Source organism: Siniperca chuatsi, linkage group LG12 (genome assembly GCF_020085105.1).
Source record: "Siniperca chuatsi isolate FFG_IHB_CAS linkage group LG12, ASM2008510v1, whole genome shotgun sequence".
NCBI classification, from domain to species: Eukaryota; Metazoa; Chordata; class Actinopteri; order Centrarchiformes; family Sinipercidae; genus Siniperca; species Siniperca chuatsi.
The window spans coordinates 13827438-13970178 of record NC_058053.1 but is presented as its reverse complement, the minus strand read 5'-3'; the positions used below and the strand labels follow the sequence as shown (position 1 = coordinate 13970178).

Here is a 142741-nt window from a genome sequence, read left to right as displayed (position 1 = left end):
ATTAGATTCTACCAATGACTGTGGTCCACACACACAGATAAGTTTTTGATGGGGTAAATGATGAAATCATTTTAATTAAATGGCTAAGGATACTGTGCAATGTGTATGTTGCTAATGAGTTGCTAGTACGTGCAAAATAATTGTGATTATTGTTGATTAATGATGATTGTTTTGTCAATCTTGATCATGCAGTTAGAAAGCAGCACATGAGTTGTAACAGATTTTCAACATCTTTTTGACTGCTGCCTTGTCATGGCATGATTGTGTAATTTTAAAAATCATTTCTTCAGTTAAACACTAGTAAATGTTGTGAACACCTCATGAGAGGTTAACAGAAGCACAATTTCCAGTTGTATAGATGCTGTTAAATACAACAAATAAAGAGGTCACATATATTGAGATTGATACAAAAAAAAAAACACAAAGAAACAATCAGCAAGTATCAAAGTAATGTGTGTTTGAAATTGTGGCTGTGCATATTCATTTGCATCCCCTCCCCCCATTGGATGACTGGAGGCTGCTCCTTCCTTTGAATGGGTGGCCTTGTCAGTCCCCTTCCAGTTCCCAGCAGCCATGGCCTCCCCAATACCTCCTCTTGGAATATACTTCCAAGACACAATAAAACGAAGCATATTAAATTAACAAAATATGTGTTGTTGTTTATGGCTACTTTAATAACAGGATCTACTGAAGGCACCAGTGTTCCAATTACCACATTTATATTACCTTCAGCACACAGGTACATATACAGCATTTAAAGACTGATAACCAATACTTTTGCGTCTACATTGCTGCACACACACAGATGTTTTGGTGTTGTTTATTGAGAAAATATTTTTGGCAATAACAGATCACATGTGCACTGAAATATCTATGTCAAAACAATTCAAAAGAAATATCTAAGTATCTCTGTAAAAAAATACATTTAGTATCTTACTTACCCTCTTACCCCATAATTAAACAGAAAAACACTTGAATGGAATTCAGAACACATTTAAGCCATTAATCATATGGATCGTTTGAGCAGCTTAGAATATGACCCTGCTGTAACACTAACTGACCATGTTGAAAGCAGACTTTCAGAGAAATTCACAATTTCCATCTGTACTATAGGACAGCCTCAGAAACGTAAAGCCTCAAAGCAGATATATCGTCCTCAGAATCTCTGAGCAAGGGCTGAGTGGGGAGCAGTGGGACAGCCTTGGGACTGGGGGCCTTCTTCATGCTGGCTTGCCAGAGAGCCGCCCAAAGCATGGACAATTAGAGGGGTCCCTGGTGCCTCTTTGCTCTCTCTGCGCCTGGTGGGCTGCTCTGTAAGGCACCGGGGGGCTTGAGGAACTGACTGGGCTGGCTTGGCTGGCTGGGCCAGAGGCAGAGAGCTGGGGGAGGCCTGATCTCAATAATCCCTTTGCCCCAAGAGGCTGTCACACCACTCACACTGCTGGAAGCTAGAATGGAAATGGACCGAGGGCTTTCTGAAGCTTTTACCTGCTAGAAGAGCTCATCATTGAGAGACAGAGACGTACTGGGAACTAACTGTGGTTCAAACACAGAGACAAATTCTTTTTATAAAATTGAAACAATGCCGTTGATTTGACATGCAGCACTTTAAAACACCAGTTTCTTTATATTAGGGTACTCACATTCAATTTCATATATAAATCTGTAAATAGACTTTCTGCTGAATTAGTTTTAAACACATCTTCATTACTGCCACACAAATAAAAAGGCATCATCAGTAGTATTTTACACCCCATACACCTTCACCTCTCATGAGATCTGAGACTCCTTAACTTAAAAGATGGAGTGGAAAAGAGCAATAACCCTGTCATAATTCTTCTCCGCAGCCATTCTCTGCTTTCATTAATGTACAATTTCTTCTTGAAATTCCCTAGACCATGGCATAATCTATTGGCCTGGTGGAGTATATATGATGTAGAATCACCTTGTTGTACAACTTAAAGTGAGCTGTCCCATATGAATATGGCCATAGTCAAAACCATTGGCCTAATTAGACCGACATGCCTCCGAATGTGAGGGGAAACTTAGTGCAAATGGATAAAGGTCTTTCAGCACTCTGCCACTGGCTGTCTCAGTCCCTTAATGTATTACCACCTGCACCCGCAATCAGCACAGGAACATTTAAATGACTGCGATTCAGAGGAGACCAAGCTCCAAACTGGTAGGAAACACATGAGAGGTGATTTAAGATATTGGCTGTAATGAAACTGACCGTTGGCAGGTCTGCTCTGAATGTGATGGGGGAAATTAGGGGCGGGAACAGGTCACAGACGTACATATACCTGGGGCACGGCAGCAAATGAAATGCAGAGTAGAAGTCTGCAGTCCAACATGCTGTTTACTTTGTGTCAGGTAAACATCAACCAGAGTGAGCTTTGGGTGTCTGTAAAGATGATATAATCAATGTTTTGTGTTTGTTTTCCAGCAGCTAGAGTATATTGTGGTGTTCCCTTCTTATCACCTCTGACTGCTCTCTTCCCCAACATCAGCCCTCCCCTTTATAGACTCCAACACAAACACAGAAACAAACAGTCTCCCTTGAGGTTGGAAATAACACCTTTTCTTCTTTTTTAGCTGAAGGAACATATTTCTCTGTATATTTCTAAACAATGAATTACGCAAAACAAACACAAAATAAAATCATCCAAAGATTCCAGCAACATTAGTTTATCCTCAGCCTCATTTATGATGTGTAAAGGTAGCAATCTCAGACAACAAGTGATGGAAAAAGGACAACCTATGGAGGTAGAACATGAGGAGATGGAAGACAGGCAACATCTGGGTTCTGCTTCTCAGACTGATGGCTACTAACTGATCCTTGTGATTGTGATTGACAGGCACTGACCACCACTCTACTGGCCCTGGCTTCTCCACACTGCTGAGCACAGCAGGTAGTGTGAAGGCTCGCTGAGATTCCCAATAAAATGGACATTACAGGGAAAAACAACAGCCGACCTCGCAGAGGTGAATGTTGGGCACGTAGCACTCCTCCATCACACAATGTACCAGGGTTCACTGACTCTGCACTGTTTCTGGATTGCAGAATATATAGCCACACTCAGGCAAACATCTTATTGAAAAAGCTTAAAATGACCAGTGGTTCGCTCAAGATATGCTCTTTGGTCGAACAAGAGCTCACCCAAACAGAAGACTGAGAATCAGATACTGTAAAGGTAGTGTTCTACAATGATGCTAAAGATAGTACACATATTCAAATCTATGTGGAATTAGGTTAAATAACGCAGAAAAGTCTACTTGCTTCAATTTTTTTGACAGGTGCAGCTGTTAAAAGCATGCTTTAAGTAAGTGTTTAGTGTTTGTCCTTGAAAACTGTTGAGAACTATTCATGTGATTTCCAAAAATGAAAGTATATGTATAATGTAGGTTACATAAGTGTCGTCTTTATCCGATAAATATTCCCACGAGCAATGAAAATAAAGGCTCAAATCCATTTACATCCCTAATTTTCACATCCATTAAAGAGATGAATGCTTTGATACCATTGCAGTGTTTATCTGCGGTCTCTGGGGATTCATTAAAGTGAACACTCCATTCAAAATATAATCTATTGCTTAATTAAACTTCCCAAATATGAAATTTGAACCCACATATCTGGAGAGAAGTTAGTGCTTTGTTGTTCCCTCATTTGCACAATATTTTAATGAACAAGTTGCTAAGATATAGTGCAATTTGCATGTAAATAAAGCTTTTCCTCAAGCACTTAACAGCTTTGATTTGGATAATATGTGTTTTTTTTTGTGCTGGACGAACCTCCCAAGAATAAGATTCAAGCCCAATGACTGCTTAGTAAATTTCACAGCTTCTAGCTCTGAAGCACATCATTACAACGTGTGAAATTTTAATCAGAGATGTTGTGAAGAAACAGCGATCAGCCAACGAACATAATTAATGTCCTCTGTCATAGAGATTATGATGGCAAATTTGAATGTGCAAGTGTTTTAAAGAGCAAGGGGAAATGCATTAACTAAATTACATAGCATGACGTGAATGAGCCATCATGCTTTTATGTCAGTTTATGTATGCACAGATATCCTTTATTATATAAGATGCCATTACTTCCTTTTTAATTGAACAGTGTTTTGTTTGGCACAGGCCTACTGAACTGTGCATCAGCCATGCATAAATTTTATGCATGGCTTCCTCATATGTTTCACAATCAAAGCAGATTTGCAAAGAGCAAGATGCAACACATGACTTAGTATATATTGAATATACAGTAAACCAAAACTTGATACAACAAACAAAATACTCAGATTAATTTTAAATAAAACTCTAAATGCATCCTGAGTGTTTACTGTGGAATTATAATGACAACTGATCTACAAATGTGTTAATAAAATATTTGATTGCTAAATCAAGCCACCACTTTATTGTAAGAGTTTCTGCTTCCAGGACAGTTTGTTTTATAATGCTCACTTGCTCATTAAAATGCAAATTGTGCATATGCTTTCATTTTCCAGTACAATAATCCAGACTCAGACTGTTTATCCAATCATCAACTTCACTATAAAGACAAGCTGGGGTTTACGGGGTGCTGCTGCTAAGACCAGGCATGTGCACAGACACATGCACCCATTTGCCCTTGCACACACACATGCACAGAATCACAGTCAGTATTACCATGCCCCAAACTCACATACATAGATTAATATAGTTTGAAGATCAGGCCAAAAGTACTCAAAGTACTTCAGAACTATACTTGACTGCAGCACAATTCAGGGCTCATCGTCGAGGACCAAGTTTAATACAAATCTAGGAATATTTCTGTATACCAGGAACTCTGTAATATTTAAACAAAAATCCTTTAAAATAGAAGTTATTCATCTGAAGTGCTGGCTCACATCCATTGCATCACTGGAATTCAAGGGAACAAGCAAAAGCTGGTCCAATACTTAATCACATGCAGAGAGATAATGCTGCTAAGTTATCCCAGTGGTCACATTGTGTCACTAATGTGTGTATGAGACAGAAAGAGAGAGAGAGAGAGAGAGAGAGAGAGAGAGAGAGAGAGAGAGAGAGAGATGCTGCAAGGAAAGACTGTACACCTGGCACTGTGCCAACTGTTGCCAGGGCCTTACTCTCGTTTCTGTCACCAGTGTTTGTTTCACAAGCCTCCTAGTCAATTGGAATGCAGCCCCTGAAATAGAACTTGGCACCAGGCTCAACTCCTCTATTGTGCCTGCTCAGAGAATACCGCCCGTCACTCATGTCACTTTCCAATATCCCCCTTTAACAGGGTAAGCAGGGAGGACATTAAACAAATTTTACATTATTGGCCTGCCAGCTTGTAAGCGGAGGATTCCTACTGTACAATAATTTACTCTGGAGTTGTTTGCAGCGAGTGTTCTGTCAGGTGTGTGTCCTTTTGTGTTCGGTTGACAAGCAATGTTAATGAAATCAGAGCTGATGGTGGGGAGAATAAAGTGGACCAGTTAGGTTGGTTAGTGAACTCTCTTGGTGAGGAGAACTGGAGGAACTGCATTCATTCTAATTTACTTAAGACAGCACTGAGTGGGATCAGCACCTAAGTACACTGTCATCAGTCCATTTGATACACTGTCAGGCGCTGGGATGTAAATTGCTGATTTCTCCCACAATGGATAAACACTGGATAAACAACCCCCAGCAGGAAACCTGAAGACTGATGGGCCCTTGCCTCCATGACATGCCACTGAATCAGCCTCTGCATGTTGCCATGTGTTCCCCAACTAATCAAGGGCAGCCTGCTTCTCGCCGTCTCCGACTTGGTCTGCCAACAGATTCATCACTGGCTGGGTTAAACAGGAATAAAAAAAACATTAGTGTCATGTTAGACTGATAGAGAGAAGTGCCTGGATTGGCGCTCCACAATGGTAAAAGTCTGTCTGCGTATTGATTTGTGCTACATAAATCTTGTTTTCTGCCTGCACTAGTGAATCAGTCGTGACCCCTAGGGTTAACAAACATTGTCGAGGCTTTCAGCTGGCGTGTGAGCCAACAACGCCCATGCATTGCAATAGCCATGCCCCATCTTGTCATTTCTCAGCCTGCCTGGCTTTACTAATTGCTGGCAATCAACAGACAATATGATGGAACTGAAAGAGGTGGTGGGTTTCTTGTGGTTTTTGGCTCTAACAAGGAGGTTTGAGGCTCCTGCAGCCAAAAACTATCAACAATGGATGTGAATTGGTCAGCAGGAGTCTGTGAGTTACAACCTGGATTAATTGGCATAAGGGGATCCAGCATTGCTAGCGCCAGATCACATTAAGCTGATGAGATTTGACTCAGTAAACTTTCACAAAGGCAAATCCCTCGTTACAGTGGCTGAATGACACTATAGCATATAAACTTCTTATCTGTAAATCCACCGCTGAAAAGACATTCAAAAACAGTATTATATCAGCTGCTGAACAATATACATTTACTGGGGAAACTTGGACATTAACAGTTATGTCTTTTACAAACCGCCACTATTAGCCTTTCTTGAGACCAGCGGAAAGCAAGGTACACAATATTTAGGTTGAGCAATATAACAACTACAATGTTTTGCAGGTCCCCCATGGCTACTTTTTGTTTTAATAAGTCATGAAGACATCAGGTGTTAAATTGGTTAATCTTTCAGAAGTATATGAAATCCATTTGTTTGAGGGCTTGGAAGATTACCATTGAGAAAGTAATTACATTATTACAGGTGCTATCATCATCATTTATCTTTCTGACATTTAAAGACTTACTAAACACCAAACTGTTCCTCAGAGACAGGAGCTTGATCCTATGTGATGTTCAAATACTTTTAATTACAGGATCTTTAAATTCTAAGTGTCCATCTGCAAACTCCATGCATAACTAAATAAATGTGGGTATTGTCTTGACAAAAGAGTTCATATGCAAATCTGAAATGGTTTGTTTCCTTTTTATTTGAGCAATCTGCATGAACAAGTGATCAATTCCATGATATTGGACACACACGAGTCCTGTTGCAAGTGCTTTAGAAACATAAATGTTCATGAATACAACTAGCTAGCATTAATCAGTATGCCTGCTGAGAGGGAGGTCTGTGTGTGTCGCCGGGTAGGGAGGGAGTGGAGTACGTTAAAGAGAGAGAGGATAACAGAATTAAACAGCTAGACATAGAAAAGGCGGGTGGCGTGTCTCTGGAGGCCTCCACACCAGTGCTCACCCTGCTGCCAGGCACGCTACACACACCAGAGACCTTATTTACCCAGCAGCCCCGAAGAGGCCTGGGCCCCAGATCTTATTTACTCAGAGCCTAGGCAACCATCAGGTGCTGAGGGGATCTGGCCAGCAGCAAAAGCAAATACCCCAGATCAAAACCAACCATGGATGAAGAAAGGGGTGCTCAGCCAAAGTCCTGGTCAAGTGCTAATGTTTACTCTTTGGTTTGAAGGGCTTTGGATGGCCTCCATTTGAAGAACTCCAAATTGACACCCCCACCATACACCCATATAAAAAAAGACAAAAATCTGATGGCTACCACTGTCTCATATCCATATGTCTAGAGTACCTGCGGTAATGTGGACTTCTCTCGTTCTTTTAAACCAGCACTGCCACCGGTCTTCAGGATCAGACATGGTGTCGGGGGAAAGAGAGATGAAGACGGAAAAAAAGCCCAGCTAATGACTAGCTCTTATGCATCAGTGCACTTACTAATGAGCTTCCAGGGAGAGGCTGGCAGAGCCAGAGCGAAGGCTGAGCCGGGATGTGAGAGGCCTGGGCCATCACTTCCCCGCTGTGATCCCTGCCTTCCCACTCACAAGGAGCCCCGGCTCCCAGCCACTAATGAGTGTTAGAGGGAGAGTCCAAGCTCGCGTCCACCTGCCAGCCTTCAGAGCCCAGCCTGCTGCAAGACAGTAGGGGTCAGACGCATTCCTGAGCTCTTAATAATTTACATCATATTGATTTCCTCACTGTTAGACACTCTCACCTGCATGGGCCCTCACTCCCACTTTCTCTCTCTGCCTCTCTCTCCCTGAAATAAGCCCATTCCACCAGAGGAGCTAGAATGATACAAAAGCATGTAACTTTGCCCTGGCTCCAAACCAGCTAAATACAACATTCAATTTAATAGACTGTGGACAATGTCTATGTCAGTGGGGACAGTGGGCACTCTGTGTTTGTCAACCACTGGAAATGAATTGAAAATGGAAGACTCATATTGTACAAATCGTTACTGAATAGGTCTGCTGCACATAAAACATTTTGCACAAAGAAAGTTGAAATATGTCTTTAACTTTCTTTGACATGCTAAAAAAAAGGCACCAATTATCCCTCATTCACATGCTGTACCTTACCATATTTCAATTTAAAAAGGGAAGAACTTCTGCACAAAGAAGTTATCAAACCTAAAAAGAAGAGTCAAATCAAAAGGTACAAAAATGCAAAAATGAAAATAAATTATGCAGTTTGCATTCTGCTTAACCTCTAATCAAACTCAGAGAAGAGGACATTAGTATTCTCCCTTTGTCAATATGATGATCTGTATACTCAATCCTTTAAATATTCATCAGCTTAGAACATAGAGTTCTTCTTACTCTGATTCATAATTCAAATGATATGAATGTTACATAGGTATGGCACTATTTCCCCCCTCACAAGCACAACTTTCTATCATCAGTGCCACACTTAAGAATGACTTTTAACACCGTCCACCTTCCTTCATTGGAGAGGCAACTTCAAAGTATACTTACTCTGCTCTCTAAAACAGATTTCTCACTAAGAATGAACCCAACTAGGAAGGATTTACACGACATTGTCACAATTATTCACCAGTTTTTTAGCTATGCATGAAGCGTATTTAAAATGCTTGGAGTTGTAGTTAATAATTAGCTGTTATTCTATTTATCTATCTATCTATCTATCTATCTATCTATCTATCTATCTATCTATCTATCTATCTATCTATCTATCTATCTATCTATCTATCTATCTATCTCTTCTGTCTCCATCCGCACGTCTTTTGTCAGGTTATGTCTCTGGCTGTCTCTGTAGTTCTCAACCTGCCTCTGGCAAGCCTAGACAGGTTTATAACCTTCCTCTGTTAATTCCCAGTGTGATAATCCAACACACACTGTGCCACAGGTTTGGTCCTTCCAGTCAGGTCACTCTGAGAGCATCAGTCTGAAGTTATAACAACCTCAAGCTTGAAATGAGTGTCAAGTTACAGTAGAATGCTTGCTTGCTTGCATGTGTCATGATCCATAGCCTCTTTCATGCATTAGTATTAAAACCTGGTGCAAATGTCATGGAAGTGTTGTCCATGGTGGAGTTTGCTGGTCATAATAAAAATGCAATTAAGTGATCTTACATTGGAAATTGATTCTTACAGTCAACAAAACAAATAAAACTGGTTGACCAGTTGTAGTTCCTGACTTCTTAGTTATAGCTTGGTCAACACTGCCCTCTTCTGTTTCACATGTGATTGTAATATTTCTATGTAGCAGAGTTTGTTTTGGTAAATCATTGCATCTCTTCCCACAGAGTTTTTTGCAGAAATGTGCTAACTAGTGACTGTAGTCGGAGATAACAAACAAAATAACAAAGTTCAAGGACAACATTACTTAAGGAAGCAGAGATCCCACAGAGGAGGGAGCATCAATGCTGGAACAAATGTATTCAAAACAGCCTAGACTCCAACTTACATGACTCATCACAGCCCTGTGAGTCAAACAACTGCACACTCCCCTTTATGTGCGCTGTCCTTTGGTCTTATATGCACATGCCAGTACATACATACACCTACAGTATGCACAGATACAAACACACAAAGGTGCTGAGCCCATTCATTGTAATAAACATGCAAAACAAGTTGTAGCATTTGTATGTATTATCCATGTTATCAGAATCAGAATCAGAAATACTTACTATTGATCCCCGAAGGGAAACTCTTTGTTACAGCAGCTCGCCTTTACGTCAATTGTAAAGGCGAACTTTTAACTTATTTGTCTCCTTTACTTTCTATAAAGCGCTTTCTGTGATTCTTTTTCCTAATAGCACATGAAAGTGCACATAACGAACTTCACTTCAGATGGCATGGGAGGCTTTTATGTACATAGAAGTTTATGCATTTAATGCATGTGCCACGACTTCCCAACATTATCTATAAGAAAACATAACCGATAACAAAAGACCATGAATATGTTCAAAAGAGAATTTATTCAATCTTTTTTTTATGAACAACATCAAATCTCTTAATACCATAGATTTTCGATGACAGAGAAATTGCCAAAAAAACAAACACTAAATATCTGTTTTTATGTCAGTGGACATGAACTGCCCATAAAACATGACCCTAATTGTTTATGAGGCTTTAAATTGCTTGTCAGTTGCATAAATTTGGAGATTATATGTATGACCAGTGTTCCCAGTGTTTCATTTGGAAGGAAATTAGATACAACATTTACAACACACATACATCTGCATACACACATAACCCACCACATGGTGGCTTTTTTTGCCCCATAAATAAAAATGTTATATAAAAAAGAAAGAAAGTCCAATGGTTAAAAATGAACTTCAACAAATAGCACCACCATAAACCATATGAAACCATAACATTTTATCTCTTAATCTGCTTTTGCTACACAGTGGTTCTGTGAAAAGTCAAGTTTCAAGTCAGATCAAATTAATTTATATATATCATAAAAATCATTAATATTTCCAAACCACATCAGACCAAAATGTTTCCAAGATGAAGTGGTTGAACCTTTTACCTGTCTCTGTCAAACCACCAGCTTTTGTTCTCAAATTGCAAGCATTACAGTTCAGAGCAGGGCAATCTTAATAAAATTGTGTGAGGTCTTTGCTGCAGTGTCACCATTGTCTGTTTGTCTTGGAATTGACGTACCTCATGCCACAGACCTGTAGATGAGAGATCAAATACAATACAAATAGTACATTTATGATGAACATTACAGTATAGTGTCAAGACTGACAGTGGTTTAAAGTAACTAAGTACATTAACTCAAGTACTGTACTTAAGTACAGTTTTGAGGTACTTCTACTTTACTTGAGTATTTCCATTTTATGCTACTTTCTACTTCTACTCCTCTACATTTTAGAGGGACATACACTCCTTACTCCTTTTACTCCACTACATTTATTTGATAGCTTTAGTTGCTAATTACTTTGCAGATTTAAATTATTAATACAAAATATAAATCGACCAATAAATAATATGTTATTGTAGGTTAAGCTACCCTGCAGTACATAGACTACTTAAAATGAACCCCACCTTCGCCAGCTGCAACATTAGTTGAAGTACAAATTAATGCACACTACTTATATTCCAATAACAATATACATTATTCTGAAATAGGCCATTATGCATAATGAGTAGGCCTACTTTTACCTTTGGTAGCTACTTTAAATATATTTTGATGATAATACTTTTTGCAGGACTACAGAGTAGGCAACTTTTACTCAAGTAAAATATCTGAATATTTCTTCCACCACTTTAGAAAACACTAAATGTTAAATGTGTGTGCAATTCTATGACTCTGCTGTTTGTCTGTCCTAGTATCAAAAAGGTCCGCAGAGGGCGTTCAGAGCTTAGTCATGTCAGTGCGTATCAGTCTCGCGCCATCACGGCGCGCCGCGTTCACAGTTAAGAGTGATAACAGAGCTGATGCGTGTATCGTGAACACCTGACGGTGACATGAACAGTGTTGCTGAGTTTTGTCATAAATATGTGTTGCACAGGTAAAGAGTCCTGTAAAGGGGCTGTTATGGTGACAAAGTACAGTAACTCTTATGACAACAAATGTGTTTTGTTCGCAAATAATACTGTGAATTTGAGTTTAGTGCAAGGCTGGGATATGTGTAGACGTGCTGGAGGCATTAGCGGTCGCGGGCTGATATAGCTAAATGCTATCGATTAGCATTGGTAATAGCACAGGCTATTAAAAATGCTAACGAGGATCATTAGACCCGTTGAAATGTTGAGTTAATGAAGGCCAACCCCAGCAGTTCATAAGGTGTTATTTTATAGTTTTTACTGTGACCTATACACTGTTTAATGCAATTAGACTACGTAAGGTAAGAATATAGTAGACAGGCAGCAAGCTAGCAGAGTGAGACTAGTCAGTGATGCTGGAAAGCTTGGTTTATTACCCAGTCAGCCGAAATAATCTGGTTCTCAACCTGTAAAGCAATTATTGACAGAACTGTTTGTAGTATACAGGTGTGAATATATGTTATTTGGGTGCAGTGTAAATGTTTTCTGTAATACTTTACTCAGTGTTTTAAGTTTAGTATTATGAGAAGTTTATAGCAGAACTGTTTGTTGAGGTGATAACAGCCCTGTTCACAGTCAAGAGCAATAGCAGAGCTGATGCACGTTGAGTGAACGCCAGACTAAGATATGAACAGTGTTGCTGGCTGTTTATATAAATACAGTGGTGTGAAAAAGTGTTTGCCCCCTTCCTGATTTCTTGTTTTTTTGCATGTTTGTCACACTTAAATGTTTCAGATCATCAAACAAATTTAAATATTAGTCAAAGATAACACAAGTAAACACAAAATGCAGTTTTTAAATGAAGGTTGTTATTATTAAGGGAAAACAAAATCCAAACCTACGTGGCCCTGTGTGAAATAGTGATTACCCCCTAAAACTAATAACTGGTTGGGCCACCCTTAGCAGCAACAACTGCAATCAAGCGTTTGTGATAATTTGCAATGAGTCTTTTACAGCGCTGTGGAGGAATTCTGGTCCACTCGTTGTAATTCAGCCACATTGGAGGGTTTTCGAGCATGAACTGCCTTTTTAAGGTCATGCCACAGCATCTCAATAGGATTCAGGTTAAGACTTTGACTAGGCCACTCCAAAGTCTTCATTTTGTTCTTCTTCAGCCATTCAGAGGTGGACTTGCTGGTGTGTTTTGGATCATTGTCCTGCTGCAGAACCCAAGTTCGCTTCAGCTTGAGGTCACGAACAGATGGCCGGACATTCTACCTCAGGAGTTTTTGGTAGACAGCAGAATTCATGGTTCCATTTATCACAGCAAGTCTTCCAGGTCCTGAAGCAGCAAAACTTCTTCTCATCTTATCAGATGCCACAACTTCAAAACACGGACATGATGACACTGCACAGTCTCTCAGTTATTTCAGTTAGGCTACTTACTGTTTGAAGCCGCCTGTTTGCTGTTCACTGCTACCGTCAATATGCTGTCCTAGCAAAAAATGAAACACATTTTGTACTTTTAAATGTATTATGTACTGACAGTCATGCTGTTGAAATCAGTGACCATTCATAAATACACAGAGTAGAAACTGATCTTGGGTATAATGGATACAAATTATCTACTGACACGTCAGCTGTTACAATATTTTGAAATCAATCTTTGATCTCTGAATGGACTCTAACATTAGAGGCCCAGTTCAATTCATCACAGCAGATACAGAAACAGATAACAAAAATTAAGTGCATGCAGTATTTTCTTACAGGATGAGATGCAGTGCTCCTCCAGCTGTTGACTGACTGACATTATTTAGGGCTGGGTGTTTTTCTTATGTAATTGTTTACTAGAACAGGAAGACACAAGGACAATGTGTAATCTGCCAGGTTTTACATGGAGATTACATGCTTGTGTCATGTGTCGTGGGTGGTTTAAGCAGGGCTAGGACACAGATCAGGATAGGAGATGTCATATGTAAAACTTTACATGTAACTTTTGGTAGCAACCACATGATGTCAGCACAGAGCCATTTATTTCTGCATAGTGATAGTAAAGATCAGAAGGAAGTACAGTATAGCACAAGGGAATATTCATTGAAAATGCTTAGGCAGTCTGTATTGCTGTATAAAAACAATCCGTTCTCCTTTGAGGGGAAAAAAAAGCAAATCAGCAAGATTCAAACGCTCATGCCCCCTTTTTCAGTCATGACAGTTATATCTGGCTGCATATATCTATAATGGAAATGCATGCATGTAGCAGTCTGTCTTAATGACAGTATGGACTAGTTCCTAAACTTTATAGATATTATTTTAATATTCATTTTTAAGTATTTCTTGCTTATATATGAGAATATGGTCGGCGCAGAGTGTGTAGGATATCTGTGTGATGCATAACGACATCTGTGTTAGTTAGTTTGGATGTGGAGAAGGACTTTTTTTATTGGCTACCCTCCAGAGAGAGAGAGCTATGGAGTCGGACTACTCATAGTGAAAGTCCCTCATGCGAGATGTGCCAAGCAGACAGAGCAGGAAGTGATGGGGCTTTTCTCTGCCTCCAGTCTAAACATAATACACACCCTCAGACTACTGTTTGAGTACACAGTGACACGAAGGGTGACATTGTGTAATAGTGAACAGATTTAAAGCTCTATCAATCATATCTATACAGTTGCTGTGTTAGCCAGCTCAACCTGTTGCTTAAAATAAAAGTCAGAGCCTAGTGTATTTAATATTATAGTGTTCACTCATTTCACAAGCAGGGCCCAGTCATGATGAAAACATTAATTAGGAAAACACCACCATAGAACAATTGTATGAAATGTACCCTACATACAGAGGGAGAGGGGCAGTGGCACACTAGTTTCCATGGTAACCTCTGATCACAGAGGGGATAACTGAAATGAGGTAATCACTCCATTGAGTACTGCCAGCACTTTGACAACAGTGGTATTGAACTGCTCCTCCTAAAACTTGCCAAGAGGACGGCAATAGCTGGAGATTTTCCACCTCTTGATGACATTTGTTTTACGAGTCTCTCCCAGAGACACCTACAAATGGGTGACAAATTAAAGGAAAAACCAGTAAGAAGTGTCTTAGTATGGAGTCGGGCCACCACGAGCCTCCAGAACAGCTTCAGTGCTCCTTGCCAAGTCGGTGGAACTCTACTGGTGGGATGAACACCATTCCTCCACAAGATATTCCCTCATTTATATATGCAACCTTTTTATTTAATCAGATCATCTCATTGAGATCAAGATCTCCTTTGCAAGAGAGACCTGAGTACAGCAGATAGAAAGAAAAACAAACATGGCCAGACATAACAAAAGGACATATAGCATCAGAGACAGCCACAGACATCACTAAATAGATTTGAAGATGAAAGTTTATATCATATCATTTTCTTTTATGGAGATGGTGGTGGAGATCATTGTTTTACAAACTGCTCCAAAATCTTCCATAGGTGTTCGACTTGGTTGAGATCTGGTGACTGTAAAGGCCGTAGCATTTTCATAGCATCAACATCATTTTAAACTCACCAAACCATTCAATGAGCCCTGCTGCACAGAAGCATCTGCATTTCATATTTTTCTCCACTCTTTTCAGGTTTTACCTTAATTTGTCCACTGTCTGTATATATATCTATATACATATGAGTACATACATATAAGTTTTGAGAGAGGTCATTTTCTGATCACAGACATATTCCAATTTTTCTCTTCAATATTTAATCTACACACAGCAGGAAACAAATTAGATGGTCCACAGTAGTAGAAACATCTCCTTACTTTGTAGTTTGTCAAGTTGATGAGTGGATCTGACTCATCATTATCTGCTGCCAACACAAACGCTATTAATATAAATGTATTAATGCAGCTTTTAATACAGAGTTAGCTTTTCTGAAATATATAATATGTATGGCTTTAGACTCTTCAGGTTTCACAAAGGTAAATTGTTTCTTGGTGGGGAAAAATTCAGTGACGGTGCCCTTTGCATGTCATCTGGCATTACACTGCCCCTGAATAAATGATCTATATTGATGTTTAGCTGTAGCCTTGGAGAGCCATTTCCTCTGGAGTAAAAGAGGGATGCTGCTGATGACCTCAGTGGGAAATCCCTACCATTAGGAAAACCTTTAATGTCACTTCAAGTTGTTTTGCATGCACCATATTTATTTATTTCAAAGTGTGACTATAGTAATATCAGTCTGATTCTAATTATCTTTTATTCAGGTAATCTGAGAGAAATTATCCTTAACTAATATTTCCTATATGTTTATTTTGCTTGACACTTCAACCCCCAAGTGTATGTAATCTGTAAATATCATTTTTCTTCAGCAGGATTTGTGTAAGCTTTATGTATCAGGACTGATTCTCGTTCCACTGCCAGTCTGATTAACAACAATGGATGGCTGACCTACAGAAGATGCCTGGCTTTTTATGAATCAGCAGTCACAGCCTGGACAAAGGCAAGCGGCGAAGCAAACCACACAGGCAGCAGTTCACTTCAGATGACTTTGTAGTCTATTTGCGGGTGGCAACATATGGTGCTTGTGGCTAGAGACTGCAGCTGCATTGACACGGGGCCTAGCACTAATTTCCTCACAATGGTGACACGGGACAGATGTTGCAGTATTTCTGACCCTGTAAATTAATGGAAACACATGATATAGGATGGTTCAAAACAATCTTCATGCCCAAGGCACCAGGAGAAAATAACAGTTGATGTTTTAATTGAGCATTGTACATATTTTTATGTCATTTTGAGAAACACTTTCACAAAGCACATTTTCACCCTATGTGATAGGTCTAAAATTTCCAATAGCGCATAAGGGACAAAGCACTGACCTCTGGCAGATTAAATGATATTGTGAAGTCACATACTAAGCCAAAAGTGAAGGGTGGCCCTTTTTTCTATTTTTGCTCCATTTTTTTCTCATTGAGGGCAGATGGCGCAGAATGTGTGCGGTGGCATATGGGGTGAGGCACAGCAGCAATAGCACTCTGGTGTTTTGCACTAGTGGATTATTCTCTGAGACAAGGCCGTAATGGTTTATATTGACAATGAGTAAGCCCTGCAACTGTGCTCCACTGGTGTGCTTGTATGGGCCACAATAGCAGAGAGAGTAGAAGGGGTGAGAGAGAGAAAAAGAGAGACAGAGAGAGCTATACTGTCGTGAGACCTGGATTAGGCTCTGGACAGTGGATGCTGCTGTGGCTGCAGCTGTTTTTCAAATTGCTCTAAATTCTCAGAGATTATGTGGAATGAGTGAATAAATGAATGACCGAATTAATGAATGGCAGCGTGATTTTCAAAAGAACCATACAGTATCCAGAAAGCATTAGTGCTGGAATCCTTTGAAGCTGTACATTTAAGAATGTCACTCAGCTTTTAAGAGTGTAGTGTAGTGTAATGTCATATGACACACGGTTGATCTGTATGCACATAGTTGAACTCAGCTGTGAAATGGCAGACATTCACTTTGTTGCTCAAACGATGGATGTTTTCTGGCATAGAGGTTTGAATCTCCTTCTTCACTAGAGCACCATCCTCCCTTGTAAAATCACTCAAAGCTGAAACTATTGTAACCCGACAGATCAATTACTAGTCCTGGAGCCACAGAGTGATGAATGTCATCATCTTGTTCAGTCACAGGCACTACTACCTGTCATTAATGGAAGATGTAATGCGTTTGTGCATCTTGTTTGAGTTGCACCATTTGAAGATAAAAGATCAGGTACCCTGCCATTAGAGTAAATGCTCTATTAACATCAGCATAGTAAGACCTGTGTATTACGGGTTTGGTGTTTCACTCACTCAATTTAATTCCTCATAGTTGAGTGAAGTGCTGTCTGTTCATCAGATTGTTGATTCCAACTTCTGTCATCTTTACTGTAAGTTGCACAACTGTCATTTTGATGGTAGTAGTTAAAGCTGCCTCTAAACATTACATCATACAGTGTATTAATACTTTTCACACTTACAAACCACTCAAAATTCAGCACATATTGTATAGTAATTACTTTAAGTAATAGCTAACTAAAGGTAGCTAAAGAATTAAAGGTCTGTTTTGTCTCCACTACTTGAGCTATTAAATATGGAAAAATAGCTCTGGCAGAATAAGATATCTTTATTTCAAGTGTAATTCACATGCATGATGCAGATGCATTGTAAGCGAGAACATGCTGGAGTAGTTGTACACTACAGTGTGCCTTTACCCAAGGGCACAAAGCTCTTCATGGGGTATTGTTTTCCTTGTGTGCAGCTCTCAGTATGTATCACCCCTCCCCCACCCATTATTACCCTTTTACCAGTCTGCATATATGCCAGTATAAATCAAGTATGTTTCTAAAAGTAAGGTACATACAACAATGATATTTCTCACATAAGTCATAGTACTGTAAGTAATAGTTTGGACTCCAGGTCCTAGAATAGACAATAAACTGGATTTTCCTCCTAAAATGCTAAGCTAAACAAACAGAAAAAAAACACAAGTCATGATTTTCAACATAATTCTTAGTGATTTATGGCTGTCCTCTGAAAGGTTCAACTGTGGCTGTGTTGTGAGTAATGGATATGAGCTGCAGATTGGCTTAATGCAACTCTGATTTAATAAAATACAACAGACAAGGCACTGTGGCCTGGGGAGCTCTGTGTTTATGGGTACTTGAAAAGTCACAAAATTGCTATCCATGCTGGCTTTTAAAGTGAACTCTTCCCAAAGCAGTGCAAAACAAGAGAACAGATACTGCCTCAAGCTGTTGCCCCAATCTTCTAAATGTAGACCAATAAAACTGAAGAAATAGTGTGAAAGTGAAATCCTGGAGTGTTTTTTCACACTATGACACACACCTGCAGCTCCACGCAAGTTCTCAGTGAGTACAGTACAGCAACAAAATATCACACCAGCCAAGTGTGTGGTTCATAAGTATTGTAAGTAGTGAACAATAAGGCCTTTTTTCATAATACATGATGAGATGGTTTGCCAATTAGATTAAAACACTATAAATGCATCACATTTTGGGTGGCAATTGGTTAAATAAACATAAATGTACAGGTCATCTTGATATTCATGAAATATGTATGATCTCTGGATACGATCATGTTTGTAAATGCGCTTTATTTCAGTGTGTTCTCTCATTCTCAATTGGCCAGATGGGTGGTGAGCTCCAGCTGAAATACTGGGACAGATGTTTTTTTGCATTTTTTTCGCCACCTGGCTGTTGGCTGTAGCCTTTGCAGATTAGCTGAACTTTTATTTCTCTTGTTTACATGCACATTGTGTTTTCACATTCATGAAAATCCCATGAAGGAAAAACATGATTTGTAGAGAAATTGTGTGTGTTTGATTGTGTGACTGCAAGCAGGTGACTGTACATCAGTGAAGTATACCAGTTTTTTACCCAGCTCCCGGAGGATACAGAGAGTGGTACTGAAACTGCAGGACCATGGACAGCGACTCAGTCTAACTCACCTCGTGCTGACTTTTCTGGAAAGTTGTGTGGAAACGTATACAAACTTCTGAGATCCGCAAGATAAAGAAAAATGAAGTCAAATAGTTACATTTAATGAATAACTGTTAAAACATACACTAATGTTGTGGTGAAACCACTTTAGGTTAAATTACAGTATTAAAAATGTATAAATAGATTTTACTATTACTTAAATAAGCCCTTTTGACAGGTCGAGAACAACAGCTCCAAAACTTGGCTAACTTCACAGTGTGGCTGTAAAAGCTAATTGTTTCATCCAGTAAAATGGCTAACAACCATTATTACAGATATAACCACAATAACTTTTAGTATCCTACATTAAACATTGTGCATAGCAATGCCATTACGATTTTTTTGATATTTCTAACACTGAATCAAATGATTGCCTGTGTTGCTAGTCCTGCTCATGTCAATCAACAGTCCAATTTGTTGCTCTGTGCAGCTTTCAGCTGATTGTTTTAGATCACCAGACCTTCTGGTTCAGTCCCTGAAACTCACATCAAGCCCCCATATAAAATGGTGGGCAGTTGGTTCCAGCACACAAACTCAGAAAACTGAATTGATGTTCCTGCCCAGCATCACAATTGGAACCTAAAGTAAACAAATGCTTACTAGGGGCAAACAAGCCGAGCCAATAAAAGCTACTGTATATATTTTTCTCAGGAGTTGGTTGACCAATCCAGTGCTAATTTCATATTTATGTAATTCCCATTGGTGGGACTGAGGTCCATTAAACAGCGGTGCTACAGTGACAACCCCCCATAAACTGAACACTAGTTTCAATTGTTAATTTAGAAAAAGAAAACACTTCCTGCTTTTACTCAGCAGTATTCATGTTACCCAGCGACAGTGAACACATCAGACAAACACACAGTAGAGCAGATGGTTCATCAACTGAACCCTAAGGAGTGTCACAAGGTTTTCAACACCGGTTTTCTTTTCTACGCAGTTTTAGAAAAAGATGATTGTTGCTGAGAGATTTCAGCCCACATGTGCCAAATATAAATCGAATCAGGATTCCCATCATCACCTTCAGCTCCATGGACAACAACGTTGAGGAGCTCTTGGCAGTCAAACGCCTGATCTGGTCCTTAAAGGCCCAGCAAACCTGAACAAGTGTTTTCAGTCATTCTGGCTGAGTAGACCTCAGCATGGGTTAAAGCTGGGTCAAGCTGAGAACAATTAGGTCATCAAAGTACATGTATTAAGAATTGTAAAGGTGTGATTTTGTCATTTGTGTGCCACCCTTACAGGTGTAACAAAACTGACAGGAGAGTCAGGGAGTCAGTCAAGTGCATTCTGTACACACCCACACAGTCCTGAGAAAAGGTAGTTTCAGGTAAAATAAGTGGAAACACTGTATGAGTGTATTATAGGTGTATGTATAGGTCTTTGAATTGATTTATTTGGTCAATTTGTGTAGAACTTGTGTAGAGTGTTCATAGAAATGCTCTTCGAAAACACTCAGAAAGGGCCACCCTCAGAACCACCACTGGAATTTAACCACTGCTTCTGGCAACATGTGTTTTACTGTTAAACATTTAATTCTCTGATGACCAAATGACTAATTCATATAATAGTGGCGATTTGACATAAGCAACACCGGAAGTAATATTCTGCAAATTATGTATGAGCTAACCCAATATTGCCTTCAAAATAAAATACTGTATTGCCATTGCTGGTAATGTAATTACATAAGATGTATTAATAGTTTGACATTTTAGGAAATATACTATTAGATGAGAGTATTGATACCACTCTCATGTTTGTCCTTGCAATGTAAAGCCACAGCCAACAGCCACTTATCTTAGATTAGATTAGTTTAGCTTAGCGTAAAGACTGGAAACGGGAGAAACAGCTAGCCTGGCTCTGTCTGTGGGTAACAGAATCCACCTACCAGCACTTCTGAAGCAGTGACGACACAGTGACCGGAAGTCACTGCTCCCGGCCAAGAAGAAGTCCAGCAAATAATATTAATGATTGAGCTGGGCAAGAAAGCAAATTGGCTTATCTCCCAAAATGTTGCACTACTCCTTTAATAATTAGTCATTAACTCATTGTTAAGAGGCTAAACAATATTCATATTTTACCAGCATAGGCCTGCTTAGACGCATACTCAAAGCAGTGACAGTACAGAAAAGTAGTTAGAACCAAAGTACCAGTTACAGCACGGTAATATAATAATATAAAATAACTGTAGACTAAAATTTCAGGTACAAACTAGTTGTGTAGACATATAAAATAGTACTTTTAATAGATTCACTAGAGTACAGGTTAAGCAGTGCTTTTATAATATGAAACCACATAAGAAAGCACCACTACATTCTAAGTATACTGTACTTTATCACTCTTCACTAAAAGCGTACTGTCTTATAGACTACATGTTTTTTTCATACAGCGCAGCATATTGAAAGGCATAACATTCCAAATGAGCGCACTGCCCGATAATGCTCAGTGTCGGTGCACAAGGCTGGGACTTATCCGAGGTGGAGGGAACTAAGCCCCCTGGGAGCAACGTCACTCCCCTTGGCATATCAACCACTGTCCGCTGTAAATGCGCACAACACACAACAACAGAGGACGTCAGGATCGCACCCCCTCAACGCGAAATGCTTTGCGAACCGAATCTAACTCAAGCAATCCTCCCCGATTCCGTGCGTTTCGGCGAGGAGGCATTCACATGCTCAGGCATACAAGGCTAAAGAACTGCGCGGCGAAGTGGGAAGGTCATTCAAAGTGGAAGTCGAGTCGCGTCGGCTATGGTGCGTGGTAAGGGAAACGGCACAAAGAGCCAACATCTGTAACTTCGGGATTTACTTGTAAAGGCGCTTTTACTGGAGATCGTGGGATATTCTATGTGTAAACATGCCTGTAAGAAGAGGTCACGTTGCGCCACAAAACACATTCCTTGGATTAATTATTCGGAAATTCGAGGGTCAGAGTAAGTATCTTCTTGATGTTCAATTACGGCTACCAGATAAGAGGATGCTACAAAGTAAATGTTTTGACAAAATAACAATAAAACAAACATGATGAGTGAATAATAATAAGTTTATCCTGTGATAAAATTGTTCCCATAAGAAACATTTTAGGATGACTGTCTTTCTTAAGAAAACAATTGAATCTTTAGTAGGCTGCTTATTTTTCTATACAACCTCAGTGAAAATTCTTGAGAAGTGAAAGAAAACTTAATCACCTTGAATGTTGATTGGTTTTATGTGCGAGCTGACACAATGGCTCTGAGGTCAGATGTACCACAGCAGGAAGAACACAGTTCATACTTTTTCTTTTCATGCAGACCGGAAATTTGTGATAGCCAATGCCAGGGTGGAGAACTGTGCAATCATATACTGCAACGATGGCTTCTGCGAGATGACAGGCTTCTCAAGACCGGACATCATGCAGAAGCCGTGCACCTGTGACTTCCTCCATGGTGGCTTGACCAACAAAGAGGCCATCAGCCAGGTGGCTCAGGCTGTGCTCAGGTCCGAGGAGCGCAAGGTGGAGATCACCTACTACCGTAAGGACGGTAAGTCAGTGGCCTGGCACAATAGTGCAGCTGTCACAGTATGCCCGTAAGTCTTTTGTGACATGTTGCTCCTGAGAAAAGCACCTACCTACTTCTCACTATGCCCACTCCTTGATGTGGCCTGTGAGTCTGTTCCTAACCAGCCAGAGTCAGTTACAAGATGTTCTTCAGACATTAACCCCTTGATGGAGGAAAACAGTGAGGGCAGTCAGCTCTAAAATAACTCCTTTATGTTGGAGGTATTCATGTACTTGGTGAAAGTCAACACATACAGATAACTTTGATCCTCCTCATACGTCAGAAGGATTATGAATAGAGATTTCAAAAAAGAGTCCTTGTGAAGCAAAACATTACCCTAACAAAAAATGTTGCTGCATTTAATATCCACATCTGAACAATGACACATTAGAAAATGGTTGTGGTGGTGTGGTGTGAAAATGGTATTATAGTAATGTTATTAGTGTTTGGCTGTATGCATTACAGATGAGGTTTAACGGTCAGTGTGTCAGATACAACAGAGCTCCATGTGAGAAGGTGTTGAAACACAGCGGTAGATTATGGACACATCTTTTTTGCTCCTGCCTTGATTCACAGCATCATGTGCCTGGCTGACACACACAAAAAAAGTCTGGCTGCCAAAATGATGGTGTGCACCTGTTCTTCGTTTAGGATTTAAAACAGAAATAGAAAGAGGACGAAACAGTAGGTGCTATGTCAAGTGATGACATGATACACAGTTTTTATGCTTTGATGGATAGAATGAAAGATGGTGGAGGAGAGACATATCTCACCTGCTGTCCTGTAAAGTGTATTATGCTTTCTGACTTTACCATAAATACATCTGCTTTACACATTTCAAATATGTATTTCATTCATTTAGCCATTTAGTTGTTTGCAGCAAAGTTGTACAGCAGCTTTACTAGACAGTGGATCAATCCACTAATCTGTAAAATTGCTGTACATGTGATTGGCTGCAGCTTTGCATGAAAAAGCTCTCCCTTTAATGCTAGCCTGGTGTTTGTCATTCATTTTTGGCCAGTCTTAGTCCCGGTATGAATGGGGCACTGCAGAGACAGCAATCCTGAGTCAAAGAGAATTAATACGATGTTACCGCTCAGTGGCATAAATCTCCAGATTGACCACCTCCTACCATGCTCTCACATGAGCTTTTTATGATCACCATGACACAGCTGTACAGAGTCAATCCAAAAGTACTCTTATAGACCAGCACAAGAACATGCATTTTTTTTATTTTAATTTTGTGCCAGTGTTTGAACCAACAGAGGCCAACATTTGTGTGTGTGCGTGATATTGTTGCTTTGAGCTCATATTCTTTCCTCTGTGCTAACTTCCAAGGCATGTACAAACAGCAGTATATGAGGAGTCTAAGCTGGAAAAAAAGACACATAATGTTTTATTTAATCATAAGGAGCCAGGGCTTTAATTTTTAATTGTGAGTTTGATTAGATTCTAGGCCATGGATACATCAGCAGCCTGTTTTTTTTGTTTTGTTTTGTTTTGTATTCTTTGCTAATCAAGAAGAAGCCAAGAGCCAGCTGCTACACATGCTAAAATAGATTTTTTCAGAAACCTGCAAGACAATTATACAAAACACTCGCAGGTCTGTTTGTGAGAGCATGAACAGCTTGGTTTTTGACAAGTAGGATTTTAAAGCAACTTCATCTTCCTCCCATCGAAACATCATGTGCCTGTAATGTTTAAAGCGTGACAGATGAGAGCTACAGAGACCTTCTAACATAATCATTGCTCTCTGTCTCTTCACAATCTTCCCTGGTGTGCATCACAGCTTCAAGACACAACTCTTAATACTCCTCAGAGGAATTTACAGTGAGCGCGTGTGCTCATGAATAAAAATGTCAGGGCTGACAGTGCAGTGACTGGGAAGGAGCAGCTTACAGAGGAAATGCATTAAACTGGTATGGAGGACACAATCCACATGCTCCCACTGCTATAGGGGAGTGAAAGATTCATGGCATCCCTAAGAGCAATGGCCATATTGATTCAAGGCGCTCCACAAATTGAAGCTGATGGAAGGAAAGTGGATGTATTACATTTCTCCTCTCCTAACTGTATTTCAAGTTATCAGTTCTCATGCAAATCAGTTAATTCTATGTATTAAACCCCTCCATTTTCCATGCAACTACTGTACGTCACAAATCACGTGGGCATATTAAAAAAGAACATAAAATAAACCAGTATTAGCTCAGATATGTTACCAGGATTCCCTCTTTCTATTTCTCCCTGTTTTTCACACAGGAGATGCTCTCACTCTAAATATTGGTTGAAATTATGAGGTGTGGACATGCCAGATTTTAGAGGAATTGCAATATGACGTTTTGTTTTTCTTCTCCCATCAGTAACTACAATGGGAAATCTTTAAAAAAAAAAAAAAGGTCAGGATTTGAGGAAGCCGTGTCACATCAGGAGCAACAAAGCTTTGGCTCTTTTCACTGAAAAGGCAAAAAGTTAAGCTGCTTATGCGTATGCTTAGAAATTAAAAGTAGTGGAACAATGGGGACTATGGGATCACAGCAAAGGCCTTTAGCACGAGCGCATTTTCGTTACATTTTTTGTGTTCCCCTCTGTTTGAACAACCAAGACGGATTGTGAGAGAAGATACCACAAGCACAGTCTTCCTCCAACTCTGATACAAAACCAATGAGATAAATGCTTTCCCTTAATGGCTTTGCAAAGCTATCCTATTCCATGGGGTGTAATAATACTTTGTACCTAAATGAGTTTCAACAAAAGGAAGCTGACACCGTGCAGAGAAGTTAAATGGTTAATGGCTACATAACAGTGGCAGCTTAGCTAACCGTGCTGAATGATCTGGGACATGTGGTATGCGTGGGTGCAGGGTTTCATAGGTGACTCCCCACCGAGGGGACTGAAGGGTCGTGTACCCCTGCTGAGGGTTTAGTGGCAGGGGAGCAAGGGGACAGGGGACACAGTGAGTGTCTACAGTGCACAAGGTGTGCTGCAGGACACTTGGGTGACTACTCTCAAGAAGAGCACATCCATTTTTCGTCACGCTCAGCCCGTCTTTGGTGTCTCGCAGTATGAGGTGAAACACATACAGAGCTTTCCTCATCAGGTTTCATTTATTAGAGTGAAATCAGCTTGTCCAAGTAGATGTAACAAATTAAAAACCACACAATGGGGTTCTCCATCTCAAAGTGTAGATAACATGCTATAACTATAGCTAATTTCAAAGAGAAGATGTGAATATCTGCGTCATTATAAGAACATTTGCATATATATTTAGATAATGGCTGATTTGCTACCATAATACCCACTATTACAATGTGAAACTAGTTTATTGGTAGTGAGGAGGAGCAGATGGAGCTTTGAATGCTATAACAATACGGGCCTCACTTTGCATTGGTTAGGAATGTTCATCCACAGACTATTTTTATCTCTTGGGATGCTTGTACTGGAGGTGGTAATCTAATATTCCTCTCCATACCATCTGTGTTTTTTCTATTAATCTGTTACTGTACACTGACTTAAATTTGAAAATCATTTGTGTTAAATTAAGCAGAATAAGAAATCATGGAGCAAAGTATCATGAATTGATAAGCACATATGAAATGTAGTTTGAGCAGGAGCTGCTAGTTATCCCTGATGGCTCTGGAGATACTGATTGAAGATGAAATTAGGCTCTCACTGAGGCGAGATATTGCCACTAGGCCCAAGGACTCTAAACAAAGGGTTAGCTTGCATGGCCTCTCCCTACATGTTCTAGTCCCAATTGGCTATGCCCCAGTAACGTTGCGTAGTGGCTTAAGCAGAATAGCCCTAAACGAGAAACATTTCAGATTTCATTATACTAGACTTACTACCAGGCAGTAAGTCTGGGGCTGTACTGTTTAAAAGCTGCAGTTGTGTTTAGTACATTGGTAGAAAGATACAAAAACAAAAATCAGCTCAACAACATTTCTCATGTTTCTCTCTAAAGCAGATCAGCTTATGCAGATTAATGCGAAATAAGAAATAGCTTCTCTTTCTGAAATAAGATTAAAAAAATGTATAGCGGTACGCGCACTACTACATAAATATAAACACCACTACTGTATATATTTATGTAAGACATCATACAGTTTCACCACATCTCTGTTTGACCTGTGAGTCATCATAGTGTCCAAAGGATCACTTAATTAAGCAGCAATGTTTAAATAATTGATGATGGAAATAGAATCTACAGTAATGAAATTTCCATCTTGAAAAGGGAGCTAGTCTTAATACACCATCCATTCATTCAAGCAGGTGTAAATAACATTTCTTGGCTCGCAGGGAAACACTCTGTATAAAGGTCAGGGAATTAATGAACACTCAAACGAACTGCTCTACTGTCAACGGTGTTAACCATGTCCAGCAGCTATGGCCATTTAGACAGTATTATGTTGTGCTGAGATGAGTGTTGCAAAAGAATAGGAAGGTTGAATAGTCTAAAACCCACACGGTCAGCAGTCTTCAGTAGCACACTTACTGTACACTACAGCTTATTTATATTCATATTTACCAGGGTCAGAAGTTAATCATGTCAAATGTACAAGTAAAGGAGAGAGGACTCTAGATGGTGCAGCGGCTGAGAGGGAGTTAAAAGCACTGCAGCTTAAGAAAACACAATGCAAATGGACAAAACACAAGAAAATGAAGAAAACATCTTCACCACTTTGACAACACATACGTCACATTTAGGAAAATAAAGCGCTGCCCATAAATAAAACAGAATTGCATAGAATGCAACAGAGGGGCACTAAAAACAGATGTACACGCCTGGATGCGTGATTTGATGTTGGATTGTGAGCTGACAAAGTTATATATTTTAGGTTTACAGTAACATTGTAATCACATGATTCTGATATTACTGGAGATATTTGTTATACCTACATAGTGTTTGCCCTAATTACTAGCATGTTCATTAGTTCATTAGCCTGCCATCATTGTGAGGGGAATGAATCGTAGGCTACAAAATGGAGATAAAACACACCTGGACAGTCTCTCCTTGACAGCATTCAGAAAGGGGTTTCAGATGCTGTTTGACGAACCGACAGGCACTTTGCTTGAAGCATATTGGCGCCTTTAGGCAGGGTAGAGAGCATGCAGCTGGACCTTATCAGTCACATCACTTGTACAGTGATGATGAAACAGTAAGTGTATTCTCTGTTGATGGTTTATGTCTCCAGTACATCTTCTACAATTGGAATGTCAGAATGCATTATACAGGGTTTTTTCAGGAAAAAATGTAATTTCCAGAGGCTTTTTCCCATTCTGTAACTATGCGCGACAATGTGTAGTACACTGTAGTATCACAGCAACTTGTCAAATTACAAATCCAATATTATTTCCCAATGAATCAGAAAAAGACTATAGCTTCTCATAAAACTGTCTGACAGTTTTGTTCATCATGACACTTCAGCTGAGAAGTCATGTCTGCCAAGGCAATTTATCAGTCAACAGCAGGGGGTAGCATCCCAGATCTATTAAATGGGATCCTTCCACATAGTATTCTATGGCTTGAGTTTTGGCTTGAAATGCAAAGTTTGGTTTTGATTGTATTATCACATAATGTTTGGTAATTACATTTGATTTTGGCTCTCATTATAAACCTTGGCACACATGTCAACACATTTTTAATTTGGATCTAAATCTTCTTAAATAATCAAAATCTTCACAAGTATCATGCTATGCTGTGGATCTCATTTAGTATTACTACTGGATAGACACAATAGAGTTTAGTTAAATAAGGATAATCAGAAACAGATCAAATCTTTGGGATCATTTTTTTTTTGCTTTCAGTATAGCCTATACTGAAAGCATTTTGGCCTTTGTTGGAAGTCAAAAAGAATAACACAATTGTTCCAATCAATGACTGAGGCTGTCTTTCTTCAGGTCATGAGTAGCTCTGCTGATCACATGCTGCTTACTGCTACTTTATGTGGAGGGAAGAAAAGTGCTCCCTGTTTTGTTCACAAAAGGTTCTTCTTGTTAACCAGAAAAAGAGCACTGTAGGCAAATACTTAAGTTTACAAAATAATAAAGAATATAGTGATAAGAACATATCATCAAGTCAAAGTTCGAATTGCACAGTCAGCAGCTGATTTAACGTAGCAGTTATAAAAAAGCTTTCCTTTTTGATCCATTTTGGTAGAGGTGACATTCAGCAGGAGACCAGATGAGAAGGGACCCCCATGGTTTAGCCTTTAGGCATAACCATTGTTTCTCCATCTGTTAAGGTAAACTCCAGCCCAGAAATATTTCTGCTGAATTTACCACCTTGGCTTTACACAAAGTATGGTTCTACATAATGTACACTAGATATCTGTTGTTGTTAACTAATATAAATAAGTATATTGCTCCTATGTTTTTCTTTTTCAAATGGGTGATTTTAGAGTTTATAACTTGATTTGCATTATTTTGTAAAACTTACAGTACCTCAATGTCAGCTGATAATGCAGTTACATCACTGTACTGTTAGGTTGCTATAAGACACACAATGCTTACATTGTCTAAACTATTCTGTAAAGAAAAAAATATCCTTAAGAGAATGAATATGTTTACATGTAAGCATGCAACCATGTAGCAGGGAAACCCTAATGCTGTTAACAAAAAACATGTAATTTACATGCACACGGCTGCATTCTGTTAACTTAAGCAATTCATATTTAATTCACGGATTATTGCTCTATTCAGAAAACTGAGAAAATGAAAAAAACATTGCTCCCTGTCAGGGAGCAAAATTTAGATCAAGTGTACTCACATGCCTGAGCAATGGAGCAAAGCAAACATCTGCATCTGTCTCCCCACTTAAGGAGGAGAAATGTTGAAATCTAATTTTTCATTTCTAAATATAAACAACTCACCTCTGCCATGCTCTACACTGAAGCTAATGCAAATACCACCTAGAATTTTTAAAATAGTAGAAATGTAATTGTAGTTGTTAATATTAATAAATTAATAATAATATGAATGACAGCTATAGGAATATTAATGACAGTATTAGTAACAGAGCCAATAACAACAACTGTAGTAGCAGTTGTCAAGCAGGAACATGGGGGCTGCAGGTGGCCCACAGCCATAGATCCAGTCTCTGCAGCTCCGGAGGTAGAAATACTTGCTGAAAGCGACAGAAGGAGAGAGGCGAGAAACGGGAAAGCACAGAACTACAGGAGAGAGAAGATGTTGAGTTAGTAACATGCAATAATGGGATGAAAAAATGCATACAGATGGAGAGGGAGAGAAGGAGAGAGGAAAGAGGTGCATCATGGGAAGTCTCCCGGCAGTCTATGCCTATAGCAGCATAACTAAGGGATGGTTCAGGGCTCACCCAAGCCAGCCCTAACTATAAGCTTTATCAAAGAGGAAAGTCTTAAGCCTACTCATAAATGTGGAGATGGTGTCTGCCTCCTGAACCCAAACAGGGACCTGATTCCACAGGAGAGGAGCTTGATAACTGAAGGCTCTGGCTTCCATTCTACTTTTGGAGACTCTAGCAACCACAAGTAACCCTGTATCGTGGGAGAGCAGTGTTCTAGTCGGGAAATGTGGTATTAACATACTATAACATCTATATAATTTTCTTATTTTGAGTGGCTAAGTAGAAAGGGGGAAGTACTGCATATCTCAATGTACTTGGACATAACTTTCTCAGTATATTAAACATTTACAACAACAACAAGATTTGTTGGAGAAAAAAGTAATTTGCACCTTTTGATTGAAAAAAAAAGAATATTTGGTTAGAAATCTAACATTAGAAATATGGTAAATATGTCATGCTGTTAGTGATAAACTCAAAAGTAAGTTCAATTCCATCCGGGGATCCTTGCTGCATACCATTCCCTCCTCTCTTTCCTTATTTCCACCTCTTCTGTGTCCACTTTTGAATAAAGGAAAAATGCCCCAAAAATAACATCAATATGTGCACATTTTTGGAGGGAAGATTTTAAGAAATCATCCCTAACAAGTTTAATTCCTGCAGGATTTATCAGATGTAAAGTCGATACTGAACAACTCTCTCACTCCCTTAGTTTGTCCTTTACTTTAAAAATGCGCATATCGTTAAATCAAATAGATCAAAGTCTAAGCCAGAAATGTTCCCTTTTATAGAAGGGACCATGTTGAATTAAGTGAAGGATTTCTGGGAAAGTGCTTTTTATGAAAAAAGGATTTTCTGGGGAAGGACTCACATTTCCCCATCTCTCTAAGCACCGGTCTTCTACTTTACAACATAACATAACCAGGCACCCATGACACCAGACAAGATGGTTGTGGAGTGGACACCTGCTGCACTTATTATCCACATACAGCACATACACAAGCGTATGCTGTATTTATTCCCATTAATTCACATGATACTGTTGAAATATAGAATTCTACCTGTATTCTCAAATACTGTACTTTTTTTTGTTGTTGATGTTATTAAATGTATCAAAACCACATTATCATATTGTCAGCGTTGACGACGCAGCATTACTTCTGGGAGTTTTGATGCAGAAATCCTTCCAACAGAACTCTGGCATGTTGAGGCAGACCAAGCTTGTTATATTTAGTCAGACAGCACGTCTACTGCTAATGAATGCTGCTGGCAGGGTGTCTGTGAGCCCTGCAGAGATTACAGTGAACACTGGTAATATGTGTCCTCTGTGAGTAGGAACAACACAACAAGCCAGACAGAAAGACAGACCTACATACAGAGACAAAGGGACAGTTAGTATTAGACATTTTTAATTTTACAAGAACTACTAATATTGTTAATATATTCTCTAAAAAAAAAATTCTATTCAACTTTTTTTTAGTGTATGTAATGTGGTTTTTGATTATGTTCTGAAAATTTGAGTCATGTCAGAGATAACACTGTCAAGATAGCTTTCTCTCATACCAGAGATGATCACTGTGATATTGTATGTCACTCTAGCTGTATAGTAGCTATTGTGTTGTTGTTTAGGGTCCAGTGAGTAGAAAGTTTTATTGGTGGAAAGTTGTGCCTGCAGGCATCAATAGCTTTCACTAACACAGCTAATAACCACCACTGCAGTTGAGAAATTGGGATATTCTGGGCTCAAGACTAAGTTTAGATCACGGATTGTTTTCTGCTCCACTGCCTCACACCATGCTCAGTTCTAGTGATTATTCCCATGAGCACATTGCAATCCTCTAAATTGGCTGTAATCTGTCCTGCTTGTTTGATCTATTCTGCTAAACCCTGCTGTACCATACTGTGGCTCTTGCATCATATTTGTCCAACTTCTGCAAGCTTAGTAATTTTCATGCTATGTATTGCTATGTATTTACAAATGAACACACACACAAGTACTTTGTATAATGTAACCCCTGGGTTTACTTATTTTCTATCAACTATTTCATTTGTTCTGACATGCAGGCACTGACCTTTAAATCGGATCAACTTCTCTTCATTTTCCCAACATTTATATGAACCGGAAGCAGGTGTCATTTTTCAGTCATTTAATTAACATTCTAAATAACAGCCTCCACAATGATTTTTCTGATTGTGATAGAACTTGTTGATACATTTCCCTTGAGCATAATGGGTTTTTTTGTCTAGTTTTAGGTCGAATAAAGACATCTCGGTACACACTAACCCTTTTAGAGATGACAGGCAGAAGGATAATGTATGATTCAGCTTTTTGGCATTGACACTTTGTTTCTCTTACAGGGTCTGACTTTCAGTGTAACATTCACATAATCCCTGTGAAAAATGAGGAAGGTGTGGTGATGATGTTTATCTTAAATTTTGATTACGTCGTGGATGAGGAAAGTGACAACTCCACAGAGAAGATAAGCCCAACGTCTCCTACAAAGTCAGATCAAAGTGAGTATTTGATACACCATTCTCTCCTTACTATGATATAAAAGTACCTTTAAAAAAGCATTGTTATGGAGTAAAAAAAAAATCGAAAAGGGACTATTTTTGTCTTTGTTGTCATGGTATTTTAATTTGTTGAAATGTACTTTTCTTATTTTTTCTGATAAGTTACCCCACACCAGTATTTTCTAGGTAAAAACGTTTTCATGACCAAAGCAAAAAAATCACAACATGACGCCGTACCAAAAAAAATTATCCATGGCATGGCATCTGTCATGCATTTGTCACATTTTTTTCTTTTTTTGTCAGATGAAACCTGTGCACATTTTGTGAGATGGCACCATTCCGAAAACAACTAAGTCCTCACTCCTTTAACAAATGGCAGCTGCATAAATGGATGGCTGTAATTGAGATAATTCATTAAAATAGCCATCTACATCTGTGAGACACTAATTAAGCACTAGAGATTTTAATTCAGTTTCCTAAAATGCTCAGTATAACTTCCAAACATGTTGCCAGTTTCTATTATTCCAAAAAAGTGTGCATTATTTAGTTTGCCAGTACAATACAGTTTACATGTCCAAATGCATTAAAATGCATTGTGTGCATGCAGGGTGTGAGGGGTCTGCTTACATAGCCTTATCTTGTTGAAAATGTTTAATTCTTAATCATTACAGTATGTCTGTTTTATGTCTTTTGGGACAGCAGCATACAGTATATTGCACCCTCTTTTTTTATTGGATGTGTGTCAGTAGGTGTAAATGTCTATGACACATCAGCTCCTCTCTGATTGGAGGCACTCAGCATCTCTTCTCTGACCAGAGCTCAGCTATCCACTTCACTCAGCATGAATTCCTCCAAGGCACTGGCATTCGGATTGTGCTCCACTGTGTGTATGCGTGTATTTAAGTGTGTGCATGCATGCATATGTGTGTGTGTGTGTGTGTGCGCGCGCTTTGTGCATGCATGCTTGTTTGTATCAGCTTATGTGTTAGTGAGTGCCTGTGTCTGTTGCTAACATTGCTAATCAGAGTTGATTGCTTGTGACAGTGCTACAGCAAGGAGACCTGTGGGTAGATGGGGCAGATAAACATATGATGTGACTTTAGATTAGAAAGAGTCTTGACTACATGCACAAATCACACTTAAAGTATGACCTTACCATTATTTTTGTCTTTGAGCAGCCCTTAGATAACACCAGGGCATAAAAGTGTAATTTTACGCTATACTTAGTTTGACTTGGTGGCTTGGTCCTGCCCAGGAACTACAGATGGAAATTAGCTAGTAGCTAAATCTGGTACAATAAATCTCTTCTCTTTACATGAGATTAATGTTTTTGTACATGGTCCCTGACAAATAAATGTAATAAACTAAACTAAACGGAAATAGGGCTTCAAAGACTGATGCTTTTGTAATGAAACTTCATGCTATCGGACTGTATTATGTGCACGTATAGTCTTTCATATTGACCGTTTCCACACCACATATTCAATATACCATTCAATATTCAGTATTTCTTCAGATGTGTATGAAAAATACATGTATTTAACAGCATCTAGACCCATAATTAGATACAAAACATTGACACTGGCACCATTAAAAATTAAATTCCTTTCAGATTATCAGGTCTTTAAGGCAGAAGAACAGAAGCGTTTCATTGGTAGAGGAATAACTTTGACACGTTACTGCTTTCAAAAAAAGAAATACTGTTTTTGTTTTAGCATTTTACAAGAAAAGGAAATTTCCACACAGTTTAGCCAGCGATCTTAGTGTAGCAGTCTATGAAAAGTGATTTTTGGACATTGGGGGCCTAATTATGATCCGGTGCTGACAGCAGGCAATAAGCCTGTAGGTGTCAACTAGCACAATATTGAGCCTGGAAGAGAGTAATCCCTCTTTCCCTGGGCTGCCATCTAGAACACACCATTCACCAACTTCAACATGCCTTCGAGGCCCAAAACCAGAGACAATACTTACAAATTGCTCAGCAGAAAGATACACTGTGCAATGCACAGACACTTCTTTTTACTGTTCAATCAACTACTGGATGCATATCATACATTGTACAATACAATAACTTATTTTCACTTCAATTGTAAAGTGTCCTCATCACTATGCTTACTCTCTTTGAATTCTTTAACTCTGATTTCATAGTGAGCAACAGTATTCCAACTATGTTATTGCTGCTGCATGATGTGGAAATTATACTTTTACAGTCAGTGACCCCTGAATGGGTATATTATACATATCAGTAAGAACTAGCTAGATTCTGTTATGGCAGAAACACATTTAAGTTGCCGTGTAAATATATAAATCATTGACATGACATTTACAATTTTGTCAGGGGTTTTCTTGAAAGTCCATTAGAATCAATGAACTTTCAAAATACAGGCCCAGCCTAGCTACTTTCTTTCAATATAACGATCAGCATGTCCACTTCTTGCTCCTAACAGATGTTCAAGCTCCTCATCCTATCCCTAAGGGTGAGCCCAGACACCTTGTAAAGGACAGTCATGTTGGCTACTTGTATCCACAATCTCATTCTCTTGAATACTACGTACAGCTCATGAGCATAGCTGAGGGCTGAAACATAAATCAACTGGTAAATCGAGTGGCTTTTTCACCACAACAGTCCAATACAAAGTCCATATCGCTGCTAATGTCGCATTGATTGTCCTGTTAATCTTACTCTCCATCTTACCCCCACTTGTGAACAAGGCCCTCGAGATACTTCAACTCCTTCACCTAGGCAGCAACACGCTCACAGCTCAAAGGGCACAATCCATCATTTTCCAGCAGAGTACAATGGATTGGAGATGCTGATTCTCATCCTCACCCCCTTGACACTCAGCTGCAAACCATCCCAGTAGCAAGAATAAACATACATTTTGCAGAGGATAGGTCGACATGTCTCCTTCAGTATTAGGAGATATGAACCCCCTTGTAAGACATTCTCAGTCATCCAGGTAATAAGGTATTTAGAAGTACTAAATCATAGGCAAATGGAGTTGCTGTTTTATTCTTGAAGACATTTCATCACTGAACTGAGAGATTTAATGACTCACTAGTGGGGAGTCCCAAGTAGGTAAACCTCTTTGGATCATTCACACTTAAAAAGTCACATGAGAGTCATTAAGGGTTGTTACGATCACATGACAGGTATGTGTGAGTCATCTGAGTCCCTTGAATTAAGGTGTGAATTTGTTTGAAACCACCTCAGAAGAGATGTCAGGTCAGCACTGTGAGCTGTTGATAAGCTTTTGCTGCAAAGCTTTAGAAGGCTTTTGTCAAAATAGCAGCAAGATCTGGTAAAAATTCCAGAGCAACACACAAAGGAGAGAAGCAGAGCAGATTTAATAACGGTCATTCTATACATAGATGGAGTGTCCAAGAAACCCAGGAGGATCTTCAATAAACACAGCATCCCTGTGTTTTTCAAACCCAGCAACACACTGAGGAAGATACAAGATAAACCCAAATATAAGCGCAACAATGACGACACGCATTCCAATTCAAGCAGGACAGTATAACAGACAAAACAACCAGTGAGCAAGCCCAATATGGGAGAGTCAACTCCTCAGGTAAAGTCTGCCTATATATAAATAACAATAAGGGACACTCCTTTGAGGACAACAATGTGAATATTTTGGATAGAGAAGACAAAAGGTTACAAATGTCAACCTCATGGTGGCGCTAGAGGAAAAGTCAGGGGACCACCAAAGTCAGTAGGCTTCATGCTACAAGGACCACAAATATATTTACAAAATTGAATGGCAATCCTTTCAAGAGTTGCTGAAATATCATAGTCTTAACCTACCAATTGACAGACTAACAGACTGTCATTGCCATCCCTAGAGCCACACCGCTACTCTGGCTAAAAATAAAGCTCTTAATTGTTCTCCATGAAATGTCATTAAAAAGGATTGTGAATGTTTACATTTATTTATTATTTTGTGAAATACATAAGTAAGAATATGGATACTATACATTTTTATAGTATAATGCAAAATGTAGTAATGTCTATGTAGTACAATACTGTATATGTACTGGTGATTGGTATTACAGTGATTTACATTGCACAACAAGCCACTCTAACAACAAACTGCATCTTATTGGGTTGATATGAGCTAGACTTTTCCATACTAAAATAAGTTATATAGGTATTACATAAGCATTCAGTCAGAGCAACAGTCAAGAGTATTCTCAGTACAGATGACACGGTCTCCCTGCAGAGAAGAGACAGGAAGGTTGTCCATATCGCCTGCCAGCTCAGGATGTCATTAGGTTCCTCTCCAGGAAACTTGTAGAGTGTCACAACTCTATTGTAAGCTGCTATAGTTGTAACATCATCACATTTGGCCAGGGAATGGAAACAGATGGCAATGACGTTATGTAAGGAGGGTGCTGATGGATGGGTGCCTCACGAGTGAGGCAGGGTTCACTTTCACCCTCTTACTATTGTTAATGAGCCAAAACGTTCACCCTGTACCAAGAGGTCGTTAACATTTGCTACTGTGTCCATTCTAAAAAAAGGGCCTTCTGTACCAAAATTGGGTTCCTGCCTCAAATCAGTGAGGCATAATAAATCAATTGTGAAATCTACTGTTTCTCATGATTATGGACACTAAAAGGAGATATGTTGCAATATGGCAAAGCCAAATCTCTTTTGATTTGTCTTAATTTTCATTTAGTGGACTAATCTTCTAATTCAGAAAATGCACAACACTAGGGCATAGAATGTTCTGCTAAACATTGTTTTCTTAATTAAAAGATGTGAAGCTTCAGATACAGAAATTCTTGCAGAAATTCTATGCCCTGTTTGCCTGGGGACAAATACAGTGTGGACATCTTATAACAGATTAATTTGGAAAAAAGTACACAGAGGCCTGCACACTTGAGAAATCAGAGCCAAAATGTGTTCATTAGTGAACATGTTTCAGCACCTGCCGTTCTCAATGTTGGGCCTCCGTGTACTTATTTTTGTATTACTGTTGTCACTGAAAGGGGAAGCTGACATACCAAAAGAACTTTAACAAATCACCAGGTATAAATTATATAATAATGGATTACCATATAGTCAGGGAAATGAGAGTGGTTCTCAACTCGTTCGTTATTTTTCAGTGCTGTACACTAAAAACATAACAAGCCTCATAATTTTTTCTCATTTTTAGGAAAGAGTAGATTCTTCCGCTTCCGCCAGGCCGCTTTGAGCCTAATGAATACCAACAAGCAATCTCTTCCGCAAGAGGACCCAGATGCTGTGATGGTGGACTCGCCCAAAGAGAATGAGGACTCAGTGGCCCTGCAGAACTTCTCCTCACCCACCAAGAGCATTTGCAGTCCCATTGAGGCCAATGACACACATGGCCTCATAGGCTCAAGCCACCACACTTCCCAAGCTAGCATCGGTCCTGAACCACTTGACCATTCATCCCCTAAACTCCCCTGGGAGAAGCTGTACCAGACAGAGCCGCACCAGGCCTCTAGCACTCTGTCAAACACCTTCCCCAGAGGCAGCATCAACAGTATGAGGCGAGCCTCATCTGTCCATGAAATCGAGGGCTACAGCTCCAATTCCAAAAGTCTTTTCAGGGATCGTCATAGTGAAGGTCTGTACTACAGTATGAAATAATCTGCAATTGACACTGGGGGTCAACAAGGCAATGTACACCAATTACATATTTGGTCTTTAAAAGTAATGTTCAAGAGACACCATTTGTTTTATTAATTTTTGTTATCTTTTCTTCAATGTGTATAGGTTTATTAAAATGTTTCTTCTTTATTTGCTCTGTCCACAAAATGCTGCCTTTAGACAATGGTAGCCATGACAGAGGTAATCATGAATTTCTGCCCATGATTTCATTGCTCAGTGCTGTTTTGGGGCATGACTTTCAAGCAAGGCAATCAGCATAAATGCTTTTCACAGATCCACTTTTGATGGATAGGTTGAGTGGGCTTACTGCACTTAATTATGGGAAATGATTGTATACTTAGACCAATGTTGTGATTTTGTCACATCAGCAGTCTATAAAATCATATATGTAATCATATAAGCCTCATATCTGCTCTCATCATATGCCAATCAAAGCATTGCTTTTAAATTGACCTGCATGAATGTATGCTTGTATTATAGTAGCTCTGCTAACTAGCTATTGTTCGAAGCTATGCTAGCCATTAAGAATACAGTATATGTGGAAAAATCCTAAACAATTGCAAAGCTGTATGCTAAATACATAGCCATATACCAACATGGTGTTAGATTACAGAAATTTCCTATACAATGATTTTAGCAAGAGATGTGTCATACTGTTAAAACATGTGCGTTGATGCATGTGTAACCAGTGATGAAAAGAGATTTCGGTCAGAACTTTGCTTTTAGGAATATATAAAATTTAAAAGCTTATATCTCTAAATGATTCACCAGTTTCTCTAAATTTGTAATTGGTTCTAAGCTTACAGAGCTTAAGCAATTAGATTGCTTTTTCATTTTCAAAGCCATATGTTAGTGACAACTTGGGTTGTCACTGTATAATTTCAACTCCTATCAATGAATAAATGTGAAATATTGTGTAAGATTAATGGCCAATCCTACAGAATATAGTGAGGTTAACCAAGATAAGATACGTTTACGAAGGGTACTAATGTGATTGCCATTTGTTCTAAACCACCAGGCCCTTTTAATCACGTGAAGTCCAGCCTGCTTGGCTCTACCTCTGATTCTAACATCAACAAATATAGCACCATCAACAAAATCCCTCTGATTGCACTCAACTTCTCTGAGGGGACTGATAAGAAGACTCATTCTCCGCCAACATCCGAGACAACCATCATAGCACCAAAGGTCAAAGACAGGACTCACAATGTCACAGAAAAAGTCACACAGGTGAGTCAGGAAGTTCCACTTTGTTAGATATTGCAGTATCTTCTGAACCATATGAACCATATTTTTGCTAGTAGCCCATTGTCCTGTGACTTCTGCAGTGGGTAATTTTAAAATACATACTCGCATAGGTGGCACCGGGGCAAAATTCTCAGCCCATGTTACACCCTGCTGGTGCAATTTCTTGCTGTCAGGTGAAAAAAGCAGCTGGTGATCCCATGGTTCACGGAGGTAACACATGACTGTGTACTGCTTATCCAGGTCAACATTGAAGCAGCGACATTAAGGACACGAGTGAAGGATAACTGGGCATTCCTTATGGCAGAGAAAGTGGAGATAATATTGCGGGGGGAAAAGGGTCAAAGTCATACTCATCAACATCAGCTAAGAGTAAATGTTTAAGAAAGGGAGAGAAAGGACATTCCACTGATCCCTCATGAAAGAAATTCATCTTGTTACTTGCAAGCCCAAATGCAGGTTCATAACACTTCTGCAGGGATTCAGTTTCTTGCTCAAGGACAATGCAGCAGGACCAACACTCCCTGTCATATGGCTGAAACAAGGGCAATCTGGTGGCAGAATTCCCTTTTGACAAGACTAGCAGCACAGCTGATGCCAGCTTGCCACGGGCAGCTAAGAGTGCAGACACATAAATAGAAAGCCAAAATACTTAAGCCTATATTTTTGGGATAACGTGAATCATTCTGACAAATAACTTTTTTGTATTCTCTCGGTAGAAATAGCCATCCACACAGCACATTTGAAAACTGTGTGTAGGTCACACTACAGGAGAAAAACAATACTGCTACTTCTTCCGGGAAATGTAATGCACAATAGAGGCCCAGAAACCTTATATTTAAACTTTTTTCAACAGAGCTTTCTCATTCATAAATGAAGACAAACCATCATGATTAAATGCTCTCCCTCCCTGCTGACTTTAGTTTGGAGTTTGGAGACACCGCTGAGACATGAACACTGCACCTAATTCCTGACTGCTAGCATGGGGAAATCTATAATTCATGTGTTGAAGATAGGGGAATGTGCTGAAATGAATAGAAAGACCTGCTGCCCTCATCCTCAATCCTGTACCATTTTCTTCTGCCATAAGTGAGCCCTCTCTCTCTTTGTCTGCCACTGCTTATTAAGCCAAAAACAGGGAACAGCTTGGCCTTCCTGAGCACACTGAATAATTTACCATCCAGTCAGAGTTCATTCATATGGGGAAATAAAAACAAATGTTTACTTACCAAAATATATGTATAAAAATATCTATCAGCACAAATTTATACAGCTTTTCTCCACTTTATTGTCTGTACAGTAAAGTGCTTACAGTTTTCAGCAAGAGTACAGAATGTACCTCTTGCTGAATGTCATATTATTCATGGTGCCAGGACACAGGCAATCTACTTGTCATACAGGAGTGGCTGCCTTTACCTAATACTGTTTGACTGCAGAGCACTTACGTTAGTGTGTCACAGCTGTTGTCACATCAGTCCTTGAAGTCTGTGAGCTGGCTCAATTACCTGGTGGGCTTCGGCAATAATTATCATAAGAATTAAGTACCTGAAACTGTCTTTGATCAAATTGTCAGAAGGACAATCAACAAACAGATTGGTTTTTTGTACACTATCAGCATCAATTTAGACAGGTGACAGAAAGTTTTCATATTTTCAGTGATCCTATTTGAAGAGGTTACAATTAAGTGAAATTTTCTGACAAATGATCAAAGTGGAGTGGGGTATTCAGGTAGTTTCCCCTATTGTGCTGACCCTGTCTTACTATACCTTCAGGTCCTGTCACTTGGAGCTGATGTGCTACCAGAGTACAAACTCCAGACAGCCCGCATTGACAAGTTCACCATCCTCCACTACAGCCCCTTCAAAGCTGTGTGGGACTGGCTGATCCTGCTGCTGGTCATCTACACGGCAATCCTCACTCCCTACTCTGCTGCTTTTCTTCTCAATGACCAAGGGGAGCAGAGGAGGCGTGAATGTGGATACTCCTGCAGCCCTCTTAATGTAGTGGATTTAATTGTGGACATCATGTTCATCATTGACATCCTCATAAACTTCAGGACCACTTACGTGAACCAGAACGAGGAGGTGGTCAGCAATCCAGCTAAGATAGCAATCCATTACTTTAAAGGCTGGTTCCTTATAGACATGGTGGCAGCAATCCCCTTTGACCTTCTTATCTTTGGCTCAGGATCGGATGAGGTATGTTATCTCTAATGCATATATTTTTTACCTGCTTTTTTTCTCCCAGGGAGCTTTACTACACATTAACCCAGCCATGCTTGCACTGTTATCTGTTTACTGAGTCCAGACTTGTGCCCCTGGGCCACTACTTAAAGCCTGAATCTTTCTGTCTCGGCTCTGAAAGGATTACTTTAAATTGCATGTATTTTTTTTTAGTCTTTTTTTTTTGAATGGTCCTCATTCTACAATCCATTTACACAGATTAATGGCTTACCAAATGGCAATCAATGATGCATTTATGTGAGGAACAGGCCAACAGGGCTGTGTGCACAGCTTACATGCAGATGTGAGATGGCCATTGGTAGGCTGGCTGCCAGGCCTGTTGGCTTGTTTGTTGGTAGGATATGTCCCCTCAGGCTCTGGATCCACTTCAGTGTTTTATCGTGCTTTGTAGGCACTCCATTACACCAGAAAAGCTCCTGATTATAAACCATAATCATCTTTTCCATCGCTGCTGCTGCTGCTGCTGTTGCTGAGTCAGTTCAGTGAATGACAACAAATCAAAAAGAAAATGGACGTTTGTTTCTCTCACAAGACAGTGTAGCAAATAAATCACAACAGTCCTGGAAAATGTGCACAATAAGTTGCAAGTAAAACATCTTATCTTTTGCCTCAGGGAAATCAATGCAAACCATTATTATTTGACACTATTAACTTGATTTTCATTTAAAAAATTAACTGAAGGGGAAAACTAGTCATTTCCTGTTGACATACTGTGATAACATGCTGATACATTGCTTGCATTTGTAGCTTTCCAGCTTTGTGTTTACAATTTTCAGACTGAACACGTAAAGTCCCACTCAGCTGCATTCTCATTCAGAAAATAAAAGCAACTGAGACAGTGGCAGATGGTTTTCACAAGGCTCATTTAATTTAGCAGCTTAATAAGACGGTTTTAATCTACAAGCGCTTAAGTGAACCTTTTGATTAGAGAACGGAATATATTTGAAATAGATTTCAATCAATGTCTTGTTGCTTTCAAAACTTGCCACAAGATTGAACATACTGTCTGAGGCATTATGCAAAATTGGCACCATGCAGTAATAATAATTATTATAGGAATATAAAAACAAAAGATTTATTTCAAGCTGTTTCACTGTGAATACAGTGGAAAAGAAGTTGAGTGCTTTGTCCCAATTTGCACCCCCTAAATGTTCCCATTAGAGAGGAACGGGGGGGGAGCTGTGTTACGCAATTGCTTGTGCAGGTACATTTAAGACTTAATTGAACTTTCATTAGAATGTAGAGTGCAGTGTGCTTGTAGGTTTAACTGATTTTAACCAATATGAGATTTTAAAGGCCAAATTGAATGTTTTGTTTATAATATTTCATGTTTAGGTTTTCTTTCTTAGTTTTTTTCTGGTGTTGTTAGATGCTTTGCAAATGCAGCAGTAAAATAGGCCTATATTATGATGATTTGAGGAGCACACAAAATACACATTTTCCATTAAACTCTGCAATTACATTTCTACATATACCTCAAATTCATGTCAGTGTGGGCCTTTAAATTCAAATTAAGGCCTACCATTCAGGCAGACAAAAGTACTCTACAATGACAGGCATCTTAGAGTTTCTAATAAGCAAATCCTACACAGAAAGGCCCCAGTCAAACAGTGGACTCAAACCCAAGACCTTTTTGTTGTAAAGCAACAGTGCTAACCACACACAAAAAAAAAAACAAAATAAAATGCCCTCAGACCTACAGCAAGTTGTTCATAAAAACGAGAGTTCAAATTAAATGTATTTTTTTGGGAGTTATGTTTGAATTTTAGAACACTAAAATACACTAATTACATTGCACAAATGTTTAAAACGGTGTGGTGACTAAGCTAAGCCTAGATATTTAACAGTTTTGGCATCAGCAAAGGAAACCCTAGCCAGATAAAGTTCACAGTAACATTAGCAAAGTATTCTGGTCAGTTCTTACATTTGTGGTATTGTTCAAACCCATTCAGGCGGCCAGCTCTTAAAAGTTGTGTGCCAGTATCAAAGCAATAGGAAGTTGGGGGGAGTAATTCTGCCAATTTTGGCGATTCTAATCGATTCAAATCACTAGGAAAGTTTGTGGTCATGGTTGAATAATACAAATGTCCCAATGATTACAAGTACGAGATAGGACGCAAACCCAAACCTCCAATGTCAAATGTAAATGCATAACTTGACAAAGGGGAAATTGTCCCACAACTGGCCTTAAACGTAGTGCAACGGGCAATAATTTAGGCCTACAAAAACCACAACGAATCTTCTTTCAAAACACAAAGTTCACAGTATAGTCAGACATGCCATATGTTATACTGAATATAAAGGTTGCTTTCTATCAGGTTTTATTGACTGTGCTTATGGCACCATTGTAACCAAGAGATATAGGGTCAATAAAGCGGAACAAAAAGAATGGCAAGAAAATCAAGATTAAATGCAATACTAACTGAGTGGTTAGGAAGGAGAGTCTCTCCCATGTGCAGACATTAACTTCATTTTCAAAGGTCATTCTGTAATTGTCAGGTAGATAAATGGCCATGCTAATGGAAATGGTGGTTAGTGTTGCTAAAACCTTTGTTGATGGCATAGAAGCACAAACAAACTCCCAGGGACCCACTGAGTGAGTGTTACTGCCTGTTCAGTGTTGAATAAATGAGGATTTATCTGTGGCTTCTTCACTTCTGTGTTCATTTGCCTTTGACCAAAGAACTGTGGGGAGTTGCCACAATAGAGTCCATTCCTTTTTTTAACTGGAAACTCATTACCTCAGTTTGTGAAGTGACTCTCATGATTTGTCACAACTTTAGATTTGTTGTTAACAAAGAGAACATGCCAGAGTACATGGCTGTGGAAGCAACAAATAAGATTGTTTCTTGATGACAGAATTGCATGTGAAATGTCCAATACTGAAATTAATTATTGTATTATAATTATTTGTATTATAATACTGTAAAAGTATTGTTAGTCTGACATATTAACATTCAAACTACTGCTCCAATTACTAATAAAATTCCCTACTGTACATTTCATTTAGACTACCACTCTGATTGGCCTGTTGAAGACAGCTAGGCTCCTACGATTGGTGCGTGTAGCCAGGAAGCTGGACCGTTACTCTGAGTATGGTGCTGCAGTCCTTATGCTGCTCATGTGCATCTTCGCCCTCATTGCCCACTGGCTAGCCTGTATATGGTACGCCATTGGCAACGTGGAGAAGCCCTACCTGGAGCACAAGATTGGCTGGCTAGACAATCTAGGCGTGTCCATAGGAAAGAGATACAACTACAGCGATCCTAGCTCTGGTCCCTCTATCAAGGACAAGTATGTCACAGCACTTTACTTCACCTTCAGCAGTCTGACCAGTGTGGGCTTTGGAAATGTTTCCCCAAACACCAACTCAGAGAAGATCTTTTCCATCTGTGTCATGTTGATTGGCTGTGAGTATGTTATGGTCTTTTTTATTTTCTTTTAGCATAACTTTATTCTGCGTTTATCTGGCACAGCACTTGAAATGGTTTAAGGCATAAACTTCTTTTGATCAGATCCTAGACAAGAGATTGTTTGTGTTTATAGCAGCATTTGTTCACATTAATTCAACTTAACAGTGTGTCTCTGTGGGTAAAGACAAGAAACACGCAAAGCAGTCTGTAGACTGTAACTCACCTCATTTATTGATCATTGTATTTCAGCCCTCATGTATGCCAGTATTTTTGGAAACGTCTCTGCCATAATCCAGAGGTTGTACTCGGGTACGGCCCGCTATCATGCTCAAATGTTACGGGTCAAGGAGTTCATACGCTTTCACCAGATTCCCAACCCACTGAGGCAGAGGCTGGAGGAGTACTTCCAACACTCCTGGGCCCACACCAATGGCATTGATATGAACACGGTAAATAAAAAAGATCACCACACTGGATAGGATACCCTGCAAAATTAACTGATCTCACTGAATGATCATAGAAATACTGTAAATGCAAGATTCTAAAAAGAGCTTTCTTTCTCTTGTCTGCTTTTCATGTGGATTAACATCTCTACATCGGTAAGAGCAGGAGGTACATATTTTTATTTCTTTGTCATTTTCATGGCTAAACAGATCACTGTTTCAGAACTGTTTAAAATAACATTACCCTGACAGTGTCAATATTAGAAATTTCCATCACTTATGCATGACTTCTGTGTGAATTCATCTCATTGTTATAGTATCGTTTCATATCTTAAAGCAAAGAAATCATATTTTATAGCAAATCATGTGAGTGTAAAACTACTAGTATGCACTGAAAATGGAACTAAACTTAATATTGCTGGATTTTGTCTCATTTCAACTCCATCTGAAATTGTATTTGCAATACTTTTATCAGTAATATCCCTTTGCTGTCAACAAACTATATTCCTTACCAAAAATGTATTAATGTTCTGCTTATTTATTACTTTTATGTTCAAGTAAATAATATTGTAATTGTCCTAGGTTTGAGACTGTAATAGTGCAAAGTTTACAGCAGGATTTCATTCCCAGCTAATTTTATGGATTTTGGTAGAAACTGCCTCTCAATTTCCCATCAATTCAAGAAACAAAAGTTTAGGCACTCAAGGCAATACCCCAAATAACTGTGTACTTAATAATTAAAGCATAACATTCCCATAAATTAGCTCCTCATCCATCGCCTGGATCCACACGCTTGGAAGAATTGTTTGAATTTGCAGGAATCTTATAATGATGACATTATATAACCATATAATATGTGATATACCCTATAAAGGAGTGGGATAATGCATAAAAGTTAGTGATTCTAAAATCTGGGTACTGCTCAGAAAAGTCTGTTTTTATTTAACAAGTTATATAAAAATAATAATGCATGCAGTCAGTTCTTTCCTTTAAGGTGGATGCATACATCACAAGTCTGGATTTAATCCTCGGCTCCTACAAATGAATAGACTTAGCTTCTTTGTTGCCTGTATTTATCACACAATACGCTTTTTCCTCACTCTGGTATTATGTGTTACCAGTTCAAGAAAAGAAAGAGACAAAGCCAAATCTGAACAGGCATTGTGCTGTGCGTTTAGCTCAGGGGGCTGTCATATAAATCCAGGTGGCAGTTATTTTTACTTACTACATTTGTTATGAAAATACCAAAAAATCAGCAATTGTTACATCTTAATATAATTCATATGAATGGATCTTAATTAAGAAGCATCATAGTGTGCCATATTACAGTTGAGCTTTTTCCTACGATGTATATGCATCCGACTGTGTTTAATGGGTCTATGACTCTGTAACGTGTTTGCTTTCATCCCATGCTATTGTCAACCTTAATTACAACTTCTTTTAGTAAAAGTACATTCATCCTAACACATTTGCTGCTCACACCTTACCCTGGGTCGCAGAACGATTCTAAATGCGTCTCTTTGAGGATATCAAACGAATATTTTGTGCATTTTACTCACGGGTTTTGTCTGCATCACAGGTGTTAAAAGGTTTTCCTGAGTGCCTGCAGGCAGATATCTGCCTTCACCTCAACAGGAGTCTTCTTACCAACTGCAAAGCGTTCCAAGGCGCCACCAAAGGCTGCCTGAGGGCCTTGGCCATGCATTTCAAAACCACTCATGCCCCTCCTGGAGACACTCTGGTCCACAGTGGTGATGTGCTCACCGCTCTCTACTTTCTTTCCCGCGGCTCTATTGAGATTCTGAAAGATGACATTGTGGTAGCCATCCTGGGTAAATACAATCCCTTGTTTATTATGTGAAGTATAATAATTGGCAACCTGGGTAGTGGGTGCTAAATGACTGTAATAAAAGACTGTTATCTATGTCTTATGAAAGCTGAAATTGTTATAGGTGGAGAAAGCTCCAGAGTTTTTTTTAAATCTCCTATGTGTGTGCCGGTGTCCGTCATGGATGTAGTAGCAGTCACTATTGTACTCAAAACCTCCACCTATCACAGAGAGGTGTGAACATATGTAAAAGTCACCTCCCTGTTGTATAGAAGATCTCTCAGCTGATGGTGTGCTTAATGTCAGCATCAAACCCGTTGAGACAAAGACAAAACCTGTATGCTGCTGCTTTTGGTCAATTCTGATCTTGAAAAAGGAATGGGTGGTTCAAAAGTCATATTAGTCTAACCTCAGTTTTGGTTTTGTAAGTTTGCATAAGTAAACTTATTGTTTCAGTGTCTATATGCTAAGATTTTGCTTTTTGATTATAGTCAAAGTGGAAGCGCTTACAAAAAGGTCACGCTAATATCAACATGGTTGTATTGGATGAATTCATTTAAAATGTCCATGTTCAATTTTTGCATGAAAATGAAAGTATGCTTTTCAGGATGTCAGAAAATTGCTTTAAAAAAACACAGAATGTGCCATTACTTAATACACACATGGGTTTCCACCTTTGACTTTTTGTGAAGGGCATTAATTATGTAGTTTGTTCTGACTGATTGAAATATTTGAATTATTGATGGAGCTAACCCCCCACTCTGCCCAGGATGCTTGATATTTTCAAATATGTGGAGATGCTGTTGTCATAAGCTGAGGAAAGGATAGGTAGTGCAATTTCCCAATGGGCACACATTATTTGAACACAGTAATGCTTATAACTGACTTGTGTGCACATAACAAAATTAACTGTTATCATGTGAATAATTTGCAGGGCATTACAGTAGCTAAACCACATCATGTTCACACATTTTGACAAGAATGGCAAGGTGTGGCTGCTGTCCCCCATTTCTGTCCTCTGGGCAATGCCAATAGAGCTGTTCATGTGGCAGGTCTGAGACTCTGACATTTCTATTAGTGGCTCCATGAAAGGTTGTTTGGCAATTTCAAAGAAAATGGGAAAATAGCTGCCACTGTCTTGACAGCACAGGGAATTGAGTTAAAGCTGCAAAATAGAGATTATAAAAAATGGCAATAAAAGACTAAACTGACTAAAACAATTGCTCTAAATTTGAAGTAATAGTTTGCCTTAGTAATACAGTGATACTGAATATTCATTACTCTTGTTAGAGTAATGAGTATTTATCTTTTTCTTCACAGGTGAACCACAGCCAGGTGCTACAGGCTAGGCCTGGATTAAACTTGCCATTATTCATGAGATGAATGCTCTCTAAAGCTGCACCTGACAGAATGGGGTTTAAGATTAGCAAAAGCTGCTGCATCACGCAAAACCCATTATTAACAAACACACTGGAAAAGTCATGGATCCCACAGATCAGTCCATATATATTTGATACAAACATAATGCTCCATCAGCACCATTTTGCTCCAATTTGTTTGTGAGAACTTGTATGTTGCTTAGTGTGTTATCACCTACCAAACTGTCCCAGCCTCTAACAAGGTAGTGGTCAGCCGATAGGGCTAAAGCATTTTTCCTCTTGTAATAATACCTAGACCAACAAGGCTGCTAGCATTGTTCCACAGATACACACTCTGTGTGAGGCTGTCCTCTGTGGTAGAAAGGTGTCCAGTGCATGCTGTGAAAGGCACACTGGCAGCCAACATATCATATCTCTTTCTCCTGAACTCCTGCTTACAGTGTTGGCATTTAGTGAACCCCGGGACCAACAAAGGGATTTTTCATCATGGCCTTTAAACCAGACCTCTAGTCCTTTGCAAAATAGACCCTTATTTCAGCAGAGGAAACTCTTCTATTCCACAGTTCGAAGCCCATCGTAGACGTAATTACTACCTAGAAGTTTGGTGAAGAACTGGCTTCATTATGCCAGATAGCCATTATCAACACAAGTTTCTTCTTTGAAGTACACAAGTGTGTCAATCGCAATCAAACCCTCCTTTCCCTCCACATCAAAGTTGCTTTGAGTTAGCAGTTATTCCTGAGCGTAAATAATGGATCAAAGATAGAAAGACAACTGATGCGCAGGCCTTGGGAGTACATCCACAGAGAGGGAAGTCTGTTTGATTTTTATTATCCACAAAAACAAACATGTCTGGTGCCCTTTAGTGAGAGCCTGAGGAATAGCGAGACAAGTCCCTATAGAAAACATGACACAAATTAATCTCAATAACGAGCAGGACCTCTTGTAGAAGTCAATGCAGGTGAAGCTGAGATTTTTCCCTATCCCAGTGAACCTTTCAAGAAGATGCATTGTCTCTGTGTGTGTTGATACCAGGAAAAAATGACATCTTTGGAGAAATGATCCATCTGTTGGCCAAGCCTGGAAAGTCCAATGCTGATGTGCGAGCTCTGAGTTACTGTGACCTGAGCACCATTCAGAGAGAAGATCTGCTGGAGGTGCTAGACATGTACCCAGAGTTCGCTGACTGCTTCTTTAACAACCTGGAGCTTACCTTCAACCTCAGAGATGAGTCTGCAAAGGTAGACGATATTTTGCTGCTGTTATGGGATTTTATTAATTGTCTAGCAATTCAAAATTAAAAAATATTGACCACTAATTTTATTAATCAATAGATTCTAATGCTCACATTGTTGTAGCCCTCAAGTTCTCAAGGCTGTGATTCAGATGGCGAGGGCACTAAGAGCATTAAAAGAAGGATCTCCTTCACAACAGATATATCTGAAAGTAAGTAGAAACTAAGCTGCACAGGTCCAGTACAGCCTCTTTCAGCATACAACAAATGTGTTCTTTGTTATTGTTCACTGAGTGGAAGCTCGCTGAGAACATGCATTCTATATGGAAAACAGTGCAGTGTTATTCCACTGACTCCTGTTGATTGCTGTTCTACAGGGGAAAACAAGGAAGTGGTTAAAAACTTGGGGAGGGAGAGGGAGTCTAACTCATGCCTAAGGAGAAGAGACCCAGAAGTCCGGCTTCCCTCTCCACCCAATGCCGCAGTCCTGGACTCAAATCTTATTGTCAGAGACAGCTTGGAGAGAAGACCATCTTTTGAAGGTAATATATTAAGTTTTTCTGTTGAATTCTAAGTATTATGTGAACATAATATTTACTGTTTTGACAAGAACTCTTCAAGAAGTGTGGCAAAAATATAATTGCCGGTGGTGGGAAGCCAGTGCGGGATCATCTCCTGTTGGATGGTTTAAGCAAATGTGTGGCAGGGGTTGAGATCTGCCTAGGCTTCCAAGGCTGGTTACATAATAGATCCATGTGTTTAAAGGTTTATCTTATGCCAAAACTGCACAGCAGTTTATAATACTATGAGACAGGATTTCACAATTCTAGACAGTTATCACAGCGACAATTATTTTGTAAATCCTCCATCTCAACAATGCAAGGTTAATGGTAGAATTGCACTGTTCACATTACTAAGTAATTTACCAGGAATGTGCTCTTGTATATATTTGATTAGCCAATACAGTGGTCTCAATGAAATGAATGAGTAGGCTGCTTTTTCATGCAGTGCTAATGTTGGTCTGAACACAGCATTAGGAGTGACAAGGGCCACAGTACTAGGATATTAGCCATCCAATTATTAATGTACACAGTCAATAAAAGCCAAACAATACAAGCGTCACAAAGGCAGTTTTTGTTTTGCACGGCTATTGCAATACATAGTATCATATAGCATCAAGTCCACCCTTGTACATACCAACAGCCAATCCACTGTCCTATTATTATACAATAGAGACACGACTATGATGCAGGTATGCATGTAAGAGATGTGACTCAACTCTCAGAAATAATAATTAATGTAATTTCTGTGCTCTTTGTTGTGGGAGTTTCAGGTGTCCAATATTCACACCTGTATAAGCCAAGCTTTATAAAGACATACATTTGCAATAATGAAGTGTGTCTTACTAAAGTGTCTCTTAGTAAACCAATATGCGTGACATCAATCTTCAGTCGCTCCAATGAAACAGAAAAGGAAAGTGGAAATTCCAAATTCATAGTCTCCGTTCTTTTCTCTGAGGAGTCTGGCTCAGAGATCTAAAATGACTACGATAACCTGATATAGAAATTGCAGGGTTTTGTATGGGCATAGCACATCCCACTGGCAAGACTGACAAGCCAAGTAGTACAAAACAGACAGTTGCGAATTTGGAGAAAAAGGAGCTTTGTTATTCTCTACTGCAGGAAGGATGTAGAAAATAAGGCAGCATGAGGGCAAAGGTAAGTGCCATCCATGGTAAAGGCACACACAACATCCAACAAGGATCCTCATATCTGTACGGCTCATCATGGTAGTGCAAAGCCGCCTGCACCTACTGCTGCACCAGATAGTGTAATCACAGAACTAACCATCTTTGTGTTTAAAATCACAAAAGAGGCTCAACACATATCACTGGACTGCAAGCTGAATACTAACAGGTGCCCAGCAGAGATAACAACAGGGTTAGTTTGCTACTGGAAAACATTGCATTAACAATTCTCCCAGTACAAGGGCTTGATGAATTACAACAAGGAACCTACACACAGCGCTCCTGCAGAGATTAATTACATTCTATTTTAGTGGGGGTTTTGTTCAGTGATGACGTTGTTCTGACCCACATGTGAGGATGTAAAGCATGCGTGTTGGTTTGGCTCTCCAGATCTGTGCTGTGATAAATGGGCCTGTAAGAAGCCTACGGACTTCCTGGATGAGTCAGCACGGTTCCAGGACCTGAGAGAGGACGATAATTCTGCCAGCGAAATCACATACGGAGAGGTGGAACAGCGCTTAGGTCAGCTTCAAGAGCACTTAAACAGGTAGGTACACATTTTTACAGTCAGCATACAGATGGCCGATCCTCATTTAACTTCATAAACTATGAATTCCCCCAGAATGTGAATTTTACCAGTTTCTAAACCAGTACATGATGAAAGTGATACTGTTCAGTGGTTTGTTTATTATAGCTTTATCATTTGAGTCTGATAAAGCTATGTTAACTTATGTCAGGCAGTCGCATTAGTTGAAATTGCAGCATACTGGGTTTGTCTTTGAAGCCCACTCGCTACACTTGCTGTTAGGACATGATGTAACAGTTTACCACATCTGTATCAAATAATAGTAGCTGTCACCTAGCCTTACGTCAGGCCACATTGCAGGATAATTGTAACTAAAACAGATCAAGAAAGAGCACACTGCTTACACATAAATACATCAGCAATAATAATTCAATTATATAGTAATTATTTAACACAGGGGCCATTTTTCTGCAAGTACTTTTACTTTGGACACTTTAAGTACATTTTGCTGATAATACTGAATACATAAGATATTAAGTGTAGCACTTACAGTATTTGTATATTATTGTATTTCTACTTTTATTTAAGTAAATTATCTAAATGCTTCTTCCACTACTGTTAGACAAGGTAGCCTACAGGTGGGAAATGAGCAGAAACAGTTGAAACGTTGACTCTGTCGATTACAGGTTATTCAAACTCAACACTTCTTAAAAACAAAACACGGTGACTGGCTCAAGGACTGAAATTTTATCCTCAAAGTCATTCTTATACTGAATGGACTTGGGTATACACAGATAGATGCACCTGCATTGTGTATTTATGTCTTGTAAACTCACCTATAACGGAAAGAGCCAGGAGGCACAATTGACTCCATAAAACCCAGAGTCATGTGCCTCTACTGTAGCCTGTTGTGCTTTGACACAGTTCAGTTTTCTCTTGGTTTTAATAATGGAATGTATTATGTACTGTCTGACTCTCTGCATGTTGTTTGTTGTTTAAAGTTTATTTCAAGTTAATAGGGAGTTCCCAAAGATACCAGATATGTGAGGCTGAATTTTGTGAAAATGTGTATAAAAAGATGCACAAGACATCTGGATGAATTGAATATTTCACTCAAGTATTAACATCTTGTAGCTTCACTGAAGAGTTGGAACACATGACACATATACAGAATATATAAAGGTAATACTGTCAGGCAGAGTGGAATAAGATTATATTTATATTTTTAAGGCTACTTAAGGGGGGTAAAAACAAAAAGTAAACCTGTATGTTATGTGGTTAAATTAAATATAAATATAGGGTACCCCCACTGCTTACTCACTTTCTCTAAAATAGCTATCCCAAATCTAAATCTGATGTGTAAACAAGAACATTTGTCACGGTCGTGTTCTGAGGAAGTAACATTATTAAATTTGTGATTATTCTTATAATTATCCTACCATTAAACTTTCAGTTGGTGACTTAATGATTATGGAGTGCATTATTTCTTTAAGTTGTCACCTCCCACACTGCTAAAAGTAAAGCTACACAGCTTCCACTGCGATCACTGGCAATGTGTCATTCAATTGCCAATGTACTGTACATGAGTAGGTGGAGAAAGGCAACTAGCTGGCAGAAGCTGAAGAGTGGGCGGCTGGATCTACTGGAAGCAGGATGTACCACTGTAGAACCGGAACATATCAAACTTTGGTATAAAATGTTTGTTTGTATGATTTTGCAGAGTAGGACTCTAAGAATCTAAAAGTGATGACTGAGAACTAAGTATGTCTGAAACATGTTGAGCCACTCACTGTGATTTAAACAATAAATATGCAAGCACACGCTCTTTCCAGAATAAATACATTGCATTTTAGTCTCATTATTTTCTGTAGCAGAGAGCTACATTGACCTTAGTTTTAACACACCTGCAGCCAGCAGGCCACCTGAAATAGACACACAAATGAACAGCAGGTGGTATTTTTAGCTGGAGTCATCACAGAGAATGAGAGACAGCATCAGGAATACCGGGCTGGCTCATTTTATTTAGCACAAATAAGATATTTTATCCACTGCACTCTACCTGACCTTGTTTTTTCCCTAATGCTAGCTGGCTGCAGGATGAGCAGCACTTCTGTCATTATGTGTTTTTGTGGCTTTGACTAGTCTGAAAAGGATATGACAGGGGAAAAAATGTTGCTGTAGCATTCTCTTGAACAAACCCATATAAATAGCCAAGAAAAAATCAGTTTGCTGCACCTGTAATGAATGTCTACTGTGTGACTGCTTTTACTTTATCCCTCATCAGTCATAACCCAGTAAACAAATGCTGCCTCACTACCATAGAGCAGCACAGTAAACCAGGCACATAACACATTTGACAATGTCTACGTATATTAGAAGGAATACGGGTAATTAAAAGGTTATTCAGCATTACCCAATTTTGCCTAAATATAGAGCTTGGATGAAATCAACTCATAATTAGATTGACCAAACGAGCGTGATACAGTCATTTCCACAGTAAACGTTGAATTCACACCTCCCACACAAAGCTCATTATCACTCCGAGCAGGAGCAGCATCTTTCGTCTACTACTCTGGCAGAATGTGGTTCCAGGCCTCTAGCGTCTCTTCATTTGTCTACTGAGGAGCACAAGCTCCATCTAGTGCTCAGTGAAGTACAACTGAGTGTGTTTTCAGCCATTACGTGATCAGACTTGTCAGAATTATGCAGTCATCGCCTCTTATCCGTCTGGCTTTCTTACTCTTCTTACTTTTTTTTTTGTTGCTGTTCTTTATGAGGCTGGAGTCTCAGCTGATGTCAGATATTCACACCATCCTGCAGCTGCTGCAAAGACAGCCGACGCTGGGACCTCCAGCCTACAGCACTGTGACTGCCGGTCCAGACTTTCACAGACCTGCCGTGAAGGTTCAGCCAGTTGCTCTGTCTGCAAGCCATGTCTTCAGCCATACAGGAACTCAAGTAAGGATGTTTTAGAAGGTGTTTTAAGCATTACATTATTTCTGGCAGAGCACTGAAGTCGAGCATCAGCTGGCTTTTTACAATCACCAATCACATTCATCAGTGATGTTCAAGGAGACAGTGAGGCAGTCTCTATAATCCGACAAGCTCTCACTGTTTCATAATGTTTTGCTCTCACCTGCTTCACACCGTTACTGCTGAATGTTTTGATTGATTGGTTTTGTCTGTCACAGTGTTTGTCAGAAAGTCTGGTCAATCACAGGAAAGAATGTGAGCCACTGTCACCATCTGAATTGTCTGGATGACATAAACCTCACCCATATGGGAGGCAATACAGGCTAAAACAAGTAGTAAGACTGTTAGTATGTTGAGATGTTGTGGCTTAGCTTCATTTTTTTGTACTGTTAAACTTAGTTTTAAATACAGTAGTTTGTATTTAGTTTGTTTAATATTACAATAATTGCTTTAATTAAAAATAGGTTACCAAGTTAAAACAAAATATTGACTGAATACAAAATGTCGGATGAATAAACCTGATTCAGTTTTAGAGTGACTACAGGTTCATTAATTCCAACTAAGTTGTATATTCTGCCACTCTTCTTCTTAGGCCCCAAACCTCAAACTGGAGAGGGCCATTCAGGAATCCAAAGACTCTCTGTCGAGCTTGGCCAACGTGAATGCACCCATCGAGGACAGCCTTACAGCATTGCTTGTACAAAGACATACAGAGCCGCTGCAACAACAAATACAACAGCAGCAGCAACAACAGATCACAGGGCATCAACAGTCTGCATTGATCCTTCTTCCAACTGAAACATCTTCCACCTCCTCCTCCCCAGCCCCTTCTGACTCCAACTTCAACACCACTGGACTCCACAGACCTGTCTCAGACCCAGAGTTTCCAAGGCCATAAACCTTCCAGCAGCACAGTGTTCTAATATCTGGGTTGTAATGCTGTAATTACTAAGTAGCAGCTTTTTTATCAGCATGCTGGCACAGACATCTGTATTGTTAATTTGCAATGGCTTGGTAATAGAAGTAAGATGTTTTTTTTCATTATGCATGTGGATGAAATACTGTTCGCTGCAGTTAACAGCGTGTTAACAAACTGTTTTCTGCAGTTATCAGTGTAATAACAATGGTTAAATATTGTAGCAACAGTTCTATCAACACAGAAACCCTCTGATGGACTCTCACTCATTTTTACAGATTCACTCACTCAAAATGTACATGTAGATGCCCAATCAATCAGGATGAACCAAATCAGAGGATGGCCCTATAGGACAGCACTTCCTCATTCATTATGTAGACAGCTTCTTAACTAAATTCTACTTAATCGACAGGGATGCTTGTGAAAGGGCTTTATCTGGTTGTGATAGAACTAGCACTACAACACCTAACTTTCTGTTTTACCCAGGCTTGGTACTCGAATGGGCTCTGTACCCCTTCTCGTGACTCGGTTGCAACATTTTATGTCCCAACACACAATTGGTCACACTGGGCTGGGCTGAGTGGGCCACAAGGCTAGAATCAGCCACAATGAAAACCACATCTGTCCTACTTTGCAAATCGGGTCTCAGTACATATCACTGTTACACAAGCACCAGTGCACCAGTGTAACTACAGTCACAACTTTATTGGTAGACCCAGGGAAACCTTGCTCATCAGCTAGATGTGTCCCTCCCTCCATCATTACTTGCCAACTGACCTATCTCGCACTAGACGTCCTAACGTTCAGCAGAAAGCAAGGGAGAGGGGTAGTAAAAGGCCATATACATAGGTCACCCCACTGTACATAACAGAGATCTGGGGTTCCAGGTCAAACACTGCCAGGAGAATTCCTGTCCATCGACTGATAGAAATGTGAAAAATCTTTTGCGAAGTCATCAGCCATCATTTCTTTGGACAGGAATTTGCCAACCATCCTGTCAAGCCTTTTCCCACCTTTTCATGCCTGCAGTCAGAAGAAGGAAAGGTTATCTCTCCAGAAGCTGAGTGCCAACAGAGAGCAGCTACTGTACTACTCACTGCCCCAGAGACAGGGCAATGCAATTGATCACTCGGCTTCCTATTCTCCAGTCAGTGCAACTGGCAAGTAGAGATGGAGACTGCGACTAAAGATTGTTAATGCTGGCTGGAGGCGGCCCACCGCTGTCACCAAGTCAGTCTGGCAGCTGGTGGACAAAGACTTGTTGTCTAGGCAGTTTGCAAGTGCAACCTGAGACTTGGAAGCAAGAATACAAGCCAAAGCTAGCGCTGCTTTGTGTCCTCATCGCCATCGTACATGTATGAATACCTAAAGCATGAGGAGGGGACTTGATGACACTGCTATTCTTCCTCCAGTTGCTGAAATCTTTGCATTGCACCTGACTATGAGGCACTGACAAGGCCATAGTTGTAAACACATACAGTGAATTTCCTCCACTGGGACATAAGATATTGCCTGATACACCCTCAACAGTCACTGATTAACCTGTTCGTTGCTTTTAGAGCCTGTTAAGAGTCTAAAGCCTGCGTGCGATACATATACAGACTCTGCCACTTAGAGGGCCTGAGCCTGCATATGAACAGACTATACAAACTTTTTTCTTCAGCTATTAGTGTAATACAGCATTATCACAAAGGTGTAAGAACAGTTTTCTTATCCTTAGTTGTATGCTTGTCTTGTCTGAAGTGTGACTCAGGGGTTATGGACAATTGCACTGCAATATACAGTACAGTATCAAGAATACTGTAGTTTTCTTCTTTAAACAATGTGCATTATTACTGCCGTCACTGACGCGCACCTACTGTAAAACGTTACGCACCATACATGCTTGTCCGGGCAGATATCGTAACATGCAGATTTAAGTAAGTGAGTTTTCTGCTGTTATCCCAGAGCTAGGCCCCCGACAAACAAGTATGGTGTAGGTATTTCTACGAGGCAGTGCATGTATTTTCTATCTATATATTTACTGTTTTGCACTGCTTATGAGCCCAAAGTAGCACATTACAATATAAAATGATGTCAGTATACTTGTCTCTTTTAGGATGCACATAGAGGGTGTGTGTTTGGGGGGATAGGGGATTAGGGGAACACATGGAAAGTTAGTACTTGCGCATAAACAGGCCCCAGAGAGGGTCTTGTGCCTACAACCAATCCAAATGCTAAGTCAGCATCTTCATGTAAAACTAACCATAACATCAACGGATCGTATCGTTTCCCTGTACTGTTTTTGTTGGCAATGTACATTAAAGTTAAAATGTTGTTAGATAATTGTTAGAAAATAAATACATCATATTGCCAGATATAAAAAAATGTATTTTTTTTAACTGAGTAAGTTATATGAGAAACTCTTTAGCAAAACAGTAGTACATATGTTGGTTTTGAAGCTGTGGGAGCAATAAATGAAATCACACTTATAGTTTTGTCACTGGATTTCCCTTTTTTTTGTCCATACAGGTGTATTTACAGTGAAAATACTGTTCATCATAGAAAACGCTGACAGACAGCTGTGCAGGATGGTCGTTTAGGAGCCCAACTACAGGTGACTACTTGAGGGCAGTTGGTCACCGAGCAGATGAGGTCTCCTAGCCGGTCTGGCAGAGGTTCGGGCCAAGACGTTGCTGTCACAGTTTTCAGGGAGATGCAGGATTCAGTTTCTTCAGTTCTAACATTTGTTGTGTTAGAACACAGACCCCGCAGGTTTCATTCAGAAAGTTGTTACTTTCAAAGCTGTTGAGTAAAATTTATCTGGCTAGCTACACTAACTTTTTCAGCTAGGCTTGAGTAATTCCGTTGGCTAGATGAAAACACAAGCAGGAAATGACATGCTATAAAAAATCCCGACAAAAAGATCAAGTCAAAAGGAAACAGTTTAACACTGAGGCACTCAACGGCTTGTTTAAGAAAAAGGTTCAATTGTGAGCGGACTTTAGGCAAGGAAAGTATAGAAAAGCTTAAAGAAAGACATCTAGGAAACTAAGATAAAATTAAAACATTGAGCTCAAAGGTGAGGTCCAGTCCAAGGCTTAAACGATGGTGAAGCCATTTGTCAGTTTGCCAAAGTAGGCAGGGTGGAGGAACGCGTTTTCGCGCCGAAAACTCTATTCCTTTTAGTGATGGGAACTACGGCTGTTTGAAGGGAGCTGTATCTTATGGCTACGTTCCTTTCTGAGAGCCAGCTCTTTCGGCTCCCAAATGGTTCTTCATTTAGTACTACTTCTGCTGGTCACTGCCTCAGTTACTTTCTTATTTGTTGCAAGAAATAAATATGCAAGATTCTGCAATACATTGAAATATTCTGTCAGATTGATGGTTAAAAAGTGGGATATGTCAAGAATAACTATCCTAGTTGTATAACAAAAATAACACCCTTCTAATGAAATAGTATGGTTAATAAATAATTATACAACTCTATACAGACAATATTTCTGCCGTGTTTAAAAGTGTTTGTTGTCATGCATATCTTTTTCGGGGGGGGGCTTATCTCAGACCATGAGATAAAAGTGTGTGTGTGTGTGTGTGTGTGGCCGGGGGGGTCTACACTATTAACTTAACCTAACTATTAGGGAAGGAAGAAGTCAGTTTGCAGATCCAGAGGGTCTCAAGAAAAGGTTTATTCAGCCCCACCCCACCCCCCATGGAATTCCACAGGGTTGTAAACAATGCTCCCAAACAGTTTGGGAAACACCGATTGCGATCACTACAGGACATATATTAGGCTAAGTGTAGTATATTTTATACATAGATTTTAGGTGATTATGTATAGAATTGACTAATTTTAGTCGTTTTTCTTTTTGGCATTTCTGCTTTATTTTGATCTCATAGTAGAGAGAGAGACAGGAAAGGCAGGTGAGAGAGAGGGGGGGCGGATGACATGCAGCAAAGGGCCCATGTCAGACTACAGTAACTACAGTTGTCGATAAATGTAGTGGAATAAGAATATTTCCAAAATATTTCAAAATAAAAATACTCAGCTAAGTAGAACTCAACATGGTACTTAAAGGTCCTGCTCACCAACACAAGTGTGTTTAATTACTCTGGCTGATTCGACCTAGGAAGAGCTATGCTCGGAATTACATGAGGTCATCTAAGTCAAAGTACCAACAACAATGGTAAAGGTGTCAGTTGTGCCGTCTTTACAGATGCAAAGTCAAACAAAAGGTCTGCACAATTGAAAACACCTGTGTGAGTTTACAGTGGGTGTGTAGGGCCTTTAACTAAATATACTTACATTCACCTTTAAATAAAGTTCCTATAAGAATGTTATAATATAATAATATTAAATTGCTGAGTACTAACAATAGTCCTTAGGTCACTGTCAGAATATTAGAAACATTTGTCTTTAGTGTTTACCAATAGAAAACAGCTGTAAATCGTGAACGTGCAGAGATCTACCTACCATGTTCCAATACTGAAACCTAGTGGCCAAATTAATTATTGAGAGTTTTGGAGAAACGAAAGCAAAAGAGTTTCATTTTCCTCGATACAGTGAATCATCGTTTTTGCTGCCAGTTGGGTGTTCTTTTAACTACGCTGGAGCCAGATTACAACACAGTATTGTGATCAGTGTTACCGGTTAGCTGGGTCATAATGACATCGGACAACGATGATGTAAACGAGCGTCTCATTGAAAACTTTAGGCCGAGGTTGCGAGAGCATATTGTGGTGGAGCGGGTTCTGGATTATTTACATTGTATCGAAGCCGACCAGAATGAACAGATCAGACAAAAGGCGAGGAATGACGGTAATCTCGCGGCTGTGGATCTCCTCATTAGCGCAGTCCTCAAAAAGCCACATACCAAAGGCTGGTTCAGGGCGTTTGTCGACGCGTTGGTGCATTCAGGTTGTGAATATGCAGCGGACTACATTCAGGTCAATCTCCCGAAACCTGAAGTGGAGGCAGAGAATGATTGCTGCGTCCAGCTTATTCAAATACTGTCTCCCAGTCTTGTGGACATGAAAACTGACGAAGTGTACGTACACTGCTTCGCTCAAGGCCTGATTACCCAAGATGACGTCGAGATTGTAAGTACACTGTTGTGAAGGTGGGCTGTCAAATCCCCTGCTGATTTTCTCTTGGAGCTGATCAGCACTTCAGCTATGATCCAAGAGAATAATGAAAGTCTCTAATGGTCACAATGTGTATTACATTAATACATTTATAGTACAAATTGTCAACACATGTAGTATGTTCAGTGTGTTTACTTTTTCTAGTTCAACTCCCAGTAGATGTCTATGCGGTCATTGACCACGAGATGGCAGACAAATGCACTCAACTGTTTTTGCAGAGCACTACACCTCACCCAGACTGCATAACCAGTGTACTCCAGTTATTATGCTCATGTTGTAGATTAAAGCTACAACAGAAAACCGTGGACGCAGGGATGGAGCCCGTGAACTTCTGGGAAGAATCGTGAGAGGTCGACCAGGATGGTTTTCTAATTTTCTCAATATTCTGCGTGAAACTGGACACCAGTACCTGTACCAGCTGACTGGAGGGTCACCTGACTGTGACAAGCAAGGTGACTAACTTTACTGGAGTACACACCCATCACAGGAATGGCATTATATTTATATATATATATATATATATATATATATATATATATATATATATATATATATAGATAGATAGATAGATAGATAGATAGATATACAGTGTACTATATATGTATATACAGTATATAGTACATGAGTGACTACAGCTGTAGAGTGCTTACAGTATCATTGTCCCAACTTAATTAGAGATTGTTAATATTGAGACTAATAATTATAGTAACTTAAACTGTGATTTATTTATTTATTATTAGGCTCAGATGAGAAACTGCCTTCAGTGAAAGGTGAACCCACAGGAAATGAAGCTGACGCAGAGGAGAGAACAGCTGAAAGCTGTGATAGCCCACAGTTTATGGAGATCACAGTAACCGAGGAGCCTCAAGATTCAGGTCCTGATTCAGTACATATTCAACAAATTAAGTCAAATAACTGAATTTGGACGCTAATACTGTCCAGTAGGCCATTTATGGTTCAGTCCACCCAAATTACAAAACACATATTTTCTCACTCACCCTGAGCGTTGTCTGTCCATGTAGATCATTTTCATTTTATGTGCAGAGTTTTATAGGGACATGTTCATCTAAACTGTTTCTTAAGTAGCTAAAAAAAAAAAAAACACGAGTCACATATGAGAACTGTCTATAACCAGCTGTTGATTTTATGAGTAACTGGGACAATTCATCAAGGCTTTAAGGACCACACACCAAATTTCACCTCTCTTTTATTGGAGACACAAAGACAGAAACAGTATGTCAAAACCGTATCAAGTAAATCTGAAACTATCAGCATATACCATTAGGAATGACTGGTGAAATTAGCTTTTTGGTAATTTGGGTGAACTGACCCTTTAGTAGTTGGTACTCCCAACACAGTGAAGAGGATTTATCTCCTGCCTTTCTATAACTCAAATGATATCTTTACAGACCTGTACCAAGAAGCAAGCACTGAATCCAGACAACTGCCAAACAGCTTGGAGCCCTCACAACCAGGTCAGACTGATTGACCCTTGATACTGTTGCTGTTGTTCAAGTATCATAGTAATCTGGAAAGCTTGTTCTCGTTCTGCCCCAGTTGGCCACACACGAACACCAAACTCAAGTCACAGCGAGAAAAATGTCCACTGGATCTGTAGATGCCCTATAGTATCATAAAGGCAGAATAAGTGTGTTTGGAACGTATTGCTAGTGGAACATTTCTCCGTTCCTGCCTGCTTGACACCAAAGAATATGTTCCATGTGTGTACCATGCTGAACCACATAGAGGTCAAAGAGGACAGAGCATAGCCAGCGCTTCAAATGAAAACCACATGCTGACTCTTTCTTGGCAGATTGTAAAGTAATGTAAAGGAAAAGTTCAAGTCTCTATGGAGTGGGGCCTTCCTTTACACCTCTAGGCTTATATCATGCTCAGTTTCTTTGATTATTTCAATAGCTAGTGCATCAGCATCGTCTCTCATTGCACTGTGCTCATATAAAGTGCCTTTCTGACATTGTGTTTACATGATAAATGATTGCTTTAGGGATAATCAACCCAGAGCAGACAAGTGGCACAAAACGAGATGCATGTGGACTAATGAGGCAGTGGAAATAATTATATGAAATGAAGAAACACAGGAAGTGTCGTTTATTTTCTTAACTTGAGGTTACAGTACCATTTGTCTCATTAATTTGAGTAATGCCATAAGTCTGACTGGTTGGCCAGAGTGCATGGTTTAAACAGAAGGGATTACATGTAAGATTGTTCCACCAGCCTGTGAAACGATTTGCATGTGCAGAATTATTTGTGGGTTTTCTGAAATTAGCTGAGTTTCTCTGCACTCAATCAAACAGAAAAATGTCTGTTCTTATTGGAATGGTATTAAACATAGCTGATTGTTGACTTTCCACCTCTAAGAAGTTTAACATCTGGGAACTGCTAGTCAAAATTCAGGGGGCTACACAGGTCACTGTTTACTTCTCATTGTTAAAGCTCTGTCTCTACATCAGCACAGACATGTATTTACTTCCATGTAGTTGCTTGAAACTGCACTTTAACCTCTGGCATACCAAGTCTGAGATGGAAAATTAAAAGATGTCTGCACTGAGAGAAAAAAGAACTTTCTGGGGGTTTGAACTCATAACTGGGGGGGAAATGTAGAACTTAAAGTTGAGGGGAAAGGGGGCATGCACATTGTACATGGTGCCTTAGTCATGTTTTATCCGCAGCCTAGACAGAGCAAATGAGTCATAGCCTGCCAGCGACTTAAAGTCTGACTAAAGTGGATCATAGTATCATAGTAAGTCTGCTTGTCCTTGCAAACAGGAAAATAAGTCTAAATGCTGCTACAGTAGACATCAAGAACACACTCCAAGCAGTTTGAGAAATTCTGAATGATTGATAAATGCATGCAGATGTTAGCTTGTGCAAGGAAATATAGTGCCTGATGTTTGAATATTTTTGGAAATTTTGAGGCAGTTAAATTGGCTCACATCCCCCTTGTCCTATGATTTCCAGTTTTAGATTTGTAATGATGTTGTTAAAGGCCAGATTACATGTATTTATTACTTGAACAATGACATCTGTTGCACATATTGACCTGCTTTTGGCACAGTTTTTAAATTTTTACAGTTTGGATTAAGCAAATACAAGTACAATATTGCCTCTCAGTGACATGATTTATAGTGCACAGTGTTCATGTCATAACTACCTAAGACATGTGGTTTATAGGTGCTTATGTTTGTGTTGTAAAGTGTTCAGAGCGGACTGCAGTGTTCATTGTGTTTTAAAATCAGTGGGTTTGCAAGTGCAAAAAACAGTCAGTGTTTATATTTTAAATATAGAACATATTCCATTAATTCAGTACATATGCATACAGTATGTTTTGCCTTTTTAATAGCCGCATTAAGAAAAAATTCCACTACCTGAACAAAATCACAAACAATGACCAGTCCAGCACAGTCTCTTCCTGCCAGTAATGCCTGTAATTGTGGGTTGCTGACATGGACACTTTATCTGTCTGAACCTCTGCTCTGCACTACAGATGGAACTGACTCAGTAGCAGCAGCCAGAGGCCCAGAAAAAGATGATATTGTTCTTCGAGATTATCAGATGGAAGTCGCTAGACCTGCCTTGGAGGGGAAAAACATTATCATATGCCTTCCGACAGGAAGTGGTAAAACCAGAGTTGCAGTTTATATTACCAAAAAACATCTGGACTGCAGGAGGACAGAGGGACGATCAGGGAAAGTGGTCGTCTTGGTGAACAAGGTACTATAACCTAAAAAAGTCTGGTATACCTGACTTAAGGCTTTGCACTATTATGGTAACCTACTTGTGTGCTTTTCAAATCCAAAGAAAACATTTAATCTTTCAGTCAATTTGCACATGTGGGTCAGCTCACCACAAATTAGATGCCATAAGGTTTAGATATTCCCCTGCACTTTGTTGCTATTTGGCATTCGATCTGCTCTGCACTGGAAAAAATCACTACTTACTCCATTTTGGATTAAAGGTTTTCCAGCTATAAAACTATTTAGTTATGTTTTAAAACAGCTTGAGAAATAATGATCATATGTGAAAGTCATCATGGTTCATTCTTCAACAGAATAACAACTTGGTTAGTTGTGTCTCTGCAGAAAAGGGATGGTCTTCCCTTAATACTTAAACAATAACAACACAATATTCTAGATCATTGCACAACTAATTAGAAACCTTGCCTCAAACAAAGTGAAAAGAGTCCTGGACATGTTTATCTGTACCGAACTGTTGTCAACAAAGTCATAACACAGCAGTTATTGTGGTCATAAACAAACCCACCTTCAAATCATCAGGGGCTTTGTAGTAAAAGAAGCAATGCAGACATGTATTTATTTTTTTATTGACAGTTATTTCTATTTGTTACATTTCTTGACTTTGTAGCATCAGCATCATAACACGTAATGTGCTCTGGTGTCCTGCAGGTTCCTCTCGTTGAGCAGCATTATTCCGCAGAGTTCTTGCCATTTTTGAAGCACACATATAAACTGGAGAGAGTCAGCGGAGACTGCCAGCTCAAAATCTCCTTCACAGAGATTGTGAAGAAAAATGACGTCATCATTTGCACAGCCCAGATTCTTGAGAATTACTTGGAGAGGTCTAACACAGGAGAGGACGAAGGGGTGGATTTAAGCGGTATGATTTTACAAAAGAATCCAACACAACACAATAATCTTTCCTTGGCTCAGTAATTTCGTTTGGCTTCAGTAAACTTGTAGTTCAAAAACAAAGCAGCATTCAAAATTAAATATGGTCACAACATCTCTACTGGGGTTGGGAGATGACAGTGAAACATCACGATGGACAATGATATCATTCAATGATTATATTTTTCCTAAACATGAAATATTCTCAGTCAAATGTGCAGCGTGAGACACAGTGAAAAAAATGATAAATAACAGCTTTTAAATCAAGATGTTACGACAGTGGAGGGCTCAGTGGTCGATGATTAAAACCTTTAGTTAAAATCTGTCCAGGCTTAAACCACAGACACTGACAGGCATTGGAATAGAAAGCCACCTGGAGGACTCATAACCTCTCCCCAGATGATACCTGACAGGATCTTGTCAAAGTCTTCCGGCTCTGCTGTTCACTCTTGTTGGCACTCATCGGTCCAAGGTGGAATAGCCTCCTCAGTGGAACATATGCTGTTTGTTGAAACGCCTGAGAGCGTGTCCTTCTTTTCTCTTTTTTTTTCCTATCTCCTGCTTTCCAGGCCACACGTCTGTTCAAGCCATCAGTGTGTGGCTGATCAAATTCACATGAGAGCTTCTATCACCCACAGTACATCAAGCTGCCACTCTCCACACTCTTGTCCTCCAGGGGCACATTTGTACCACTCTGGTTAAACTTGCACACGTGAATGATTACAATTAACCTTACTTACACTTTTGTAAAATACGAAAATAATAAAATCAGTTCAAGCTATTTTTGAAGTAGTTTTCCAGCATATGTTATTGTGCGGCTTAGACTGCTGCGTCAGGTTCCTAGAAAAGTGCTGGTTTGAGTGGGAGGATCTCTCTTACAGAAAGAGATAGTCTGAGTTAAAATCACCTCTATTTATTTAAGAAACAAATAAATGACACAAATATAGCACTGCTTGGCTGAGAAAATTGTAGTGTTTCTTCTCTGCAATTTTGTCCCTGGAAATGTAGATGTTATTGTTTTAACAAAGCAAGATGTAATCTTACTGAGTTACCAAAGAATCTCTAAAAACAATCACTCACTATTTATTCTGCTTGTTGCAATCCTGCCATCATGGTACTGCAATAAACTGCATCTTTTGTTTCTCCATGTTGCTTTTTACAACTCACATATTATCCAGATACTACTTTGTATCACATTTAATGCATTCATTAATATGTTTGTTGTCATGTCTTGTGCAGATCTGACACTGATTGTAATAGATGAGTGTCACCACACTCAGAAAGGAGGAGTCTACAACCACATAATGATGCGCTACCTGAAGCAGAAGCACAAGAACAAAAGGCTGAAGAAGGAGCAGAAGGAGCCTGTGCCCCTCCCTCAGATCCTGGGCCTGACTGCCTCACCAGGGGTCGGGGGAGCCACGAAAATGGAGAAAGCTGAGGAACACATACTGCGCGTAAATACTTTCTGTCTGCACCTATGTAGACAAAATGTTAGCACATATTAGCCTATGTGTACAAAATGCTACACCTTACAATAGAATGCAATCTACTGTAACAACACCAGAGACTATGGCCTTAAAGAAGTGAACTGAAGAGATGAATTAACTTCTTTTGACACAGTCTAATCATTATAAGCTTCACAAAAGTAGAATTCATTGCAGAGTATTTTTATTGGATTGGATTAAATTTCGCAGCTGTTGCTTTAATTGTGTCCACACCTACTATATTCACCATAAACAAGATCATTTTCATTCTTTTAGTTTCACTTTATCATCTTTTGTTCATCCAAATCCTGCCTCAGTTTCTCTGCTTTAGTCATCGATGGTCCTGTTCTTCCAGCCAAGCTGTTTCCAATGTTCCACACTGCCCCTGCACGCAGAGCAGCCATAAAGTTTCCTACTGCCACAAAAGTAAAAAATCGAAAACAGCCTTTTGGCTTCAACTCTGTGTCAAATATGCAGACATTTTGTCGAAATAGTGTGTAACACTAAGATAGAGATGTCTGATTTTGATTAATTCTAACACTGTAAATCTGTGTGTCTCTTTCATAGATTTGTGCAAACTTGGATGCTTCCAAAATCATGACAAGGAGCCTTGGGGAATACAAAAAGGAGCAAAGGAAAATAACTGTAACTGTTGAAGACAGAAAAGAGGTACATATGTGTAACAGGAGATGGTTTCATGATTGATTTTTTTTATATTAACTTTATCTAATCATGTAGTCTCATTTTTTTTAATAAAGTTTCTCTCTAAGGAATGGCATTAGGAGTGTTATGCGTGTTATGTGTTAAATATCGTTTTCAGGATCCCTTTGGTGATGTCATCAAGAAAATCATGAATGCCATTCATACCCATGCCCAGCTGAGCCCCACCTGTGACCTTGGCTCTCAGAATTATGAACAGTGGGTTGTTCAACAAGAGCGAAAAGGTGAACACAAGTTTTTATGCTGATCTTCAGGGATACTGACCCTTTGTCCAGCTTCCCTTTTTGAAAACAAACTTCCTGCCTTGTAGGGATCTAAAAACTCGTCTCAATCTGTTTTAGCTGCAACAAAGGAAGATCAGAAAGTGCGGGTCTGCGCAGAGCACCTTCGGCAGTACAGCGAGGGCCTGAATCTCAGCAACACCATTCGCATGCGTGATGCCTTCAGTTTCCTGAACAAATACCAAGAGGAGGAGAAAAAGAGAAAAACAACACCAGACGAGGAGCAGAACATACAAATCACAGATACTGAGAGATTCCTCTTCAATTTGTTTAAAGGTATTGTACAGTACTGTTGGGCAAAAGCCCCAACGACATTGTATTACCAAGAAAATTGAAACAAAGTATGTCTTGACTTTATTGTTGTTATCAAAACCGTTCTATGTCCTGTAGCATTTTAACGCAATAGCTAAGTGTTTTGGGAAATACACATATTTGCTTTCTTGCCAAGAGTTAGATGAATCTCATACCTCATATCTGTTTGGTAAATATAAATATAAGGCTAGCTGCTGGTTAGCTTAGCTTAGCATAAAGACTGGAAACAGAGGGAAACGGCTAGCCTGGCTATGTCCAAATCCACTAACCAGGGCCTCTTAAGTTATAATTAACATGTTATATATCTTGTTTGTTTAATCCATACAAAAACCGAAGTGTCAACGACAAGTTGAGTTTTTATGGGGGTTATGTGATGGATTATTTCTTGTTCAAGAGCAACAAGTAAGATACAGCTTGTAAATTAGAAGAACTACTAAGTGGATTTTGGCTAGCCCCTTTTTCCAGAATCTTTGCTAGGCTAAGCTAACCAGCTGCTTGCTGTAGCCGTATATTTACTAGACAGACAAGTGAGCGGTATTGAACTTCTCTTCTAACTCTAGGCAAGAAAGCAAATAAGCCCATCTCCCAAAATGTCAAATGATTCCTTTAACCTTTAAACTACATAAAGAATCAACCTCAGTTCTTTCAAATCCATGTCTTGCAGAGAACAAGGAAGAGCTGCAGACGCTCGCAGAGAATCCAGAGTATGAAAATGACAGTCTGTCAAAACTAAGAGCTAAAATTCTGCAAGAGTTTAGCACCAGGGAGGAGGCCAGAGGGATCATTTTCACCAAAACACGTCGCAGCGCCATTGCTCTAAGTCAGTGGATTCAGGAAAACCCCAAGTTTGCTGACATTGGCGTGAAAGCCTCACATGTCATCGGAGGAGGAGACCAGAGTGTTGTTAAACCAATGACCGCTGTGAGTGCACATTACATTACACAAACTGCAGTACATTTGCCTATGCATTCATCCTATGCACTTCAAATCCAATTTACACTGAAACTTCACAAATTTGTGTTAATCAGGCAGAGCAAAGGGACGTGTTGACCAAATTCCGCAATGGTGAAGTCAACTTGCTGATTGCCACCACGGTGGCAGAGGAAGGTTTGGACATCCCAGCGTGCAATTTTGTTATCCGATATGGCCTTGTGACCAATGAGATTGCTATGATTCAGGTCAGTGATGTCAAATTTGTAATGACCTGTGGTGTATGTTAACAATTATCACTTCTATATCCAATAATTAAGGCACCATTAGACTGTATTACAGTAAAATATTAAAGTGTTTGCTTACCATTGACTCTAATTACCTTTTGCAGGCTCAAGGCCGAGGAAGAGCTGAGGACAGCAGCTACACTCTGGTCGAGGTGAAGAACTCTGGGGTGGCTGAAAAGGAGTGTGTCAATGAGTACCGTAAGAACATGATGAACAAAGCCATTGACAAAATCCGAGCCTTAACTCAAGCGAACTATGACAAACGGGTAATTTAAAAAAAAAAATTTTTTTTGATTTTTAAACTGAAACCCACATTGCTGTAAGACCGTTCATAGTGATGCTTTTTTCCTTTTATCAGATCTTAGAGTTTCAGATTCAGGCTATAATGGAGGAGAAGGTGAGAATGACAAAAAAGAAGCAGAAAGGCATGAAGAAAGAGAACCCGTCCGAGGTGAAGTTTAGCTGCCGAGGCTGCAGCAAACATGTCTGCACCGGCGAAGACATTGAGATCATCGAAAACATGCACAGAGTCAATGTTACAACACAGTTTAGGTACGAATTACAACCTACTTTTACATTCTTCTGAACCTTTTGTGTGTGTTTAGTGACGTATAAACTGTATGCCACAATTGTAATGATGCTCAGATGATGAATTATACCCTGCATGCTTAGCAAATCAAATGCTGACAATTCTTTTTCTACAGTAACCTTTTCATTCAGAGAGAAAACACTACTCTTCAAGAGCGACTTCTAGATTATGAGACTAATGGCTTCATAGCATGCAAAGACTGTGGGCAGGTAAATGTATTTCATGATTTTCATTTGGTGTTTTTTGTTGTTGGGACTGTTTAGAGAAAAACAGCAGATCTTATAAATCTTAAAGGAATAGAAATACGACAGTGTAGTCCTTCATTCTTCCAGGAGTGTTCTATCGTAGAAAAGGTTTCAGTCGTAGTCATCTACAGTGAAAACAGTGTCCAGATGACTACGACTGAAACCTTTTCTACAATAGAAATACACTTATTTGCTATCTTGCAGAGAGCTAGGTGAGCTGGATTGATACCACTCTACATGTCTGTCCTTTCAATATGAAGCTACAGCCATGTAGCTACATGCAGCATGGCAACATTCAGGGACTAGTTTCTGTACTGTAGCTGTCTTTTTAAACAGAATAAGAGAAAAGTGGGAAATGAGTCAAGGCCAGTCATCAGCACTAAAATAAGTTGTTCAAGATGGGAGAGAAAATGAGTCAGATAATCACATGAAATTCAACTACTACCAGATGATTCCATATATTTTTATTTAAGGCCACAACTCCCATATGTAATTATTTTCTGGGAGCCATTTTCCTCCCAAATTATATTTCAGCTGAACGCACACATGGCATAAATGTAACCATTCATTTGTGTTGTCATTGAACAAGACCTACATATACTACCATATCACCCCTTTTATGTTTTAACTTCTGATTTCCATTGCAGAGATGGGGTTCCATGATGCTCTACCGCGGGATCGAGTGCCCCTGCCTCCACGTGAAAAACTTCGTGGTGACAGTCAACGGAAAGAAGATCAGCAAATGCACCAAGTGGAGCGAGCTCGCCGTCAAGTTTTCTGCCTTCGACTACGCTGAACATGCGAGCCGGGTGGCACAGAGCTCAGATGATGAAGAAACAGAATCAATGACAACTACGTAGACTCATTAATAATCACATAAACACTGATCTCTGTTTTATTCTTAACTATGTGACTTGCACCGCATGAATTACTGCACCACACTGGTAAATGCAATGCTTCTTTTGAGTGCTGCACTGTCATGATAACTGGAGTCACGGATGGTGGGGGATTTAAGCATGTGCTGCAAACATGTTCGTTCAGAGCATGCACAATATATTTAGCATTTTATTGGTGAAAGGTTTATTTCATAAATATGTCAGATTGTCAAAAATATGAATTTGCCCTGGAATTGTTGGTGTATCGGATACTGTATGTTGAATTTACTGCTGGAATTCTGTAACAATCTTAAAAGATATTTATGTATAAGCTTGCATCACTTAATAAATTAATAATAAATGATTTTCCTCTCAATCTGTGGTCTCTTGAGATGGGAGCCACTGAGCCTGTGATAGCCCCTCAGAGCCCACCTGTCAACACACATGCAGACAAACAGGTGCTGGTGGTTTTCTGTCAAATCCAACTGTTAGTGAGTCACTACTGTTTACCCAGTCAGAGCTGCTATTTTTAGAGCTATTTTTAAAGAATTGTTTCCGCATACAGATACATAATCAGATCGATTGTCTGGGACATGCACAAACATGCAAGTTGTATATATCCTAGAGTCTTATCTGGCTCTATCTATCTCCTTTTCCGGAGGGGGGGGGGCTGCGTTTCCATTCTAAATAATGAAATATAATAAAAACTGTCCCTACCTAGAGAGTGGAAAAACAACACTATTGTGTTTATTTTCACAACTGGAAAATATGAAAAAGCACATGTTGAACTGAACTAGGAGGTACAGCTCTGGCCGACTTTTCCTGCTTTCTCACATTTGTTGAGCGAATGACTTGCGCCCTCGGTGAAGCCACTTCCTAAATATCCACAAGTTGTGCGCTCTTGGAAAGTTGTGCGGGCTGCTGACTTTAGGGAGGCATCTCTTGTCTGGTGTCGGACTTCTCAGGAATGCACCGGGAAGTGTGAGAAGCCTGCTTCTGCTGAAGTAGGACGGAGCTCAGATTTCTTATGTTACCATATTTAGTTTAAAGCCATTGTTGCGGGTTTTTTGTAGGGAGAGTATGTTAGCCAGGCTGCTTGTCCAAGAAGACACTTTAAACTTCACACCATCGACCTTCAAGGATTATTAAACACTGAGAGCTTCACGGCGGCTGCTTCTGCATCATGGTCAGTAATCAATTTACCAGCTTCAGTTGTAAAAAAAAAAAAAAAAAAAAAAAGTTCTAAAATACAAAGAAAAACATTTGTAAACGCAGGCTTACTTACTGTGGACAGAATGAAGCTCACTGTTGGGATAAATGAATAGACTACAGTACGAGAACCTGCAGCGTCAGCTTGTGTTGTGTGATTTCAGAGGATGTTTTTGTAACTTTGTGTCACCTTTCACAGGGCTGCAGCAAGGTGCTGTGGGGGGTGGTGGGGGCGGCTGTCGTCATCACCTTAATAACGATCCCAGCAGTTTATTTCAGCAGTAAGTTATAGCTCAGGCCTGTCTGTGCATTTCTTTCTCCCTGTGTCTGTGCTTCCTGTTGGAGTTCAGTATGAAAATAACCAGAAACAGCTTGTGTAACACTGAAGCTTCAAATCATGTTTTACAAACCTTTTCTTTTTTTGCGTTTGATTGATTCATTTCAAGCAGACTTTTTTCTGTTTCTGATGAACAGTCTACTTTTTTGCTGTCTAAATGTGTGTATTTTTGAGTTATCCGTTTGCCTTGTTTCAGTAACTTGTGAATGAAGAGTCAATGATGGTATGATTCATAAATTGCTCTTGTATAGACTATCAGTGTGATAGCATGCTGCTGGAAGTTGTCATTCAAATAGCGCCACCGCGTGACGCACAGACGGATGAGTTTTCATTTTTCATTTCTGATTTAACAGCAACATTTTCTGATATTGTTAAAGGCAACAAGCTCTGGTGGCAACTAAATTAATGCAGCATGCGTATCATTTCAGAATCTCACAGTACCAAAAGGCCACTCACCCTTGAAGATTACTTCAACGACACCATTAGGTGGAAATCCTACAATTTGTATTGGATATCAGGTAGGTCTATCACCGTCAGGCAGATCACCTCTCTTATATAGGTTGTTCTTTTGGGGATGATAATATATGAATCTTCATGTTGTGTACAAATCTCAGATATGTATTGTCTTTTATATCTGCAGACAAGGAGTATCTGCATAAAACAAGAGATGGAAATGTCTTCCTCCACAATGTCGAAACACAAGAGGAGTCACTATATTTGAGCAATTCAACCTTTGTAATATACATATATTTTCAAATATGAACATTTTGTGACAATAATAATAATAATTACTTATATTTTACACTAATATTTTCATAATCATTTTCATTGTAGGCTCAAGTGGATGCCACAGATTACATGTTGTCAGGTGATTATAAATACATCGCTTTTGAAAGCAATTTCACAAAGGTGAGAAACTCCCAGTGAATGTTCCCCAGTTAGCTTTGTGTGTCTGTTTTTATTACAATAGTTAAACTTTTCCAGCAGTTCACTGTAAATGTCACCTCAAGTTTGATCATAAAAAACCTGATAACCAGTAGTGGAATTAGTACTCACTCAAGTACTGCACTTAAGTACAATTTTGAGGTACATTTTATGCTACTTTATACTTCTACTTCATTACATTTCAGAGAAAAATATTGTACTTTTCACTTCACTACATTTATTTAAGAGCTGTAGTTACTAGTTGAGTTTCTAAAAGAGTATCCATTGTTACAGATTAAACTACCAAAAGTATATGAAGTAGTTAAAATGAGCTCCACCTTGACCAATAACAACACTGAAGTACCGCTTACATATTAATAATGATGCAATAATATAACAGTGTAACACTGACAGTAGCCATTCTGCATTATGAGTACTTTAACTTTTGATACATCAAGTACATTTTGTTGCTGATACTTATGTACTTTTACTTAGGTAAATGATTTGAATACTTCTTCCACCTCTGCTGATAACAAAAGTCTGAAAACAAGTTTTGTATTTGCAATCCAACAGAAATGGAGACATTCATACACAGCGTCTTACTCCATCTACGACAGGGAAAGTTCGTAAGTTGCCCTGTTTTTTTGTGATAGTATCCTAAACTGCAGGATTTCATCAACTCAAACTAAAGAAAACATGTTTTTACAGTGATAATCTATTGGATTCTTTCATACTGATACAGTATGTCATTTATCATTATATGGACAGACACATCAGACTAATAAAAAAGTGATTTACTTGGTATGACCCTAAATTCTTTTCATATTTCTTTCCAGAACATTTGTTATGCCTGCGAATCTTCCAACTGTTGTGCAGTACTTTGCCTGGGCCCCAACAGGAAACAAATATGTAAGTTTACACCATGTTATCATATACCCTTGTCTTCACATTCAGTTGAAGTGAACAATATTGTTGTAGAAAGTGTGTTTGATGAAGTAAAGTTATGAATCTGAGTAGGCATTTGTATTATATTTGTAATTAAAATCATCCAGAACTATAACTACAATTTGTTTTGCAGGCTTACATCTCAGACTTCAACATTTTTCTCAAATCCAACATCACTGCTGAAGCTGTACAAGTGACCCACAATGGGAAAAAGAATGAGATCCTCAATGGTGTCCCTGACTGGGTATATGAGGGTAAGTAGCGTCCACTTTTACAGAGGTGTGCGTCTGTGTCTGTGTATTGTAAATGGTTACTGAATTTTTTTCCCATCAATTTCAGAGGAAGTGTTTGCATCAAACGGGGCAATATGGTGGTCATCAACTGGAAAATCCTTGGCTTATGCAGAGTTTAATGATACAGACGTTCAAAAAGTGGAGTTCTCTTGGTATGGATCTGAGCAGTATCCTCAAACAGTGGCTGTTCCATACCCAAAGGTGCTTTTCTCAAACATAGTTGCATGCAATATTCTACACTGATAGTCAATATTTATTTATATAGCAAATTACATGGGCAGCTCTCTGTTCACATTGTCTACTCCATGATTTATCTTCCTCACACTCTCATTATATATATTTATTTATCAAGAATGTTACATTTATTGGTGCAGGCTGGATCGACCCTTACCAAGGTTAAACTGTTTGTGGTCGATACCACAAATCCATCCCGCCGCACACAGGTGGTCGCCCCCGCTTCTGTTGCTTCTGGGTCTGTACATTCTTTAGTTTATAGCATCTCTTAAATCAAACTGCATTAAAAACAGAAGCAAATACAATATCCTCATGGTCTGCCTTATGTGAAAACCTTGTCACTTTCTGTTGCCTTTTGCTCAGTGATCACATATTGTGCTCAGTGACCTGGCTTACAGAAGAACGCCTTGCTGTGCAGTGGCTCACGAGAAAACAGAATTACTTGGTTGTACAAATCTATGACTTTGATGGGAGCAGCTGGAAAGAAAAACAGGTAGCTGTCACTTTTCGTGTTCCCTGTCTGGTGAGGAAATCATGAGGATGTATTGACTTCATGATCATGTGAGTAAATGCTAATTAACTGCAATAAATGTCTCTACTTTCTATAGAAATTTGAACAAACAAGCAAGACAGGCTGGATCGGCCATGTAAGTTTCCAAAAAGTTCCACCATTGATTGTTATTTGTCAATTAATTGTTTGATTTGGTGTACGACTATAAAATATCACCTTTTTTTCAGTACATGCCCTTACCGCTTTTCTTTGCTGAAGATAAACTCAGTTTCTACAAAGTGATGAGTGACACTCAGGGCTATAAACATATTCATTATGTGAAAGATGTAAGTATTTTCCAGTTATATTTATGCAAAACGTACTGCACAGTAGCTTTCATCATGTCTTTGATGTTGACTGTTATTCTCAATGGGCATTTTGTTAAGGGCAAAGCAACACCTGTTACCTCTGGGAAGTGGGAAGTCATCTACATATCCAAATTAACAAAAGATGCCATGTGAGTGATGATACCATACATTTCTGGGGAAAACTACATAAACCGTAAAGAATATTAGAAAGTAAATACATGTAAATCTGACTTGTGTGAAATTCTTTTCTACAGATATTATGTGAGTAACGAGTACCAAGGAATACCCGTAAAGAGAAATCTTTACAAGTAAGGAATTCTTATCTGTGTGATGGCTAAACTACGCTTCTTTTTTCTTTTTCTTTTCTTTTTGCAACATTTTACATTCCTCATATTCGGTTTTCTTTTGTACCACTTAATATGCATATGTGTATGTATTCATGGAATCCAGAAAGACTGGTGAATACATTAGCCAAAGCTAATTGGGATCCTATAAACAAGAGCACAAAATCTTACAACAGTAGCATGAACTGGCATGAACTGAATGACATAACTGACACAAGTTGCTTCTTGTTTGTTTATCAGGGTTATGACTGGAAGCAGCCCTTCTGCCCCTCAGTGCCTCACCTGCGGCCAGTATAAGGACAGGTGTCAGTACAACTCTGCTTACTTCAGCTTTGACGCCTCTTACTACCGATTCGACTGCTATGGTCAGTTACCCATCCACATTTCCTCTTAAGCAATAACTCATCCATGGCCGATGTGTTGGGATTATCTGTGGTGGGGAGCATCTGTGAACAATAATCTGAGCAGAAGTTGTACAGAAGACTTGATGTATAATCAACTATTTGTGCATTTTCTATTTGTGTTTTTACCAGGACCTGGGTTGCCCCTCTACACACTCATGGACAACAGGGGCCAAGGGGCAGGTCCGTACACTGAAATGAAATGTACTAACCCAAAGCCCATTGTTGAATGATTTATTGCAAGTGTATCATTTTACAGTTAATTCTCACATTTTGTGCCATACAAATGTGCACAGATGCAATTGTATTATTATTTATACAGTTTTTTATCTAAAAGTAGAAATATTTTTGATATTTATATTAGGTTTTTGTGCACATCAGTCATTTCCAGTATGAAAGTTATTCAATTATCTTTTTTCAGAGCTCTCCGTTCTTGAAGACAATAAGGAACTGGAAAATATTCTGTCAGAATTCAAAATGCCAACAATGCAGTATGGCACACTAAAGGTTGCAGGATTCGGTGAGACAATGCATGTTTAAAGATCCCTTCCAGTGTGTTTGAAGAAATACTCTGCTTTGGATAATAATCTGTGTCTGATATAGTTTTTCCACACACAGAAAAAAAACGTTCTTTTCCTCATTGAAAATAACAAAATGGAGGAATATACAAACATTTTTAATTTTAAAAGTTTAAGTGCTGGACACAAGACGTCTCCGACTTCACTTTAAAATCCGTTCTCAGTGTTTGTGCACTGAAGGTTTCAAGTTTCCACATCAAACTTGTGTAAGTTGCATATTGAAGTAGATTGGTTTCCACACTAGTTGTGATGCCACAAAATCCTGCTCGTACGTACATATGAGAACAGAGAACCTTTCCCCCTGAGTGAAAACAGCCTTCCAGTGTCAAACTCTGCACATACATCATTCTGCACAGTGAAGCTCAAACATCCAAGTGAAGGAACAATAAACAGGACTTTAGATGCATTTCATCATGTAAGGAGCTTTAAATTAGGTTTTACTTTCTCCCTTATCAACTTTGAGCATAGAACGTAAGTGGTGGATAAGTATTGAAGTAAAGACATCTGAGAGCTGAAACACTGATTCATCAGATATTGGATGGATGTAATTCCATTTTGGAATGACACTTTTTTTTTGCTAACAGATCTTTGGTATCAAATGATGTTACCACCGAATTTCAAGAAGTCTAAAAAATATCCTCTTCTTATTGATGTGTAAGTAAACAACACCCCTCAGCACTCCATCCCGATATAATATACACAATATAATATACAATATAATTCATTGAGCATTCATTAACACTTGATGATATATGCTGTTGCTGACCTGTGCAGGTATGGTGGCCCCTGCAGTCAGCAGGTGGACTATCGTTTCAAGCTGAACTGGGGTTCGTACCTCTCCAGTTCACATGGGTTCATCGTCGCCAGCTTTGATGGAAGGGGAAGCGGTTACCAAGGTGATGAAATAATGCACGCAATCTACAGGCGCCTTGGGACATTTGAAGTGGAAGATCAGATAACAGCTGTGAGGTAAAGTGTGTCTGCCCTTTTAAACTCTGTGACAAAACATCCACTGAGAAGTGATCTCATTTGTTGGCTTTACCCTACTGTGTGATAAGCAAAGTTATAATATTCATAAAGAATTTATAATAAAGGTAAATGTCTGGTTTAATGAATCTCCAAATATGTTTCCATTGTTTTTGCCAGACAATAAATTATTTCTGTGTTGTAGGAAATTCATCGACATGGGTTTTATTGACAAAGATAGAATAGCAATATGGGGATGGGTAAGTTGTACTCTGTCTTGTTGCTTTCTCTGTATTTTTCATATACTGATGTTTTTATTCAATGTTTATGCATTCACTAAATGTAACCATTTCTGACCTTCAGTCATATGGTGGTTACGTCACCTCAATGGCCTTGGGTGCTGGAACTGGACTCTTCAAGTGTGGAATAGCAGTTGCCCCAGTAGCCAAGTGGGAATATTATGGTTGGTGTACAAGCATACTGTAGTATATATTTCTACAGTCTGTTCTGTGAGCACTGTATTCCTTCTTTTACGTCATTTCTGCAGTGTACTTAAAAGAGTACTCCACCGACTTAGCACTGCACTCCTATAACATTGTCAGACTCGCAATCGATTTAGATCGATTTTAGATAAAAAAGGATCAAAATTGATGAAGCAGAACCAGCGACATCGTCTTTTTTATTCCAAGCATTCTTCTACCTTGTCAAAGCCTACATTACCCACAATGCAATGACTACCAGACAGTTCTGTTGGAGATTCGGGTGTGTTATGCAAGTAGCAGCTAATGTAGCCTCGAGCCTCAAGCAGAGGTAAGCTCACTTCTTTCTAACTCCACATGCCCAGATTTATTTAAATTTCATACTTGTAGTCTTCAGCCCTAAGCGACTTGAGACAGTTCATCAGACTTTGCGCAGTTTCCTCTGTTGCCACAAAAGGCTTTACACAACTTTTTTCACATATGCAGCAGACCTGTAAACAGACTTTGATGTGCAAAATCGGTGGAGTTCCCCTTTAAGGATTCAAATCCCTATTTGAATCTTGTCAACTCTCTGAAAACCTTTGAATAAGAGTGATTTATTTTAGTGTTTGTATAGTATGTACTGTACAACTGTGGCATTAACTGAGTTTCCTTTTGCAGATGCAGTTTACACTGAGCGCTACATGGGCCAGCCCACAGAGAATTCAGACTCTTATAAAGTAAATATTATATAAGTCAGTTTTATCACAATAATCTTTTCAATATACTGCATAATTCTGAGACATATAGTATGTTATTATAAGTGAAATTTCTCTTTTATTAAACAGAATTCCACAGTGACGGCCAGAGCAAAGAACTTCAAAACAGTGGACTATCTATTGGTTCATGGCACAGCAGATGGTACGTTCAGTCATTTCCACTTCTTTTCCGTTTTTGAGCATGTGGTAGCCCTATTTTTCAACAGTGTACCAGGTAACACAGTAAAGCCTTGCACAAATAGGACTCTATTTGCCTTGATGGAAACTTGAGCTTCAGTGTTCAGTCACGTAGTGAAAGCACTGTCTTTCCTGTAGACAATGTCCATTTCCAGCAGGCAGCACAGATCTCCAAAGCTCTGGTGGACGAGCAAGTGGACTTTGAGGCGATGGTAAATATTGGCTCAGGGAAGTGGGACTAATATTGGCCTTGATGGTGTTGATTTAATGAAAGTTTCAAACTGCCATGTATTATTATGCACTGTCTAAAATATGTATGATTTAAAATGTGTGTTTGATAATGTTACATGGAATTCTGAATTTTAGAGTCTATGCACTAATCTGAATTTGGTATTAATTTCAGTGGTACACTGACAAGAACCACGCTCTGAGAGGATCAGCCTACCATCATATATACACTCTCATGAGTCACTTCCTGCAGAAATGCCTCCTCAATCCCAAATACATGTGAAGAATGTGACTGCATTTATTGTGAACAGTACCACAGTTTATTTCTAATTTGTGTATATTTTATCTTATTATTATATATTCTGAAGTGTCAGGTTGAACTCTATACATTTGTTTTTATGATCAATGGATGTTCGATTTCTCGTATATATTAGCATTTGTATTTTATGTGGAATTATGGAACCTTTGTTAAAATATCTGACCTTTAAAACATACTTAAAGCCATTGCATGCATTTATGGTTGAAAACATGTTTTATTTTATGTGAAAATGGTAACATATAATGGCTACAACGCACTTCACTGATTTGTTGTGCAGTGTTATAATTTGTGTTGGAGTCGTGTTCTAATGAAAAGTAATAAACTCTGTTTTGAAATATAACAGTTTCATTAATTGTACTCGTTAAGTAGTCCTTAACATTTTTAGTCCAAATTATTTTTTCACACATCCTTACTGTATAAACATAGATTACAGTTAAAAATAATTAAGTTATGCATATTTTGTCTCTCTCAATAAAAACATGTTTTAATATGGTCAAGTTGGATTGTGTTGTTTAGATTTTATGTTGAATGTCTTGTGCTTCTTTGTGTTTTCTTTGTCTTTTAACATCTTGGGACCATGTTTGACCATGTTTTCACTTTAACATGTTATCCTTTGGATTTGTTTTTCCTCTATCTGATAATCCATAAATAAAATTAATCAATCAGTCAATTAAAGTCACAGTGAACCTTACAAAAACGTTTTAAAGCACACTTCACATGCTACTGAGAGACAGTAATTTGAACACATATGGATGCCAGTATTTGTCAGTATTTATTTGTCAGGGTAGAGGTCATGTGTGTTTGATTGTAAGTTTAGCTTTTACCACCCAGTTATTGTTGGGGGGGGGGTTGTGTTAAACAAAGGCAAATACATTCTGTGGACTGAGACGGAAGCTGACTAATGGGTTGAGAGTAACTGAGGATATGCTGAGGTTTCTGTGACGGGGGAGTCACCTGGGAGAATGTTCCTCAGCTCCACTATATAAGACTGTGCAGATCAAGAGGGGACCATGAAACAGCTTCAGAAGCCAAGAGAGAAGAAGGGCACCAATCCTCTCTCAGACGCTCAACAGAAAGGAGCACAGGTGAGAATTTTTGTGCCTTCCTCCTGTCAAACATCGAGAATGTCTACATGAGATTTCACTCTCTTGTGCTGTATTGAATATTCTCACGGTGTCTTTCTCTCTCTCTCTCTCTCTCTCTCTCTCTCTCTCTCTCTCTCTCTCTCTTTTCTCTCTCTCTTTTGCTCATCTTTCAGAAGCTCAAACAATGACAAGCGCTCACTCTTTGGCTGGACTCCTGCTCCTCATCATCATCCAAAGCAGCTGGCAGGTGCCTGATCAGGACACAGACCGAAATTCCATGTAAGATCAACTCTCAGCTTTGTCTCATTCACGTTGGCTTGAAACCCAAGCAAAGATCCTCTATGAGAGGATTAGGCTGGTCCTGAGCTATGCATAATTATGCAAACAAAAATGCATTTAGTTTCTTCAAGGTTTTAATATGACTGAATGGCTCAGATGCCTCTTTTCTTTTTGTTAAATTTATCTTTATTTTTGTGAGTATTTTTTTGGTTGAGAGGGTTCCAGTTGGCCAAACATTTCTAAAGGAAGAACACTTGTGCTTACTTGCAGATTGCATTTCCATTGACAGCTCATGTGTTGCACTCAGCTGTGTATCAGCTGTTGACATTAGGGAAAAAGGATCTACAGTGCCAATAGACCAAATGTAATTTATCGTTATGTCAAGTGAAATTCTTAATTTGAAAACCAGTGGGGAATGTTCATTTTAATGTTTGCGCTTTAGGGAAGTTATGTGAGATGGTGTGTTTTTATGTTTTTTATGTTTAATGTTTTAATGCCTTCCTTGTAATGTTATTTTCATGTACTGACATTGAATGTTTTAGTTATAATATGGTGTCTCTTGTTGCTTATTAGAATCGGTAGCGCTTGTTGATACAAAACTAAATTTACAAAAGTATCACATTGTAAATGAATCTTTGGAACATTCAATTTCACAAGCAACAATCACAGCATCAGTGAGATCCAAATCTACAGAAATTATTGCTGATTATGGGATGTATGAGTTGTGATTGGTGGATGAGAATGATGGAGCATTCTGGTGGTAAAGCCTCCAACAAGTAGAAAACCCCGTAAGGTACCCTGCAAGAGAGAGAAAAGACAGAGAAGAAAGGGTAGAAAAATTAGAACAAAAAGGTACGCAGGGCAGGGAGGCATTTACAGACATATGACAGGAAGGGTGTTTGAAATGAGATGGTGTCACCTTCAGCTTAATTATCTCCATAATTTCTAGGTTACTGACTGAAAACTCCATGCTGACTGAACCCATTGAGCTCCCAAACATGAAGAGACATTCAGAGGGAACATTTTCCAATGACTACAGTAAATACCTGGAGACAAGAAGAGCACAAGACTTTGTCCAGTGGCTAAAGAACTCTAAAAGGAACGGGTGAGTAATTATATTAAATATAAGTCAAGTCTGCTTTAATTGCATTAATACTGTAGATTACTGTATGCCTCTGGTATTGGATCAGAACCGTTGTTGTGATTTTAAAATCATGTTTTATGAAAATAATATTAATGTAACTCTAACTTGGCTTTTTGCAACACAATTACATAAACAGTTATTGTGACTGCATCATCTGGATGTGTCTGTTTCTACAGAAGTCTATTTAGACGCCATGCAGACGGCACCTACACCAGTGACGTGAGCTCCTACCTGCAGGACCAGGCAGCCAAGGAGTTTGTGTCCTGGCTGAAGACTGGCCGAGGCAGAAGAGAGTAAACTCAACCAGAGCGCCCCAACAGCTCCCTAAATAATGCAGCAATTCACACTGACTCTGTGCTATTATATGTTTCACAATCTGTAATAGCCCTTTTCCTCGTCATGCTATTAAATTCCCCTCATAAGAAGCTATGTTTGGCCTTCAGTGGTTGAAGGAAATGTTGTTCAAATGCAAAAATTCACAGTATGTTTGAAATGTGTCTCAATCATAAATGCTGTGTGAATTTTTATCAAGCATTCACATCATGATTCATTTTTTTCGCATTTCACATTTTTGGCATTTTCATATTTTCCTTCTCACATAAATTTGTAAGAATATGTTACAATCACGTTATTGATCTGAATTGCAACTTCGACAATTACATCTGTAGATAGTCTCAATTTTCTTATTATTCAGATAAAAGTCATATTTAGTTTTCAATAAAGAAATGTGTACAATCTATGCATTCCCTCTGAAATATTGGTTTGACAAGGATTGCTCACGGCAAGGATCTACATCTCAGTGGTGGTCAAGGGTGCAACTTTGGGCTGAACATTGGGGATTGAGATCTCCACCCATGTATGGGGGTCCGGAGACATGGTTTTGCAAATAGGCTCACATTAATTTTAGGGGGAAGAGACATACCAAAACAACATGCTCTACATATCCCAACTACTGGTCACCGGTGCCTCCTCTCCCTCTCTGGTCACCCTGCCTGCCCTGCAGCTACATTCACCTTCTTGGATCTGATTAAATATAAGATACAACTAGAAATAAAAACTAGTTATCTAATCGCAACTAGCAAGTACCTCCAGTAAAAGTAGTCAACAACTTAAAATTGTTGGTTGGTCTTTTGTTGCTCCTCTATTCATTTTGTATGCAGGCTTGCTATTGCTAGCACCACAGTTACTGCTGCTGCTTGAGAAGACGTGGGAAGGGAGGGGTTGAAAAAATGCTATTCTTTGCTTGTTAATTACATTGAATGGAGAAAACCAACCACTTTAACGTGTTTTATAACAAGTCATGTTTTTCATTCATCATTATAATACGATATTGGGGGTGGGGGGGTTGATCTGACTGGTTTTGATTATGGGGGGGGTGCCTATGCAGTGCAGTGTATACATGTACATCTACATACAGGATCCACCTGTTAATGCCCATCAAGAACAGAATAAAAAAACATTTTCATCAATAGTAGTTTTAAAGAGAACATAGTACATAGTCGATAGGTAAATGAGAATATAAAAGCTGTTGAGCATCAAGTACCTGGGAGTACACATGGACAATAAACTGGACTGGGCTAAGAACACTCAAGCTGTTTACAGGAAGGGCCAGAGCCGCCTCTATTTTCTGAGGAGGCCTTCAACATCTGCCGGACAATGCTAAAGATGTTTTATGAGTCTGTGGTGGCCAGTGCTATCCTGTATGCTGTTGCATGCTGGGGCAGTAGGTTGAGGGTAGTGGACGCTAACAGACTCAACAGACTGATCCGTAAGGCCAGTGACATTGTGGGGGTGGAGCTGTACTCTCTGGCGGTGGTGTCAGAGAGGAGGATGCTGGCCAAACTACACGCCATCTTGGACAGTGTCTCCCACTCGCTCCATGACGTGCTGGTCAAGCAAAGGAGTACCTTCAGCGGAAGACTCATCCCTCCAAAATGCACCACAGAGCACCACAGGAAGTCATTCCTGCCTGTGGCCATCAAACTCTTTAACTCCTCCCTCTAAGTGTCAGTCTATATGACCCTAAGTCATTAAACTGGACATTGATCATTACATCTCTGCAATACTTGACATAATTGTGCAATATTTTCTGTGTTAATACTCCTGGGCAACATACTTAAATTCCCTATTTATTGATATTGATATTTATTCACACCTCTATTACTGCTGTGCAATATCCTCTGTCTCATTATAAATAAGCTACACTTAACTTGGCAGTTCATGCACTAGTACTTTATACCATATTATTATCATCAACCGGTAAACCCACTTTGTACTTCACACTTATTTTATTTTATACTTATACCCACTTGGTACTTAATTTATTTTCTGACCTGTATTATAGTGTATTATATTTTTTGCTTAGTACTTCTATTCCTGTGTGCACTGACGTGACAGTGAGCTTGTGGTAGTCTGCCACCTTTTCCTCTCCAGCCCTGTGTTCTCTGTTGTGTTCCCCTTCCTGGTGTGTCTTGTGGGTCCCCTACTTGTCTTTGGATATGTGTGTGTGTATGTGTGTATGTTACCTGCCTGGCTCTAGGAACCTCCCACCTGCGGCTGATCACCAGCACACCTGTCTCCTATCTACTCATCAGTCTTCACAGCTTATATACCAGGCTTTTCCACTACTCCGACGCCAGATCGTCCCCGTACATTGTACGACAACTACGTCTAGGCTCTCGCTAAAGCTAAGTACTTTTTGCAAGTGTGTTTTTCCTTCATGTTTTTGATCCTGTCTGTTTTTGCTCTGCCTAAGGCATTACCCGGTGCTGGTGATCGCCGCTACTGTGGTTTCCTGGATTCCTGTCTGCCTGTCTGCCTGCTTCTCCAGCCAGCTTCACCTTGCCTGTCGTCATCTGTTTACACTGCTCATTCACCATTCGACTTTATTACGAATAAAGTGTGTTTTGGATTACAGAGACTTCTCGGTATTCTGCATTTTTTGGGGTTCGAAGATCGTGCATACGACAGAGCTGCTGTAGCAAAAGAGTTTCCCCTCGGGGATCAATAAAGTATTTCTGATTCTGATCTTCATCCAGTATTGTTGTTGACATCAGTGTTCATTTTTGGCCAAGAAAAGTGAATTGAACGCGTCATACTCTCTTAATTCTTCTGTTTATGTAGGCAGAACAAAAATAAATAAACATGTCACTCTCCAGGGAGAAATGTTCCCCCAGGTAACAGGATGATGTTTGTCACCTGTCAGCTGTTCACTGGAGAAGGATTTCCCAGTGATGCTGTGGTAGCACACCGAGGAGGGTTATGCTAAATGAAAGAACATGAAATAATGCCAATCAACTCAGGCTCTTTGGGAACAATGACTGGGTCAGCACTCATGTTTTGAAACATGAGCCAGCAGCTTGACATATTTTGGGATGTGCCACCTCTCTAAACTGGCATCCGTAGCACATCAACCCATCTGTTGATGACAAGAACCCCTGCCCACTTAGAGTCTATTTGTAGGCCAAATCTCTAAGGGTTATAAATTGGATATTTATGCTTAGCAGCATTGATATCAATGCTGTTATCATGTCACACATGTGCACCTACTTAATCATTTGACAGTTCTCATGATATGTGATTTTAGCTTAAATAATCCTCTTGGGGATTCAATGAAAGGATTTGTGGTTACTGATCAAGCAATGTTATCTTTCGGTAACACTTTATAATAAGGGCACTTTATAATGCCTAACTAATGCATCACAATGATTGAATGTATCAGGATGTATCATAAATTCCCGTTGCGCACCTTTAAACAATGATAAAGTCACTATGAGTTTATATGATTAGTTAACACTCAATGGATTATCAGTTACAGAATGTTTACTCTCAGTTATTTAATACATTCATCTACAGTATATGCAGTGGTGGAAGAAGTATTCAGATCCTTTACTTAAGTAAAAGTAGCAATACCACATTGTGAAAATACTTCACTACAAGTAAAAGGCCTGCATTCAAAACCTTACTTAAGTAAAAGTATGTATGTATTATCAGCTAAATGCAAATTATGCAGTAAAAAGGTCCCTGTAAGTGTTTAATTATATCTGATGTTTCTAGATTAATATTACTGCTGCATTAATGTGTATGTTGCATTTTACTGCTGTAGATGTTTAAGACTGAGCTAATTTGAACTACTTTATATACTGTTGGGTAGTTTAATCTACAGCAATGCATCATATTCTATAAGATCATCATATGTTTGTAGCGTCGCTGCCCTGTGAGAACCACGTATAATTAAAAAGTCAACTTTTCATGAGTTCAGAAAAACAGCCCTGTTTTCAGCTTTGTGATGATTTTCCAGCTTATCCAAGTTTTTGTTTAAATAGTTTATTTAGTTTGAGAAGCAGGAGAAAATTGAAATTCATAATCATCAGATTTGGAGATACATGGTTTTCAATGGACAGGAATAAGGGTATGAAAAATTCTAATCTGAAAAGTAACTAAAGCTGTCAGACAAATGTAGTGGAGTAAAACGTACAATAGTTGCCTCTGAGATGTAGTGGAGTGGAAGTATAAAGTTGCATAAAATGTAAATACTCAAGTACTACAAATTTGTGGTTAAGTACAGTAGGCTACTTGAGTAAATGTACATGTACATTCAACCACCGTTAATATGCCATCAAATTAGCTGGACTCCAGTTTGGAAAAAATTCAGACCCATGCTTTTGATCAGCCTCTCTGAAAACAGAACAGTACCTGATTGCTCAGAAATCCGACGCTGTTTTATCAAACTGGTAGTCAGATGATGCAAAAATCCACATATTGCTGCCGCATGACCCAATTGTCTTGCATAGACTTGTTGTTGATGAAAGAAGTGGAGTGTAACAACGGACAGAACGGTGAACAAAAATTTCTAGTAGATGCCATTTGACAAATCAGGGGAGAATGGACAGACATGTTAAGCTAACACAAATGGCCATATAACTTCAAAATAAAGTGATTATTGATTGTAAATAAGACACATGGAGTGTTCATCATTACTTCATCAGTACTTGACACAATTACTTACCAGTCACCTGGTTGACTTGTGTGCCCTCAAGTCATGTCATGATACTAATTAGTAAATTATTAAAACAATCATGAAATCATGACTCATTAGTTATGCATTACTTACGTGTTTTGTACCCTTGTTATTAAGTTTAACTCATCTTTCCATCGTTGCTGTGCACACACTATTAGGATTGAGTGTATGTGTGACAATGACAAGACAAACACGACAAGACAAACACGAGTCATTCAATTAACATAGAAATTTATTAAGTTAAATTAACATTGACAAGATAAACATAATACTAATAATTGTGTTTCTTAAGTATTTTTAAAGCTTCAGCTTCATTGTAATCCTCAGAGATGTAACATAATCGGAACGTTTTAAGGGTTAAATGCCTTACTGACGAAGCTTTTTAATTTATGATTCACTAAACTTTATACAAACATTAAAACTAATTATGAGATTATTCAAATTTACATTTACAATATAAGCAAAAGCAAAACACTGACACCAAGAGGCAAAATACAGCAAGTCTCTGTTAGGCTATTCTGTAGCAAACATTAAATTTTATTCCACAAAATAAATATAGATAAATCATTTCTCATATAAACAGAGTTTTGACATTCTGGCAGAAAGTGCTATTGCATTTGGTTCTTAAGAGAAGTACGTATACGATATACGTTTATTGCCCTTTATCAATCACTTTTTAAAGCACTCATTCCCGTCAGTCGCAATCATTACATGGGATTCAAAATGGTCCCATCACATAAACAGACATCAGAAATGTATATTTTGCAGGCTTTTCATGTTCTAAGAATTTGTACACATTTATGTATGGCTTTTCAGAAAGTTTTTGACCTTAGGTTTTTAAAAATATTTACTTCATATTTAATTTCACATCATATTCAATGTCTATAGAGAACTTAAAGAATAGAGAATTATAGGGAATCAGTAAATAAATAGATAAAGAATCCAAGGATATGCTAATATTATGGTATTTCAAAATACATTATTATTAGTAAAATAACAAAATAAATACAAATTGTTCCAAAAACAAAAACTTGAAAACCAAGAATCAACTTTTTACATTTTCGTAGTTTACATTCAGCGTAAGCAATACAGTATCTAGATTTAGAAAGTACAATATGACATTAACAACACAAGAAAATTGTAAGTTTCACTGGTTCATGAAGAGGCAGAATATTTGTGATACATCAGCTAACACAGTGATTCATTTACGCACAGATTTACAGGACTAAACTTGAAGGATTGATAAACTGCAGCATACGATACAGATTTATTTACGAACACACAGAAGGGACAGTGACAAAGACTCACAAGGCTGTCCTATATCTTCTTCTTCTTACATTTCTCATCATGCACACCAGTGTTGTGAAATACTGCGAATGTTGTAGTGAACTGTTAGCATCAAGAAAAAAAAGACAGATATATAATTAGTAAATATATATCATTCATTTATTGTCTTTTACTACGCAGTACGCAGATTCTTTACTTAAGTAAAAGTACAGAAGTATTATCAGCAAAATGTACTTAAAGTATCAAAAGTAAAATAACTCATGATGCAGAATGGCCCCTTGTAAAGTGTCATATTATTAGATGCTGTATATTTGATATTTAATTATTAGATCATATGTTATAATTGAAAACTAATAACTAAAGTAACTAATAACTACAGTTGTAAAACAAAACAAAAATAGTAGTGTAGTGGAGTGGAAAAAAATACCCTTTGAAATGTATTGGTGTAAAAGTAGCATAAAGTGAAGTACCTCAAAATTGTATGCTACTTAAGTAAAGTAAGTGAATAAATGTACTTCTTTCCACCACTGGATGCCTGTAGCAGTTAATTTTGTGGCAACTATGTGGTGTTGCAGCTGGTGATGAGTTACAGTAAGACCTCACTGAACTCTGGTGCAGATCTGTTGCATATAGATTACATTTATACCCCACGTTATCTTCTTCAACTTGCAAATTCCCTCTATTACGTTTAGAGTTAGGTGAGCATGTGAATGTAGGCTAGTTAAAGGAATAGCTCGACATTTCGGGAAATACACTTGCACTTAAATACACTTACACTTGCCGAGAGTTAGATGAGAAGATTGATACCACTCTTTAATTTGAAGTTACAGCCAGAAGCAGTTTAGCTTAGCTTAGACTGGAAACAGGAAACAATTAGTGAATGTTAGAGGTGCTGAGATTTAGTTATCTTTCAACAGAGCCAAGCTAGTTGTTTCCCCCTGTTTCCAGTCTTTGTGCTAAGCTAAGCTATCCGGCTGCTGGCCGTATATTTATGCTGCAGATAAGAGAGTGGTATAAATCTTCTCATCTAACTCTCAACAAGAAAGTGAATAGGCATCTCAAAACTATTCCTTTAAATCTAAAATTCAAAAACCTAAACAACTAAACTAAACAAAAGTTAATCTACAGTATGTTGGACCTTTTCAGTGCATTAAATACACATGAATGGAGAACATTTTTGAAACAAGGACATAGTGACTTTTATATAAAGCACATTCCACTGTGATAAGAAGCCAAATATTTAATGAGCTAATGGCAGCCAACCTTGTAGATAAATACTACTGTGGTACCAGTTCCTCATTGAAATATACCTAAGCGTATTAGTGCCCACACATAGACCCAATTATCATTGAACTTTAAGGTACTTATAGCTTACAGTTAGTGTTGTGTTGACTGAGATGAAAATACATTTTAAAAGTATCTTATTACAAATTACAAAAACAACATCCTTTTCCAAAACTAAAAAAGAAAAAAAAATGCTTTGAGTGAGTATACTGTATATTCAAGTCTTACCATGATGTTTTGAGGTCTTGATTCTTTCTCAAAGGTCTTAGCTGTTGGCATTCCAAGTATTTCCAAAAGAACCTTTTGACATTTCATCTGTGATATTGATGATGGGTATTCTCCTGTGAAAAGAGAAGCCAGGAAACAATTTACTCTTTCATCTTTAAGCAACAAATTAATATGTGCTCTACATGAAATGGCATTTAGAAAAAAACTGTTGTGTAAATGTTACTTGTAAAACTTACTTGTACCCTTCTAATGGCACTTGCACTACTCCCTCATCTTCTGCCAGTATACTCTGCTCCTCCTCCTGAAGGTTGAATAAAATGCAGTTTAAATACATGTGAATATTAATAGAATGAATTTGATGAGAAACAGTACATAGTTATTTGTTTATGAGACCAACAGCACCTCTTTAGCATCCTCAAGCTTTTTCTTCCTGCTCTCTGGCATGAGGTCGTCCAGCCAGCTCAACTCTCTCTTGGTAAAGAAACAGTCCATTAGCTTCCTGATAAACACCAGAGCCAACACCTGCAGAATTGACACACACAATCGAAACATCTGAGTCCACAAAAATCCTATATCCTTGTAAAGGAGTACGCTCTTCTGAAGAGGTAAATGGATTTAAATTAAAAGTAATTTTAGTATTTAAGTGTTTACATTATTTTGTCTCCCTCCAATAACTCTTGCGTTAATCACAGTGTATATGGGAGGTGCCCAGCTGACCCCAGTAACATGCCTGTACTCACACACTGTGCTCTGTTTGCACTTAGATTAGGTGTGTGGTATGAAAGGTATGCTGCCAGTGTAATGGTCCTGCAGATGGTATAATTGGACTGTTTACACACCATCATGGGAAAGACGATGGCAGCCTTGGAGGTCTTGATGACCCAGAGCAGAACCAAACAGGTGAGCTGGATGGTTGTGAAGAGGTGCACCTTCCTCAAGGGTACATGTCGTAGATAGATGAAGTCTGGCTGGTGCTTAGGTGGCATACCGAACAGTGTCAGACGGTCGAAGAACTAGAGAGGATAAATGATAAACAATTCTTAATCCTGCAATAACTGATTTTTTTGTCCACTTGGGGGCAGTGGAATCCAGTTATAAACACAACATTGATATATCGTCACCTTTTAAGTTGATATGGCAAACTTGTTAGCAAACATTTGCTTATTTACACATCCAGCAGTTACAAAACAACATTATCAATCATTTGGAGTCGTGTTTGGGTTCCCCTGCCGAATGTACGTAAGTCCAATATTAACTCTCTTTTAGCTCTGTTTTTTGGTCTCTACCAACTCCTGAGGGAAATATCTGGCTCTTTAGCTGCTCCACTATGTTCACCAACTAGTCGAACTGTGTCTGTCTGCTGTTTGGTGCTGAGCAGGTAGTGTACAGTGGCTTTATAGAGCTTTTTCACTGAAAACAGCTGCCTGCTGCGGCAAAAATTAGAGTGAACCAAGAGCAGTGAGAGTGAACCAACATAGCTAAACAATGAGCTGAAACTCGCTATAAAGCTCAGTAAAGGCGAGGGGAACTGCAGATTCAGGTGATAATTCTGTAAATTCATCACTGCGAGCGACCACTTTCACATTGTGATTTGATACAAAAAAATATTGATTAGAGCCACTTTAAGTTCTCTTATATGTCTTCATAATGCACCATTTGAGAATGGTTACAACAACCTATGCACATATAATGTACAAAGGTTCCTAAATGTTCCTAAAACCCACAGAGAATAATCATCCAATTTAGCAGCTCTATTAAGCTAAAAGTTGATCTGCATCTGCTGGATGTGTAACTACAACAGGCTGGATCTCATGAAAAGCATGGAAGGACACCTGTGCAATAAAGATCTTTTTTTCCCAAAAAAGCATTTGTCATAATTTAAATATAGTTTGTAAACCATTAATAGAAAGTACTTAAAAGTGAAGAAAATAAGAAGTAAACAGGGCAATTAAATAACAGTCAGGTGTTCTGTAAATACTGGGAACACACAAGAGGCCAATTAACACTTTTTATCTGGGCAGCCAGACAAAATGGAGGCGCTCCCCTATCATGGCTTGGTGAGAACTAACAGTCTACACAGATTACCCAGTAGGAACATCTATAAATTCAAATTTATCCACACTGACCAATTGATCTCAGTCTGAATCTCAGCCATGCAGATTATCTAAAAAAAAGTTGTATATTTACAAATGAAAAACTAAAGTCCTAAAGTGTGTGATAATCTCATTTAATTTTGGGAGTGCAGACCACTGTTTTCATGCCTGGTGTGAGCATTAAGAATGAGAAACAAAACAAAAATCAATGTGATAAAAAATGTACTGTGATGTGTATGATGCAATTAACTTTCAACATCAGATAGTTCGATTTAGTCCACCAAAACCACAGACAATTGCAGAGTCAGTCATATCAAATATCATGTGAGGCAAGTGTTGTATCGTTTATACAGTATAATATGAGGGAAAAAAAGATGTATTGAATACAGTGAAATTCCAATCATCACCTGAATGCCTCTGAGAGAAGACGCTCCCATGTAAAGGAATACTCCATACAACACAGGCATAGGAATGAACTGAAAAACAATAAGTGTTAGGTCAGTAACACTATTATGTATGTTAGTAACTTCTCTATTTTAGCAGACCTACTGCATTAACCAAGGAATATTTAATGTCTTCAGGATGAAGCACTGAGAAATGTATAGAACAATTACAGAAGGTTACTTTATGTCACACTAAATGATAATAATACTGGGAGAATGACTGCACACAAATAAAAATGCACAAATAACAAAAAGACATTGTCTGACCTTCAGCACAGATGTCATGAAGACAGAGCAGCCCATGAGGGTGAAGATCATGAGGCCGGTGAAGCGTTGCTCTCTAATGCCGAGGAACTTGGGCTGCTCCCCAGGAGCTGAGCACTCTGACTCAAGCTTCAGGCTGTTGACGTGGCTGATGGAGAGGACGGTGGCTGCTACGAACCAGGGCAAGCCCATCAAAGAGCACACACCAAGCATCACCCCCACCATGAACAGATCCAGGTGGTACCCACAGCCTTTCTGAAGAGGGAAAGTACCAGTAAATAAAGTTCACAATGTGCAATTTTGAAGCACTTTCAGACGTGCTGAATTCAAATCAGCATGTCTCCAAGATGCTATACAAGCCTTTTCTTACTAATACAGTCTGCAATCAGAGCTCAAAGCTGGAACATGAACGTACCTTGAGTTTGTGTTCCTTCCTGTTGATAATGACAGCTGTGATCTGCTGGTCCATGAAGATGAGGATGGTACAAAGCAAAGCTGGGACCACCGTAATGACTGCGGTCCACCAGGGGTTGGGCCCCAGTGGGTTGATGAACCAACCTCGGTCATCTCTGGTTGGCTGACAAAAATGGAAAAGATTGTTGTTGGGTAGATATAATTTGTAGCTTGTTAAAAAATGATGATGTTACTGAGCAATTTGTTGATCAAATCTGGTAAATAATTGCTTTTGTGGACTAGCTCACCTTAAACACACTGGGAACCTTTAGTTTTGGAGAGGGGATCCCCAAGGCATAGTCAACTAAGACCATGGTAAGGATGGTGAAGAAAACAGCAAAGTCACTGATGATGCACCTCACCTGACAGACAGGAAAACATGTGAAAATGATTTTAAATGCCCCTAAATCATCCAGTTTCATTTATTTTTCCCAATGTAAATGCAAAACAAAAGGGTTACAGGAAACAGGACTCATTTTCCAAATGTCCTTATTTCTATTGCACAGTACCTATATTTGACCACTAGAGTGTACCACAGCACTATGCTACATAACCAAAGTGATGGTTTAGCAGCTGTAGCAGCTTTGTCTTCATGCTTGGATCATAATGCACTCGAATGCAGTGATAATGTATGAAGAACAGTACCTTTGTGGGAAAGTAATTGCTGAACTTGAACTCCTTGAGGAAGGCGGACATGAAGACGGTGGCAAAGAAAAGAATCACACACCAGAAGAGGACATCGGGAACGTATGGTCCATGAGGGCCGCAGGCGCTGCCCACAAACTCCCCGCGCTTTTCAATACAGTCCTGCAACAACAGGTAGAGGGCAGACTTCGAATTTATCATATGATTAGCAATACACCAGAATCTGCAGATTCTAGGTTTCTACAAACAGGATTTATGAGCATCCCTGTCCACAAAAAACTTAACTGAGTACAAAAAAATGTGCTTTTATAGTGATTTGCAATGAGTAATCCAATATAATCCAGCCCACATGCCCTTAATCTCCTCTGGTCAGTTTCCTCCATCTGGGAGAGCATGCCACTCTAAGGTGGAAAACCTAAATGTGTCTTTTCAATCTGTCTTTGTGAAACTCAATAATTCCTGCTGTTGTGTGCATAAAACCTCCATGACTGACAGATTCGTTTTTGTTTTTTAAACCCAGCTGGCGTGGGTAATACCTTGGCCTCCAGTGCTTCCCAGTAGATTTCTGAGACAGTGATATTGTTGATCTCCCAATACTTCAGGGTGCCATTGGTGGGGTCAGAAGGCTCAACACATGAACATCTGTAGAAACAAATGAACATCTGGCTGACTAAATAATCACTCTTCTGTCAGGGATTTACAGTACCTCCAAGAAATGTACTTAGTAATTATTCTTTTTTTGTCACTACTTTAAACAGCATATTGTGTGAGAATAAGTGTCCACATACGAGTACATGGTGAGTTTGTCCAGGTTGTTGTTCTTATTAAAGGGATAGTGGTCTCCCAGGTGGACAAGTTTCTCCAAGGCCTCATAGATGAAGATTATGCAGATGAGTGAGGCGAAGGCTTCCTCTGTAAAACGTGTGATGTAACAAACGAGGGAACTGGCATCTGTAGCCACCAGCACGATACAGAGGAAAGCTGTCCACAGACCAATACAGGTTCTCAGTGACAGATAGGACAAGCCATACTCCCTATGTGGAAATAAAAGGGGGGGGGGAAATCACTGTGGAACAAACCACATCATATCTTGATTATGTACTGTTTGTAATGTGGCAGATTGGAGGAAGTCACTATCACAATGGAATGAAATGGTCTTTTGTGCATACAGTCAGAACATTTAATGGTCTATAGGAGGCCAGATGTTTGAGAAATAGTTCATTCATGTCAACAGAACTTATCCCACAGCAAGCCGATAAACAGGCAATGTAATCACAAAATTATGCAATGCATGGATGAAATGAACCTGAAATCATTGGTCATTCGGTGAGATGATTTATTCATAGAGTCACATGAAAAGAAAACATACTTGCAAAATTTGAACAATATCTTTTCAAATACAAGCACTGGCCCTGTGCTGCCCAGAATGGTAAGGGGCTGCCCGGCAAACAGGGAATAGGCTATTCCAGTCAGTGAGGCTCCGAACAGCGACTCAATTGCACTCTGGGGAATGGGAATGGACGGAGAGATTATTGATGGATAGTTACCTTATAAATCTTCACCATATTGAGCTACAACTGTTGTCTGGTTTAATGTACTGAAAGGCTAGTGCAGTGTACAGCAGTGTACAGCAGTGTACAGCTAGTCTTGGCAGAACACTGAACATTTAGAGAATGTGATTTACTATGCGTCCTTCTGTTGCCTCTCCCAGTAGTCCTCCGAAGGTGATGACAGGGGACATGCAGGCACAGTAAAGGAATAGGAAAGAGGCCACACACTGTAAACTAAAAGCATCAGTGTAGTCTGACAGGTAGTGGGGTGCCTTGCGCTTGATGTCCAGAAAGAGACCACCAAACCACCTGGAAATATAAGAAGAAATGTGTCACTCGTGTCATTTATTCACACATTCACAATTTTCATTTAATCTTAAAAAATATGCTGGAATTTGTTTTTATTTTTTCCCCTAACTCGCTCTGCCTCCATTGCCTTCTTCCTGATGTTCACCTCCCGAGTATGGCTTAGTGTGATATGCCCCTATGATAGAAAAGTCTAGCTGCAAATAGACATTTCAAGGCAGGATGTTTCTATGGAAACCACTTTATGACTACAACTACAGACCAAGTTTACCCAGAAATGGTCGATCAGCACTACAGTGTACATTTTGTAGAAAATTGAATTTTTTTTTTGTTGACTGGCTTGATTTTAGAAAAGTCTGTGTACATTTTTAGAAAACATAATACTGATGTCAAAATAACCCAAGAGCAATGTATTATCTCAAATAATACTTTTTTTTATATTGTAATTTATTTACATAAAATTCTTCCACATGCCAGGCATTATTTAGTGCCTTACGTCAGCATTAATATATTTTCTATTAGATACATGAGAAACACCTAAGGAACAACTCTAAGCACTGAAAACATTTTTAGATAACCCAGTTGAAGAAGCAAACTTTCAAAATCACATATTCTATTTCACTGCACTGCAGGCTCCCTCTAAGTTCTTCGTCATATATTACAAAACATAATAAAATAAATGTAGTGTAGTGTGAAGTTCTGGAGGCTGAGTAGTCCAACTGTAAATAAATTCTCTGCAACAAAGTAGTGAGTGTAGTGAGTAGGCTGCATGCTGTACTGCCACAGCATTGCAGATCCACAGTTTAGTAAGTGCCTCTACTTGTTTAAAATATTTCTTCACCTCTGCATAAAGACTTTATGCTCTTCTACTGGTGATCAGAATTCCCTTTAAGTAAAAACACTGCATGTTCTTTCCCTTTGTGATTCCTTACCTTCCAGTACGCTGCAGTTCTGGACCCCCGTGGCCACCTTCCTCCTCTTCCTCATCACCCTCTACTAATCCATTTGGTAAAATGTTACTTTTCTTCCTCTTCTCCTGTTTAACAAACAATTCACAGCAGTTAGGTTATTTTACCAAAGTACAAATTCTTAAGAGTCACGTGTTATAGAAATCAAAGAAGAAAAGAAGGCAACCAGCTAACTAAATTCCTACTAACCTGAGAAGGTACATTTTTTGGTGGCTCTATCCGTATGGATGGGTCCCACTCTCCTGGAGGCAGGACTGTCACTTGATCGAGGAATTCGTCAATCCCAGCGATCAGATCATTGCGGTCTTTAGCTTTATAGGCAACATCATGGAAAACCTGGAAACCAAAAAATAGGGAAGGCTGTTCAGAGCTGCACTCCTGACTCAAACCCTGACTAAGTGCAATGCAGTGCACATGCTGCACTGTATGAGCAAGCCTCACCACTCCCATTGCATTTGACACCCTTGCAAAAAAGTCAAGTCCATTTTATTTATACAACCCTATATCACAAATCACAATTTGCCTCAAGGGGCTTTACAATATGTACAGCATATGGGAAAAAATGGAAGAAACCTCAGGAAGAACAACAGAGGAGGGATCCCTCTCCCTCATAGTATATACCTTTATGATATAGCATACATATACTTCACAGACTAGGGCTGAACAATTAATCAAAATAGTATCAAAATCGCAGTATGGCCAAGTGCAATATCCAAATCACAGGAGCTGCATTTTATTGATAAAGGTAAAATGTGTCACAACATAATACCATTACAAATTAAGCAAATTAAGATGCCCCAGCCTACAAAACATATTCTCAAGATGTAAGGGAACATGCTTGTTTGGTACAGACCCCAGCAAAAATCACATCATCATTTTTATATATTTTTTCGGGACTCGGGACTCATATCGCAATCGCAATATCTTTCAAAATAATCGCAATATGATATTTTTTTTTTTTTGCATATTGTTCAGCCCTGTGGATGTAGGAATGTCTGCCAACCTTAACTGTAATCGAACAGACAGGCACAGTCACATTAATGTCTTTGGACTAACTTAACTCCGTGTAAACATGTGCAGAACAAAGGCTAGGATATTCAAACTTAGGACCTGCTCACTATGAAACAGCAGTGTTTACCACTGGCTCACAGATCTCCCCTATAAAATATTCAGTTTCATCAAATCTACTCATTCCAAAGAGTGTATAACAAAGTTTGGACTTTGTCAAAGCCCATCACATTTCCTCAGTGATGATGGATGGCAGCCTAAATCCCAGACAAAAAGAAGGACATGAGGGCTGACTAATCGCCAAAAGCATGTCATAAAAAGCTCTGAGCTGTGTTTCATGCTGAGAAATGTTCCATCACTTCAGGAATTTGTTGAGTTCTGCTGGACTGTGAATTTATGCAAAGTGCCTGCAGATAATCTGAGTACAGCATCTGGTTGGCATTCAAACCAACCCACCCTCCTCAAAACATTAATGAATAGATAAACCCTAAAGGATGTTAACATGGTAATAAGGTGTTCTTGAGTGAATTCATACCTCATCTGTCATAAGTGTTGCAATGGACCTTCCAATCTCGTGATACTGAGGCCCTCTACCCAAGGGCCCTAAAAGAATAAACAGAAACCTAAAGGCAAAAACAGATATTAATACATTAGATGCATATTTACTAAATGTCAGACAGGGTTCAGAGGGGTAACGAGATATTTAGAAGCCGAACTGGTTTAGTTGAATCAGCCTGCAGTAACCTTGTGGCAATGGGGACTTCAGTCAGCCCACTGAGCAGGACCGCCGGTGAAAGGCGAACAAACGCCACCAATGGCTTGTTCAGAAATTCCAGCTCTCCCACTAACACGTTACACGCCTCGGCCCCTGTCGGGATCTTCTTCATGAAGTGAAGGTCTATCTGAAAGAGGACACAAAGTACAGTGTTTAGCATATAAAAGACCTTGACACCCTTTCTGGTTAGCCCATCGTCTAAGCTGCTTTGACTAAAAGCATGCTTTGAAAGGTTAAAAAAGATCATTCATGTTCGAAAGTGCATTCTATAAATACATGAATATTTTGGCCGTTTGTCCTCCAATTAAGCCCCAAATGAAATGGTTTGACTGGATAGTCTAAATATAGTCCAGGGGTCAAGGCTTTGTGCATCATAGGTCATAACATTCAAATAGGTCACAGATGTGTTACAGTAAAATATTACAAAAGATTATTGAAATATAGATGTTAGTTTAATCTGCTGCATAATAATTCATAAGGGTGGGGGTATCTTTCATTTTCCACAAATATGATATCTAAAAGCATATAAAAGCTGACCCCGACTATGAAACTGATCCTCTTACAGTTGCTTTATCTTCTATCCACTCTTTGATGCAATGGAACTGCATTGTACAGAAAATGTTGGAATATTAAAGGTGTTGATTGTTCAGCGATAATTATGTGGAGTTGACAAGTGTTGACTGGAGTGTTGTTTGTTCCCTCATAGAGTTCATATGACTCCAGGGTGGCTGTTCAGAACCATCCAAAAGAATATTTTTGATATACTGATAGGTCATGACTTACATAAACACAGGTTTTTTTCCCACAGTCTCACACTTAAAGGTGGGGGGTATGCGATTCTAATCCATTACACATCTTTTTGTCAAATTCAGCTAATATCTCCTCGCAGTGCACTAGCTATCCGTTCAGTGTGTGCGCTGAAAAAAGTACTCTGGTGTTTGTGCACAGATCCGGCTCTGTAAATGGGAAATAAACAAAGTGGCTCAGACTGGGCCACACAATAGTGTTGTGTGATGTTAACTATATTAGCAGATGAGTTGTGAGTATCGCTGCCTGGAGCTGGTTTGCTGGCTCTGGGAAACCGCCTTGTCCTCTCTGGCTTTTAGCTTCACAGCAGCAACTGTAGCGACAGTTTGCTAACCCACAACCTAGCTTAGTTAGTTACATTACTTCCTATGTCGTTGTTCGCTCTATATTATGGTATTTGTCATGGTATTGGGTTCTCCAGAATCACATACCCCACCCTAAATACAGATTATTTTGCTGTGTGCATCAAGTAAATTATAATGTGCAGAATAATATGCAGCTGAAGAGGGTATTTTTATTGCAGCCGTGTTCATAAATATATAAATTGCAAGATACCTTATATGTATAAGAAAAAGGCTGCTGTGTATGATTTGGTTCATTCAGTTCAACTGTTCTAAAAACACACACCATATAAGCAGAGCACATTTTATAAATGTTTCAGCGAACAGGACAAAGCACATGGTACAACAGTTCAAATATAGACCTGTACAAAAGATTAAAGTCATATACATTATGCAAAATGTTTCAGCAAGGATTTTATCTTTGCTGTGTGGTTGTCATGTGGTTATTAATCCTAATCCCTTACTAAATGACCTTTCCATTAAAAATACCAACAATGACTTCCTGTTCGTTGTTCGAAACACACAATTAAATAACAGTCTGCTCTGATGTGAGATCCTTGTATGTATCAATAAATAAAGATACTTAATTCCAAGTAAAAGAACAGCATTCATAATGTTACTTAAGTGAAAGTATGTTATTATTACTATCCACATATTATACCTTAAGTATGAAAAATACTCATAATGCAAAAAATGGCCCCTGTGACTGCTATTATATATTATAATACTGAATTATTATTGCTGATGCATTAATATGAAGGCATTTTATTGTTGTAGCTGATAGAGGTGGAGCTAGTTTTTATAACTTTATATATTGGTAGGTATTTCGTCTATGAAAATGTATTATATTTTATAAGATGACCATATTTTTTGCAAATAAAATCTTACTTTACAAAAGCTACAGCTGTCAAATGTTTCCCCCTGAAATGACAAAGTATTAAGTAGTATGAAATGGAAAGTTCAAGTTTTCTGATTTAATGCACATAGCTTGAGAAACACAGGACTGTATGTGTCACAGTGCATCTGCACAGTGTGTGTACTATACCTTGCTGAAGTCCACAGAACTGTTCTCTCTACTGACGTCCCCTTTCCCATCTGGACCCGCTAACTGAGACTGGGAGGACATCATCTGACCTGGATAATCCAGACAGGAGAATTATGAATCAATACCAAAAAATGTCCAAACATTTCAGCATTATACAGCATATCTCTAAAAAGGAAAACATGAGTGAGGATCACACACAGATCACGGAGGCCAGCTTTTACTAGTGCTGTTGTGGATAAAACCACCCAGATTTTCATCACTGTTGTCTCAAAAAATCCAGGATCATGTTAACGTGATTACTGCCAAGCTGGCTGACAGGTCTGGCCTAATTTATGTATTCATTTAACAGCAGGGTCAACACAAATTGTAGTGTTTAATACGCTCACCAAGCATGGCGTGGAGCTTATCAGAGATTGTTGCTTTGAAATGAGCTTAAAAATGGCACACCAATGAAATTAAATTGCTCATGATGTGCCACCAAGATTTCTAGTAAACTAAAAAATTATTTAACAAACAGTTTGTTCTGCGTAACTAATATTGTCATGTGAAATGTTGGCAAATCTGAAGCTTATAAAATGTAGTTGGCAATGATACAGGCAAGTAATGCATCCAATTATGAGCCTGCCCTGGACTAAATTTAGCCCAAAATTCAAACAAATCATTCTTGTACTGTGAAGATCAAAAGCAAACAAATTTGTATATTTATAGAATGTACTTTTGAAACATTGTTTTTTAATCTTCATTTTAACTCAACCACTCCAACCAAACAAAAGCAGCCTATTTTGAGTTGCCAGTATCAACACAAATCATGAGGATACTCCCCTCTACAATATGTTATTTAAGTATAAGCTGGTAAAGGGGCAAGGGCATACTGTATAAACCAGCACCTGTTGACTTCAGTGGGGCTGCGGCAGGTGGGTGGGCAGATGGTGGGTGGTGGATAGAATCAGGAATGAAGAAAAGATGGGAACATACGCAAGTTAAGACCATATGCTTATAAGACACAAACACATATTGCACATTTACAAAGAATCCACACTTAAACACTACTGACCAGATTCATTATAGAATCCAGTAAAACAGTGGTTCCCAACTTTTTTGACTTGCAACCCCTTATAACAAAGATTTGTCTACGTGGGACCCCTTCTCACAGTGTGCATATAGTATGCCAACCAGACTGATTCTACCTTCTCAGAATGTTTTATTTAAATACTTATAAAGCAAAATTGTCCAACAATTCACAAGAAAAAGATGCAGATTTAGAAAAACGTTCAATATATACCTTATATTGCATAGCAGAAATATGTTTTTCTACTTTCCTATCCTGTTAATCATCTCATGACCCCTCAGATGTATCTTCCAACCTCTTATATGGAACCACTGAAATAGAGGACGGTTTCACAGCTCTGCGGTTTTCTTACCATTCTTGTCCAGGTGGAGCTCCGATGTCCGTCGACCCATGTCAGCAATTGAGCGTACTATCGGCAGGCGATTAGCCAGCTTCTTCTGGTTCTGGTGATGGTGCTGCTTCAGCAGTGTTTCACGCACTTTCTTTCTGAGCTCCTCTCCCAGTGGTGAGTATAACTCCTGGTGGTCCAAGACCATGTCTGAGGTGGACACAAACAGTCCATTTGGATTCATGTTTCAGGGTTCTGACTGAGACTTTTGTAAGTAAGTAAATAAGCCAAAAGCATTTTTCAAGCTGGTAAGTAGCCTTACAAAATTTGATAGTCACCAAGACAATATTGTATGAGTTCAGAGGTCTTAAGTTGACAAAAAAAGTAACTTTGTCACTTGCTACAACTGTCTCATTACCTGCAATCTCTTCAACGGTATTAGCCCTCATATCAAGCAGCACAGTGCTATTCATAATGCAGCTTCGCAGCTCAAACAGGCTGTGTAGAGACAGAGTGGCTACGTAGGGTTTACTCCATCGCTCTCCTCCGTCCTCAACATCCTCCTCAAACTTCAGCCACCTGTAACAGGAGTTTGAGTACCAGTCAGGAGGGGCCAGCAGATGGCAAACTGGTGGGCCATCTGTTCTAGCTGCAATAACAACACTCATTCATTCTGGGTCCCTCGCTCCTCATATTTAGCTCCAATATCTCTTTCTCTCTCTCTTGCTCAGTTTTACTCATTTACTTCCCTTCCTTATTGCCTCTCATCAGGGTATCGCTATAAATAAAATATGTCTTATTTTCCATTTTAACAGATAAATAAATTCTACATCTTGATTAACAATGACAGTTATCAAAGAAAGTTAATTCCCCTAGCAATTACAACAATCAATTGCAATTACTTAATGTAATGAAAACAAACATTAGACACACAGCTCTCATCAGTGTAAGTGGGATCACAGTCCATTCAATCAGAGCTTTCAGTCATGTAGGTCATGACTGTGTGTAGATGCTACGTTAATGACATGATAGTCTAACAGTACCTAGCACTTTCTCTCCACTCAGAATCCTCTCCGTTCCTAACACAGATTTCATCCATCTCTGTGAAGAGGTCATGAGGAATGTGCTCCTCATCATCATCCTCAGTGCCCAGCAGAAACTGCACTCTCTGGGAGGGAGTGTCTGGGAACACAAGAGATTGCAGTGAGTGGTTCAAACTCAAATGGTCATACCAAGGATCTTAAGTTAGTAAGAGATAATGACCAAAGGCATAAATACTTTTTTCTATGCTGTAATGCATGCATGTCCATGACTGTGGCCAGTACCATAAACAGGAGACTCTCTACCCTCCACCAAGGTGAGGGCCCGGTCCCTGCTCCTCTTCCTGTGTTTGTTTCCATGGTGATGGTGCCTGCGATGGCTGCGGTGCCTAGTACCGCCCAAGGGGACGTGGACCCCGATGTAGAGAGTCCTGTGGCCTGGGGACACATCCCATAGCGGTAAGAGGAGGATCATCTGCAACGTGTCTGTGTGTGTGTGTGCACGCTTTCAGGAGCTTTACAGATAATCATTATTATTTCACTGATCATGGTTTAGCACTACTTCTTTGTCTTACTCCATTAAGCTTTATATTATTTATCATGGGTACATCCTGAGTGTTTGTACTGTGATGATTGCTCAAACAGATAATATGTTATAATAAAATGCTTACTGCTGCCATATAATGTACCATGCCACATTGAGCATCAAGTTAATACCACCCATTATCGCTATACAATGAAACATTATCAGAATTGCCTTGCCAACATAAAAATAAGGTTATTGAAGGGTTTTCTAGTAGTGACATTTGGTTCTGTTTATCGAGAAAACAACAAAGAAACTGTTGTTGGAAAAGATGATTCTTGCTGATAAAAGGATTTTATTTTTCAGCACCTTTTGCACCTATGCTGAAAGATTTAGTGAGAAGATACTTAATATTGGCTAGTTCATTTCTAAAAAGAATCAACTGAAAGAGTAACAACCCACAATAATCCACTGTACCACCTTCATGAAAAAGTTCTCTTTAATACTCTGTATTAATACTATCATAAATAATCATCTTGTCCCCAGTTATGTATGATATAAAATAAGACAAATCATTATCTCTTTTGGGTCCATGCAAATAAATGTTTGACTATTATGTAATGTGTAGACTTCATACAATCAATTAATACATGAATCAATGTGTGTTCAAATAAGCTCTGAACTAAACCAACTGTAAAAAATAAACACATCTAAATAGTGGTTTTGGTCTGCAGGGGCATAAGTATGACAAATTAGCAGTGTACTGGGGATGAGTGATCTGATATATAAACAAACACGTGATGATTTGTATGCCATGAAATGACAGTGTAATATAGTGAGATTATAGTGTATATAGTATGTTATAGTATCTATATATAGTATCCTTTTCATGTAGGCAACACATGAAAGCATATTGCATGATGTGAGTGGATATGGCTGTGACAAGGAAAGTGTTAATTTACAGTTCAAATACATGATGTGTAAATTGTAATGATGCAATTATCTAATAATGGGGGATTTATGTTAGTATCTAATGTTCTTGCTTGTAAATTACTGTGCATATACTCATGGCTGTGTGAAGTTGCCTGGTTTTTAATGTGTATCCATTCTTTTTACCTTTTAAATGCTTTGCACAACTGTGTGTGTGTGTGTGTGTGTGTGTGTGTGTGTGTGTGTGTGTGTGTGTGTGTGTGTGTGTGTGTGTGTGTGTGTGTGTGTGTGTGTGTGTCCATCTTTGTGTTTGTGCAGGTATGAGACAGCATGAGTTTGTGTTTGCGCTCGTAAGTCAGCCCACTCAGCTCACTGCAGTATGACAAGAAGACAACCCCAAACAGCACATACCGTACAGTGCTCTCCAGAAAGACTGGTACAGCTATGCCAAAATGCTAGGTATATGTATAACACAAGTAATTAATTAAAGTCTTCTTTAAGCAAACATAATTATTGCTTCATCTTTTTTTAAGTTTAAAACCAAAACATGCCATTACCCATGCACTGTGTATGTGATGTTGTCTGAAAATTGTCATTTAAAAAGCAGTGCATTACTTATTGACACCTGTTGAGCCTTTTTTTATTTATGTATTAGGTAAATTCAACTTGGGTTTGATATAGCTGCATTCTTTAAAGAAATGCCACACTCAGTATAATCTTTTTTACAACTGTTCACACGTCTCAAAAGGATTCTCATGTTTTACAGCATCTCAGTAGCTTTAATTTCAGTGAAAAGCTGTATATTGTTCTCTGTGTCTGCAGATGCAGATGGGGACAGCAGCTGTCCTTTAGTTACCCAACTTACTAAATTGTACTGTTTGTATTTTTGCTTTGATTGCCCATGTTTGTCAGTGGTTATGAAATTACTGCAGCGAACTCAGCTCACCCACAGTTTCTACCTCCCACTCTGCTCTTGTCTTTTAACTATGAAACACTGTCAAGAGGAAAGCAGCAGTTGTAAGGACAGAGTAGGCGGACTCAGCTGCAGCAGCCTTTCACTGCTTGAAGCTTTTTGTATTCCAGATGCATTCAGTGTGTGTCCAGGTACCTTCAAGATCTTCCTGCCCAAAGTTAGTTCCCTGTTGAGACCGTGTTCCTCCTCTGTCCACCACAGCCTCGTCATCATTCCTCTGTTGGACACATGGGGGCAAACAGACGAACACACACACACTATATTATATTCAACATTATAAACATTATCAAGATCACAGTCATACAATATCTTTACAACACATCAGAAGCTGGAACATGAAACAACATATCTTCCAGTATACTAACGTATCCTGAACATAGCATGAAATAAAATGTTTGTTGACTTGGTGTTGCCTCACAGTCGAGGGCATTATGAAGAAACACATTATCCAACCGGATAGCGCAGCTGCCATGGAAAATAATTGCACGTCTCATCTTGAAGAGGAAAGAGTATCATCTTAGTCACAGAAAGCTTTTCATAATAGGAACAATAAATTACCCACTTTTAATTCAAGTTTAACTTCTGTTCAAGGTGCTTCCTTTGCAGTGACCTGTGCTATTTTGTCAGTGCCACCCGAGCTCAAAAGGTAGATCACTGCTTGACTTAATTTGCAAAATGTTAGATAAATTAAGTTTGTATTCTCCCTAACTGGCTTTTTTTTAAATTTTGTTGTTTTATAAATTTGAATCACTGATTTCTTCTACCACCCACACTTATCCAGTTAAAATTACACTTGTTCTTAATTGGTGGAGAGAGATAAAACAATTTATCATGCTATATTCCAAATAAATGAAAGTTTTATGATTATCAGCTTTGATATTTTGTTACTAATTCTCATTGCAACAGGCGTGAAAGTTACAAGACTGGTCCATGTGGAGGTTATCCAAATTGCATTTCTCACAAACAGATATTGAAATACAGAAGTGACAGAAAACAAGCACTGCGAAAAGAACATAATCCTCAGAGAAGAGCTTTTGTCAGATTACAAGAGGGAATTCTGAATGACCGCTAAAAATGTGGTTAAGGCCGTTTGAGCATAAGAGATTTCCCCTCCTGTCCTACAGAACCGCCAGGCTGATGGCATAATCACTGGACACGTGTCAAAAGTTTGCCTAATAAGCAGTTAACCACAACATGCAACAGGACATATATAGTCATTGTCGTGGCAAGAGATGGCTTAGAGTGCATGGATCTCCTTGATTAGAGTCAGATCGCTGAGAGAACTAGCATTCTGTAGTGTGAATGTTGGCCTGCTTATGTAACACTAGTGAAAGAAGATGAGAGGGAGTAGGTGGTAAGAGGGAGCTGAAATCATTATTTTTCATTTAACAGGACAAAAACTTAACACCTGCTTTTGCCTCTTTTATAAAAAGCTCTATGTGATTCATTAAAGTTTTTTGAGCTTTTCAACATTACACAGATGGATTCTGAATCTGAACATTCACAGCTAAATTATATAGCCTCAAACAGTGAACAGGCATGCCAATGAAGGCACCAGACCACCACTGTTCTTCTTCAGTCTGTATAGGAATAAAACCAACAGCCCACTCACTACCTGTGAAAACAATGTGCTGTCATGGTGCAGAGGGGAAAAAGCAGAAAATGATGAGGTAAACCTGAGAAGATGTTAGCTCTTTAACTTGGTATGTACTAGCCCCAGTTTGTGCCACTCATGTATTAGCATACATTTGGGGAACAGAGGTATTGATCTTTGAAAAACACAGAAAGTCGTTTATAAACACTTGCTTCAGTTCTGATGGTATTTCCAGAATCCTCAAAGACTTTTATAGTCATCTCGATGATATTATACTCTGTCCGCTGAATTAAAAAGTTTTTTGTTTTTTTTTATTTTCCTTTTTTTTAACAACACAACAACTTTGTAATATATTCAGTGTGAAATACCAAAATACAAAATCTATTTTTATGCCCCCCAGAAAAACAAAAAGACAAATTGTACAAACTAAAATAAAAAAGAAAAGTAGTAATATTACATAAATCACAGTATAGATAAAATAATAATAACTGATTAATAATATATATATATATTTTAAAAGTACATAAACAATATTTTTTGTTTTCTTAAACATACATAAACTTTTTTAAACATACATAAACAATATATATATATATTAAACATACATAAAGTACATAAACAAACAGCAAAATAGATGTAAACATAAAAACCCATAGGCCTACATTCATACCAACAAATAGACGTATATATTAGTCACAGGTGTCTATAACCAATCTAAATTGTACTTTGGTTTAATGAGAATCATTTATGGAAGAGTACACAGTTTTAGCGTTTTCATATATGTCAGAAATGGTTTCCATGTCTTATACAATTTACCTGTAGAGCCACCCAGAGTACTACACTTTTTTTCTCCATGTGTAAAAACCTCATAAGTTCTCCAGCCCACTGGACATGTGTGGGAGAGGCCTCCTGCTTCCACTTCAGTATAAGACGTCTAGCAATTAAGGAAGAAAAAGCAATAGTATTTAAGTAATGTCTGGAAAGGAGTGTCTCCTCTGGTATTATTCCGAAAATTGCAATCAAAGGGGAAGGGGTAAATTTGACTCCAAAAATAAATACATCAAAGATAGATGTCCAATAATTCTGAAGATTTGGACAAAGTCCAAAAATATGAATGAGGGACCCTGTTACTGTCCTACATCTGTTGCATATGGGATCTGCCCCTGGATAAATCTTAGCCAACTTTTCCTTGGATAGATGAAGGCAGTGTAAGATGTTGAATTGTAGGAGCCCATGCCTAGCACAAATTGAGGAAGAATGCACTCTTTGAAGAATGGACTGCCAATTGTGATGTGCTATTTTACATGCCAAATCATCTTCCCACTGGGCTCTGATAGTGGAAAGAAAGGGAGAATGCAAAGTCAATAATATATTATATATCACTTTAATTACTGCTCTGTTGTGCACATTTATGTTATGAGAATTCTATCTGAAGTTGTTTCATCTTGTAAATTGGGGAACTGGGGATATCTGCTACTCATGAAATTTAGAATTTGTAAATAACAGAAGAAATGGGTCTGTGGGATAAATAACATTTATTCTATTTTTTTAATTTACTTAATGCAGCATACAGAAGGTAAATACACATGTGTATTTTTAATACTGTACCAATTCGATGCAGTTTGTAAAAGTTATGATGCTAATAGTGATTAGCGCCCTAGCATGCTAATCGCGATTAGCACATTAGCATGCAACATTAGAATAGCTCTCAGTGTGGTAGCGGCCCATATTACTGTACAGTGGTTGTGTGTTTTCTGTTAGCTAAGACCTAAAGCTAAAACTACCAGTATGATATAGTATATGGGCTTTATATACTATATCATACTGGTAGTTATGATATGGTTAACTGTCACTGCCAGTCTGAGCATCATGTTAGACCCAGCATCCAGTCTGAAATCTACTCACAGTCACCCCCCACCATCCCTGCCTGTTCTCTATCTTTCCCTCCATGCTTCAGGTAACATCCTATGGACTGGTGAGCACAAACTAATATTGCATGTGGGGTTTTTTTGTAGTTTGCACAAGCAGGTGAAGCTGCCATTTGTTTTAGGCCGTTAGCAACTTAGGCCTGTACTGTTTTTTGTTCTTAAAGCACATAATTTTTTTATTTCAGTTGCAGTGAGAGTGTGGTATAAGCAAGTGAAAGGTTATTTTCCAAAGTGAATTTAAAGGGAAATTCGTGGAAAATGGATTGAAAATTAAACTTTTTGGATAAGGTCCAGAGTAATAAGGGAAAAACACTTAAGTGATTTTGTATATTATTTTCTTATTTGTGTTAGATACTTTCTACTATTTTTGCACAAGTGGTTAAAATATTTGTGTTCACTTTTAAGTGAAACTTTAACTCTCTTCTAGAATGCAACATATTATCTGAATACATAGTACATAAAGTAGTTTAAAATGGCTTTTCTTTAACCTGCCACAACATAAAATGCTGTATACACAATGATGCATCCATAATAATAATCTTGTAATATAATTTCACACTGACAGAGGTCATTCTTCTGCCAGTTGAGTACTTTTACTTTATATACTTTAGTATATTTAGCTGCTAATACTTCTGTACTTTAACATAAGATTTTGAACACAGATTTTACCTACAGGTATTGCTACTTTTACATAAGTAAAAGACCTAATACCACTGTCCAGTACCTACAAAAAATATATTATCAATATAGACTCTGAATGTGTATTGTCTAGTTGGTGTGAACTTTAATAATACATCATTTACCTGTGGAAGAAAAAAAATGTCTCCACACATACTCTGTTAACTCATTTCATCTTTTGTTTCTTGTTCCCCTTCCCCTTCCTCCATTTATTGTCACATTTAGATTGGTCAAGATCCGAGAGCCCACTGTAAAGTGTTCTTCTGTGCCATGTAAGTAATTTGAATTGAATATTTTGGTGGGAGGGTCTTAGTGAAGTGATACAAGCAGCAGAAAGAGATGCAGAAGGTTTGCATTGTGTACGTTCAGACTGACTACTGCAGTTTTAATACACTGAGTAATTTACTGGAAAGGCTTAAATGCTCACAACTCAAGAGTCTAATGTTGAAATTATATTTGTCTGTCCGTCCATCTGTCTATCTCTCTATCTGACTGTCTGACTAACTGTGTGTCTCTGTCTGCCCCCATCTATCCCTTTTATGGTACACCCAAGGTTCACACAGGCTTGCTTGAGGAGGGTGCCACAAGATTTGCTCATGGCCGCTTTCTGCAAATAGTGCGGAGCTTAATACTGATGTTAGTTCGTGCACAATATGTATGTTACATGAGAGCTACTTGTTAGTTTGTTAAAATATATTCTTATAACAGATATTCATGGAGTAATTTTTAACTGAAAACGTATCACATGAATGGATGTCATGATATGGGGTAATGCAGAGTATTTTCTATATATCCTAAAACTGGTCTGGAGGAGAACTTTAATGATTAACACATACACTGTGCCCTTGACAATAATTTTGGTAGTTTGGTAGTAATTTTTCTTGTTCAGTAAAATTAATAATTTGTGTTCACTCTACAAATCAAAAGCAAATCATTACAAGAAGAGTTTCAGTGTTATGTGGAACACAAAATAAAATTCTGTGATACATTAAGTAAGTGTATACTAAATTTAACAAATAAAACAATATTGCATTGGTAAAGGGTGGGCCTTTGTGTAAATATATGTGGTTTTCTATTACTAGAGTTTGATGAGAAGATTGATACCTCGTCATATCCGCAACTAATTAACATGCTATTTCTTGTCAGTTTAAGCAGTACAAAGCTGAAGTATAAAAACAACAATCTGTAGTTTTATGGGAATTATGTGTGGGACTATTTTTTGGTGGCCACAGTGATTTCCTGGAATCTCACAAGAAAACTATTCACATTTTCGAATGCGAAAGTAAACAGTTGGGCGAACATCTGCTTTTTGTGCCTCACTTCCATTTGATTGTTTCCCTGAGCTAACTAATGTTGGCTTAACTAGCTTATTTAACAATGTTGTGGGAGCACATCCAAAAATCAATAAAAAATCGAAATGGAAGGTTGGTGCCACACCCTCATATAACATATGAGAGAGAGAGAGAGCCCTGTATCAAAATACCAGTAGAAAAGATGAAAGCCTAAGGTTACCATAGTTATTTCAACCTTCATTTGCAATTAGAGAAAGGTGCGGACAATTTTATTTTGTAGCCAGCAAAGTAACGAAAACAAGCATAACCAACAACAAAGTGCATGAAATATTGCTTGTCAATTAAAGTGCGGTCTTAGTTTGACGAACAAAGTTAGCAGGCAAGTGAGCAATGGACTTCACATGACAACATCTACAACTTGGATTATTTTTTTGAAAAAAAAAGTTTTGATTATTTAGATCCGTGGACCCTTACAGACTAAAGGAATATAAGTAATCGTGAAATGGACACATAATCGAAGTTTATGGCTGCTTCAAAGGTAATGTTAGGGAGTCACCACTTTTTTTTCGTCTCTCTTGTTTACTTCTCTTGTAAATCTGAATGAATTGTACTTTAGTGCTCATGGTTTCTGTAAAAATGAACTGAACGATTGAATTTTGGAGAATCTAACCAATCTAACTATTTGTAGCGTTAGCATGTCCATATTGACAAAAGTTTAAACATTTACATTTTTATATGCACGATTGAACTAGCTCAAGCAGGCAACCCAGTGGGCTTTAAGAGGTTTTATACATGCAAAGGTCTTCTATAAAAACCAGACCCAGTGTCTAATTGAGACCTGAATTATTTGACAAAATGTGTAGCCACACATGACTAGTAAAATGACTTTAATTGCTGCTCAGCTTTTAACTTAAGTTTTACGGTACTATCAAGAGTTAGCATTAGCTAGTGCAGCCATTCAAACTGCAGCTGCTAATCTCTTGACAAGACGTTGCCTTGGAGTTTTCATTGGGGCTTCAGTAGGTTAGCCTAGCCACTTATCTGGTACAGGGTTATTGAAAACACTTCTGCTCCAAGTAAACCTTTTGTTTGTACCAGTTATTATGGCAACCCTTAACTGCACAAAATATTCCGGTTTTCCTCAAAGAAAAAGTGGTCCAAAGAGTTGTTGTGTTAGCTAGCCAATAACCAGAAGTGCCTGACTGGAAGTCTCGCACAAAAAAACTTCAACTGGCTGTGTCCGTATTTCCGTTGAAAATAAGGTGAATAAAAGAAGGAAGGGTCATTACATCATAGTGACAGCATTCAAATGTTGCATTGGTGCCAAACTTCGGTGCCACTTCTAAAGTTGATGTGGCGGGCATGGCAAGTCCCACTATAACCAGTCATATCTGTGTTGTTTCACCTTTGACTGAAAAACGCTTCCACAAAATAAAAAAAAACACATTACGTGATGTTGAATAATGTTTTTTATCTAAATGTGCATATTCATTTTCCTTGTTATTGGTCAAACAGATCATGGCTCTGTGCAGCAGCTGCATATAGCTCAATTCAAGCGCCTGTTTGGTCCAAAATAGCTACATCATGATTCATGACCAAACAGGGCCGGTCCAGGTCTGATTATAACTGGCTGGACTCAATGATATAGCCTGTCAGAGTTAGGTATATCCTTAAGCCAAACCAGGACTTGACAGTATGCTGCAATGCCTTGCAGTGATTTACATTCGTACTAGTCATCTAGGTTATATTATTAGCTAGCACACACATAAATCATGACAACGATTAAGCTAGATAGAACATTTGCTATTGTACAGGACTAGAAACTGTATTAGATTGAAAACCCATAGGTTAGGTAAAAAGACTTTAAAAACTTAACTGTTGGTTATTTGACAATTCCATGTTCACCTTCGTTAAATAAAGTTACTGGATCTTCCCATCTCATAATTGTCTAGCTCATGTGCTTTATACAGTTTGTCCTGTAGATGGTGCTCTGCACTCACATTGACTAGAAGTCTAATTCTGGCTTAGCTTTAAAAGGGTGAGGAAGTGATGAAAACGTCCAAACAAGTTACACGTTCAAATGTGTGACTTCTTGTCATTGTTCTCAGCCGTCTTCAGGTTGTAATCCTGAGGCCGGCAACACTATCACTCACCAACACCGGGGGACTGCCCATTGTTCCCTCGGACCGAGCTACACAATACTATTCCAGCCATTCCAGCCATGATTTGTGTGTCAGGTAACATTAAATTACTTGCCCACGAACATTCAGCATACTTTCTAGTTTGCCAAGATATGCTGCTGTTGTGATGTTAGCTATAGTAGCAGGAGAGTTGTGAGTATCGCTGTCTGGAGCTGGTTTGCTGGCTCTTTGAAACTTTCTCATCCTCTCTGGCTGTTAGCAGCAGCAACTGTAGCAACAGTTTGCTAACCCACAACCCAGCTATCATTAGTTACATTACTTGCTGTGTTGTTTGCTCTATATCATGGTATTTGTCATGATATTGGGTTTCTCAAGAATCGCATACCCCACCTTTAATAGGCTATCTTTCTGCTCGTACACCAAATGACATTTCAAGCGATTTTACTGTCGCAGACAAATTTCCAGTGTCGGAATAAAATCTTGAGAGTTTTATTTCAATTGGTGCGCACCCCCCGGGCAAAATTCAATCAACTTTGGTGGGTAAAAGCTCCAGTTTTCATACTTGGCATTACATTTTAATTACATTTTACATTTTAAGCAATTAGCTGATAAAAAAAAGGAATGCATACATAAAATAATAAGGAAGCTGGGATTAAGAAATCAAAACAAACATACAACTGCCTTTACTGCTAGAGAGATTTCTGCAGGACCAACCCGGTTTTCTGGAAATTACGAACAGATTCACTTATTAAAGCGGGTATTTTCATCCTGAAAGCTTGCTTGATATCAGCTTTTCCCTGAGCCATCTTGACCATCAGTTGACCATTGACGCATTATGATAATGAAGGGCACTGCTGTTCACAGCTGCAGTGCCACATGGGTTGGCCAGGCCACAAGGCTGATGTTGATAATCTGTCTACAAATATACAGGGCTTGGATCAACATCTCTGCTCAGATTAAACTGGCTGTATTTGTTACTAAAACGCCAGCCACATTAGCCCATATACAATATGCACTGTGCTCACATACAATGGTTACATTCTAAAAACAGTATTCCAGTTTTTTACAGTTGGTAACATGCATTTCACAATACTGAGTTTACTTTTTCAAAAAAAGTCAGCACAACAGAAGTCAGTGTGGAGTAAACTGTGGATCACTTTTTATTGTTGTGACACTATATGCATTCAATGACCAGATCTTTAAAAATGTATGAACTGTTCTCTCACTCAAATTCAACCACCACCAAAACTCTGTGTATTTTTAGTCTGTTTTGCACATGTTTACATACTATTGTTAAAACTGTTAAATGTACACTCAAAACCTAACACAACAACAAATACTGTAAATTAGACTGCAATTTGCTACATTCTGCTGCATCTACATCTAAAAAGAAATTTTTAAAATGTAAGATAAATAAAAATGCATTAACTCCTAATTGGGACATACAACAATGAGTGCCTATTTTCATTCCTTGATGACCTCTATGAAAGTCTTGTGCCAGGTGAGGAAAGGGGGCAAGTGAGGCAGATTCCAGAACGTTTTGTAATTGTATGGGACGATGTGGTGTTTCATCGTTCTCGTCCAGTCACAAAGTGGATTTCAGCCCATCCCAGGATGGTGTCACTTTACCTTCCACCTTACTCTCTATTCCCCCCACAGAGGAATTATTTTCCTCAAGGAGGTGGAAAGTTTATGACAACCATCCACATCATCAGATGCCCCTCTTGGATGTTATGAATGCTGGATGTCTGGACATATCTGCAGAAGATTGCCAGGGATGGATCAGACATGCAAAAAGATCCTTTCCCAGGTGTGTTGTAAGAGAGGAAATAAGGTGTGACGTGGATGAGAACTTGTGGTTAAATGCAGAAGACAGGGTTGACTAGCACTGTTGTATTTCTATATCTTCAACTAATGGAATCTTGGTTTATGCTAATTAGATAAATAAATAACAGATACTTCAAAGACAATAGTGATAGTTTCGGTCTCTGTAGCAAATTTCCCTGTTCATGACATCTGTGAGGTGGGTGAATTAAGTTGTGCATAATTATGAACATGGCGGCTTTGAGTGACAGGTGGGTACCCGGTGGCTTGCCGGTAGGTGGTTTCATCAACCAGGCTATTGTCCAGACTTTTTTGACTTTCTCATATCTACTTTAATTACTAACATTACAGTATCTTACGGTTTCTTACATTCCTGTTTACATTTTTTATTTAAAAGATAAATAGATATGCCTCATATATTTTACCATCATATTCCTTAATAAGTGCACCATAATCAGTTACGCCCTCTGAAGATACACTTGAAGCAACTGCAATGATGGTTCTGTATAAAACAATATGAACAGACTCACAAAGCTGTTTGGTGAGTTTGCTGTTTTTGTGCCATTTAAAGGGGTTTATTGGACAAAGGGATGCTAGGATGTTACCACATAACCACATAAACTCAGTTCTCAAGACAAAGTTGGTTCTGAAGAAAAACAGGAATCAAAAGAAAAGTTATAGTGTCCAATTACGCCCCAGGCAAAACTACACCCCACTAATAATCATCTATTTACCAGCAAAATCATGTTAAGGGACTGGCAAAACACACAGCTGAAGTGATATCACAGGATGTGGCACATACTTGGATCTGATCCCTACAGATGGCTGTGGCGATTTTGGAACCATCAGTGGCAGCAATATCATTAACTGCACAGGCTTTCATGTGGCACAAAATGCGCTGTAATCCTTAAATGTCTCTGCTATAAACTTCAACACCCTGTAAGAGGTCACATCAGCACCAAATTTTTTTTTCAGAGCTGCTACAGCTTTGAGCCCTCACTTAATATCTGCATCTATCTACAAACTGTAAGATGGATCAGTAGTGGTCAGCAGGAAAAAGCTCTTCCACTTAACTTTTCTTTTTTTTTTTGCCAGGATTTAATGCTCATTTTGTACACTTAGAGAGAAGGGTCCTTATCTACAAAATGTCCAAATCTGTCCTGTGAAACACACCTTGCCCTCTGACCACATAACAATTTGAATATTTCCTCAATCAAAGAAGTCCTTTACATCAATAAACCAGTGAGCACATTTGCTATAATGTTACAACAGTGATGATGAAGATCAAGTCTTGTCCTACCTGATATTTGAAGAGCCAAGGAGCATCCAAGCTTTCAGAATGCATGAGCTTTCCCTCTGTGTCCTCTGCTATATAATCAGTTTAGACAGAGAGCAACACAGTCTAAAGGCTGAGCTCTGCGGTGCGAACTCCTGCTGCCCTGCTTCACACCATGCCTGATAGACGCTGATGCCCTTCTGTTGTGTCAAACAACTGTAATTTGTGATTGAGCATCTATCGACAGAGCCACCATGAGATTATAGCTGTGACATCATTGCTGCTGCCCAGCAGCATCTTATCAAAGACAAAGCTTGATTCATACCGCGCCTCCTCTCTTTCCTCTTTATATGTATGTAAAACAAAGTTATAGATAAGCTTGTCATGTTGCATCAAATCAACTTTGTCACTCCAAGGCGTGTTTCTGCAGCTCCACCAGTGAGTCTGTCTTCTACTTGCACCCTTTAGAATTTGGTCTAAGATAAATCAATTACCTCAATGCAACAAAAATGTACATTTTATATGCTAGTTTTTAATTTTAACTTTGATCCTCATGGTGATAGAAGCCATAAAGTCCAAGGAATGTAACTCACCAAACTTCTACGCCCAACTGATGAGCCAAAGGAGGAATTGATCTGAAAGATAAAAGATCATCACTTTAGTTTAACAGGTATAACAGGTATACATATATATACAGTTATTATATACAGTACATATATAATATGTTAGTATTCAGTCTAATCTAGAAAGTTCCAAACTTCAGGAATCAGCCGCTCACTTTCACATTTAAACATTTTTCCTCCAAATCAGATAAAGATTAACTCTGAAATGTTATTTTTAGATTCTTAAATGTTCCGTGACTTTTAAGGTCAGGTTGTGACCGTACATTTTGAAACCAAAGCCACATGGCTCTAAAGTCGTACCAGAGCAAAGAAACTCTCAGCCAAAAGCCTGTCAGTCTAAAACCTACAGCTAAATGGAAAAATCTGTTTCGATGTAAACAACAATGGATTATGACAAATGTCCTCCAAAGTGATCAGCAAAGACCAATGAGAATGGGCCCACATGTCCCTGAGAACATCCACTGAGAGACTTTAATATCAACAGGATTTACAGATTTCTCCAAAAATACTTGTTTTTGTAAGGATATCTGTGTGTGAACTAGCTTGTGCAGCTGTAGCTGCACCCCACCATACATTTAAGCTTAATCTATGTCACAGTGTCATTACAACATAAGATGACACAAGGTCACTTCTGTCTGAATTTAATAGGACCCCTGTCACATCAGGGATTTGACATATATGATATGATATAGCACAAAGTGGGACATCACTTAATCACTGCAACAATACTTGTTATATTGTAAATCAGCATCATACTGAAACATAAAAAGAACCATGAAAGACTCCTGGTAGTTCTTGTTTCTATTCAGAAACGTTCACATCATGCTTGACTGAATCAAAATTTTCATTAATGATGCAATATCATATTACAAGCTGACATACTGTCATTCCTCTTAATTAGAGAGACATTTTCTCTAACAGCTCTGCAGGTGAGCTACAACTGCTCAAAGCTCCACAGGTAGAGAGATATCGACTTAAACATTTTGTGTCTGCCTCATATAACACATTACGTCGATTAAGCTTGACAGCCTGGATAAAAAGGCGTACTGAAATATTAATCTACATAAGTAAATATTTGTCCCAAGAGATCATTGCTCTTTACCTTTGGCAGCAGCGGCTCTATCTGAGCGCCTTGGTCCGTGGTGTCCATCTTCCTCTCCCAGCAGTTCACCGTATCGGAGTGATGGAGCAGAGACCTCCGCTGTGTATAATCCAGCAGGTGAAGCAGCAACTGAGCGACCACACAGCGGTCACATGTTTAAATCATCGTCGGACAGCAGCCCGGTGATGATTTGCGCCTCTCATGCTGCTCTCCTCGTTCATAAAAACATGCGCATCTCTGCAAGCTGACGTGGACGCGTCACAATGTTTAGCCTTTGTTTCAGACGCAGAGGTGAGGAGAGAGAGACCATGTTTTCTGTGTAAAATGCTCTGTGAGGTGTGCTATCTGTCATTGCAAGTTATATAACAATTTTTGGCTTTTATTAGTGTCTGACTCATTGGGCATAAACTTACTGAACGAGGACTATTTTATGAGAAAATGGTGCGCTCCAACTCTCTGCTCTCCAATCTGTGTTTTTCCATAAAAAAATCTTACTCATGCTCCATGGAAATTAAACTCCAAAAAGCGAGGTAAGCAATTAAAAAAAATGTGTATTGACATGAAATCATCTTGTCGTCACTCAGTAAATTGCCTTATTTTTGAATTATATTTACAAATTCTCTGGGGGTAATGACTTAATAATAATAATAATGACTGTTAGAAGATGTCTGTCCGATAAAATTTAGACTTGTATGAGTCTGAGACAGCTGCTTTTCTGAGTCTTAAGACTAGACTTAAGATGGAAAGTCTTAGCAGATGTGTTACTACTGGATCAAGTGGCCCACTGTGGATAAACACAGGAAAACTCAGAGCAAAGGCAGAAACTAAGGGACCAACCTCATATTCTCAGGTAAGAGGTGATTAAATAATTTTTAAAAAGTCTGAAAGACATTTATTGTTTGTGGATGTGATGGTGGAGCAATAAGAGCATTCGAATTACATAGAGGCATACTAAAAAAATGCTCTAGCCCCCCTTCTTGATGATGTGGGTCTTCTCCAACTTTAGGCCCCTGAAATTATCACCTTTAACCCCAATTGCAAGGGCAGTGTTGTGCTGGTGGCACGCTGCTGAAATGCCCACGAGCAAGACAATGAATACACATAGCTGCTCTACCTCCGAGAATCAATATCTATCAAATTATTGCTAAAAGAGTGAGGAAGATGAGGAATTTTACATGGTTTGTGTTAAAGTAACTGAACTACTTTGGCCTTTACCTAGAGAGTCCAACTCTGGGTGCACTTGACTGTTCCAGCCACCATTGCCAGTAAATAAACTTTATATAAGGATCGGTGTTATTTTTACACTTGTATTTGAATTGTGACTTTGAGTTCTCATAGTTTTATAACTTTTGTCTGTTGTGATCAGGGAGAGTGTTTACTTCCCTCTTTGGTGTGTTCATCATGTGTTCATCAGCAGCTATTCCTTTAACTGACATAGTAAAGTATCGCCATCTGGTGTAGATCACAATCCATGTGTAGATGAATCCAGAGGCAAACCGCAGTACGGCCTTTAATTGAGTCATAAATAGAAGTTCGTTTATTAGGTTGTTGTTGTTTTTTTTTTAAATCAGTGCGCTTCAGATTTGTCATAGCTGCCCTCCCGAGAGCTCCTGGCCACATAATTAAAAGCTGTTTGATTACAGGACCTGCATTCAGTTATCGCCATCTGCTGTTTATCCCTGGGAAGGCCTATAGCTGACTGTCAGTGAGCTTTTACACACACACGCGCGCGCGCGCGCGCGCGCGCGCGTTGTGACAAGCTAAATGTCACACATCTTATTGACAGCTGTAAGCATCTCCTTCCCACTGAAATTCCAATTAAGTGCATGTTGAGTTTATTATGTATCCGTTTAAATTATATTTCTTAAGGTCATTAATATAAGTGTTCAATATTTTTTTCAAATGACGCAATTAAAAACCTGATGATTAAGGCAGAACATAAATAGAATCATTCAATCAGCAATCACCCAATCAATCTGCAATCAGTTAGGCTATAGTAAATGCTTTCTTTCAGCACACATTTTATTGTGTCGTCTTCTGCGGGTCTGTTCTGGCCCCTTTGCACATTTTCACACAGGCAAGACTTTTTTTGATGTGTCACTTCCTTTGGCTGCAGAAAAAACTTGTCAACTTCACAGTTTTTTCAGTGTGTGTAACTATGAGCAAAAGTTTGGCAAACGAAAGTCATTCCAACCAAATGTCGCTGCAACAATCCTCATTGTTGAGTCAGATTAAAATATCTAACGGCAGATCCATTCCGTCAGGTACGTTTCGTAATTGTTAATAACCACCTGGATCGCTTTGAATTGTGACGGATATAGTTACACATTGACATATAACAGCTCCATTCACAGTCTTCCCCATTATTAGGCAACCTTTATTTTTGTGCCCTCTTTAATTGAACTTTTTTTTTTCATTAAACGGACTTTTGAATCAATGAGTAGGTTTTTTTTGCGTGTTTTTGTTTCATATTCTGGACCAGTCAGTAGACACACAAGAGGGCAGGGTCTCTGGGAGTCTCATATGTGCGTAGGGGACAGAGATGGGAGCCATGAGTCTCGCTATTAAGCATCATCTAATTGGGATCATTTCTGATTGATCATAGTGAAATTCAAATATTCTTCATTTCATTCAGTTTCGTTTCATTCAGTTTCGTCCTGATGTAACCGATTTGAATTACTGGGAAGATGCTCCACATGATGCGTTCATGAAAAATAGTCAAATGAAATTCTCTGTCTCATTTTAAATGCAAATCATTTTAATAGGAGCGTGATATTAATAAAAAAAAACATGACTTACTTGTCCTCATGAGAACATTATTTATTACGTTTCAATCACATTACAGCAGATACAGAGATTTTCACAACAGCATAGCATACAGGCTATGAAAAATAAGCGGTTGAAATAAATCAAAAGACTGTAAGTCTACATTACCAACATTTATTATTCTTTAACCACAGGTATCATAGCAGTGATCGGTAACGTCATAAACTTTTGGTAGCCTACAGCTTTGATAAAGTACAAAATACATGTTTTTTTCACTGACAGGGATTATTATGCCAGCATATGCTACACAAGAACATTTCATGTACAGATTCTCAATATCTTTCTTTACTAACAGTTTAGGCTACTTAACAGAAGAGGCTTCGCTTTTTAAAACACTACTTATGAACCAGATTTAATCTATTTTGTGTACATCTAATCACTATCACCAAAATGCTCAATATTATGTACATTATATTCATAATTACAGTGTATTCTTTTACTTAACAGTGTGGAAACAAGGCGCCCAATCCATTAAGGAACTGAGTAGGCTAGTCAGTAGCGGAAGAATTTACACTTTGGCCATTAACTGTGGAGGTGACAGTCCTTTTCATCTTTTTATTGATTAACCTGTAGATAGATAGATAGATAGATAGATAGATAGATAGATAGATAGATAGATAGATAGATAGATAGATAGATAGATAGATAGATAGATAGATAGATAGATAGATAGATAGATAGATAGATAGATATTTCATTGTTTTAACTGTGAGCATAGAAACTGTAATAACCAATGTCCTTTGTGCAGTTTTTCTCACACTCTCTCGGTGCCAACAGCTCAGATTTTAACGGGGACACTGTTTCTGAAACCGGCGTGGCAGAAGGTGAGATTCTTCTCCTTTTGGCCTGTTCAAAGATACCAGAATCGCTTGAATCAATGGACTTAATGGAGGACGGCGTCTCTATCCAGCTTGACTCTGATGTCATGTCTTTGGGTTTGGTCTCCTCCGAGCCGCCGATCGGTGACCTCTCTGTCGGGATAGAGTCTCCCTCCTCAGCCAGGTAGTTGGTGCCCGCTCTGCCACCGATAGAGTTAGCGGGCCAACAGGAAAAGACCGTGCTGGATTTGCTATTTACGCCACAGTACTGCGGCGGCGTGCGTCCTCCCCAGCCTGACGGGTCTGCGTAATAGCCAAGAGGCCGGTTGGAGCAGCCTGCAGTCGGCAGGGGAAGAGCCTTCACTCCGGCCGCTGCGTAGGACAGCAAGGTGGCCGCGTTACCGGCGAAATCAGCGGCGTCGTATGCCGAGGCAGCAAAGTCCAGTCGGTTGTTGGCAGGGGTGACAAACCATCGCTGCGGGGGGGTGGCAACAGTGGGCTCCTCGCTTTGCTGCGGGGATAGCAAGCTGTTGCCGAGTGGGACGCTGCGCTCCGTGCCAGGACCAGTCCCCATGCCAGGGTGAAAGCGAGATTTGGCATAAGTGCTGACAAATTGGTCCTGCAGGAAAGAGCTAGGCATGGCATATCTCGCACCCGGCACGATCTGTGAACGCGGAGAGTCACCCGGTGATGGAGTTAGGCGGTCGATGTCGCAGCCTGTGTAGACACTGAAAAGATGGAGAGAAAAACAGAGAAACAATTCAGTGTAACTAAACTGTGCGCTATGGCTGGTTCTCCAAAAATCAAAGAAATGTAGGTCAATGTCCATTTAACCAACGACTTTATTTAGTAGATTCTCACATCTCACAAGTGGGAAATGTTCTCGAGATAATTGCAGGGTTTCAAAACATTTATAGCATCACATCTAATCTTTACGCAAATGGAGTGTTTGGAAATAGGTCCACTGTCTTATACAAAACAAACGATACATGCAGAGTTGCACTGCCTTTGTTCAGTTGTTTCACATCTGAATTTTACGCATCAATATTAAAATCGCTCGTCAATATGCACTCATTTTCAGTGCAAGACAAGCCGGACTCACATGAACGAGGAATATTGTCATCAATAGACTATAGTGGAAAAATTTTAAGAATATTTGTTATCTGGTTGTTAAATTGAAAATGCCTTGATTCAGTTGCAGTCAATTCAAAAGTACCAAGCCCCTCGTTTTTTGATCCCATATTCGATTCATTTTGGAAATCCCATCAGTCCCCTCTAACTTGGATAGGAATTCACAAAAAATTCAGCAGAATTATAGAAGTGCATTTAAGCTTTTTAATAAGAGGGAACCTGACTGTTAATTAAGACATTTTATAGAGCCAGATTATAGCAGCATGTAATAAAACAAAGAGGCTACAATTAACAAAATTACAATCAAATAAAAGTCCAAAAATCCTAAAAAGAAAGGAAATCTTACGTGTCATAGTTGTCCCGAAATCCTTTAGCAAACGGATTGTGGTCAATTTTCAGTTGCGTAATCTGTGGAAACAAATAATTAATTGATTAAAAAAACAAAGGCGTGTGTTTGGAGATCAGCGTACTGCAGTCAATATGAAAAATAATATTTCTTATTTCGTGTTGAGTCTTCATTTTTGTGGGAAAATGTGCCAATGGAATGAGGTCATTCCCACCCAACGTCTTGCTAGAATTTGAGCCTTTTTTTCTTCAATCACATTGAAATCGGCATCGTTCTAATTTGTCTCAAATAAGTCATATTTTAAAAATGTAGAAAATAAATTATGTCTCTTTTTTCAATAATACTGAAATTGTTAAAAATGGATAAGAGACTTTTGGGTGGACATTTTCAGTGTTGTGTCAAATATTAAGTGGTCTTACATCGGTATTCTGGTAAGCGGTGACGGCGATGAATTGCGTTTCTGTGAAGGTGAAAGTCTGGACTCTTCCTGGTTGGCTGGTGTCTTCTGTCCCATCTTCGTTCACTTCCACCACATGGAGCCTGGGCTGGTACTTGTGGAGAGACTGGAGAACCACCATCTGGAGATTCAATTAAAGACGCACGTCAAGAAACTCAGCTTCAAACTTTGAATAGACGATTAAAGCAGAACACGAACTCGATTTATCGTTATTTTATCATTATTGTAATAACACTACTTCTGCTGCGCTGTAAATAATACATCCAGTAAAGGAGTAAAACCACTCCAGATGAAGAAGAATAATTAGGCTAAGCAATAAACAAGAAAGAAAAGTAAAGGGACTTGTATTACATAAATAAATCAAAAAATATTTGTCATCGAAGCAGTGGATATGATGTTGCATTACCTGCCCCGTGTTGTTGGAGGCACCTTTATTGTTTGTAAGCTTTAGCTTTCCAAATGATATTTCTTGACGCATCCAGTGCGCACCGGTATTTGGAGAGTCTGGATGCATATAAACCCTATTTCCTAAAAAGAATACACAGAAATACAGATAAATAAAACACATAATATATGGTTTATTTTTACAAAAGAATTAGTTTGCTAGGATTTTTTAAAATCTGAATTTTTAACCACATACAGTGGTCAAAATGTATCAAAACAAAAACAATAAAGTGTTATATGGAATTTAAAATGTTCATTGTGCAATAGATGTAGGAATGAATCAATAATAATACCTATTACATTTGTGTCTGCTTTCCCACATGGCACCCACTTGCCCCCTTGAAATCGCCAGTGATTTGGATCAGCGAGTATTACATCCACAAATATATTGTAGTGAGCAGTTGGGTCAAGGCCAGAAATGTTGAAGCTTAAAAATGGGAACATTCGTCTGTGGAAAAATAAAGGAGCACAGATTTAGAAAACCGCCTCTCATAACAAAACAACATAACAAAAAAGGCACACACAAAAAAAAATCTGATTAGATTCCCCGTTTTTTTGATGAGTTTGCCTTGGTGTGATGCCAAGACTATTATCCTTTTTATTTGGGGAAATGGTGATTCGATGTTAATATACGTCAATTTTGAACTTTGGAAACAAAAGCTTCACAGTGAAATAGCCAAAAGTCGATTAATTCTGCAGGTGTGTAACAGATAAGCCGATGTGTGCGCACTTACCGTCCTTGCTTTGTGATGATCATCTCTGTTTGGTGTCTGTGAAACTTCAGCCACAGGGCCCTGTTGCACAGATACACCTGCGCTTTCCCCGGAACCAGTCCTGCTTGCGCCGAGGAGAACTGGTAAAAAGCCCCTCCTTGGTAAGTGTGTCCATATTGTTGCGCGTAAGGGTAGCCCGCGGCCGGGTAGCCTTGAGGAGAAGTGTTGGTCAGAAGGCTGTTGTAAGCTCCATTAGTTATGACCGGGTGATGGGCCATATAACGGCTGGGACTTCCAATAGAGAAAGCCGGGTGCGCTGGTCCATGCTGGCTCGGGTAAGGGAACATGGCACTGGGAGTTGCTGAGACTGACTGCGGCTGGGTAGATGGAGAAAAGATGCACCTTTCTCCTGCAGATCCATCGAAATTATGACGGATGTCAGAGACTCCGTGAAGATCAGGAGAGAGTTTGCCCCTCTGGACGTCCCCTGATGCGTCTTTGGAGTCGGGAAAATTGTCTGCCTCTGACTGATTCGTCATCTCCCTAGAGTTTTTTTTCAGAGGTGAACTTCTCTCCAGGTTGTCACTTGCACATATAATAGGATGGTCCTGCAACGAAAGCTCTGATCCATCGGAGCTCGAAAAGCCACTGCCCACATTCATAAATTTTTTGGAGAGTTCACTCGCTGGCGAGATGCAATTCTCGACCTGCATAGCTCAATAGGAAGCCACGATTAGCTCAACCTATATCACAAGCTTTTGCACACGCCTTTCCTAATCTAACTGTGAAGACGCCTTGCTATGACTTGAGGTACCGAAGGCAGCAAATTAGCCAATTGACACCGTCCTGCAATCAGGAAGGATTTTCTTTCCATCACTCTCCCTGCTTTGCTAATGAAACAAGTATTGCTATTGGTTAACTCAAGGCTGTAATTTAATTAGACAGCTCTTAATTAGGACAATGTGGAGCGCTGTGAGCAAAGTGATTTGTCTGTACTGTGACATGGGCCTATATTTGATTAAAACATATGGACTCCGACTGTTTCTTCTGATTCATATGGACCAGAAAAACACACAAAAGATCAAGATAAAAAGTATAATGGTTATAAGTTGTTTTCTACTGTCAGCTATAACGGTACAGCTGCGTTATTTACCTATTTATCCGCGTTATTTACCTATTTATGTGCTATGAGTGCCAAAGTATGTCTGCCGAAGAAACCAAGATATATTATTAACACACCAAAAATGACAGTCCATGACAGGCAGTGCATCTGAAGCCTTAAAATGTTTGTGATATAGCGTGAAATCATGGTGTCCCACTGAAGATGTGTTTATGAGTCCCAGTGCTGGTAAATATTTAATGCCTATAAAGTTATGAACCAGCGGACTGATAAGAGGGCTGCTGTGGCAAATGCATCTCACACAAAGTAAAGTCAAATCTTAAAACACCAAATAGGTTTGGGACTGATTTAAAATGATTTCATTTAATAAAAATCGTTTTTGTCATTTTGGAGAAGTTAGAGGGCCATTAAAACTCAGATTAAGAATGACTGGTTATACGTGATGTGATCTGCCTAAGAAAAGAAAAAATCCTCTGGGGAAAGCATTTCCCACCAAAATATATTCAAATAAAGATCAGATTTGGTGTCAGCAGGATGCAGGTCTCTGAGATACCTGACAATTAGTCAGTTTCTTGTTAGCAGCTAGAGTCCAGTGCATAAGAATAAAAATAGAAAAGAGTATGTAGAACCACAAAATGTTCCATCACTTAATTAGACCTTTTAAGTCCTCACTGCAGTATAATGGAAAAGTGTCAGGATGGTGTTGATTCAGAAATTAAATAAAAAGTATTAAAATGGCTAATGATTCAGTCCCAAGTGCACAGAGCATCTGCACCGTCCTGCTTGACTTACAAGGTTCAAGTAAGTTAACACAAACTGCTTTTTAAAGAGGGAGTGATTTGATGTACAGTCCATTCTATAATTGTAAGGTACTTTTAAATTGCACTAGATTTATACATTTCATTGGGCACACCTTAACAATAATGTAATTCAATACAACCTTTTTGAAGCTTGTACTGTGTCAGAGAGGTTTTGATTCAACATTATGGTAATTTATTGAACTGTAGTTTATCGAGATGTATTCAATTGCATTATATTAAAAGGTGTTTCTATCTGTTCTTCTCATGTATGTAAATGGGAGTAGACAAAATATTAGAAACATCTTTAACTATAAAGCAGTCCTGTATGACATCACTGACTATGGCATCAAAAACTGATCATTTACACTTCACTGAACAACTTTTGGTTTAGTCACACTAAATGTCATTAACCAGCAACTGTGCATTGTACAATCTGACTTTCACTGGTGGGTACATACATCCACGAGTTTGTATCTCTAATGAACAGCCATGAAAGCTAACAAGAGGGGTCATTACAGTAGGGCTATAGGGTCCAGCAATCTATTCCTGTGAAACATGCAAGCACAGGCTTGTCTGTGCCCAAGCAAAAGAGGTCACTCTCTGCTCTCCTCATTACAGGATTATGGTTCACTTCCATCCCTGATCTTTAATAAGCAAAATGAGCTTGCTTTTTTCCCGCTGAACAAACCAATTGTTGAACACCCGTGCAGCAACTCAGTTTGTTTCCCCAGGTGCTCTGGTGTTTATTTATCAGTCCTCTCTGGCTCAGCTAACTAGTGGACATAACCAAAGAGGAGGGGGCTGATTTGTTATGCCTGCGGCCAGCCTCGTCCCTCGGGGGAGATAGCATAGTGCAGGTTAGGATCTCTGCCTCCTGCCTTGTACAAACCCTCCATTGACCAGCTGAGCTTAATACGATGGGTCCCTATGAACAGTATTTATGCTATTTATGCTCCAAAATGATGTACACAGCTACAATTTGTCACTGGAGGCATAGTATAAAAAATAGATCCTATCCCCGAAGTGCAAAAAAACATATTGGAAAAATCTCCATTAGTAATATCTTTCAGTAATCTGTGAAAATACAAAAATGTGTAACTTTATTAAAAAAACAAAATTTTCATTGTTCAGTGTTCAGTTAAGCACAAAACAATGGGGTTCAAGCGCTGTATCACCATTTTTTATTGTTGTGCCAAAGAAATCTGCTTGCCACCTGGGTCTAATCTAATCAATGTGAATGACAAGGAGAGAAAAAGCCTGAAAGTGAGCACCAGCTTAGGGACTTTACCTAATGCCCAGTACTGTCACTTCAATGATATGATCACAGCACACAAAATGACAACAAAATTATAGCCAGCAAGGATATGGGGACAGAGTGTGCTACTCCAGTCAGGTGAAATTGCTTTTTCCGACTATGAAATGGCTTGTCTCTTGTCGGATGGGTAAACATTTCCTTGTCAGGCCAGTAATAAGGAATGAGGCACACTGGGCTGAACTAAGAGGATAGAGCCAAGGTTATTTGGGATTCATGACAGGTAGTGGCTTATATTACAGTGGCACTAAAAATTTCATGGGAATGCATTTAAGATGGCCTTTAAGTTATTTATATGTTGTTTGCCAGACGTCACATTGCAATTTCCATCAATAAATCAAAGTGAAGTATTTCTTCCCTTCTTCCTGGCTCTTTGATTAAAAAAAAAATACGACAAAACCTGTATTTACCTTAAGTCTATAATTAACTAGCATGATTAATCAGATCAAGTGTGGTGGTGCTTTATGCTATGCTAACATAACTATTGTCCCCAGCGGTTTCCTGACATTAGTGATCTGCTCTGTCAGAGGGAATCAGGGTGCTCTCTGACAGAAAGACAGCTGGAGGCCTGCTAAGGGGCGGAGTGGACAGTTGTGGCTTTTAAGCCCTTATTAGCCATCCTCCCTGGACACATCAAGACACGCGTCTACGCAGAAGTGCACTCCTACACCTGCTCGTTATTGATGTCCTTTAAGGGTCGCCCAGCCAGAGCAGACCCAACCGTGATTCCTTACCACAAAGCTCACAGCAAATTAACCTCAGGACAGGTGATCATGATGATCAAGTGGCATGGCTCCTGTGCTAATACCACACCTGAGAGATTATTCACACAAGACAAAATATTCATACATGCACTTCTTTATCTGGAGCACAATGAAAGAAACCAATGATTCTAATGCAAAACATTAAAAGTCAACCATTTATCTCTCTATTCCTACAATATTTAATCATTTAAATACATACTCCAAGTGCTTTCATGTTAGGTGAACAAAGTTACACTGTTTTCCATGCAATTTAGCTTTTATACAGAAATATAAAAGACATAAATACACATTAAGAAGATTTTTGTAAACTGTATTATTTGAATGCCCAACCAGAGTCCTGTGAGAAAGATCATTAATATGCCGTTTAATATGCCCATACCAGGGTAAAGCACATGTTGTAAGTTATTTTTATTTTCCGTCTTTCTATCCCTGTCAGTTGTTTCTTCATCACAAGAAAATGGCAGTCTGGTAATTAACACACTCTCATGGAAATAATAGTATAATTCTATGGGAGAATGAACCATGAGCTATGTACACTTGTCAATTGAGCTCTCTTCAAAAACAAAAACTAGAATAACGTGAATACAGGTGATGGTATGTAAAATTCATGCATAATTATAAATGTGTGAATTTTGTCTCATTCCGATTCTGTAGCAAATTAACACTTATATATTAAACATGAAATATTGTAATCCTCTGGGTACTACCACCCCTGTGATGCCTGCAACTGCTTCATGCTCTTTGATGTGTATTACTTGGCTTAACAAATGGTGAGGATATAATGTCAGGAATCACAAAGTTAGTGGAAGGGCTAATGTCCCTACGAAAAACTTCTTTTATCACCTGCTACTGACCCGTTATCAACTGTTTGGTTTGTTGCTAGTCTCTTTAAATTTTAAAGAGCCTGTGTGACCCGGGGAGTGCAGCTGGGGTTTGTGACCATTTTGTTATTTCTGCTGCCATGCACTGTCAGACGTCTGCAAGTGAAGAACATGGCCACTGTCCCCAGTAAGCCCATGGCATGAAAAATTCAGACTAACTCTACTTTTTAAGCCATTTCTGATGAAAAGCACACAGAAATGAAACTGACTTATGCCAAATGAATATCATTGAATCGCTGTGATTGTGAGGCTGATGTTTGTAACTTTGAAATTATTTATAAAACATCAGTTCCATTTTAAGAGTGGCCATGCCATGAAGTGTGCACTTACTCCTTTGAGAATCCTCTGAGGTTTCCTGAGCACTATCAGCCTAAACCCGAACAATAGAAAACAGAAGGCTCCAATCCAGTGACTTAAGCTTTGCCTTTTTTGATGCGAGCCTACGTTGCTTAGACAGGATAAAAATAAGCACTAATTACCCAGTCACAGCTGTGTATTGTTTAATCGATAACTAGGTTGACATGATAATGAAGGTTTAATCTAAAAACAACTCAGAAACCTGTTATCTGGTTAATCAACATCCAAGATTTGGGTAGCTAAATATCTTTAATTATATCCATGATAAACTGGTGATTGACCTGCAGCAGAAATACTTTTTAAAAATAAAACACAAATGCTGCATCGATCTCTTGAAAGAAAACAAAATTCTCAGTTTGAAGAGAAAATATTTTGAGGAGAATAGGAGCAAACAGGCGACTGTCGTGTTACAAGAATAATCTTCATTAAAATCACAGGCAACAACACCAGGCCAACACACAGCTCATTGGGAATGCAGTGTGAAAAGAGAGGCCCACAGATTATCACTCTACGTAACTCATGTTTAATTTATCCAGGAGCAATATTGTCAAGAGCCCTACCAGTCCAAGGAACTAGACGCTGATAAAAGCTGGAATAAAACTCAGGGAAGCCCAAAAATAACACAGGCTTTAAGTAAAATGTCGCAAAATGGAGTGAACACACTTGAGAGTGGAAGCATTAGAGATATCTTCGATATGTTTAGCACAGCTTCACAGTAGTGTAATATAACTGCTTTAGGATTGTTAATATTTCAAAGGATGACTTCTAAATGGAGTTGAAGATAAAGTGTTCACACAACAACCCAACATGATACACAGCACTTAACACTTAACCTTTGCTCTGATTTGGAACTATTCTACAAAAACCTGCACCTTCACAACAGACTGTGCATTGTATAAACCTTAAATCTAGGCAATACGAGCAGAAAAGCAAAATAGTCTTACATTCGACTATAAGAAGTAATCCTAAACCAATTTCTGTGTGCTCTATGGTGTTCTTTTTTCCCTCCTCCTCCTACTCCTCCTCCTCCCCATGGCTGAGTGAAATGGAATTGCCTCTCACATTCAAAGACAGCTCTAGGAAGGTGATAATAGAGCTACTCCCTGCTGTCTGCAGGCAGGAAATAGGAAAGTGGCATATGGGGCCAGGAACCAAATAGAGAGGAAATGTGACCAGGCAAGGGAAGGAACTAAAGGAAAGGTTAATGATCAGTTCTGAATTCTACAGGGAAGAGAACCATGTTCCAAGTTGAGAGGAAAAATAAATGTGACATGATTTATGTCTCCACCACTCACATCTTGGCTGTCACAAACAAACACATGGAAACCAGTTTATTTTCTTGACAAACTTTGCCAATTGTAAGGCTGATAAAGAAATAAATGTAGTGATCCTTTAGTTTTTTTTTTTTTTTTTTTTTACAATATGAATGTTTAATCCATACAGCCGCACAAGTGCTACAGGACACTGTATGTTTCAGAATGGCGTAGAGAAAAGAATGCATCACACAGTGCCACAATCTCACACTAATTAGAAAGATGAGAAATACAGACAGTACCGTATAATCAACAAAAAGTCCATCTTCACAGCCTCACCGGTATGCTCCAACAAGTGTGAACTACTGGCTGGTGTCCTACTGTTGCCTTTATAGCAGCCCAACACGCTCTCCGGCCTGCAGCATCTCCAAGAGCCTTTAGGAACTGATCCACTCTTTAAATGACCAGGAAACTAAGCCGCTACGCTGGGACAAAATTAGACATTGGACACCGTACACTGATTCGTGTATGAGAAAAGAACAAATACAAAAAAAAAGAAAAAGATAAATTATAGAACGACTACAAACGTTTGCAGCAAATGTGAGTGAAAACATGAAGATTAGTGCTGTGAGTGCAATACAGTGGGTGTGTTATCATATCAGCACTGCATTAGCAGGGAATGAATTTGCTTTCAAATTTTCACCCTGTTACCACACCTTGGTTGAAAGAGTTTGTGCCCTTTCACCACAAAGCTGGATTTCCAACCTTTAACTATCAGTTAAATCTGCTGTAAAGAGTCAGTTTTGAGGCAATTTGCACTTGGTTTGAGTTGATACTGAGATTCTGATAACTATCATTGTAAGTTGTCTTTTTAATTATCTGAGGGCATGGGTGACACCAAGGAAAGAATAAGATGATAACTGACTGAAACTGTGGACCTAAGAATCAACTGTCATTCATAATGGGGAATTTAATACAAAGTATATTTGTTGAAACAGATGCACAGACACACACACAATTATATAGACTATACAGTATACAGTGTGTAGATCATAAGATATCAGCAGATTAGACATATTTCTTGACATACACAAAACACTGTTGAAACACTGGATTAAAATATCTTGCACGTGCAGACTGTTGTAGCAACAGCTGGACATTAGAGACAAAGCAACATCACACAGGCCAGCTTTTTCCAGATCTGACAGCTAGATCATTTGAAGCTGACAAGATAACACTTAAATGCAAAGGTGACATGACAGTGTCTTCAGAGCCAGATGGATCGATACTCAGCTTGGCTCGTCAGGATCTGAGCAGTGGTTCTGCAGCCATGTTTTTTTTTTATGCTGCCGTTTTGAAAATAGGCTATCACTGTCTGGCACAATGTCTGGTACGTTATCAATGAGTAGATTTCCTTTCTTATGTTGCAACTGAAATATTGATACATTCAGTTCCGCAAAACAGCCCAGGAGTCCAGAGAAGATTCGGAAACCTTTTACTCATTTTGAAATTTTAGAAAAGCCTTAATAGCACTATAGTTTAGCTTAACCTATAGTTTGAGCTCTAGAAATGTTCTGCAAGGTGTAATGAGAGTAGCAACTGGTATCGCCAGAAAAAAATAGATATCCAGGTGACTCAAAAGCTCTATGCAACATGGTTTGATCAAATTGTAAACTAATTGGTGGCCATAATTATGAGACTAAAATGATCAATGATCTGTCAACTCGTAGTCGCTGTCAAAAGGCGCTCGAAGAAGCCCGCTTTTCCAAAACGTCCCCCAGTGAGACAGCCAAGAAGTCCCGTAGATCAGTTAGAAAAACTCGGCAAGTTGCCTTGGTGACCATCCAGGCTGCACCGACTGGCACTGTTTCTACACCCCCCCCCCCATCCACATCCACATCTATACACTTAAAATAAAAAATAAAAATCTATCTTTCAAATATTCAGCAGTCCCTTTTCCCTGGGAGAGGTAAGGAGTATTGTTGAATAATGCAGCCAGACAGGGATCTCCCAGAGCTGGTCTCTACAGGCATCACTGAATAGGTCTGATCCCACTTGAGTAGCATCTATCACTGTGACATCATCATTCACACAAGGAGATATGATAAGACAGTAGTACACTACTCTACTACTTGAGCCAACTATAAAGCAGGCAGTGGTGTTACTCATTTAAACCAATCTACTGGCCATCTGTTGATGCTAAAATCATGGTCTGACTGCCATTTCTAAATCAAACACCACAGTATGCCTTTATTGCTTTCTGCTGAATGCTAACATGTTTTCGAGAAGAAAAACAAAATTGGTAGCTTGCGAGACATTCGCATATTCTCTTTTACCTTGTGTGATTCTGGTGGGCGTGTAAACGTAAAAACCACAGGGACAAGCAGCCAAGGAAGAAGAAAACAACATCTACATGCAGCAGCAGCAGGTCTCTACCTTGCAGATTAGGGCACTGGGAGCACTTTGCAGGTTGTTGTCACAGGTATGACGAGGGAGAATTGCGCTTGCTATCCCCAGGTTACACAAGGTGTGAACAAAATATGCAGCCAATTTGTTTTGTGCAGAATTAGAAGGGGGAAAAATTACAGGAATATGCTTCAGTTTATCCATATCTGTCTCCCATTTGCTCTGGGTTGTTTACTATGATTATACCAAATGAGCTTGGAGGTATATCTGAACACGTATGTTCTGGTTCAAATGGTTATTTTAACTGGACCGTGAGTGACATCAAATCAACAACTAAACGCCAGACACAGCAGCAAGAAGAAACCCATCCAATCCAACGAGCTCAATCAAATCACAAGGACAAAGAGAGAGTGTGAGCATTGGCACAGGAATTACTGATCTTGGGGGAATTGGCAAGACCAACAGCAAGCAAGTGTATTACATATGGCGTGCCATTTTCACAACTTCCACAAAGAGAACACAAAAAGTGTTATATCTCACTATCTAAGACTAATAAACAACAACCCAGATATGCTGAATCTGTTTAATACTGTAACAAAGACTTGATGTAAACGGAGCTTGTGGAAGACTTTTCAGTGCCTGTCTAAGCTTAGGGTACAGCGACATGCTAAGCCGTGTAGTCTGAGCTGAGCAAAGACGGTAAATGAAGCCGTCCTCCCACTAATTCTATGAGGTGTCAGTCAGGAAACTGGCCTGCCAGGATGACTTTCAGCTTTAATCAAGCCAGATGGTTTCTTAACACTGAATAAATGAATTGATTTGTATCTAGCATCTCTAACAAGGTTCATATTTTTCCACGCATGACACAAAGGTGGTCTAGCATGAGAATAAAAGAGCTACTCAGGGATGTACATTGTGGATCTCCTCAGTCATTTTAACATGAATATGACTAACATCTTCGCAGTATTTGTATCTGTTATGTTGACAAAGTGTTAGGACGAGGCCTTTGTCGTCACAGTTGTACACAGCTCACACTTCAAGTGTTATCTGTTGTGTCCTAACCCACTACACTTTATTACTATGATTAGATGGATCACTGCCCTTTCCCTATGGTGTGAACTGTTATCAATTATGCAGACATATTTCAATTATTGTATATTGTTAAAGTACCTGTTAATTAATTGTGAAACTACTGTGTTATGGTGTGATTGTACTGAGCAATAACCACCTACTGTACACTTTTCAATTAGATCTGCGCGGCAGTTTTTCAGTCATTAAGCACATTTGGTGTAAGGATGTCCACCTTACACTCAGTCAAAGGTGTTTCTGCAGTTGCTGTTAGCCAGCAGCATCTCAGCCCCAATGCAAAGCCACTGCTGCATGTAAGAGGACTCCGAGGACAACACAAGAGTACCCACTGTGATTTTCACTGGGGATTTTGATATTCACACCTGTACTAGGTGTTGTTTGGGAGTCTGATAAGCATGTGTGAAACCAGAGGGGTGACTAGAATGGGGACCTTATTTGAGGGGACAGATCTTTTCAGAAATATCTATCAAAGACGGCACTGTTGTTTTTGTATTTTTATGTATAACAATAAGAAGGGACAAGGCTAATCAAGCACGGTGTATCTTAGATACCAGCCATGTGTCTAATTGAAGCTGCACATGGCCATATGGGCATGTGCGAAAAATAGAATGTCCAACAACTACATAAGGATTCAAGCAGCACGTGGAAAAATAAAATATTTCCAACATCACTGCCAGTCTGGTAGGCAGCGACTACGCAGCTCAAGAAGTGAGGATTTATCCCAAAGCAATTTCGGCAATTCATACAAAATTCTACTATGAAAGAAAATTTACCAAGCAGTGTGTAAGGCAAAATCTTTTTCAGTGTATGAAGAAATCACAGATCTTATCATTACAGGATCAGAGGCTGAAAAACAAAGTGCATGAGAGTTGCTCCTCCTCTCTCTACATTGGTGATGTTCAGAGGCAGCCTGTTATTGGAGGTGTTAATTGGCAAATTCAGTACAAGTCAAGAGCATGTTCCCTGTCGTCCTCGCCCAGCAAGGCTAGGTCATTAAACCGAGAATGGATTCTTTCATGCTGCCTTAACCCTTGAATTGCGAGTTACCATTCCGCAAACATCCCCATGCTCCATCCCACCCCCATGTGTCAAGGAGAAAAAACAGCCTACGCTGATTTAACGGCGACAATAAAATAACAGGAGGATGACATCTTGAGAGCCAGGCTTTCAGTCGCACAATTATTTCAAATTGGCAGCCAAATGTCTTCAAAAAGTTCAGAAGTTTACAAATGCCCAACACTCCAACCCTCCACAAGTAAACATAAAAAAGTAGTCTTTGCTGTGGTGGCTGAACAATGTGATTTTCAGAACAATGGCATCATCGGACTCCACCGATGAGTGTATTTTGCGTTCTGTGTATTGAACGAGCCCATGAAATGTGAGTCTCCTTTGGGGTTCTGGGTGCGATCTCACCACTGCCTCTGTCATCACTTGCTGTGACTGCCAAATCTCTGCTCCAGAAATCAGGGCTCTCAGACCAGCACTGAAACAAACACAATGGAGAGGGGCTGTTCTGAGACTTTGCACAGGCAGCGATGGCTTCAACACATTTAATCGAACACAAAGTCAGCTCCACCACTTCTGCACAGAGAGCACGAGGAGCCCAACGCATGGCAAGACAACTGTGAGGTGATACTCTCAGCTCGCAACGCCCTGAGAGTTGGCAGTCTCTCATGCCAACGGTGACCAGTGCACCGACAGCTGAATATGCTTCTCTCCTAAGTTGTTAATTATCGAAATGACATTGATGTGAAGAGGGCATTCTAGCCAGGTGACCTTAATCCACTTGCTGTCTCTGTGTTTTGTTTCCATTTGATTAAACCCTTTAACAATCTCTTTTTTTTCCTCACTTGTGTTACATCTTCTTGGCAATGGCACGATCTGATAAACATTGTTTAAATATTTAGAAAAGTAATTGTTGAAAATAATGACTTAGTGGAATGGCGCCTCATCTGTCTATTGTCTACTGTAATTACAATCCAATTACTGGCTAATAAAAAAAAAAAGATGTTTGTTTAAAGGAGTTTAGGTATTTAAAATATTATTGTTGTTTAAATATTGTATTTTAAGCACTAATTTCTTGATATCAATTAATGTCAGAAACCAGACTTACACAGATGTGATGTCTACAGGAATACAAGAACTATTGCTGGTCATTGTGTACAATATGTATATTTATTATATACAATATAAAAACTGTCGATAGGTGTAAAGAGCAAGACAGTAGGAAAGAAAAAGTATTAGTGAATAGCCATTCTTTTAACAAAAAAAGCATAATTAAAGGACAAATACGTATTTTTTGATAACATTAAATTCAGGTAGATTTACACTTAAAATTTGAAGCTTTTTCACTGTTTTGCAAAACTCAAACTGTAGACCTGTTTTACAGCTGTGTCTACAACCATTATGGATGTAAACAAACCTTGATTAGAAAATAATAGTAATTGTTGTCCAGTGTAAGTCAAAAGGCCTGTTGAGCAGTTTGGTAGTAATAACATGTCCAATGTTGATTTTTTTTTTAGGCTACCCTTTTGTGCATAACTGGATTATAGATTACACATTTAATGTAATAGTGCTTCCTGTTAATAAACAATGGATATTGCAATTTTACCATTAGACCAAAACTAATGTTTTTGACTGTGGTTATGAAAAGGTGTTATTATTCACAGAATGAGTGTAGATTTTAAATGTTCTTGCTCAAAAACAGAAATACACGGCTGCGTTCTCCATCTTTAAACACTATTGTTGCGCAGCGGCCCTGCTTGTAGCCGTATATGACTTATTTTATTCACTCTGAACACAGATGAAAATAACTTACAAAGCAGGTGACATGCTTAGAGATGTGCTGCATACATACAAACAAGCTTTGTTATATGCATCATATTTCATGAAATAATAATGCTAAATCTGATTTGTATTTTTTCTATCAATGAGTTTGGCAGAACTTATTCAAAACCTTAAAATCTCTTTTGAAAATCTTGAAAAGCCCTAACACAGTGTTATTTTTTCCCGTTTATATAGCATGTTTATGTTCCTTTTATTATGCTTTTACTGATTACATTTCTCATTTTTTTTCTCTGTCTTTGTTTATATTCATTATTTTAACAATAACGATTTGCATTTGTAGACAGTAGGTGCATTTATTAAGTGGCATGGACATTTGGGTGTATACTGTAGTGGGTATTTAAATTACACTGCCACTGCCTAAAATCTCAAAACTTATTCTATTGATTTTTAATTAAATTACCACATGTATATTCTGTATTACACCATAGTGATTATTTCACTCAATCCACTTAAAAACACTCCAGTACAATCAGCTCATCTTGCAAGTATACAAGCTGATGATGCAGGCCGCATAGACCAGTCTCTGCATAGGATAACCTACAAGCTTGAATAAGTGGTGGAAGAGAGCCAGCAGCTATACTGTGCGTCAGTTTCCTCCCTTTCCTCTCTGCTTAAAAATGACTGTGGTCCCCTGAAGCCGATGACTTCACTGTCTCCCCGAACTCTCTTCAGCACCGACTGGTGGTGCAGAAGCACTGCTGATTAGCATGCAGTAATGATGGTGAGCTGGGCTCCATTGTTCTAACACCTCCCCTCTCCTCCGCACCAATCTGTCACCATTCAGTGGGCTAGAGCTGCCTCAAATGCTTCTCTCCACAAATGAGATGGATAATTAGTTGCCCCTCACGAATGCTGCACTCTTCTCACCCCTGATTGCTTTCACCTTCTTGCTCCTGGCAATTTTGACACCTTGTAATCAGCCTGCTACTTCTCCATCTCAATCCATATCCTTTTCCTTTTTTTTTTCTTTTTTTTGTGGCTCTTAAATCTATTTCAGATCTACTGCTTCTGGTAGCAAATGTCACAAGGAGAAAGATGGCACATGTATCTCATATTCTACTGGAAATGATGGCAACAACAATGCCTTAAAACTGTGGAGTGGAGTTTTCTCAAACAGTTCACATTACTGTATACAAAAGCGAGTAAATATACAGTGTACAGAAACACACACACATACACACACAAACCTAGCTGTCAGTACGAGTTTCCTCTTCCAAATAACAATGAATGACAACATAATTATGAGCAAGCAGCTGTTCATGATCCCAGAGAGAAAAGCATGCAGGGCTGCGCAATGTTCGACTTTTCACAGATTAACCAGAGAGGATCATTAGGGATATGTATTTGCCAAAAAAATCTGAATAAATTCTCCCCTCAGTGTTCATGATGTGATGTGAAATGTAAAATTATGTGATTTATGTCACTCCAAAATGAACATGCATTACATTTAGCATCAATCAATATGTGATATTCACCTTTGTAAATACAACAAATGACATGTATGACGACTCTTTTCCTTCACATAGACAATGTGTTTTAGTAGCGCTCTTCTATCTTAGTCTAATGATTCACTAGTTGGGAATAGTTGATAGCATTACTACATCATAGCTTTTACACCCTTCAGAGCTATTTATGAAACAAAGTGAAATGCTCAGCGCCAAGTATCAGTTAAGGTTGAAATAACAAATCAGTCTATTAAGCATTATTTGATTATGAGAAGTGAGTTATAATGCCCAACACTTGTAAAAGGAAAAAAAAATGGTTGTTTGCAGTCTTCACACCAGCGCATCTACCCAGCACAAGTGTTACCAGCCCATAGCTGAAGAGCTGCAAGGTCCTCTCTGCACAACAAACGTGTTCCAACAAACAGTGTCCTCAAACATCATCACACTGAATGGTGAAAATCACTGCAATTGTTTGCAAAGGTGTGAATAAATACTGTAGAAGTCAAAAGCTGATGCTGCTGTTTAGAAAATACTCAGGTTTAGTCAAATGATAGATACTGTACATACTGTAAATGTACTTTCACACAGTGACTGAAACATCATCTGTTTCCAAATTACGATTACCTGTATTTAACTCTTCAGTTTCTTTAATATTTTGTGAAACTCTCATATTTTTCCACAATTAATCCTATGTAGCCTATAATGTCATCTGAAACTGGCACACACCTAGAATGTCTAATTTTATCACTTTGTATAGCGTTATTGGAGTAAAAACGTCATATCAAGTTCATTTACCCATTAAATAAATATTAATATAATACAGTATAATATTGCCTAAGGTAAAACCATTATTATACAAATAGCAAGGTAAATGGGCATCTAATTGAACAATGAGCATGTGCCTAATGTTATGTGTTGCCATCTGGGTAGAGAATTTTAATGAACACATGGCATACTAACTTTTAAAATGATTTCAAAGTTGGAAATAACAAACACATAAAAAGGAGGCAAGGGTGTCGTATTTCAGCAGAAATCATTGCAAATTTCAAATTTACAAAGCAAATCTTCATCATTATTTGCCTAAGAATGAATGTCTCTCTAGAGGAATTGTTGCATGTTATTAATGCAAATGATGTTTTAAAATAAAATTGTATAAACATGTTAAAGAAAGTTAATAAATACACATCTTGTCCGCCTTATGTCTTTATGTAAGGACACAGAGTAGTGCAACCTGTTTTACTTTTGCATGTTGAAAACGATTCAAATGATAAAAAATGTTGCAAGAGTAAATGTCGGCTTTATTTGCTCATATATACCATATTATGCATCAACGTCACTTAGTACTAGAGTAAAATCTCAGCGTGATATTAGAAAAAATATAATGGGCAAGAAAGTGTACCATTCAGTTCTTCAATATTAAATAAATGGATTCAAGTCTTATTGCAGTGTCATTTCAAATCCAGTACAGCGCATATACTTCATGGCAGGCAGGACATGACCATGAATACAGTAAGTCTTGGAGTAGTTGTGGCCTTGGCCTGTCAGTCTCTGCTTCCACTGTCAATTGTCGGCTTCATTCTTAGGCGAGAAATGCGAGTAGAGGTGGCTGTTCATTCGGTCCTGAGGAACCACAGCGTGGCAGAAAGCACATTTATTAGGACTGCTGCTCTGAGGCGTCGCCAGCTCTGTTCCCGCGTCAACTGCATCACACAGCTCAGGGCTCCAGAGAGGCTGCAGAGCAGGATGAACCAAAGAAAACAATATATTATTCATGCTCTAAACAATCCTTACACTCACTCTATTAAAGCACGCTGGACCACTTGGCCTTCAAGTTGAAGTATCTGTTGCTTTAAGGAACATGTCCTCTGTCAACCCAACAGTCTACAATAATCCTCAGTGACAGTAAAGGCAAAAGGCTATTTAATTTCAAGTTTTTAATTATCTTACTATTTATGTGTTCATCCAAACTATCAAAACAGTCTTGCCTACTATAAATGCCCGTGTTGATGTAATCCAGGCAAAGAATCATATTATGAAAAACTGGACCAACTTTTAGATCTTACTGCATGTCATTCACAATTTTTTATTAGGCATTTATACACATCAGCAAATAAAATCCCACTTAACCATCATACTTGTTTCATCAGATTCAGACACCGTAATGTGCTTCCATCTGGCTCACACTTTCCAGCAAAGATGCCAAATATAACCAGAGCATCCATGCTTAAGTAAAAAAAAGATTCAGCACACATTACACAGTAATACGTTTCAAATTAAGCCAAAGGGATTTTTTTTTTTTTTTTTTTTTGGACTTCACACTGTTTCACTCCTCCATTAGCAAAGACCAATCAGAAACTGATAATTTGCTACTAGTTTTCTCAGACCTTCTCCTGTGATTCTCACCTGCTGGGGTCCCCGCACACTCTCCTGGGAGAGCGAGGATGATGTTGAGTGGGAGGGGGGTGTAGGGTAAACAAAAGGCATGGGCAGTTCCACGGGCTCCTCCTCTGTCAGTGTGGAGGGGACAGTTCTGAGAGGCTGCTTCATGGGCATGGTCAGACCAATGTGTCTCTCTGGAGCACTGTTCAGGAAGTCATATTCACTGTCCGCAGAGGGCGGGAATTTGACACTGAGTTTGGTGAGAGAGTCTACTAAGTCCCT

The 142741-nt window shown here is 38.9% G+C and overlaps 7 protein-coding genes and 1 long non-coding RNA gene across 11 annotated transcripts in view; 5 read left to right on the top strand and 3 right to left on the bottom strand.

Moving 5' to 3' along the window:
* The first annotated feature begins 21623 nt into the window (after positions 1–21623).
* LOC122885923 (potassium voltage-gated channel subfamily H member 7-like) lies at positions 21624–58650 on the top strand. Of its 2 annotated transcripts, XM_044217700.1 has the most exons (15): positions 21629–22144; positions 22502–22732; positions 32430–32585; positions 37751–38188; positions 39251–39462; positions 41250–41675; positions 44731–45130; positions 45383–45582; positions 47156–47408; positions 49819–50024; positions 50142–50229; positions 50395–50559; positions 52155–52311; positions 55068–55248; positions 55856–58650. In XM_044217700.1, exons 1-15 carry the CDS (start codon positions 22069–22071, stop codon positions 56159–56161), a joined length of 3495 nt encoding a protein of 1164 aa, XP_044073635.1. In that variant the 5' UTR covers positions 21629–22068; the 3' UTR covers positions 56162–58650. The 2 variants fall into 2 exon arrangements, with proteins under 2 accessions (XP_044073637.1, XP_044073635.1); XM_044217702.1 differs by lacking the exons at positions 49819–50024; positions 50142–50229; positions 50395–50559; ... (1 more) ...; positions 55068–55248; positions 55856–58650 and adding an exon at positions 45738–45745 and having other exon boundaries at positions 21624–22144; positions 47156–47276.
* A 2024-nt stretch (positions 58651–60674) lies between these two features.
* On the top strand, positions 60675–72039 carry ifih1 (interferon induced with helicase C domain 1). Its single transcript, XM_044216978.1, has 16 exons — positions 60675–61258; positions 61584–61755; positions 62044–62178; positions 62713–62778; positions 64809–65035; positions 65728–65938; positions 67189–67406; positions 68004–68105; positions 68257–68380; positions 68498–68713; positions 69414–69670; positions 69778–69927; positions 70071–70232; positions 70325–70518; positions 70671–70764; positions 71448–72039. The coding sequence occupies exons 1-16, from the start codon at positions 60824–60826 to the stop codon at positions 71658–71660; spliced, it is 2976 nt and encodes a 991-aa protein (XP_044072913.1). The 5' UTR covers positions 60675–60823; the 3' UTR covers positions 71661–72039.
* A 150-nt stretch (positions 72040–72189) lies between these two features.
* Positions 72190–81065, top strand: LOC122885630 (fibroblast activation protein, alpha). The gene is made up of 26 exons (XM_044216979.1): positions 72190–72861; positions 73084–73165; positions 73650–73739; positions 73862–73956; positions 74056–74130; positions 74719–74771; positions 74982–75054; positions 75224–75344; positions 75430–75584; positions 75758–75855; positions 75981–76110; positions 76226–76264; positions 76356–76454; positions 76554–76624; positions 76730–76783; positions 77060–77184; positions 77353–77403; positions 77642–77740; positions 78383–78452; positions 78573–78767; positions 78970–79024; positions 79128–79227; positions 79904–79962; positions 80071–80143; positions 80317–80390; positions 80582–81065. The coding sequence occupies exons 1-26, from the start codon at positions 72859–72861 to the stop codon at positions 80687–80689; spliced, it is 2247 nt and encodes a 748-aa protein (XP_044072914.1). The 5' UTR covers positions 72190–72858; the 3' UTR covers positions 80690–81065.
* Positions 81066–81379: 314 nt separating this feature from the next.
* On the top strand, positions 81380–83972 carry gcgb (glucagon b). Its single transcript, XM_044216980.1, has 4 exons — positions 81380–81810; positions 81984–82089; positions 83039–83194; positions 83410–83972. Exons 2-4 carry the CDS (start codon positions 81995–81997, stop codon positions 83528–83530), a joined length of 372 nt encoding a protein of 123 aa, XP_044072915.1. The 5' UTR covers positions 81380–81810; positions 81984–81994; the 3' UTR covers positions 83531–83972.
* A 1740-nt stretch (positions 83973–85712) lies between these two features.
* On the top strand, positions 85713–86149 carry LOC122885770. The gene is made up of 2 exons (XR_006380189.1): positions 85713–85888; positions 85989–86149. It is a non-coding gene; the product is annotated as an uncharacterized LOC122885770 (long non-coding RNA).
* A 2318-nt stretch (positions 86150–88467) lies between these two features.
* slc4a10b (solute carrier family 4 member 10b) lies at positions 88468–119390 on the bottom strand. Of its 2 annotated transcripts, XM_044217572.1 has the most exons (26): positions 119072–119390; positions 117940–117981; positions 106749–106830; positions 104473–104625; positions 104191–104329; positions 103566–103726; positions 103172–103357; positions 101751–101839; positions 99527–99684; positions 99318–99405; positions 97964–98110; positions 97739–97842; positions 96635–96809; positions 96320–96453; positions 95739–95984; positions 95487–95592; positions 94951–95112; positions 94554–94667; positions 94268–94429; positions 93856–94107; positions 93553–93621; positions 91892–92065; positions 91455–91574; positions 91289–91353; positions 91053–91165; positions 88468–89642 (listed from the first exon to the last, which is right to left on the bottom strand). In XM_044217572.1, the coding sequence occupies exons 1-25, from the start codon at positions 119117–119119 to the stop codon at positions 91090–91092; spliced, it is 3252 nt and encodes a 1083-aa protein (XP_044073507.1). In that variant the 5' UTR covers positions 119120–119390; the 3' UTR covers positions 88468–89642; positions 91053–91089. The 2 variants fall into 2 exon arrangements, with proteins under 2 accessions (XP_044073507.1, XP_044073508.1); XM_044217573.1 differs by lacking the exons at positions 117940–117981; positions 119072–119390 and adding an exon at positions 117371–117507.
* A 2483-nt stretch (positions 119391–121873) lies between these two features.
* Positions 121874–126633, bottom strand: tbr1b (T-box brain transcription factor 1b). The gene is made up of 6 exons (XM_044217574.1): positions 125828–126633; positions 125387–125541; positions 125056–125177; positions 124612–124770; positions 124193–124254; positions 121874–123443 (listed from the first exon to the last, which is right to left on the bottom strand). Exons 1-6 carry the CDS (start codon positions 126517–126519, stop codon positions 122600–122602), a joined length of 2034 nt encoding a protein of 677 aa, XP_044073509.1. The 5' UTR covers positions 126520–126633; the 3' UTR covers positions 121874–122599.
* Positions 126634–141357: 14724 nt separating this feature from the next.
* Positions 141358–142741, bottom strand: part of tank (TRAF family member-associated NFKB activator) — a 5175-nt gene continuing 3791 nt past the window's right edge. For both annotated transcript variants that reach the window (XM_044216494.1, XM_044216495.1), the window contains 2 exons: positions 142484–142741; positions 141358–141811 (listed from right to left, as the gene is read on the bottom strand). The exon at positions 142484–142741 is cut by the window's right edge and continues 140 nt beyond it. In XM_044216494.1, coding sequence (XP_044072429.1) covers positions 141641–141811; positions 142484–142741 — 429 coding nt within the window. In that variant the 3' untranslated portion in view covers positions 141358–141640. The remainder of the gene's footprint in view (positions 141812–142483) is intronic.

Bases quoted from the DNA above. Each gene is read 5' to 3' on its own strand.
- LOC122885923 (XM_044217700.1), top strand. From the start codon at position 22,069: ATGCCTGTAAGAAGAGGTCACGTTGCGCCACAAAACACATTCCTTGGA. The intron at 45,583-47,155 runs GTAAATAAAAAA...TCTGCATCACAG, and splicing joins ATGGCATTGATATGAACACG to GTGTTAAAAGGTTTTCCTGA. The intron at 50,025-50,141 runs GTAGACGATATT...ACATTGTTGTAG, and splicing joins TCAGAGATGAGTCTGCAAAG to CCCTCAAGTTCTCAAGGCTG.
- ifih1 (XM_044216978.1), top strand. From the start codon at position 60,824: ATGACATCGGACAACGATGATGTAAACGAGCGTCTCATTGAAAACTTT. The intron at 68,381-68,497 runs GTGAACACAAGT...AATCTGTTTTAG, and splicing joins TGTTCAACAAGAGCGAAAAG to CTGCAACAAAGGAAGATCAG. The intron at 68,714-69,413 runs GTATTGTACAGT...CATGTCTTGCAG, and splicing joins CCTCTTCAATTTGTTTAAAG to AGAACAAGGAAGAGCTGCAG.
- LOC122885630 (XM_044216979.1), top strand. The intron at 76,784-77,059 runs GTAAGGAATTCT...TTTGTTTATCAG, and splicing joins GTAAAGAGAAATCTTTACAA to GGTTATGACTGGAAGCAGCC. The intron at 78,453-78,572 runs GTAAGTAAACAA...TGACCTGTGCAG, and splicing joins TATCCTCTTCTTATTGATGT to GTATGGTGGCCCCTGCAGTC.
- gcgb (XM_044216980.1), top strand. From the start codon at position 81,995: ATGACAAGCGCTCACTCTTTGGCTGGACTCCTGCTCCTCATCATCATC. The intron at 82,090-83,038 runs GTAAGATCAACT...CATAATTTCTAG, and splicing joins GACACAGACCGAAATTCCAT to GTTACTGACTGAAAACTCCA. The intron at 83,195-83,409 runs GTGAGTAATTAT...CTGTTTCTACAG, and splicing joins AAGAACTCTAAAAGGAACGG to AAGTCTATTTAGACGCCATG.
- slc4a10b (XM_044217572.1), bottom strand. From the start codon at position 119,119: ATGGACACCACGGACCAAGGCGCTCAGATAGAGCCGCTGCTGCCAAAG. The intron at 99,406-99,526 runs GTTACTGCAGGC...TTTTGCCTTTAG, and splicing joins GAAGTCCCCATTGCCACAAG to GTTTCTGTTTATTCTTTTAG. The intron at 94,108-94,267 runs GTACGTTCATGT...TTCCCTCTTCAG, and splicing joins GGAAGGAACACAAACTCAAG to AAAGGCTGTGGGTACCACCT.
- tbr1b (XM_044217574.1), bottom strand. From the start codon at position 126,519: ATGCAGGTCGAGAATTGCATCTCGCCAGCGAGTGAACTCTCCAAAAAA. The intron at 125,542-125,827 runs GTAAGTGCGCAC...ATTTTTCCACAG, and splicing joins ATCATCACAAAGCAAGGACG to ACGAATGTTCCCATTTTTAA. The intron at 123,444-124,192 runs GTAAGATTTCCT...CCATCTTTTCAG, and splicing joins TTTCGGGACAACTATGACAC to TGTCTACACAGGCTGCGACA.